The sequence below is a fragment of the Loxodonta africana genome, chromosome 1 (assembly GCF_030014295.1).
Source record: "Loxodonta africana isolate mLoxAfr1 chromosome 1, mLoxAfr1.hap2, whole genome shotgun sequence".
Lineage (NCBI taxonomy): Eukaryota > Metazoa > Chordata > Mammalia > Proboscidea > Elephantidae > Loxodonta > Loxodonta africana.
The window spans coordinates 98,846,624-98,988,255 of NC_087342.1; the positions used below are offsets into that span (position 1 = coordinate 98,846,624).

General features: G+C 47.2%; 4 protein-coding genes across 12 annotated transcripts; 3 read left to right on the plus strand and 1 right to left on the minus strand.

Annotated features, from left to right (window-relative positions):
• The first annotated feature begins 1,492 nt into the window (after positions 1-1,492).
• On the plus strand, positions 1,493-33,699 carry C1H6orf89 (chromosome 1 C6orf89 homolog). 4 transcript variants are annotated; one of them, XM_023546208.2, is made up of 10 exons: positions 1,493-1,612; positions 2,516-2,609; positions 9,108-9,315; positions 9,784-9,997; positions 14,951-15,105; positions 15,231-15,370; positions 21,218-21,347; positions 24,240-24,363; positions 25,136-25,195; positions 28,052-33,699. In XM_023546208.2, the coding sequence occupies exons 3-10, from the start codon at positions 9,127-9,129 to the stop codon at positions 28,144-28,146; spliced, it is 1,107 nt and encodes a 368-aa protein (XP_023401976.2). In that variant the 5' UTR covers positions 1,493-1,612; positions 2,516-2,609; positions 9,108-9,126; the 3' UTR covers positions 28,147-33,699. The 4 variants fall into 4 exon arrangements, 3 of the variants coding, with proteins under 3 accessions (XP_023401976.2, XP_023401972.2, XP_064141398.1); XM_023546204.2 differs by having other exon boundaries at positions 1,495-1,612; positions 2,397-2,609; XR_010322009.1 differs by lacking the exons at positions 1,493-1,612; positions 25,136-25,195; positions 28,052-33,699 and adding an exon at positions 23,444-23,538 and having other exon boundaries at positions 1,626-2,609; positions 24,240-24,352.
• Positions 33,700-50,114: 16,415 nt separating this feature from the next.
• Positions 50,115-66,825, plus strand: PI16 (peptidase inhibitor 16). The gene is made up of 6 exons (XM_064294479.1): positions 50,115-51,088; positions 55,853-56,074; positions 63,472-63,581; positions 63,910-63,998; positions 64,595-65,410; positions 65,543-66,825. Exons 1-6 carry the CDS (start codon positions 50,732-50,734, stop codon positions 66,316-66,318), a joined length of 2,370 nt encoding a protein of 789 aa, XP_064150549.1. The 5' UTR covers positions 50,115-50,731; the 3' UTR covers positions 66,319-66,825.
• A 3,126-nt stretch (positions 66,826-69,951) lies between these two features.
• Positions 69,952-89,920, minus strand: MTCH1 (mitochondrial carrier 1). 2 transcript variants are annotated; one of them, XM_064285358.1, is made up of 12 exons: positions 89,600-89,920; positions 84,263-84,347; positions 80,721-80,827; positions 80,242-80,319; positions 79,896-79,953; positions 79,473-79,524; positions 77,881-77,940; positions 75,186-75,279; positions 72,976-73,023; positions 72,722-72,789; positions 72,399-72,474; positions 69,952-71,367 (listed from the first exon to the last, which is right to left on the minus strand). In XM_064285358.1, the coding sequence occupies exons 1-12, from the start codon at positions 89,918-89,920 to the stop codon at positions 71,296-71,298; spliced, it is 1,119 nt and encodes a 372-aa protein (XP_064141428.1). In that variant the 3' UTR covers positions 69,952-71,295. The 2 variants fall into 2 exon arrangements, with proteins under 2 accessions (XP_064141428.1, XP_064141424.1); XM_064285354.1 differs by having other exon boundaries at positions 75,135-75,279.
• A 15,761-nt stretch (positions 89,921-105,681) lies between these two features.
• On the plus strand, positions 105,682-136,295 carry FGD2 (FYVE, RhoGEF and PH domain containing 2). 5 transcript variants are annotated; one of them, XM_023546161.2, is made up of 17 exons: positions 105,682-105,812; positions 106,022-106,240; positions 108,782-109,016; positions 110,319-110,399; positions 111,096-111,244; positions 112,432-112,588; positions 112,811-112,949; positions 113,483-113,541; positions 113,797-113,943; positions 114,663-114,755; positions 123,037-123,116; positions 123,203-123,233; positions 123,675-123,767; positions 124,427-124,558; positions 128,128-128,274; positions 129,460-129,606; positions 130,192-136,295. In XM_023546161.2, the coding sequence occupies exons 2-17, from the start codon at positions 106,173-106,175 to the stop codon at positions 130,360-130,362; spliced, it is 1,929 nt and encodes a 642-aa protein (XP_023401929.2). In that variant the 5' UTR covers positions 105,682-105,812; positions 106,022-106,172; the 3' UTR covers positions 130,363-136,295. The 5 variants fall into 5 exon arrangements, with proteins under 5 accessions (XP_023401929.2, XP_003403984.2, XP_023401942.1 ...); XM_003403936.4 differs by having other exon boundaries at positions 130,150-136,294; XM_023546174.2 differs by lacking the exon at positions 130,192-136,295 and adding an exon at positions 128,865-129,003 and having other exon boundaries at positions 129,460-129,593.
• Positions 136,296-141,632: the final 5,337 nt, after the last annotated feature.

Here is a 141,632-nt window from a genome sequence, read left to right on the forward strand (position 1 = left end):
GGAGGAGAAGCAAAGTGAGAGGTAGTGTGAGGAGATTTGGAGGGAGAACAAGAAAGAAATGGAGTAAATAAACTTCTGTAGTAAATACTTTGCACACCATTTACTACCAGTGGCTGTGGAGTCCACGCCTACTCATGGAGGCGCCACATGTGTCAGAGTAGAGCTCTGCTCCATAGCGTTTTCAATGGCTGATTTTTTAGAAGTAAATCGCCAGGCCTTTCTTTTAAGGCACCTCTGGGTGGACTCGAACCTCTAACTTTTCAGTTAGCAGCTGAGCACGTTAACCATTAGCACCACTCGAGGTCTACCACATTACCTAATAATGGCTGGATGAATGCTTGGTATATGCCAGACATTGTGCTAAGCATTTTATTGTATATTTTCACACTTAATCTTCACGACCCCACAAGGTAGATATTACCTTTTTACTTTGCGGAAACAGTCTTGTTGAGATTAAATAACTTTCCCAGAGTTAAGAGCACAGCTAGTGATCCTGTGCTCTTAACCGTAGCTCAACCCTAATTTCCTTAATTGTAAAGATCAAACTAGTCAGTGAGGTCCTCGAAAGAGGCACTGGACCTCCCACAGTACCAAGCACAGGGTGCTCAGGTTTCCTGAATGAGTAATGGACGGGAAAGTACATTTTAAACTGATGAGTGCTATGCTAATGTAAGGTGTAATTAATTTTGCACCCGCTGCAGTCTGGTGTTACGCCCTTTTCGTGACCCTTGAGCTAGATGGAAGTCTTAATCACTGGTCCATTTTGTCTGTTGAGTTGCCTGTGTCCGGTCTCATGCAATTCTTTCCTGTATCTCTTAGGGCACAGTGAGTGTGTATCGGGTTTTCCACAAGAATAAGACAGTGTTTTGGTGTCTCATTCCAAAATCCATCCCGAGAGGCTTATTATTTGTTGGCCTTTTCGTCAACAAGAGCACATTGGGAGTCGGAGTCTTTAGGAAGGAGTTGGTTGACAGAGACCTGGATTCCTTTTGCGTTATAACAGATAGTTCACATTAACTTTAAGAGTAACGTATTTACTTTATTTACTTATTCTTCATCTAAGCTTAACGTGTCTTCTGAATGTTGTTAGGTGCCATCGAGTCGATTTTCAACTCATAGCTATCTGACAGAGCAAGTTCTCAACAAATATTAAAAAATTTGAGTTATTTGTCTTTTATACTAGCTACTCTCCATTTGCGTATCCCTCCCACTTCACCCTCTAATGCATCACACGCTGCCTGGCACGGAGTAGGGAACTCAAAAAATGCTGGTTGAAGGAAGCAGTTCAGCCAGGAAACCTATACCTGCCCCAGGAGAGGAAAGGACTGACGAGGACTAGCAAGAGCACGAGAGGAACGCCAGGGGGAGCAAGAGTCTGTGCTCACCAGATCTCGCGAGGGTTCCCGCACGCGCTGCGGTGTCGCGCGCTCTGATTTGGCGGAAACTCGGGACGGGAAAGCAGAGCTTCCGTAGGTCTCGCGGCCTGTCCTGTGACCCGGCTATTGCTTCCGGGTTGTGTTCCCGGAAGCAGGAAGTTGTCGGCCCGGCCTCCTCGCTAGGCGGCTGCCGTCCCGGTGGCGGGAGGAGCCCGAGGGGGCGCGGGCCCCCGCACGTGAGTGTTTGGGGCCCGAGGCTGGGGTGGGTGGGGAGGCCGCCCCGTGACAGCCTCGCCGTCGCGCCCTTCTGTGACATCTCGCAGCCGCTACCTCGCCGCTACTGTCATCCCTTGCTCCCGCGCTGACACCTTTTCTGAGTCTCGCGTTTTGCAGGCTGACAGCATACCCCGGCAGCTCCCCTGGGGTCGGCACCCTTTAGACACCCCCTTTCATTCCTTGCCTTCTCAGGGGAGGGCAAAGCGTGGTCGACGCTGCTTTGAACTTGTTTGGGAGGCGTCACAGCAGCAACCCGAACATGAGCGGTGCTAGCGAAGTCCGAATTTCACTGCTCTTTTGACAGATTTTATTTTTATTATCCTGAAACATCTTTCTAAAATAATTGTTAAGAGGGGGATATGTTTTTTAACTATAGACTTGGTACGTGATAAATGTGACATCTTGCATTTCAGAAAGGAATATGACTCGGTTGATTGATACGAGTAAACGAGCTGTTTCTAATTGCCTTCTAGTACATGGCAATGTCTGTCTAGTGTTCTGTAATATTTTTAAGACCATTAACCGTGCAGACCGCACTCTTTCTGGTCATAGAGTCCTTATAGCCCTCGTATTTGTTAATGTATTTCTTTTGAAGCATGAGTCTTCAGACACATTTTAATAAAGACTACTCCCAGATACTAAGTATTCTGACTTTTTCTGATTGCACATTTGGTAGTTCCCATGGTGGAGGTTTCCTATGACCATCTCTCCCTTAAATTCTTTTGTTTGAATTTGTTATCACAGTTTTTTTCCAAGGAAAGACATGCCTTAAACTAACTAAATTCGACTTTGCTACATTGAAGTTTTGGCTGAAGGTTCACCTAAGCAAACTTGCATGTCAGAGGCCCTATCTGCCCTGTCAGGTCCTGACTGCCTTGGACTGAAACAGTTTCAAGATCTGCTTTGAATCCCTGGTCCTTCGCTGCTGCCCTAGGATACTTCAGAGAATGCCCAAGTGTAAGTTCCTAACCTGCCCACCTAACCCCTCATCAGACCAATGCATTTTAAAAAAGCATATAAACCAGTAACCAAAACACCCAGTGCCGTCGAGTCGAGATGGATTTAAAAAAAATAATAATAAACAAGTAGGTACATTAAATTAGCCTGCGATCAGAATGATCAGGGTAGGTCCTTTTTATAAATTTGTTCAACAGACATTAGTCAGGTTCTATGTCTCTGAGGTCAATTTCCATGTCTAAGCAAGATTTTAAATTTTCTGTCCTTAATTTTTTGTGTTGCTATTTTCTCAATTTATCTCTGCTTTCAAGGAACTCACAGTTTAGTGTGAGAGATAGACAGGAAACGAGTTGTAATAATGTAATAGTTATGCTTCCGGTTCAAAGGGGACAGAAATTGAGGTCAAAGTCTTAAGAGTTTAATTATTGCACAAGACACTGGCAGGTAGGCTTTCTAGGCAGAGGAAATCAAGTATACAAAAGCAAAAAGATGAGGCACAGTATCACGGTGTAGAATGAGAGGAGGGATTGATGGGCTGTGAGGCTGGACAGGTTGGCAGTGACCAGATAATAAAGGGCCATACTAAGGAATTTGGACTTGATCTTATAAAAACAGTTATCATTATTATTATTTACTTTTTCTGGATATTGGAACAAATGTTTTATATACTTCATGTTGTAATTCCCTCAACAACATTTTGGGGTAGGCATAGTTATCCCCATTTTATAAATTATAAATTGAGGCTTAGTGAGGTTAAGTAGTGTCCCCTGACCATTTTTAAAAAACAAAAATGACCAGTTGCCATCAAGCTGATTCTGACTCATTGTGGCCCCATGTATGTCGGAGTAAAACTGCTCTGTAGGGTTATCAATGGCTGAATTTTTGGAAGTGGATTGCCAGGCCTTTGTTCAGTGGCACCTCTGAGTGGACTTTAACCTCTAACCTTTCAATTAGCCACATGCACCACCTGTGGTGGTTTGCACCACCCATGGCCACATCCAAAAACCAAACCAGACCCAGTGCCGTCAAGTCGATTCCAACTCATAGCGACCCTATAGGACAGAGTAAAACTGCCCCATAGAGTTTCCAAGGAGCGTCTGGTGGATTTGAACTGCCGACCCTTGGGTTAACGGCCGTAGCACTTAACCACTATGCCACCAGCGTCTCCCATGGCCACATAGTAGGCGGAAAATCTAGAATTTGCATCCAGCTCTTTCCCACCCCAGTGCCTGGTCTTTTAACCACCATGCTAAACGGTGCCCCAGCAGGAGATGGAAATTATGGAAAACCAAAAAAAAAAAAAAAAAAAACCCATTGCCGTTGTGTCGATTCCGACTCATAGCAACTGTATAGAACAGAGTAGAACTGCCCCATAGAGCCTCCAAGGAGTGACTCGTAGATTCAAACTGTCAGCCTTTTGGTTAGCTGCCTTAGCACTTAACTACAATGCCACCAGGATTTCTGGAAATTAAATTTAAGTATTTAAGTAACATAACCAATTTGTGTTTCAGAAAAGTAACTTGTTGACAGTGTAAAGGATGAACCAGAGAGAAGGAGGACTGGACATACACAGATTAACTGTATCTTTGTGAATGCTCCATAGGAGAGTTGTTGAGGGCCTTGACTATGCCGTTAATTTAGCACTAGAGAGAAGGTGATGAATTTGAGAACCATGTAGGAGGTAGACTCCAGAGGATTTAATGATTGGTTCATTGGTGGGGATGAGGAAGGAGGAGGAAAGGTTTTAAATTTGGAGGACTAGTGTTCCCATTTATCAGGAGGAGGAATGTGTTGTAGGAGGAAATAATAAGTTCAGTTATGCACTATGCACATAGGGGACTACGGGAACTTTGGGCCAGGGTGTCTGGTAGGTGGGTAGAGCTCTGAGGAGAGTTCTAGACTAGAGATAAAGATTGGGAAATCAGGAGTTAACTGGTGGTTAAAACCCTAGAGGGAATGAGAAAAGGGCCAAGGACAGCTGTGGGGAATTCAAGGGCACAGACTCTGGGGAGAGAACAAGAGAATTATGCCAAGGTTTGAGAGCACTTGAGGGAGATCACGGACAGCAGTGTCAGCTGCTGCAGAGAGATAGATAAGGGGTAGCTGGAAAATAGCCTTTGGACTTGGCATTTAGAAAGCCTTTGGTGACCTCGACGGCACTGGGTTGGGTTGGTAACCTTAGTGAGAGCAGTGTCAGTGGGGTGAGGGGGGCAGAAGCAGGATTCCAGCAAGTTAGTAAAGGAAAGGAGTCCTGAGAAGAAAGTGAAGTGATGGCTTTTTTGTTTCAAGAAACTTGGCTCTGAAAAGACAGAGAGAGTCCTGGAAATCCAGAGGGGATTTTTTTTTCTTAACAGTAGTACCTGGAAAAGGTGAGAATGGGAGCAGAGAGAGGTAAGTTTAAAAATCTGGCTGCTTCTACTTCAAATATGTCTATGTCATGAAAGACACACACACACGTATACACACAGACAGAAGGCCTATCCTAGACTTAAGTAGACCAAGGAGACGTGATATTCAGCTCTAATGTGTGAGCATTGGTTGGATCCTGGATTTTAAAAAAGCTATGTGGCAACCTTTTTGGGAGTTAGGGACATTTGAATATGGACTAGATACTAGATAATATTAGGAAATTATTAATGTTTGTAGATATAACAGTGTTGCTTGTGGTTATATAGAATAATATCCCTATTAGGGGATGCATGCTGAAATATTTAGAAGTAATGTCATGATGTATTGCAACTAACTTTCAAATGGTTCAGGTAAGACGTTTATACACATACATATACATAGAGAAAGCAAATATGGCTAATTGTTAACAATTTGTGAATCTAGGTAAAGGGTATCCAGATGTTCACTCTACTGTTTTGATTTCTCGGGAGGTTTGAAAATTTTCAGAGGGAAAAGTTGAGAGAAAAGTGTAGAATCTAGGATGTGTCTATGTGATGTCTGTTATTTTCTTACTGAACTAGGAGGTGAGACATTTGCAGAGAGTAGGAAAAGTACTAACCTCTCCAAGTCTTGCTGGGCAGAGAGGTCCAGAAAGAGGTCCCTTAGGCTCAGGTGATGATAAAAGTGCAAAAAAGCAGAATTTTCTTGATTGCATTTTTTAAGCCCTTATTATGATTTTAAGTCACTATTCTTTTAAATCATATTGATTCTTCTAATACTTTATCAATTATTTTTTTCTTAAGTATGATGTTTGTATTAGTAGTTTTTGTTACAATCCAAGGACCACATTGTTTTTTTCCTTTAGTAGAACGTATCTTTAATTAATGGGAATCACTGAGTAAAATAGAAAGGAATGTATCTATAACACTAAAGAATGGATACTATATTACATATTAGCTAGCATAATACTGAAGAACTAAGCAAGGGAAAAAATTTAATATTACTCTGGATATTGCTCTCACTGTTGAAGATTGGAAAATAATTACATGGGCCTTTGAAACTTCCTTTCTGAACTAGAGTGTTTCCTCTTTTGTGTTTTAACTAGAATCATTATTGCATCTTAGAGTTGCCTAGCTGGCATAGCTGTTCAGGTTTGGGACTGGGAGCCTCTAAGGAAATGTCACATTGGAGTTTAGGATATATTTATATCAATCAAACCCAAACCAAACTATTCCTGTCCAGTGGATTCTGACTCAGAGAGACCCCACAGGGTTGCCAATGCAGTAATCTTTACAAAAGCAGACTGCTACATCTTTCTCCTGGGGAGCAGCTGTTGGGTTTGAACCCCTGACCTTTTGGTTAGGAGCCAAGCGCTTTAACCACTGTGCCACCAGGTGTCCTTTACGTCAACAGAGGAATTACTTTGTTATCAAGCAGGGCAAAGGAGAAGTTTACATATAGCCTGACCTTTTAACCTCTTTTCTGCTTTCAGCATTTTTTTTTTCGTTGTGATTTAGGTGACAGTTTACAGAGCAAATTAGTTTCTCATTAAACAGTTAATACACCAATTGTTTTGTGATGTTGGTTGCCAGTCCCACGATGTGTTACCACTCCGCCCTTCTCCACCCCAGTTTCCATGTGTCCAGTTTTCCTGTCCCTTCCTGCCTTCTGGCCTTTACTTTTGGACCAGTGTGCCCATTAGCCTTGTATACATGATTGAACTAGGGAGCATGTCCCTCATGTGTTATTGTTGGCCCAATAGACCTGTCTAATTTTTGGCTAAAAGGTCAATCCCAGGAGTGACTTCAGTACTGAATTAAAAGGGTGTCTGGGGGCCATACTCTTGGGGTTTCTGCTTTAAACATTTTTATTCATAAATTCTATCAGATATACCCCTGTCCTGTTTCTTCTTAGACTGTGGAACATGAGGCCCATAAGGGATTGTGGAAAACATTTCTTCAGGGCTGTCAGTTGCTTCCTCCTACTTCTAAAGTACTGCTTCAGAAACGAAACAGTCCCCATGTTTACCTCTCCCAGGCCTCCCTGGAGAGTAAGGTTTCTCAGCCTCGGCACTGTTAACATCTTGGGCAGGATAATTCTTTGTTGTGGGGGACTGTCCTTGCATTGTAGGGTATTTAGGCGCATCCCCAGCCTCTGCCTCCTAGTTGCCAGTGGTACTTCTCCAGATGTGACAATCTAAAATGTCTCCACACATCACCGAACGTCACCTGGGGGGCAGAATCGGCCCCAGTTGAGAACCACTGATCTAACCAAAGCCAAAAGGAGGGCTTATTATTGAGATTCCAGGCGCTCTTAGAAACTTCGTTAAGTTTCTGCTAACTACCCTTCTGATAACTTGGGAAGTATGTCAGAATCTCTGAGAATAAGATATGTACAGCTTGGAAAAATATATTTAGCACTATAATATTATATACTTGAATTACCAAAAAAAAAAAAACTTTTTTTTTTTTTTGAATGAGATTAAAAGTCTTTCTGATTTAATTTGTCTCTTTGGGGCCTCGGTATGAACGCTTATTACAAGTTGTCTGGGTGATTGGGAGGTGCAGGCAGGGTTATGAACTAGCGAACTTAAGGTTAATAGTCATAAAGAGGGCCAGACAGGAGTCATACTGCTGGAAAAGGAGATATGCTCGTGGGTGTGCTGGCTTGTGACATTGGCAAGCCATCTTCTCTCTGCTGGAGCTACACGCCTGCTGTCCTTGCCCCTGCAGGTGGCAGCATCTCCCTGAAAGAATACATGTGTCGTTGCTTTTTGAGATTAGAAGCACTTCGGGGGTGAAATAATGCAAAATAAGAAGACCTTCTGCATTAAAAAAAAAAAAAAAAAAGTCCAGTAGGAGAGGTGATAAATAAACTCCGTGCACTGCCCGTTCTCCTGCCAGGACGAAAAATATTATGAAACCCAAGTACTTTGTCAAAATAACTATCTAATTTCATTTTATAAATGTTACCAGAGCATTGTACTTTGCCACTTTGGTGTTTATTTTTTATTCCATGGTCGATACGAAACAATCAGGCTTTAAAATAGCAATGGGAACATAACCTGAATTCATTTGAAATTATTTAGAAATCTTCGGTCTTTTAAATATATAAAATACAAAAAAGTGCTGTTAATTGTCTAAAATTGTATTTGAGAAGCATGACTGCAACCCAGAAGGTCAGAAGAGCCCCTTGTCATGGTTTTTGTGTGGACTAAAATCCTTGCTCAGCCAGGAACAAAGCTTGTGAGCAAGTGCCTCAGAGTAAAACTTGCCTTCGGTGATCATTTCCTTCTGTGTTGCTAAAAGGTCTGTCTGATGCAATTGGAGAGAAATAATTTATCAACAACACTATCCATATTCCAGTCCTCAAAATGTGTTTGGGGACAAGTGTTGGTCCGTAAATCATTTGTTGTTGTTGTGTGCCCCAAGTCAATTCTGACTCATATCGACTCTAGAACAGAGTGGAGCTGCCCCGTAGGGTTTCCTAGGCTATAATCTTTACGGGAGCAGATCACCAGGTCTTTTCTTCTGTGGAACTGTTGGTGGATTTGAACCATTGACCTTTGGGTTAGCAGCTGAGTGCTTAACCATTGAGCCACTAGGGCTCCTTAAACCAGTTGTTGTTGGTAGGCACCGTTGAGTCATTTCAGACTCATAGCGAAGCTGTGTACAACAGAATGAAACTGCCCAGTCATGCATCCTCCTCACAATCGTTGCTATGTTTGCACCTATTGTTGCAACCACTGTGTCAATCCATCTTGTTGAGGGACTTCCTCTTTTTTGCTGACCTTCTACTAAGCACGATGCCCTTCTCCAGGGACCGGACCCTTCTGATAACATGTCCAAAGTATGTGAGACAAAGCCTTGCCATCCTTGCCTTGTTACCAGCCCACAGTTAAGTAGCACTTAAAAACTTATATAGAAAATTGACATTGTCTTGACATACGTATTGCCTTTTACAAAAGTATTGGCCTACGGATTGACAAAAAAAAAAAAAAAAACAGAAATGGTCTTTCCCCACAGATAGGTCAAGAGGTGCTATTCCACTTGAGGAGGAAGCAATTTAAAGAAACCACCTTTCTTTTTACATTTATTTTCTCTCTCTCAGGGATTTTGTATTGGAAGACATGGATCTTGCTGCCAACGAGCTCAGCATTTATGACAAACTTTCAGAGACTGTTGATTTGGTGAGGCAGACAGGCCATCAGTGTGGCATGTCAGAGAAGGCAATTGAAAAATTTATCAGACAGCTGCTGGAAAAGAATGAACCTCAGAGGAGAGCACCCCAGTATCCTCTCCTTATAGCTCTGTATAAGGTAAAAATGTGTTCTGACTTGGAAATAGCTTCGACAGAGCACACACTCTTCAACATTCTGCCCAAATATTATCACGGACTGATTCCACCGTTGAACTTTGGTTTTTTTTTTTTTTTTTAATGAATAAATTGTCCTTTACTCTTGTTATCATGCATTACTAGGAAATTTGATTATTTGGTTAAACATTGTAGACGAAAGCTGTGTATTTATAATTGAAATATATTTGTGTGTATTTTTTAATGGGGGACATATCTCCTGGTTGTATGATAGAAGGTTTGTGAGCCTTGCAGTCCTCATCGTTCTCAAACATTAGATGCTTTGAGACATGAATGTGAATGGCTTGTTTATGAAAATGGGTTAGTTCTGCAGGCCCACTGGGAATAGCAGAAGAGGCCTCTACCCCTTTTGGCATTACGGTGTGTGGTTTGCTGGGACAGTTATTAATCTTTTTTTTATCTTTCCTTATAGGTCCTTGTGACCCTGGGATTAATCTTGCTCACTGCCTACTTTGTGATTCAACCTTTCAGCCCATTACCACCTGAACCAGTGCTTTCAGGAGCTCACAGCTGGCGCTCGCTCATCCATCACATCCGGCTGATGTCCTTGCCCATCACCAAGAAGTATATGCCAGAAAATAAGGGAGTTCCTCCACGTAGGGATGACGGAGACAGGCCCTTTCCAGGTAGAATGCTGCAGTTACTACTTACAAGATACAAATTCCTCCACAGTATGCAGAGGGAAAGGAAATAACATTTATTGACATCTAATGGAAGGCATTTTCCTGGGATTGTCTCATTGAATTCAGTCTTCACCCAAACCCTGTCGGGTAGGTTTTATTATCCCCATTTTGCATATTGAGAAGCTGAGCCCAGAGAGATTAAGAGAGAGGCCAGAGATGCACATCTCATGGAGCCAAAACTCAAACTTCCTGATTCTAAAACATATATGGTGGGGATGAGAATGTTTGCTTCTAGGAAAGATTCGACTCTATCTTATTCTACCTTTTTTCTGTCCTGTAATTCCTATCCATACTAGATATTTTATAAATCACCGTTGATTTTCTGAAAACATCTGAGTCCAGCTTGCTTTTAACCAGATCTTCTAACAGTCCTTATCCTATTGGGCTAAGTTTGTGTGTAGCTATATATCCCACTTGTCTGATTTAGTCTTCTCTCTACATATCGTAGTTCACTTAGTGTAGTGCTCCTAAGTGTGTTAATTTTGCCAATAAGTTGAACTTAAGAAACAGATTTATAGTAACAGTGCATCAGTGCCATCGTAGGAATTCCTGGTCTGACAGACCATTTGAGGAGTTTGTTTTTGAGACTAGTGTAATATGTGATAAGATGAGTCAAGCCTTGACTCACGGCAGCCCCGTAGACAACAGAAGGAAATGCTGTTCAGTCCTGTGCCATCCCTAAGATCAGTCGCAGATCTGACCATTGTGATCTGTAGGATTATCACTGGCTGATTTTTAGAAATAGATTGCCATGTCTTTCTTGCTAAGAGAAAGAATAAACCAAACCAGACTCACTGCCATCAAGTCGATTCCAGCTCATAGCCACCCTGTAGGACAGAGTAGAACTCACCCATAGGGTTTTCAAGGCTGGAAATCTTTACGGAGGCAGACTGCCACGTGTTTGTCCCATGGAGCAGCTGGTGGGTTGGAACTACTGATCTTTTGGTTAGCAGCCAAGTGCATAACCACTGTGCTGCCAGGGCTCCTTGAAAGAAATAATAAAGGGATATTATTCTGAGATTTTTTTTTTTTTTGGTGGTAGTGTTTATCTTCTTTATCTGTATGAAAGCGTATGTAAATTAATATCACAAATGGATTGTAGAACTTTTTGTGTAGCTGTGTTCTAAACCTTTAGGATCCAGCCTAACTGTTAGGAAATATGTTTTCTCTTCATTGTTGTTTCCAAAAAAATCTGCTAGTCGGAGCTAAGCTTTGTAATCATAATGCCACTTTTTAAGCCAAGACCTAATCAATCATAAAAAATTATCTTATTTTGTATACTTGAGGAAGTCATAGAAGGTTTTCCAAAATTATATCAAAATCAGAGGAAGGTAACGTTCTGAAGCAAAACTTGTAAGTTTTTTTTTTTTTAAATCAAACAGTTCATATATTTAGAGTCCCCCCCCCGCCCCGCCCCCCCCGCCCCCCCAGCCAGATAAAACTTTCTTGTATTTGTTGGGAAGGTCGTTTTTGAAATGTCACCAGCAGACTCAAAAAATGAACTTTCCAACTCCATCAGGAAGGTCCAGAGCATCTGGGGGCAGGCGCCAGAGAAACTTGTGTCCTCTCCTGCCTGTCTTCTCCTGCTTGCACATGGAAGGAATTAAAACATTTCTAGGACCTGAATGATGCTGTTTTTTTTTCCTTCCTCCCATCCTACAAAGTACATCTCCACAGACTATTGAGTTAAGAAATAAAAGACAACCAATATACAATGCTTTCTCCTTCTCTAAATCAGAGTTTAAAATTCAAGAAGCACTAGCGTCTTGTCTGCAGGCCAGGTTTGCTTTAAGTCAGAATCAACTTGCTGGCACACAACAACAACTACAATGCCTTTAAAGTAAATTTGGGGGGAGATAGTGCTGCAGATTCAGCTCCCCAAAGGAAACCCCATGAGCATATTGTTTTCTTATGCACTGGCCTGTCCAAAGCTCCCCAGGGTCACCTGACCCCTCCTTGCAGTGGAGCTTTGGCAGTGATGGAGGGGACTGGAGCTGTGATGCTATGCCAGAGGTCCCACCACCAATGATGGTGTTTCCTCTTGACCCCACCTCACCTCTTTTTCTAGGTTCCAGCCCTGGGTAGTGTCTTAGTTATCTAACACCTCTATAATGGAGCTCAGCCACTAACCAAAAGATTGGCAGTTCAAATCCACCAGCCGTTCCTTGGAAACCCTATGGGCAGTTTTACTCTGTCCTATACGGTCACCGTGAGTCGGAATCAACTTAATAGCAATGGGATTTGTTTTTTTTTTTTGATTATGTCAGGCACCGTTCTCAACAGAGCAGTGAACAAAACAGACCAAACCCTCTGTCCTTGTGGAGCTAGTGTTGGCTTTGTTTCTTTCTTTCCTGTCCTTTTTACCCAAAAAGGTTTTTTTGTTCTGGAAAGATTTTTTTTTTTGCTTTGCTTTTTGCTAGGTTAATAATCTACATAAAAGGACTTTACTCACTTAAAATTCCAGAATGTGTTACAGTTAGTTGTCCACAATGAGCCAGCCTAAGTGAGTTTCTTTGTAAACAACCCTCGGGCCCCAGGAAGCCTCCTGCCTGTCGGCCTTGGCCGAGTCTGGCTGTTCTGCTGAGTGCCCAATATGCTGAGAAGGGTGGGCAGTTGCAGTTTCTTGACTTCAGGCCATGTTGTGTCTGAGAGATTGTTTTTGACATTTCAAACAGTGAAATGAATTCCAAACCATGATGGAAATTTGGAATACAGATCATGGGCTTTATTTAACTCATATATGGAGTTTCTCATTTCTGTCACAGCCTTTCTTATATTAAGTAGCTGGTATAGAAGTCAAGAGCCAAGAAGCCTTGCTGGTACAGTGGTTAAAGAGCTCAGCTGCTAACCAAAAGGTCGGTGGTTCAAACCCACCAGCAGTTCTGTAGGAGAAAGATGTGGCACTATGTTTCCATAAAGATTTACAGCCTTGGAAACACTATGGGCAGTTCTACTGTGTCCTACAGAGTTGCCATGAGTTGGAATCGACTCTGCAGCAATGGGTCTGGTCATAGGAATCAAGAAGCCTTGATAATTAAAAGAAAGATAGAAGGTCGATACCCAAGTTGCGCCATCCTTTCTGCCTGGTGCTGCAGGAGGAGTGGATGGCTCTTCTGTGAGGAGCTGCAGCATCCTTTATGGAGTTGAAGAAAAGTTGTGAACTAGTGATGGCATAGGAAAGTCTGGCAGCATGCTCTTGGCTGTTTCCAGGGTGGGATTTTATTCACTCTGTGGCATTATGATTCCAAGGCCATTATATAGAGAACATATCATATATAACCTTTTCAGATAGGCAGAGGCCACACTGGAGTCTGGCCATACCTTCCCCCTGGAGGCTGTTGGTGAGCCTTGTGGGAGAAGCCCCTGCCCAGGAGAGAGTTGTAGCAGTAGGCCCCTGGCTGATGATCCGCCTGCAGGCCAAGACAGGCTGAGAAGGGAACGAGGCAGCTGGCTCAAGGGGACGCAGGTACCGTCTACAAGAGATGGAGGATGCTTGGAGGGTATTCAGGAGACTGTTTGCCAAGAACAATCATAGTCCTTCCCTAGTGAGGATTTTCTTAAGCTCCACTAAAGAACCAAAAAAACCAAACCCATTGCCGCTGCGTTGATTCGGACTCATAGCAACCCTATAGGACGGAGTAGAACCTCCCCATAAAGTTTCCAAGGAGAGCCTGGTGGATTTGAACTGCTGACCTTTTCACCACTACGCCACCAGGGTTCCCAAGCTCCACTAGTACTGCCTTAAAGAAAACAAGAATGAAGTGGTTGCTGCTTGTCTTTGTTGCTGCCAACAACTGCAGAAAGTGGTTTGTAGTTCAGAGTCAGCTTCCAACTGTGTTTATTGGTTTAAAGAATTGACTTTAATTCAGCCACATTTGGTCGTCTGTTATCTTTTGTTGTAGGCTCTCTCCTTATTTAGTTTCCGTTGAGTTTTAATCAGAGACCATCTTGTGAAACATTTTGGATTCAAATTCTAGGTTAACACAAATACATCTCTTTGAGAACACAGATGAAACCCAGAACAGAACAGAAAGTAAACAAGAAATAATGCAATAACAGTATAAGCAGGATAGCATCAAAGGGAAGGAACAGAGGGAAGCTGGGAAGGGCTGTGTAGAAGTAGAGGAACCTCTTAGACAGGGAACTAACCCAAGGGAAGGTGTCAGGAGATGGCTGGCACTTGCACCAGGCTTTAGGCGGGATGTTCTTCCATTTCTGATCAACCCGTGGTCCGTGGTGATCGAAACATTGATTAGCGGCCCCCACCTGTTTCATAGCTAGGGCAGATGCAATTCACTTTACCCCAAAAACGGGTCCCAGAAAAACCCGATCTTTCTTTTTCATCTCCTCTCTCTCTGTACTCTCTTCTCACTTTTCCTCCCCAGAACTATCCCGGCCTCCGTCAGTATACTTGTGAGCCAGGGGTCTAGGCACACACACAGAGTGTGTGAGAAGACACACCGTGAGATTCGCAGTGATTGTGGGACCACCCTTTCTAGCTGCCCCACCCCTGTGTGCTGTAGGCATTTCAGACGTGTGGGTCACAGGTTAGGAAAGAGAGAGAGCTGCATCTCCAGCCCCACGTCGTGGCATGCTTTTTCCAACTGTTATAATTTGTTTATTTGATTTAGGAACTACACGCACATGTTAAGTATTTTCCATAAAGTATAAAAGAGTACACAGAAAAAAGCACCGCTTGTCCCCTAGGCCCCCTGCTTTCCTCTTCAAAGGCCACTTATTTCATATGTACCTTTTCCAAGGTTGTCAGTGTGTATCTTTGTTAGCTCTAAAAAATTACAATAATATCTTTCTTTTCTACTTTCATTGTTGGAGCTACTGGGTTTATAAGCTGTGTTCTTCCTATATCTGCTTTATCCATGTCTCTTCCTTTCCCAGACTTTGATCCCTGGTCGACAAACAACTGTGAGCAAAATGAGTCAGACCCCATCCCTGCCAACTGCACGGGCTGCACCCAGAATTTACCCCTCAAGGTAATGCTCCTGGAAGATACTCCTGAGAAATTTGAGCTACTCCATCCTCTGGTGATCAAGGTAAGCATGCCTGAGTCTCCCACTGTATGATTACCTGTTAAAGGCTAGGAAACTTCCAGCTCTGTGAAATTTCTGATAAATAACTCAGTGTTGTTTTGTTTTGCTTTGTTTTATGCCTTGCCAAGACGGAAAAGCCCCTGTTATCTGAGGAGCTTCAGCATTTTTTGTGTCAATACCCTGAGGCGGCTGAAGGCTTCACCGAAGGGTTTTTCACCAAGTGGTGGCGCTGCTTTCCTGACCGGTGGTTCCCGTTTCCTTATCCATGGTGAGCGTAGAAAGGGGCTTTTGTCCAGAGTGTAGGAAGAAGGCAGATCAGATGTTAACACAGTGATAGCTACCGCTGAGACCCTAATGTGCTGGACACTATGTAAGCACTTCACCATGCACACTTGAAGTCAGATGACCCTCCAGAGCTCACTGTTGAGAACACATGATGCACACAAAGGAGATGAATGGAAAAGGTGTGTCAAGAGGAGGGGTGGGCTAGGTCTCCATGGCAGACACCAGAATTGCTTAATAGAACTGTAATATATTTCTAAGTATGTGTTCAGCACTTACGTTTGTGCACAACTGGTCCTGAGCGTTGAGGAGTAAAGAGAGAACGAGACAAATAGAAGGGGAACTACAGTTGTGGCACTTGTTTGCACCAGGCACTGTACCTTGGTGCTTAATGTCTCTTGTCCATAGGTGATACTCATAATAGCTCTGGGAAGTAGGAGTTATCGTTGCATTTTTTCAGATCAGAAAAGTGGATATCAGAGAGGTTAAGTAACTTGCCCAAGGTTACCCAGCCAGGATTGAAACCTAGATCTGTCTCCCTGTTCCTTCTTGTGTCCTGTACAAGGCACAGTCTATTCCTTGGGGTCCAGGTTGCTCTCTAGAAAGAAAAGGAAAGCTGTTTTCCATCCTCAACCTTTCTAGAGAGTTAAAATTGCTTTTTTAGGCTTTTGTTGGAACTTACTGATAATTTCTTGATGCTTACATCTGTTTTTAAATTTGTCATTTTATTTACATGAATGACCATCCAGTTGAACAAGCTAATCAGGTCCTCCATTAACTGCATTCCGCTTTGCCTTAGAAGGTTTAAATTTTTTATCCCCTCTTTCTTTTTCCTTTTCCCTTCTTGGTCTGCTGTTACTTCATCCTGTTTTTCAAGATGGAATGAATAGATTCTTTTCTTCCTATACATGTTGTTTTAGCTGGGCTTTATAGGCATCCCAACCACATGTACACCACCACACATCTGTCAGTTTTTCATACTGTGGTAGCTTGTGTGTTGCTGTGATGGTGGAAGCTATGCCACCAGTATTCAAATACCAGCACGGTCACCCATGGTGGACAGGTTTCAGTGGAGCTTCCAGACTAAGATAGACTATGAAGAAGGACCTGGTGGTCTCCTTCTGAAAAAATTTGCCAGTGAAAACCTTATGAATGCAGTAGAACATCGTCTGATATAGTGCCGGAAGATGAGCCCCTCGGGTTGGAAGGCACTCAGGATACGACTGCGGAAGAGCTGCTTCCTCAAAGTAGAGTCGAATTTAACGACATGGATGGAGTAAAGCTCTCAGGATCTTCATTTGCTGGTGCGGCATGACTCAAAATGAGAAGAAACAGCTGTAAACATCCATTAACAATCAGAACGTGGAATGTACGAAGTATGAATCTAGGAAAATCGGACGTCAGAAATGAAATGGAGTGCATAAAGATCGATATCCTAGGCATTAGTGAGCTGAAATGGGCAGGTATTGGCCGGAAATAGCAAATTGAAGAGGAATGATGTTGCATTCATCGTCAAAAAGAACATTCCAGCATCTATCCTGAAGTACAACGCAGTCAGTGATAGGGTGATATCCATATGCCTCCGAGCAAGACCAGTTAACAGGGCTATTCTTCAAATAATGCCAAACCACTAATGCCAAAGATGAGGAAATGGAAGATTTTTACCAACTTCTGCAGGCTGAAATTGATCAAACATGCAATCAAGATGCATTGATAATTACTGGTGATTGGAATGCAAAAGTTGGAAACAAAGAGGATCAGTAGCCTTGGTGATAGAAATAACACTAAACTACTGGGCTGAGGGCTGGGGAGCATGGTCTTGGGGGACATCTAGCTCAATAGGCGTAACATAGTCTATAAGGAAAATGTTCTATATCTGACTGTGGTGAGTGGCGACTGGGGTCTTAGAAGCCTGTGAGCAGCTATCTGGGGTAATTCTACTGATCCCATCCCAGCTGGAGCAGAGGAGAATGAAGAAGACCAAAGACACAAGTAAAAGATTAGTCCAAAGGACTAATGGACCACAAATACCACAGCCTTCACCAGACTATGCTCAGAACAACCAGATGGTACCTGATCACCGCCACCAACTGCTCTGGCAGGGATCACAGTAAAGGGTCCCACAGAGGATCACAAAGAGCTGGAGAAAAATGTAGAACAAAATTCAAATTCACATACACACAAAGACTAGGCCTACTGGTCTGACAGAGACTGGAGAAACCCCAAGAGTATGGCACCCTTTTAACTCAGTACTGAAGTTACTCCTGAGGCTCACCCTTCAACCAAAGATTAGACTGGTCTGTAGTGCCAACAGTAACACACGTGAGGAATGTGCTTTGTAGTTCAGTTCATGTATACAACACTAATGGGCACACTAGCCTGAAAGCAAAGACGAGAAGGCAAGAAGGGACAGGAAAACTGGAAGAGTGGAAACAGGGAACTGGGGTGAAGAAGGAGAGAGTGTTGACACATCGTGGGGTTGGCAGTGTCACAAAGCAATTTGTGTATTAACTGTTCAGTGAGGAACTAACTTGCTCTGTAAATTTTCACCTAAATCACACACACAAAAAAAGAACACCGGAGATCGCAACTTATTCATTGCAGATACCTTTTTTTAACAACACACACAGCAACCATACACGTCGACCTCACTGGATGGAAAACACAGGAGTCAAATCGAGTACATCTGCAGAAAGATACGACGGAGAATCTCAATATTATGTCAGAACAAGGCCAGGGGCAGACTGTGGAAACAGACCATCAATTGCTCATAAGCAAGTTCAAGTTGAAGCTGAAGAAAATTAGAACAAGTCTGGAAGAGCCAAAATACGACCTTGAGTATATCCTACCTGAATTTGGAGACCCTGTCAAGAACAGATTTGAGGCATTGAGCACTAATAACTGAAGACCAGATGACTTGTGGGATGACATCAAGGACATCATACGGGAAGAAAGCAAAAGGTTATTAAAAAGACAGGAAAGAAGGAAAAGACGAAAATGTATGTCAGAAGGAGACTCTGAAAGTTGCTCTTGAATGTAGAGTAGCTAAAGTGAAAGGAAGAATTGATGAAATAAAAGAGCTGAACAGATTTCGAAGGGTGGTTTGAGAAGACAAAGTAAAGTATTACAATGGCATATGCAAAGACCTGGAGTTAGAAAACCAAAAGGGAAGAACATGCTCGGCATTTCTCAGGCTGAAAGAACTGAAGAAAACATTCAAGCCTCAAGTTGCAATATTGAAGGATTCTGTGGGCAAAATATTGAACAACATAGGGAGCATCAAAAGAAGATGGAAGGAACACACAGTCACTGGACCAAAAAGATTTGGCTGATGTTCATCCATATAAGGAGGTAGCATATGATAAAGAACCAGTGATACAGAAGGAAAAAGTCCAAGCTACACTGAAGGCATTGATGAAAAACAAGCCTCCAGAAACTGACACTACCAACTGAGATATTTCAACAAATGGATGCAGTGCTGGAAGTGCTCACTTGTCTGTGCCAAGAAATTTGGAAGATAGCTACCTGGCCATCCGACTGAAAGAGATCCAAATACGTGTCCATTCCAAAGAAAGGTGATCCAATCAAATGTGGGAATTATCGAACAATATAATTAATATCTCATGCAAGTAAAATTTTGCTGAAGATCATCCAGAATTGGTTGCAGCAGTACATTGACAGGGAACTGCCAGAAATTCAAGCCGGATTCAGAAGAGGATGTGGAATGAGGGATGTCATTGCTGATGTCGGATGGATCTTGGCTGAAAGCAGAGAATACCAGAAAGATATTTACCTGTGTTTTACTGACTATGCAAAAGCATTCGACTGTGTGGATCATAACAAATTATGGATAACATTTCGAAGAATGGGAATTCCAGAACACTTAATTGTGCTTGTGCAGAACCTGTACATAGACAAAGAGGCAGTTGTTCGAACAGAACAAGGGGATACTGCATGGTTTAAAGTCAGGAAAGGTGTGCATCAGGGATGTATCCTTTCACCATACTTATTTAATCTGTATGCTGTGCAAATAATCTGAGAAGCTGGACTAGATAAAAAAGAATACAGCATCAGGATTGGTGGAAGACTCATTAACAACCTGCGTTATGCAGATGACACAACCTTGCTTGCTGAAAGTGAAGAGGACTTGAAGCACTTACTGATGGAGATCAAAGACTACAGCCTTCAGTACAGATTACACCTCATCATAAAGAAAACAGAAACCCTTACACCTCGATCAATAGGCAACGTAATGGTAAATGGAGGAACTATTGAAGTTGTTAAGGATTTCACTTTACCTGAATCCACAATCAATGCCCATGGAGCAGCAGTCAAGAAATCAAATGATGTGTTGCATTAGGCAAATCTGTTGTAAAAGACTTCTTTAAGGTGTTAAAAAGCAAAAATGTCACTTTGAGGACTAAGGTGTGCCTGACCCAAGCCATGGTAATTTCAATTGCCTCATATGTATGAGAAAACTAGACCATATATAAAGAGGACAGAAGAATTGATACCTTTGAATTATGGTGTTAGCAAAGAATAATGAATATACCACAGACTGCCAAAAGAACAAACAAATCTGTCTTGGAAGCAGTACAGCCAGAATACTCCTTAGAAGCAAGGATGTTGAGACTTCGTCTCACATATTTTGTACATGCTATCAGGAGGGACCAGTCCCTGGAGAAGGACATCATGCTCGGTAAAGTAGAGGGTCAGTGAAAGAGGAAGACATTCAGCGAGACAGACTGACACAGTGGCTGCAACAGCGAGCTCAAACATAGCAACAATTGTGAGGATGGTGCAGGATGGGGCAGTGTTTAGCTCTGTCGTACACAAGGTCACTATGAGTTGGAACTGACTCAATGGCACCTAACAACAACGTTACTTTGGAAGAAAGTCTTGGCAGTCTACTGCCAAAAAATCAGCTGTTGAAGACCCCATGGAGCACAGTTCTCCTCTGATACACATGGGCTCACAACTGGCCAGTAAGCATCATCATCATAAACAAAGGAAAGATTGAAGTTGTCAAGTATTTCATTTTGCTTGGATTCACCATCAGTGCCCATGGAAGCAGCAGTAAGGAAATCAAATGACATATTACATTGGGCAGATCTGCTGCAAAAGACCTCTTTGAAGTGTTGAAAACAAAGATGTCACTGTGAGGATTAAGTAAGCTGCACCTGGCCCAAAAGCCATGGTATTTTCAGTCGTCTCATATGCATACAAAAGCTGGACAATGAATAAGGATGACCAAAGAAGAATTAATGCCTTTGAATTATGGTGTTGGCGAAGAATAATTGAATATACCATGGACTGCCAGAAGAATGAACAGGTCTGTCTTGGAAGAAGTACAACCAAGAGTGGTCCTTAGAAGCAAGCATGGTAAGACTTTGTCTCATGTACTTTGGACATATTATCAGGAGTGACCAGTCACTGGAGAAGGACATCATGCTTGGTAGACTAGTTGGTCTTCGAAGAAGAGGAAGACCCTTGATGAGATGGATTGACACAGTGACTTCAACAATGGGCACAAACATAACAATGCTTGTGAGGATAGTACTGGACTGGGCAGTGTTTCATTCTGTTGTACATAGGGTCACTGTGAGTCAGAATCAAATCAACAACACAGCCAGGTGTACAGGTCGTGGCTGTAGAGCTTACGTGTGTGCATGTACTATTCTTCACGGACCTAGTACTTAAGAAACTGTACTTATGTTTTGCCCTCTTTACCTGCCACCCACCATTTTTCTGACCTTGTTTAGCTCTCTGTAAATCATGGAACAGACTTGGCTTGCCCAGCTTAATTACTTTTTTCTGTTTCAAACTTTTATAGGAGAAGACCTCTGAATAGGTCACAAATTTTACATGAGCTTTTTCCTGTTTTCACCTACCTACCATTTCCAAAAGATGCCTCCTTGAAAAAATGCTTCCTTCTTCACCCGGAACCTGTTGTGGGGAGTAAGGTAGGAAATTTTAAGAGAACTTGGGTCTAGAATTTTCCTCATTTGGAACCTGGGCTGATGCTATAACCAAGGCCTCCCCTGCATATCTACTTAGAGGGTGAATTGAGGGGACACCCAGATAAAGGTCTCCCCGACTGCTGCTAGCCAGGAGACCTGCAGTGGACCACCTTTTTATGAAGGTATACAGAAGATCTGATGACCTTGCAAATCTGTTTCCTGCCCTTAATACCTGTGGGCAAGCTACTTTTCTACATTAGAGGAAGTGGAATGCTAAAATTTGGAAGGACTTAAGAGTTGTTAGTCTGCCCTGCCTACCTCAAAATTATTTTAGGATGTAGGCAAGCTATAAATGAATAGTATATAAGTGAATACTCCACCTTCTTCATTTTGTAGATAAGGAAACAGCCCAACCATAAGTTAATTAGAGGGTTCCGCTTTGCTTCTCACTTACGGGTTGCCTTTCCCTGGAACAAACAAATGATACTTCTGGTAGAGAACTGAAAAAGCAAAAAGCTTGGGAGCATGGGGAGGATTTGGGACAAAAGGGTTAGTAGGCACATGCCTGAGGCAGGTAGCACAGTCTGGTGGAAAGGCCTACTCAGCCCCCAACACTTCCCACCTCGGGTACTTGGCCACGTGTGTACAGAGAGGAGGGACCACGGAGCCTAGAGCCTGCAGGTACTTCTCTGGGGACCAGCAGACTGGGTGACTCTCTTCTGTGTCTGTTTACTTTTCTCTGAAATGCTCCTTTGTTGAATCTAATTCCTGAGGGAGATGTTTGAGCCTGGATTTTTTTGGACGAATTAGAAGGGTGAATTTTCCTTTGTTAAAAATGTGTATTTCCTGAACTGTTACCTCTACCAACTCCGGGTTGTGGCTTCAGCCTCCTAATACTATTGTCTGGCTCCAAATTTGCTGAATTATGTTAAAGGAATTTAAAAGTCTTCAAAAGAAAACATTTTGTCTAGAAGTAAGAACTTCTGTCTGCCAGCAGTGGGGTGGAGGTACTGGGCTCTTGCCTCAGATTGTAAAGGAGTTTATCCTCCTGTCCCGGCTAGAACTCAGGGCGCTAACATGATTTCATCGTCGTAATTATGATATAATTCTGGGCGAGGGCCTTTATCTTTGTCTCGATGCTCCCACTTGAATACTGGAGTTAATCTCACCAGCCTGCTTAACAGGAACACCAAGGAGCCTGGCCAAAGGGGTAAATACAAAGTTAATCAAATGCCTATCAAAGTTATCTCAAGGATGTTTTGGGAAGGGGAGTGGCCCAAAAAAGCTAAACTCCTGAGAGTCTACTTTCCTGAAGCATCTCTTCCCCCACCCTGGCCCAAGCTCTCCTTTCTCCTAGCCTTGTTACCCGACCCTGCTGTCCACATCTCTGGCTTGGGTTCCTGGGAAGTCACGTGTTTGTGGGCCCCATATCCAAGAGGCAGCCTTGGTATAGAAGATAGGAAGTGGATCAGGTTGTTCTGAGGTCCTAGGGGAGGAGGTGAGGGGCTGCAAGGCCCACTTCACCCACTCCGTAGTGTTGCCTAGGGCCAGCCTGCTCCATCCTATTATCTGTTTTTTTTTCATCCTGGGTGCGAAGGAACATGTGCCCCTCTCCAGCCCATATGAAAGAGAGGTACATCTACGTGTTTTCTGTTTTCTGGGATTTTTTTCAAGACTGCAGATGTCAGGGCTTCTACCAGTGTTACTACCAGTCAGCCAGCCGCAGGCCAGCTCAAGACACCCAGTCCTGCTTCTTCTACAGCAGCAGTTGAAATGGCTGTAGTGTTGCCATGGAAGCAGCATCGGGGCCTGGACCTGTGGGAGCAGCAGAGAGATGGGGTTGGGGACAGAGGAAGAAGAGGCCAAAACCCAAGGCTCTGGAGCCCCTTAGTGGTGAGGAGGAAACCAGGGGTCCAGGAAGCCAGGTTTCTGACCCCTGTTGCAGTTGATCCAGCTGCCCTAAAGGGCAGGAGCAGGTAGGAGAGGGGAGAGGAGGGAGGGAAGGCTCTAGGGTTTTTCTCTGACCATCTAGATAGGGAGAGAAGCCCACGTAAGACCCATCTCTTTTATCCCTACTGCCTGCCCCGTTCCCTCCCCAGGATTCATCACTTCTTGCTTGGCACACTGGAAGTTGCACTTAAAGCCTGTTGGTGGCAGTAGTACATCTTCAGAAGTGCAGTAATTACCTGTCAAGGTACATATCTTGGTTGTCTTAGTTTTCAAAATCAGAAGGCAACATTACTGTCCTTAGGCTTTAATCAGTTAAAAAAAAAAAAAATCAGTAGCATGGCATATATGTTCACCCGGCTCTTGCCAGAAAGTGTAAACTTGAACTTGCTGCTGTTCAATTCTTATCAAAACCCTGGTAGCAAATGATGTCCATAGAAGATTGCCCAAAGGATATGAAGGCCTTCAGTTTCTCTAAAAAGTCTCCATCAAACCAAGCCCTCAGAGATTGCATGCCTAGACCATCACGTGTTGGCCTCTCCTGGAACCTCTTTTGCTGAATTGCAAAATTAGGTGTTTTTGCCTTTGGCTTACTTTGAAGCTGTGGCTAGAAATAGTTGCAAATTGTGAAGCTCACTATCTGTTATAGGGCTGTTGTTGAGGGTGTCGCCTACTCAATCACATAGTGTGTCTTTAGGAGAACCCATAGAAAAGATCTTACCCTGATCTCAGTACCAGAAGATGCCATGCTTAGGAGAAACTAGTTTGTTTTTATCTTTTGGACATAACCGAATTGTGCTGTTAGTTCTGTCTTCCCGTTTGCTTAGGCTGCTAGGAAACTCAGCCATATGTGTAAGGTTTCTTTGTGTACTAATCCCTGCCCCCAAATTCCTGGATTCTATTTGGCTTTCTTTCTTTACCTTTTCCTCCCTCTGTTCTTTCCTACAGATGCACAGAATGCATGACCTATTTACCGTTGTCAGTGGTGAGGCCATGTTGCAGCTCATCCCTCCCTTCCAGTGCCGGAGACACTGCCAGTCCGTGGCGATGCAGCTAGAGCCAGGGGATATCGGTATGTAGGACCCCAGGAGGGCAGTGTCCGACACAGGCTTTTTTTGGTTTTTAACTCAGAAAATATTCTGAGCATCAAATATTGCCTTCCCAAAGATTCAATGAAGTAGTGTCAAAAACGGCTTTTATTAACAGGATCTATATTTACTCTTAAAAATGGAGCAACTAGTGAGAAAGTGTAACAGAGAGAAATTTCTCATTCATACTTTTTTTTAAAATAATTTTTATTGTGCTTTAAGTGAAAGTTTACAAATCAAGTCAGTCTGTCACACAAAAGCCCATACACAACTCGCTACATACTCCCAATTACTTCCCCCCCTCCCCGTGAGACAGCGCGCTCCCTCCCTCCACTCTCTCTTCGTAACCATTTTGCCAGCTTCTATGCCCCCTACCCTCGCATCTCCCCTCCAGGCAGGAGATGCCAACATTGTCTCAAGTGTCCACCCGAACCAAGTAGCTCACACCTCAGTAGCATCCCTTTCCAACCCGTTGTCCAGTCCAATCCATGTCTGACGAGCTGGCTTCGGGGATGGTTCCTGTAGTGGGCCAACAGAAGGTCTGGGGGCCATGATCACCGGGGTCCTTCCAGTCTCAGTCAGACCATTAAGTCTGGTCTTTTTAGGAGAATTTGGGGTCTGCATCCCACTGCTCTCCTCCTCCCTCAGGGGTTCTCTGCATATACAACATTTTTGAATGCACATGTCCATTGGTCATAGAAACTTTAGGTTAGACAGGATTCTGGCAGATATCTAGACCAATCCATTTTTTTACAGATGAGGAAATTGAGATCCAGAGAGGAGAGGTGACCATGCCGAGGCCCCACTGTCAATCAGGCAAGACAGCAAGTCTTAATTGTCTACTTTCACAGAATCAAGCCAAGGAAAGGACAGTTGAAGATTAGAGCAAACCCTTTATATGCCCATTTGCTAATAAAACAAGACTAGAAGTATATAGGGGCAACAGCACCCAAGGAAATGCTGCCTTCGACGTGGATCCCACAGCCAAGTCGCAGCTTCATGTTGATGACTCACCCTTGAGTCTGGCTCCATGTTTACCCAGCAGTGACTTGTTCTGTGCCTAATCTAAAAATTTGTTCCAAAGAAACAGGTTCGAATCAGCTGCTATCAGTAGCAGCCAGTTCGTCAGCAGAGTTTTGTTGGCTGAAACAAATAAATCAGCAAACGTCACCGCTGACCTGATTGTTTTTCCTGCCTCACAGAACCTTAGGGCAGCCTCCAATCCCTGGCAGAGCCCAGACTGGTTTTCCAATTGATTTCTTTTAATATTAACCACTCAGATGACCCTCTGAATCCCTAGAAACCTCTCACCTCATTTGGGGATAGGGGGTGGACTGCAAACTATGCCAAGCTTTAAATCCAAGTTACATAAACTTTATTTCAATTTAGAAATGGAAAAATAAAAATGTGCAAATTAAGCATTAACTGATAAATACAGGAAGTCCCTGTGTTACAAATGACATCCTTGCCGAAGTGTGGCTTTAAGAATTTGTAGGTCATTGGGAACAGGTGTATACAGTTCTTACTTAGCCTTACTTTAAAACCCCAACCGAGTGCCATCGAGTCAATTCCGACTCATAGCGGCCCTATAGGACAGAGTAGAACTGCCCTGTAGAGTTTCCAAGGAGCGCCTGATGGATGTGAACTGCTGACCTTTTGGTTAGTAGCTGTAGCACTTAACCACTATGCCACCAGGGTTTCCAGCCTTACCTTAGTGCAAGAAAAGGCTTGAAGCCTTTCTAATGATTCAAAAGCTGCTCATGTGGCAAGTGAAGGTGCTTGTGATGAAGAATTTGTTGTGAGTAGGGGTTGGTTCACATAACATTAAAGGGCAAGTACGAATTGTCGTAAGTCTGACTTTAACCCGGGGACTTACTGAAAGCACAAATTAAGCAATACCAGCTGGCCTGGCACTTGGGGAAAAAAGAATCTTGTACAGGAATTCTTGTGAACTGTTTTCCTGTAGTAGAATGGCCCTCACACGAGGCATGACTATTGCGAAACTCTGCATGCCATGTTTAGGTTTGCAGTGTGTGGTTGCACTGGAAAAAAGTTTCTGTCTTATGTTCTACAAATGCCTAACCGTTTCAGAAACTATAGAAACACATCAGTTATCCAAATGCCAGGTTTCCAGCTCCCACAAGCATCCAGAATGCCAATTCTAAAATTAGAGAGGAAAAGGGAAGAAGGAGTCTTTGGCGGTGATCAAAGAAGCTTGGAGCGGCCGACACTGGTGCGGATCATCCAGGAGAGTCTAAAAACCAGAGAATGATTCCCCCCTGTGCTTTGTCGGGCTGGTTCGCTGGTGGAAGGAAAGGAGTCCAGGATTGGCAATGTCTGTAAAAGGCCAGCCACATGACATGAGTGCTGAGAAGGGATGGGAGCCTGAATCAAAGAAGAGGAGGACAGGGAGCCTGGGAGCATAACGAGTGGGCACCTGGAGCAGGGGCAGAAGGAGAAGCAGGGGCCACAGTGACTACAGTTAAAAGTGAGGATAGGGACTCAGACCCTGACCGTGGGAGGGTCCTGGAATTATTCAATGCTTGTTCAACAGATGACAGCTGCGTTGCCTCAGGGACCCTCATGAATGGCACTTGACGAGCAAGTCCCATGCTTTCTGGCAAAATAGGCGTCGTCCCCGTGGGGGTTGAGGGGAGAGGGGACGGGTTACAGATCATCAGAAAACCTTTGTTGGGGGCTTTCTCAAGAATGACATAGGGGTCAGGCATCAGAGACCGATGGCTGTTGGGCCTACACCACCAGGATGTCTCACTGACTGTTTGCAGGTGCTCCTGAGGGCGGGCCTGCCTTGTTCTAGTGACTGTACAGCACACTTGCTGTTCATAGTGGCCTTCCTTGAATCACCTATAAAGGCTAAATTACATTCAGTACTGTCAGTTTAAAGATGGCTAGGGAAGTATGATGTACTCTAGGGAAATTTCTATCAGGAGATTATTGAAATGCTAAAGTTTTTAAAGTTTTCAAGTTTGCCTCTCTAGCGCGCTGAAGTGATTTAGGTCAGTGTTCCCTCATTGGTTCTTCAGATCACTCGTGACCCCAGGGATGGGAACAGAAGCCCCTTGGAAAAACCCTTGGTGAATAGGGCTCTGGAGCCAGTTGACTTTGGGAAGTGCCTGCCTTGTAGGTGCGTCGTGCGCATCAGTGTACCTAAGGCTCCAAAAAGCCTCAAGGAACCTGGCATCTCTCAGATTTACTTGGCCGTGGAACTCCTTTTCCTTGAAATGTCTTATGAGACACCGTTGTAGGCAGAACAGAACTTGGGAAACCCTGGTTTGGGTTAATCTGGATCTTCTGTAGAGCAGCTGTGTTATAGATAACCTCAGGAGAAATAGAAAGTGGGGTCCTGCTCCCCCTCAGAACCCATCCTGTCTTCTTGCTGAAAAAGGTGAGGTCGTTCTGAGAACGGATGCCCAGGCGAGGATTGGAGATGAAGCGCCTTTGTTCTGAGTGGCTCCTGTTGGGTGTTAGGTTCCAGAGAGGACAGGTACAAACTAGGAATATCGATGCCAGGAAAAGCTGGAAGGCCCACAAAGCAGGATGTCTCTCTGACTGTTTACAGGTGCTCCTGAGGGCAGACCTGCGTTGTTCTTGCCCACAGGTGTTCCCCGTCTCAGACTTTCATGTGCTTTCCTGTTGTTGTTTCCCTTCAAGGCTATGCCGGTGCGGCCCACTGGAAGGTCTACATTATAGCCAGAGGGGACCAGCCATTGGTCGTCTGCGATGGAACCACCCTCTCAGAACCGTAGGAAACAGAACACTACACAAGAACAGCTTTGAGAGCTGAAGACCAGGCCAAAAGGGGGAAAATAAAAACAATGACGCTGCTCTCTGGGGGTTGGTTACTTCTAGTTACCGGCTCTTTGCATGTGTGTGAGCCAGCCATGTGCTGGAGGCAGTGGCCAGCGCCCACCCTCCTGAATCTTCATGCACATGGCCTGGAAGGTTTCCAACCCCTGCTACTTGGCCAGGACTCTGCCAGCACCTGCCTGTGAGAGACTGGGCTCTTCAGGCCTTTTGGCCTCCAGGCTGCCCCCCAGGCAAGGAATAGGTTCGATGCCCTCTGTCACCTGCATGGGCATAATCTCCTCTGCTGGCTCCCTGGCCACAGAGAGGCAGCCAGCAGATCCCAACTTCAGAGAGATTCTTTACCAGGTGGTCCTGCTTATCCCCTGTCTTCCTGGCCACGTCATCCTGTACTTTCTGGAAAGCCATGGCTGAGTAAATAAACCATTGCAATTTCCCACGCAGAACGGAATCTAGAACCAGTGGAAGAGATGAAATAACTGTGCATTTCACTCAGAAGGGCACTTCTTTGCCAGTGTCCAGACACTTGGAGACTCGGTGACGCCAGGCTGGAGTCTGACTTTAATTTGTAATGGTAGTTCCTAAGGTACTGCTTTTCCCCCGTTTTGTCAGGTTCTCATACCCCGCCCCACTAGCTCGCCTTCTCCCTTGCCTGTCTGGTTGCTTTCTCAGTTTGGCTCCCGACCTTCCCTCCCTCGGCCAGGCGGAGCCCTGACTGCCAAGGCAGCACCACTCCTGCCCATTGTGCTGCCTTCACGGGTCCTCAGAGGGGACAAGTTAGCTGGCCTGGGAGAGGGTGCCTCACTGGGTTTGATCTACTGGCTACAGTTCTGCAGGGCAAGATGTTTTACAGATGTGTCAAGCCGATGTTGTAATGTGGCTGGGGAGGAACGCCAGACACAGAGTGTTTGCCAGCTGGGTGTGTAACTGTGTGATCCTCTATTTTAAAACGATTTCTCTTGTGCTGGGAAACAAGGTGAAGTGTTTTATTTTCTGTAATATAAAGCTGTGTCCTTTCATTTCAATGATTCACTATGCACGTTGTTTTTCCCAAGTGTTTTCCGTATGTATTAATCAAATGGTGTAAATAAGGACACTCTTGCTCCATTTTCCTTTCTTGATACTGCTAGATACCTGGCCACTGGTCACGCTTTTGCCAAGATGAAGAAAAAACAAACCACACTGCAGTCTCTGATTCTGAATCACAGAAATCAAGTGGCTATAGTAGGTGTCTGTATCATAGTTACAGGCCAGAGCAGACAGTGGTGAGGGAAGGTGGTGGGGACCCCTGTGGGCTCCTCTTATCCTTGGAGGAGTCCCTGCGCCTTGTCTCCCAAGCCCTCTCTCTCTGTGCACACTTTCTGAGCAGCCGTGGGGATCGCCAAGCACTCAAGTGGCCTGTCTGTCTGTGGGGTTATAAAGGACAAGCCGTGTTCACAGGGCTGAGGGCTGGAAACACTCAGCCTCCTCCATGGGTCTGAGTGAAACCAGAGTAGATGGTACCTGAGGGAATTCTTCGCTAAAAGAAATCAGCCTCTTGTGTGGATTAGAACAGGAAAAACAAATCTCTTTGTACATATAAAAGTCACAGTGCTAAACAATTATGATTTGAGAGCTTTTAAATCAGAAGGATCATTTAGAGGTCAGCTTTGTGCAAGCTTTTTGAGCCTTCCACAGTGTCTTAACCCGGGGAAGGAGTAGATGTAAACAAGTTCTTTAGAGTCCTCTCAAAGTTTTATAAATTAGGCCCTTTGAGTTAATAAAAGACAGGTTTCCTTAGGAGCAAAGCAACTATTTTGATTATTGACGTTTCTGTTTTGCTTTTATGAATTACCATGTGTTCTTTCCCCATTTCGCTCCTGCCTTTCACACCTTCAATGTCCATAAAATACCCACCCACTTTGCTTCAAAACTTTGCAAACTAAGACACCTTTTCACATGTTGGGTTCTAAGGTATCCCCTGGAAAGTTCCCTAAGCTGTGAGCAGTAGTTCCAAAAAAAAAAAAAAAAACCCACTGCTGTCAGCAGTAGTTTAGCAATTCAATAAAGGATGATTGGGTTGTTGGGTGCCGTTGCATCAATTCTGACTCACAGGGACTGTATAGGACAGCGTAGAACTGCCCCATAGGGTTTCCTAGGTTTTTAGTCTTTACAGGAGCAGATGGCCAGATCTTTTCTTCCATGGAGCCGCTGGTAGGTTCAAGCAGCCAATGTTTTGGTTGGTAGCCAAGTGTTTAATCAGTGTGCCACCAGGGCTCCTTTAGTTGTAGTTCAGCAATCCAGCAAAGAATGGTTATAGCAGCAGATGAGTAGAGACTTTTGTGCGTGTACTACTCATTTTCACTTAAAATGTGTTTAGTCAGATAGACTGGATATAGGTTTATTTTAAAGAGGAATTTGCCAAAGACAGTTTCCTTGCTCTTATTTAGAGGATAAGTAGAAGTAAATCACCTTCTTAAGGTAATTCTGATCAGCCTTTGACCTGTTCTATAGGAATGACTTGGGGTTACCAGCCAGTCCTTTCCAGTGATCCGGGGACTTGTGTGTGTGTTGGGGAGGATAGGTGGTAGCGCAGGTGCTCTCTGCCCTAGATGGAAGCAGGGTCAGGGAGGCGATGGTGGGACCATCTAACCAACAATCTCCATTGCTGCCGTAAGAACAAAACCACGGGGCTCTAATAGAGGGACTGGCCCAGGAGTGTGTTGAATGCTGACTAAGAGGTGACACGACAGGGACCTCCACACATGGTTTAGGTCGACTTTGCTCATAGCTTCCTGGGAGCAAAGACTTGTATCCCCAGAAATCAGCTCTATGGAGAGAGAGGCTGCTTTGGCACCAGTTTGAAGCATTTATGCCCAAATGTCCTGTGCTCTCCAGTAATTGAGCATTGAATGGATACTACACCTGTTCTGGTTTATGAAAAGAGGCAGGGCTTACACTCACCCCTCCCTCAATTTATTTAGAGAAACCAAAGTCAAAACTTGCCATCAAGTCGATTCTGATTCATAGCAACCTTATAGGACAGAGTAGAACTGCCCTGTGGGGTTCCCAGGGAGTGGCTGGTGGTTTCAAACTGCTGACCCTTTGGTTAGCAGCCAGGCTCTTACCCAATGTGCCACTAGGACTCCTATTTAGGGAAAGAAGGGAGTAAGATATTAATGGTTTATGAAAACTATCTGGCAAAATACAAAGTCTATGAAATGGGCAGATTTGGGTTCATTTTCTCAGAAAAAGAAATAGTGACATTTGTCTAGTCCTTTCCAACTTACAAAGTACCTGAATATACATTATCTCCTTTAATCTTCACTGCTGTAAAGCAAGTATTATTAAATCCTCATTTACCAGTAAAGAAACAGAACAGTTAGCTGTTGGTAGGCAGGAGGTTGGAGCTCAAACCCAGGTCCTCTGGTTCCATCGCACATTATTTTCTTGCTAGGTTACAACGTGGAACCAGAGAACAAAGCTGTGGCTTTAGTTGACTGGGGTGTGCCCCGATTTGGGTAGGAGAACTGAGGGATAAGGGTCAGCAAGCCAGGAACTCTCCGGGATTTGTTGTCAAAACTGTTTTAGACAGAAATGGAGGAGGAAAGAATCTAACCCTAAGACTTTTATAAAAACCCTTTCCCTTTCCCCCCGCATTTGAAAACTTTTTAAGAGTGAGTGTAGCTGGAACACAACTGGGTCCAGCCATTCTCCCACCACCACATGTTTCCAGATGTTTGACCAGAGGAGGGACTGCTCAATTCTAGCTGTGAGTCCCTTGGCATTTACATCACTTGTTTTTCAGCTCTCAGTTTTCTCTTTCTTCCTTCCAAGATCCAGCGTAGGCCTCGGTGTAGAACCAATCATTTTAAAACAAAGTCTCGAGTTACTTAGCTGCAGGTGATGGCCTCAGTCACTCTGGAATGAGAGTTTGCTCCTTAACCAGTAATTTCCATAATGAACATTCACGGGCCCCAAAGCGAATGCCTATTTCTCACCCACTTGCCCAGGAGGAGAAGGCCAAGTTGTAAGGGAGGGACGGAAAGCTAGCTCCATGTCTGGGGGCAGGGAGGTGGCGATTTTGTTCACCTTTGGAGAATCGCTTATTAAATAGAGGGGTCTCTTAGACTTTTGACCTCTCCTAGCGATGGCGGGGAAGCGGAGGTCTCCTGAGCTCACAAGTTCCACACTCATTAACTTTCAGGAGTGGCACATCACCCACTAAAATTTGTTGATGGAAGGGAGTCCCAGAGATGGGCTTTAAACTAGTATTTTAGGTTGAGATTCTCTCCGTGTTTGGACTTGCAGATGTGTACAGGGCCACCAGGCTAGGAGGGGGAAGGTACTTGTTGAGGGGCAAATAAGTGGGAGGCTGGGGTGTGCCCCATCCCTATTCTCCTCACCTCCAGCCTCTTCCACAAAAGCCTGCCAGGGAAGATTGACAGGGCTCTCTCGGGCTCACCTCCATGTCCACCCACAGGGGCGCGGTGTGGCTTTAAGCGCTGGCCTCGTCAAACCCTCCAGCCAGCTTGTCTGTTGTCCAGTTCCCTCAATGTGTGGCATCCCTGCCCTGCATAATTTAGGGATTAGAGCTAAATGCATCTGTCACTTTCCTCTGTCTGGAGGCTGTGAAATGTCCAGACTTTTTCAGAATAGTGGAGAGAAGAAATGTTGCATAACTGAGCGGAGGCTTGGAGCTGCCGAGATGTGGTGGGGCTGGGACCAGCCACTCCCTCTGAGCAGTCAGTCGGGCAGCTGTCAGGCAGTCGAAGAATGAGTCTCAGATGCAGTATCAGTTTAGTTTTGAGTTTCAAACAAAATTGGAGAGTTGGGACAACAGCATTGTGCCAGGCTTGCTTTACCTCCTTAATCCTTCCAACAGTTTTGTGGGGCAGGTGGTGTCATCCTGGGCAGCCACCTTTATCAGAGCATAGCAGTGTCCCACCCCTCACACCTGAGCCCTCAGAGCGCTTCACACCCGTTCAGAACAAGCTCTCACTGGTGCCTGGGTATTGGCGGCAGAAAGAAGCAGACATGGGCATTCCCAGAGAGCCCCAGCCTCATTAGAGGCAACTTTCCCTCCAGACTTCTTTCCATAGATTTACACCCAGAAAAATGATGACCTTGGTCTTTTCTTCTCCCTCCCTTCTATGGAAGGGTCAGTAACAGAACCCCAGTAACACTAGGGGTCAGGCAGAACACTGGAAAGGCGGAGGTAAGCCAGGGACTCCTGCCATCATTGGGGCAGGAGCCTGGGGCAGCTGTAGTTCGTCTTTAGGCAACCAGGTTGTGGTGACTCTGGACAGTCCCCACGAGCAGAGGAGACAGACAGCCGGTCGGACAGTGCTCTGAACGGTCTAAGCCGGGAGCATATGTTCAGTGCAGAAGGTTGACTAATGGATAAACTGCAAACTTGTAAAGACTTCCACCATGTAAAGAATGTATGCAAATTAAAGTTTTGTAAAGAAAGTTTTTACATTTTGCAATTAAAAGTGTGTGTGTTGGTTGATTAAGAGCTCTCCTGTACTTGTCATTCTTTGACATTCCAGTTTTCTCTCCACCGGTAACCTGGGAGATGTCTAGCCACATCCTACTAGCCAAGCAGGCCTACAGGCTCTCTTTGGGCCTGACTGTCACTGGTCCCCACCTGGCCCGTTGTGCTAACTTGCATTCAAACCTCTTCTTTTATCCCCATCCCTGCCCTCTGCCCACATGGCTTCTGGTCAGCTGTTCCTGTGAATTCTCTCTGTTAATACTCTTTCCCGTGCCTGTACTTTGCCCAGAATTCAAATGAGACCCTGGGGACCATTTTCCCTCTCACCAGCCAACTGCACACACACAACCCGGACACCCTTGTGGTGTGGCCTCACCTGTGGGTTTCTCACTTCTCTCAGGTGGGTGGCCAGGCACCTGGGGAGGACTCCAGTCTTCCTTGCTGGCTCCCCCTGGGTGCAGCAGATACCAGGCCACACACAGTCGTCTTGCATAGTCCAAGATAGTCTCATGCAGATTGGATTTGTGTGTTCATGGTTTTTTGTATTTGCTTTTTTGTATATACACATAGCTTTATATATAAGTGCATAAATGTAGCCATTTCATATACACTGTCTAGGGTTCTGTTTTATTTTTCTTTATCACTTGCTGTGCCCTTCTCCCTCACCCCACCCCTGCCTCTCCCCACCCTGCCCTCTTCCTTCCCCGTCAGGGAAATGCTGTACCCTGTTGTATATCTTTTCATAACTTTCTCCCTGCTTTTTAATCATGATCGTAAATAAGATTTTTGTCATTGTTTTACCAAAAATGGGATCATATTTATAGGCAGTTTATGCATCTTGCTTATGCAGCTATCACCATTATCTCTTTCCAGATTTTTCTATCACTCTTCACAAGCTTGGTGCCCCCCAAGCAATGATTCCCCTTTCCCCTCTCCCTCCCACTCATATAAGTGGGCTTGTAAAACACTTGTCCTTTTGCGACTGACTGATTTCGCTCAGTGTAATGTTTTCAAGGTTCATCCATGTTGTTGCGTGTATCAGGACTTCATTTCTCTTTATGGCTAAGTAATATTCCTCTGTGTATGGACCACATCCTGCTTATCCATTCATCTTTAGATAGACATTTAGGCTCTTTGCACCTTTTGGCTCTTGTGAAAAGTGCTGCAGTGAACGTTGGGTGTCCAAGTATCTCTTTGCATTCCTGCTTTCAATTCTTGTGGGTATCTATCCAGGCTGTTTTTGATTAAAAGTTATAATTCCTAACCCATGATAATGTTTTAGAGCATCAATATGTCATGTTTTGCTTAGTTTGAATTCCAGCTCATTACTCCACATTCCTCCAGCGTGACGTATGTGTGCTGGACGCTTTTAATAAGTCAAACTGACAAGCCTCTAGACGCCATGTTGAAGACAGATATTTCACCAACATTATTGCTTTAGAATAATGACTTTTTTTTTTTTTTTGTAAAAATGCTACATTCTCACTATAAAGAATTGAAGACAGTTTGGGGGCTCTTATTAAACCTGCCACACACCCAGAGAGAGAACTACAAACATTAGGTGAATGGCATTCCAGATGTCTCTAGGATATTTCTAGCTAGAAGGCTAGGTAGAAATACGTTTATTAAAATGGGATCATATATCCATGCTATTTTAAAAATAAAGTACTAGAAGTACTAGATCTAATTGTATATGAATCTAACAGAAGAAAAAGAAACTGAAGTAGATGTTTCTTCCCCACCCAAAAAAAATCTTCGTTCCTAAAAGATCTCTGTGAAGTTAGGATTAAAAGAAATGTTAAGAATCTAGAATTTGTTTTTAATAGGTTTCCTTTTTAGATGGCAGGATTCAAGGCTCTGAAGATGAGGAAGGAGCTATAGGTTGCTTGGAGAAGGAAAGACAGATGTGTTTCGTATTATGCAACCCATTTCATACTTGCCACAAACCCCCATCTTTGCTCTTTTATAACTCCTGTGTCTCTTCACTGGGTAAACAACTGAGACCTTCTCTCCCTTCCTAACCTTAAGTCAGCTTTCTCTTTCAGTTTGTCCTAATCAGGAACTAATGTTTTCTTGACTGCCTACATTTTCCATCTTCTTAAAAAAAAAAAAAAATTCTACCTTCACCAAGAAAAAAAATACTGAAAACTAAGTTCACAAAAACCTAGTAAATGTAAGAAATACAGCATTAATCTAAAAACCAACTCAGGAACCCCTTCCTAGCTGTCAAGCATATATCCATGGCATGGGGCACCCTTCCAAAATGCAAGGGCTGGAGACCTCCATGCAAATCTCAGTTCTGGTCTGCTAAGCGAATGTGTTTAGGGAGTTCTTTTGACATCTCTGGTCCTTGGTTTCCTCATCTCTAAGTCAGTGAGACTAATGCCGTCTTCAGAGGAATAGCACAAAGATACCTGAGATGAGCTGTGTGAAGTCCCAGCACAGAGCAGGTGCTCTATGCGTGAGTGTTCTCCATCCTTCCCTTCATCAGGCTCTTTCCCCTCTAAGAGTTCACTTCTGCTCTCAACTGTGGACTGGTTTCCTCCAGCCTCGAGAACCATCCTCAAAATCACCCAATGGCAGAGCTGGACCAGATCCAAAAGATTCTCTGACCATTCCCTTCCTTTTCTATGAATAGGTGAAGAAGGTGAGGAGGCGGAGGCCTGCAGTTGGTGACCAAACCAGGAGTAGAGGGACCCACCCAGTGCTATTGACCACGCAGTCCTCTTACGTGTAAAGAAATACCATCTATTTCTGCTACTTGACTCCACTTATCCCATTCCCATCCTGAACCCTCAATAAAAATCACTTAGAGTATATCAAGTTTCATTGCAGCCTCACACCAAGCTCAACCATCATCCTCCTTGCTGACTGCCAGCATTTAAGGCGTTCCTTCTCTCTCTGACTGGCATGGGTCTCAGGACAAACACAAAACTCATTCTTTTCAGCTGAACCCATCACCAGCTCCTTCTGGGGGGCAGGCCCTTCCGTATTCTGTTGGAAGACTTCTCCCCTGCCCTCTGGTTCCCTGAGGCTGCTTACATGGATGGAGGCAGCCATATTCTCCCTCCACTCAACACAGTTCTCTTCCTGGCTGAGGACAAAACTACGAGGATGTGCAGCCTGGACTGTATACTCCAGAGGCCTTGGAGGGAACGTGCCTTGGCCCAGAGATACCTCTTGGTCCACAACCACCCCCAGCCCTGCCTACCGCTCAGTGCCTGGCAGTTCTTTCCCTGCCAGTCTCCAGTCCTCTAAAGTCTGGAGCTGGTTAAGGCACCAACATTGTGTATTTTTGCAGATGTCTAGCTTTGGACCTTGGTGGGTAACAGAAAGAAAATATGATCCCTGTCCCCTGAGGTTTTATAATCTTATACAATGCAAGTGTAAAGTGCATTCTAAGAACTAGGCATTTGGAAATAAGTTGCTCTCTGAGAATTAAACCATAAATCAGTGCAAAATAGATCAGAACAGAGATATGCAAAAAAAAAAAAAGTCACCTTAAATGATTCCCAGACTCAACTGTAATCAAAATGAAGATATAACAGAAACATTAAAGTCAAACTGTAATCAAAATGGAGACATGACACAGAGAAACATTAACGTCAAGACTGTGCCCTAAGAACGGGGAAGGCGGGGGTGGGTGGCCACCAATGGAAGCCTGGAAAAGAGAGCTTTGGAGATGAGGCTGGCTGTGCCCATCTGATGGGGAGATGGTGCCCCCCAGGAGGTTGGCATAGTGTCCAATCTACCTGCCAGGCCTCCTGCTGTTGCAGCAACAGTGCTGCTGGCGGGCAATGCCTGATTCAAGTCAACAAGCCTTTAGGACCTCCTGCTCTGCTTCCTGCTCACTAAGCCACCTTCTCATAAGCTGGCTGCCCACGCAGTGCACCTCCAGGAGAGAACTGTGTATCTGTTAACTGGCATTCCTGTTGAAGTGCATCAGTCTCTTGGGACATGTGAGGAGCAGGCATTTCTGGGTCTCTGGGGTGGCGATCCTCTGGGTCTCTGGGGTGGTGATCCAGCCTCCTCTGGGCTGATCCTCCTTCTTCCAGCCCCCCTGCCCAGGCCTTCTGTCTCCTCCCTCCAGGTGAACCCCAAACTTACCACACACCTCTTTGAATTCCAAATCTTCCTCCATGCTAAACTGCAAGGGAATGCAGAGAGCTGGGAACTGGGCAGATTGGAGTCTCTGGTGAAGGCCAGGCTGCCAGCTCTGTGAGGGCAGACACCAAGGCAGACCTGCTCCTGCTGTATGCCCAGCTCCTTGCCCCAGGGCACTGAGTAGGCTCTTCATGAGTCCTTCCTGAGTGAATACTGTGGGGTAAAAAAACTACCCCAGAGGAGGTGAGGCCTGAACTGGGCCCTGACAGACATTAACAGTTTAGGTATGTGAAGGAGGGGCAGTGTTGTGGATTGAATCGTGTCCCCACAAAAGATACGTTGAAGTCCTAACCCCTGGGGTAGGACCTTGTTTGGAAATAGAGTCTTCGAAGATGTTATCAGTTAACATCAAGTCTGTTATGGGTTGAACTGTGTTCCCCAAAAATAGATATTGTAAATCCTAACCTGTGCTGACAGAGACTGGAGGAACCCCAAGAGTATGGCCCCCAGGCACTCTTTTAACTCAGTACTGAAGTCACTCCTGAGGTTCACCCTTTAGCCATAGATTAGATAGGATTAGACAGGCCCATAAAACAAAACCAGACTAAATGGGCACACCAGCCCAGCAGCATGGATGAGAAGGCAGGAGGGGACAGAAAAGCTGGTAACAGGGAACCCAAGGTCAAGAAGCGGAGAGTGTTAACAAGTTGTGGGGTTGACAACCAATGTCACAATACAGTGTGTGTATTAATTGTTCAATGAGAAACTAATTTGCTGTGTAAACCTTCATCTAAAGTACAATCAAAAGAAACTCCTAACCTGTTGTTATAATCCCATTTGTGAATAGTGTTTTCTTTATATGAGGCAGGATTAGTGTAGGCTGTGTTTTAAGTCAATCTCCTTTGAGATATAAAAAGAGCAGGTTAAAGCAAGGAAACCAGCAAGCAGAGATGGGGAAGATAGATGCTAAGCCATAGGGAGACCACCAAGGAACAGAAGATGAAAAGAGAGGGGGATCTTCCCCCAGAGGTGACAGGGAGAAAGCCTTCCCCTAGAGCCAGCGGCCTGAATTCGGGGTTCTAGCCTTGTAAACTGTGAGAAAAGAAATTTCTGTTCGTTAAAGCCACCCACTTGTGGTACTTTTATAGCGGCACTAGATCACTAAGACAAAGTCATACTGGAGTAGGTAGGTCCTAATCCTGTATGAGGGGTGTCCTCACAAAAGAGGAGAGACACAGACACACACACAGAGGGAAGGTGGCCGTGTGAAGACTGAGGCAGAGGTGGAGCTAGGCTGCCACAAACCAAGGTACACCTGGGGCTACCAGAAGTTAGGAGAAATAAACAATCACACCCGAGAGGAACATACTCTTTATAACAATTAATTATATGATATCAAAATGGCATTATCTGCCCAAAAGCAAAGACAAGAAGGCAGGATGAAAGAAAATGGGGAACCCAGGGCAGAAATGAAGAGTGCCGACACATTGTGGGGAATGAAATCAAGGTTGTGAAACACTGTGTTCAAACTATCGAATGGGAAAGTAATTTGCTCTGTAAACTTTCACTGAACGCACAATAAAAACAAACAAATCAGAAGCTAGAAGAAACAAGAAAGGCTCTCCCCCAGGGCCTTTGGAGGGAACATGGCCTTCCTGACACCCTGAATTCTGCCTTTAACTTCCAGATTTGTGAGACAATAAATATTTATCATTTCAAGGCACCTACTTTATGGTACTTTGACTTTGACACAGCACTCCTAGGCAACTAATACAGGCAGGAAGATAGAAATTCCAAGGTGAGGGATAGTGGTTTACATAAAAAGTAAAGGCACAATAGGAATGTAAGATGCTAACAGGAGAGAGAATGTGTAGGGGGTACATGGAAACTCTGTACTTTCTGCACAACTTTTCTGTAAACCTATAACTCTAAAAAAAATGAACTACTAAATAAAGGCATAAAGGTTAAAATAGAATTATGTGTGCAGAGGGCAAGAGAGCAGTTGGCCTAATGTAGGCAGAGGATGTTGGGGAACATAGTGAATCAGAGGGTAGGGCCAGGTTGTGGGAGTACAGGGTCCTTGGGTGGTACAAGGAGTTAATGTACTTGGCTGCTAACCAAAAGGTTGGAGGCTCAATCCACCCAGAGGTGCCTCGGAAGACAGCCCTGGTGATCCACTTAACATTTTGATTAAAGAGTCTATAGAAGAATCCTGATCAAAAGGGGGAAAATGTAGAACAGAATTTCAAATTCTCATGGACTCTAGACTTCCTGGAGCCATGAAGGTTGGACGAACCCCTGAAACTATTGCCCTGAGATAATCTTTAAACCTTAAACAAAAATATTCCCTGAAGTCTTCTTAAAACCAAACAATAGCTTAACTAATAAAAAATGTTTGCCTTGAGCATTATTTAAGAGCTATCTATATGGGATCAAATTGACAATAGCAACTTGAAAGTTTGGATAGGAACTTTAGGGGGCAGTGAATTTATGTTAACGGGGGAGGAACAACTCAGAAAAGGAGGGTGAGAATGGATGTACAACTTGAAGAATGTAATCAATGTCATGAAATAGTACATGTAGAAACTGTTGAATTGGTGTATGTTTTGCTGTGTGTATTCTCAACATCAACAAAATAAAATTTTAAAAATCAGCCATGGAGCACAAACCCTATGGAGCACGGTTCTACTCTGATGCACGGGCTCTCCATGAGTCAGAACTGAATCGACTGCAACTGGTTTTCTTGGTTGGAGTCTAAGCAGAGGGGTTATGATCAGATGCAAATGTCAACAGGGCCATCCTGAGTTTCTGAGCAGGAAACAAACAGGATAAAAGTGGTGTTTGAAATTATCACTGGGTGGGCTGATAGATGCCTGGTGTCTTGGTCATCTAGTGCTGTTACAACAGAAATACCACGAGTGGATGCCTTCAGCAAAGAGAAGTTTATTCTCGCATAGTCCAGTAGTCTAGAAGTCCGAATTCAGGGCACCTGCTCCAGAGGAAGACTTTCTCTCTCTATCGGCTCTAAAGGAAGGTCACTGTGATGCATCTGTCTTCCCTTGGTCTGGGAGCATCTCAGAGCATGGACCTTAGGTCCAAAGGATGGCACTCTGCTCCCGGCGCTGCTTTCCTGGTAGTATGAGGTCCCCGTGTCTCTCTGTTTGCTTCTCTCTTTTATATCTCAAAAGAGTTTGATTGGCTTAAGACACTACCCAATCTTGTAGACCTCATCAATATAACTGCCACTAATCCACTGGTTTTTTTTTTTTTTAATCCATTTTATTACATCATGGTGATGGGATTTACAACACATAGGGATATCACATCAGACGATAAAATGGTAAACAATTATACAATCATACAAGGGAATCATGACCTAGCCAAGTTGACAGATCTTTTGGGGGGACACAATTCAATCCATGATACCTGGAGAGGACTGGGTGTGTAGAGGGGAAGACACTGGGGTCAGGAAGGCAGCCAGGATGCTACCAAATAACCTGGGCTTTGGGTCAGGGGATTGTCCACTACACGGGGCACTGAAAATGAAGTTGGGAAGATATGTGGAGATGTACAAGAAGGATAGCTGCAGTGTCAACTCTGTTAGCAAAAATGGAAACAGCCTGAATGCCCATTGTTAGGAAAACAGCTGTATATCCAGACAATGGAACGTTGTACAGTATAGAAAATGAATGGTGTCTAGGTCAACATCAACAAATCTCTAAAAAAAAAAAAAAAAAAAAAGAATTCAATAAAAAAAAAAAAAAACAAGTTGCAGAGGAACTATCCTGTGTTGCCCAGTGCACTAACCACTAGCCAAATGTGGCCCTTTAAATTTAAATGAATTAAAAATTCAGTTCCTCGGTCACACTAGCCACTTTTCAATCGCCACATTCCATTGTGGCTACGACACTGGGCAGCACAGGAAGAGAACAGAACATCTTCATCATCACTGAGTGTTCTCTTGGACAGCACTAAGGTTTAAAACCTGCAAAACAATATTAAATATTTACAGATACACAGTGTGTCATAAGGAGTCCCCAGGTGGTGCAAGGAGTGAAGCGCTCAGTTTGAACTCACCCAGAGGTGCCTTGGAAGAAAGGTCTGGCAATCTGCTTCTGAACGGTCGCAGCCATTGAAACCCCTATGGAACACAGTCCTGCTCTGACACATGGGGGGGTCATCATGAGTCAGAATTGACTTGATGGCAAACTGGTTTGGTTTTTTTATTTTTTAATGTGGAGTAAAAAGGACAGTGAAAATCATGCAAATGTCAACCAACAAACCCAGATGTGATTTTGGGAAGGGTGAGAATGTTTAGGATCAAAGAGCTCCTAGATGCTTTGATTGTATCTGTAGTGTTTTATCTCCGAAGCTGGATGGTGGATCCATGGGTGCTTGTTATATTATTATCTATGCTTTTACAGGCCTGGAGTATTTCATTATAAAAATGTTTTTAAAGAAGATGGGCTGGGACGAGGGATACTGATGGAGACTGACTGCGGGGCAGGCAGTAGACCAGATGGCTTGAGTTTCTCGCCTGGGAGACTGGTGGGAGGGAGCTGGCTGTGGGGACGTTTGTTCCTTCCCTATCCTGGTATCTGCCCCTGCCCAGAGGTACAGTCCAGCCCCTCCCTTGTCACCATCCCCATCCTGCACCCTCACAGACACTCTTCTCTGGGCCCCAGTGCCATGGTTACCTGGCCTCTAGACAGCTAGGATGGAGGATCAGGCATGAGCACTGCACACACCTCTTAGGTGCCTCTTCCTCTTACCAGCTACAGCCCCCACCATCCTGACCAGGTACCCCAACCTCAGCTCCAGAACTGAGCCCAGGCTGGGACTCCTTGGAAGAGGGCTGCTGATCACTTTGCCCCATCACCATTCCAGGGAGGCCTGGGACAGCTATGCACGGTCAGGAAGTTGCATCAGGTAGGAGGCCAGTGGCTCAGGGGCCCATGGGTCCCTGGAGTCTGGGCCAGGCACCAGCTTTGCTGGGGCTGTGTGGGTCCTGGCTGAAGGCTTTGGGCATTGGTCGAACTTGGCATTTTAGAGGGGAAAGGAGCCTCCGCCCCTCTGGGCTGTGAAGAGCTGGAGCTGTGTGAGCAGCAAGGCCTTCCTCTTTGGCAAATACCTTATGGCCCTGGCCTTGGAGGTGAAGTCCTCTCCTTAGAGCCCAAGATATCTATTCCAGGAGCCATGAAACCCCAGACTAGGGGAAGAGGGATCCCATCCTGCCCCATGGAGTACCTCACAGACTCTTGTTTCTTCCATGTAATAAAAACAGCCACCATTTACCAAGTGCTGTTTGACATTCAAGAATTCCTGGGTGGCACAAATAGTTATGTGCTGGACTATTAACTGAAAGGCTGGTGGTTCAAACCCACCCAGAGGCACCTTAAAAGTAAGTCCTGGTGATCTGCTTCCAAAAGGTCACAGCCTCAAAAAGCAGTTCTACTCTATACACATGGGGTCACCATGAGTCAAAATCAACTTGATGGCAACTAACAACGACAGTTCGACATTCATTTTGTCGACTTGCCCCAGCAACTCTCTGAAGTAGGTGTTGTTATCCCCGTTTTTTTCGTATGAACAAACTGAGGCTGTAGGGGTTAAATAATCAGTGAGTGACAGTCAGGATTCGAGTCTGTGTGGGGCTGATTGAGTCCTCCCCACCCCTGTACTCCTTGACCTGATTTTTCTTCCTCTGGCCGCCATCTTGCCTCCCTGTCCCTCTGTCTTTTCCTTCTCAGCCTCACTCAGTCCATACCTCTACTTCCTCTTCTCTACTTCCTCTTCTACTTCTCTCCTTGCCCCAGTCTCCTGTTTTCTCTACCTTCTTTCTTTCCCTGACCACAGGGGGAAAGAGAAGCATTTGTGTGTCTGTGTGTCTGTGTGTGTGTGTGTGCATAAAAATATATATAACATTTTCCAATTCAGCAATGTTTACATGTATTATTTAGCAACATTGATTCCACTCTTCATTTTGTGTAAGCATGACTGCTGTCCTTTTCTGAATTATTCCGCCACCATTAACAGAAACTCAGTGCCCCCATGCAATATCTCTTCCCTTTCCCCCTGCCTCTGCCCCTGGTAACCACTAGTAAGCTTTGGCCTTGATACATTTGCCTGGGAAACATATTTCTAAAGTACTGTTCTTATCTATTGAGTCAAGCCTTGAATCCACCCTTCTTATTTTAGAAGGAGTTGGATCATTCAAATTTCTTTTTTTCATTAAGAAATACCCAAACCACTACAACTATTGGTCTCTGCTTCTCTGGAGCAAAAAAGGAAAAAGGAAGTCAAAGACTCAAAGAAGAAGTTAGTCTACAGGACAAATAGTCTACATGGACCACAGCCTCATCTACCCTGAAACCAGAAGAACTAGATGGTGCCCAGCTACCACTTCTGACCATTCTAATCGGGACCACAATAGATGGACTCTGATAGAATGGGAGAAAAATGTGGAACAGAACCTCAAATTCCTAAAAAACAAAAACAGGCCTACTGGACTGGTTGAAACTAGAGGACTCCACGAGACTATTGCCCTCAGATACTCTTCAAACCTTGAACCAAAACTAATCCCTGAGGCCACCTCGTAGCTAAATAACAAATCGGGTTAAAAATAGTATCACCTGTAAGCCCTGTGCTTCTTTAAAAAATCACCTATATGAAACCAAATGGTGAACTATTACTCCAAAAGATAAGAATGTGAGGTGGTAGGGGAACTAGATTAATGGAAACAGGACAACCAGAAAGGAAATAATGAGAATGTTCACACGTTGTGAAGAATGTAACAACTTGTATACAAATTGGTGAATGGGAACCTAAACTGCTGTGTAAACCTTCACCAAAAACAGAATAAAACATTATTAAAAAATACATCTCAACCAAATTAAATTGCTTCTGTTTGTTAGGAGAAGGCTCCTCACTCCAGATTTACATGCCCCCCATCTTATGTGGGCTGTGAGAATCCCAAGAGGAAAAAGACTTGGGCCCTGTCACTAGGGGGCCAGGACCCAGGAACACAAAGTTACTTCACTAAATAGAGAAGATGGGCTTCCCAGAGTGTCCTTGAGGTGCAGATACTGTGGGTTCTGGTGAGTGAGGTACGCTTCCTCAGGAACTCAGGCCTGCCTGGCTCACAGAAGCCAGGTACCCCCCAATCCTCAATGGCTCCCTTCCCTGGGACACACCATTCCCCAGCACCCATCACCACCTTCCAAGGAAGGCTGTGTGGAGAGAGATCTTTGAAACTGCTTCAAGGAGAAAGATCTGGAAAGGATTTATGTTAGCAGGTTTTACTGTTTGAGGCAGGGCTCATAGGAAGGGGTTAGTGGGGTGCCCAGGGTTATGGGGTAAGAGGAAGCAAGATTGTAGCTAAGAATACAGAAGGGCAAAGGCAGGGATGACTCCACAAATTGGAAAAGTGCAGGGCACGGGGGTAAAGGGTGAGGAAGAGTGAGAGATGTTTCTAGTCTCCTTGAGGCCCTAGTCACACGCCCCGTAATGACAGCAATGACTAGCTCAAATTGTTTTCCACGTTATTACTTCCCACCAGGTATGTCAGAAGGAGTCTGGGAGAGCTTAAGGCCTGCCCAGGTGGTCAGCGACAACCTGCAGACCTCGCTTCTAGAACTTGCTCCAAACAAAGCAAGGGCTGAGTGGAAGAAAGTGAGACACAAGATCAGAGAAACCAGATAACCAGATGAGGGATGATACTTTGATTCAAGAGGAGAGAGGGGAAACAAAGGAGACAGGATGGTCACAGCTGCCTGAAAAAGACCTGAACAGACCAGGAGGGGTGGTGTTCAGGTGAGGGGCAGCCTAGGTGAAGGGCAAGAGGTATACAGGGAGCAGGTGTGAGGAACGCAGGACTGGCGCTTTCTAGTCTATGACCTCCTGATTCGGAACTGTGTATACAGACACGCTTCCATCTCTATGCCTTGGGCATTGTTCTCTAATGCTCTCAGAGACACTTTAAAACATTAAATTTAAAATCATCTGCTCCTGCCCCTGCCATGGTGTTCCCTGTGACTGAACTTCAGGCACATTCCTCAGTGACTCCAGGATTGTTACACCATCAAGCTGCTCTGTGGTGACCTTTTGTTTCCATGAGAACATAGAATGTGGCCAAGCAGCAATCTGGCCTGACCCTGACCTTGAATTCTAACAAAGAACAAGCTGGGCTAAACTGGTGAGAATCAGAACTAAAGAAAATCATATCTAAAATATAAGAAAAAAAGCCTTGTGCCAGAAGGTAAGTGATTCAGAGTTGTCTGTAAGACCTCAGAGTGATTAGTAACCGAATGTCCAGCCCTGGAAATTAACTGAGTGAATGACAGCACAGCTCTGGGTCCCTGTTGCCCATATCATGACTCCAGACCCCTCCCTCACTCCCAACCCCCAAGTTATAGACTGTTTCCCCTGTCTAGATTTCATAGGCTGGGACAAGGAGGGGGTGTTGCTTGGGTCAGTGAACTTGGAGGTGGGTGCGGTGGAGCTGGAAAAAGGAAGTTTGAGTGGGAGGAGATGGTGAGATTAGAGAAGGCTGGGGGTTTGGAGCCTGGTAGCACAGTGGTTAGGAACTCGGCTGACTGAGACCAGAAAAACTAGATGGGGTCTGGCTATAACCAATGACTGCCCTGACAGGGAACACAACAGAGAACCCCTGAGGGAGCAGGACAGCAGTGGGATGCAGACCCTAAATTCTTGTAAAAAGACCAGACTTAATGGTCTGGCTGAGACTAGAAGGACCCCAGTGGTCATGGCCCCCAGACCTTCTGTTGGCCCAGGACCGGAACCATTCCCAAAGCCAACTCTGCAGACAGGGATTAGACTGGACAATGGGATAGAAAGGGATGCTGGTGAGGAGTGAGCTTCTTGTATCAGGTGGACACTTGAGACTATGTTGGCATCTCCTGTCTGGAGGGGAGATGAGCGGGTAGAGGGGGTTAGAACCTGCCTTTGCCCTGTCTGGAGGGGAGATGAGAGGGTAGAGGGGGTTAGATGAGTGGAGGGAGGGAGTGGGCTGTCTCATTAGGGGGAGAACAATTAGGAGTATGTAGCAAGGTGTATGTAAGCTTTTGTGTGATAGACTGACTTGATTTGTAAACTTTCACTTGAAGCACAATAAGAATTAAAAAAGAAAAACAACTCTGCTGATAACCAAAAGGTTGGCAGTTCGAATACACTAGCTGCTCCTTGGAAACCCTATGGGGCAGTTCTACTCTGTTCCGTAGGGTCACTATGAGTCAGAATCAACTCAATGGCAATGAATTTGGGGGAGGGGTAGGGGGTTGGCCCAGGGCACAGACCTGAAGGTCCATATCTGCCTTGGCCTTGTCCCCGGGATCCATCTCACCAACCTAACTGCCCTGCCCAGGAACACAAATCTGTCCCTCCCTGAGTCTCAGTAAGTCCACACGTGGTTTCTGCAACCAGATCCCCAGGTATGGGCACCAAGTTCATCCCCTATCCATGTAGCTGACTTCTCCCAGCAAGCCCCTGGGTGAGGGAGGCGGGTTAGCAGGGTTTTTCTCTGGAGCAAGGCTGCCTGGAGTCGAATCTGGCTCTTCTACTTACTAGCTGTGTGATCTTGGGCAAGTTTTTAATTTCTCTGGCCCTCAGCTCCTGAAAACAAAAAAAAAGGATCCCTGGGAGGCACAAATGATTTGCTTGCAGCACCGTATAATGAAGGCCTGGTCATCTGCTTCTATAAAGATTACAGCCAAGAAAACCCTATGGAGCACAGCTCTACCCTGTAATGCAGACAGTTGCCATGAGTGAGAATCAACTTGATGTTAACTTTTTTTGTTGTTGGAGGGGGGGGCCTCAGCTCCTTAAACTTTAAAAATAAGGATACAACTGTACCCATCTCATAAACCAAAACTAGTTGCCATGGAGTTGATTCTGATTCATGGCAACCTCATGTGTGTCAGAGTAGAACTTTGCTCCACAGCGTTTTCAATAGCTGATTTTTTTGGAAGGAGATTGCCAAGCCTTTCTTCCGAGATCCCTCTGGGTGGACTCAAATCTCCAACTTTCGGTCAGCAGCTGACGCATTAACTATTTGCACTACCCCGGGACTCCACCCATCTCATAGAGGTGTCCAATAAATTTATATAAGGAACATGCTTAGAAAATGCTACACGGTATGCACCCGATAAGTGCTTGTTAAATAAATGGGGTTTGCAGCAGGGCCAGCCGGGGTTGGAGTCAAAGCTATGCCACTTAGTTTCTGGGCAACATTGGGGAAATCGGCCTCCCTTTCTTCCTTCTCTTGGGAGCCCTGGTGGCACAGTTGTTAAGATCTCGGCTGCTAACCAAACAGCAGTTCAAATCTACCAGGTGCTCCTTGAAAACCCCATGGGGCAGTTCTACTCTGTCTTATAGGGTTGCTGTGATTCGGAATCCACTTGATGGCAATGGGTTTGATTTTTTATTGGTAGTACCGACAGGTACTATGCCAGGCCTAATTCACTTAGTACTCACAACCATTCTATGAGGTAGGTTCTAAGCCCTAATTTGCAGATGAGGAAACTGAGGCAGTGAGCAGGGTAATAACTTTCCCAAAGCCACCTGGCTGGTAATCCCTGCTCTCTGCTTCACAACGGCTCTACGTGTTTCCTGTGGGTCTCCTGCACTGAACCAGCTGCTCCGTGATGGGGCGGGGAGCTGGGGAGCGGGGTGGAGAGGCGGGGAAGGAGTCTGTCTTGTTCACTCAGGACAGAGCCTGGCACAGAGGAGGGAGGAGCTCTGTAAATCTTTATTGAATGAATGCTGCCCATTGCGCCAAGCCTACAAAATTATTTTTCCCTGCTGGACGGGGGCATGGTAGAATGTCACAGAGGTGACCACCCCAGGACCACTGCCTGGTCCCATCCAGGAGGTGTCTGAGAGCTGCATCCTTCTACTTGTTCCTAAGGCCAGCATCTCCCAGGCCAGGTCTTCAGCACTCTGATTCCCTGGGAAGTCTGTGTTTTCTTCTGAGTCTTCTTATTTCTCTCTTAAGCCTAGCTTGTCAGGCATTTCCTGAGTTCTCCTGTCCACAGAGGGAAAAAGCCCATCTCACAGCTTCACACGCTAAACACCGTAGGACAGCTGCCTAGTGGTCTGGGCTGTGAGTCTAATCTGATCTTTCTTTGTTTTCTCTCCTCCTCTAATTTTTCTGCAATAGCTTCTCCTCCTTCCCACAGATTGGCCCACTTCCCTGCACCCTTCTAGTCTCTTCCACACCCTGCTCTCTTCTATTCTCCAAGTCTTTCTTCTACCTTTTCAGATACCCATTTATTTCCTTAATCATTTTTCCAGCTTTTCCTTAACCATTTTAAAAACAGTTATTTGAAAGTCTTTTCCAGATCATTCTATTATCTCAAGTTTAGGGGATAGAAGTCCTCCTGTTTGTGGTGTATGCTGTCTCTTGATCGTGGTGGCTCAGTTTCTCAGTTTCTCAGGTGTTCTGATTGTAAGCTGAAGCCAGAGGTATTTTTCTCACAGGTAGTCTGGGTTATGAAAGCTCCCTCCAGACATGGTTTTGCCTTTGTCTCTGCTGAGACTCCCCAGTCTGGACTAATCTAAGAATTCCCAAGTTGTTTTGTTTTTGCTTTTGTTTTCACCTGGAAACTCAGGCAGGGACAGATTTTCTTGACATCTTCCATAGCTGGTGGGTGAACTTCTTCTACGTCCTGTTCTTTGAAGGTGCAGGCTTCAAGGATCTCAGCTGAACTTAAGAGTACTAGTTTCAGCTTCCTGCCTCTTGAAAGCCAATGCCTCGGTTGCTGCCCCTGCATGGTCATTACAGTGCCAGTGCTTGGCCCCTGCCTATTTCCTTTCTAATACCACCGCCCCCCACCCGCCGCCCCAGGGGCTCTGCTGCATCAGTGCACCCACTCCCTCTGCTTTTCTGCTCCCTCTTGACTTCAGAGAATAGACACATTATGTGATATTTATATTATATTTTCTACATATTCAGAGTGGGAGGGGCCACAGCATGCCATTTCCAAATGAGCACCTCAAGCACATGCATTCCTAGAGGGAACACGGAAGCTGAAATTTTAGTCCATAAGAAAAAACCCATTTCAGGATACAGCTAGAGTGGAAACACCTTGGCACCTCCTCCCATAAGCAGGAGCCCTACCTCCCCATCAGGCCAGGAGTCAGCCACAGAAATGCCACCTGGGTAGTTGGTATCTACCCTGTGCTGGATGCCATACTGCGTGCTTTACACGCATTGTTGTTGTGTCAAGTCGATTCCAACTCATGACGACCCCGTGTTACAAAGTAGAACTGCTTTGTATGGTTCCTTGGCCGTAATCATAACGAAAGCAGATTGCTAGGCCTTTTCTTCCACGGTACCACAAACAGCTAGCTGAAATATTGGCAGTTCGAACCCACCCAGAGGTGCCTTAGAAGACAGGCCTGGCAATCTGCTTCCAAAAGGTCACAGCCTTGAAATCCCTATGGAGTAGTTCTACTTGGTACACTTGGGGTCGCCATGAGTCAGAATGGACTTGATGGCAATTAACAACAACATAACCCTATGAAGTAAGTTCTAGTATTGTCACTGAGGCGCATTGGAGAAAACTGCCAGAATCACAGTTAGCAAGGGGCAGAACTGGGACTCAGGTTTAGATTGGGCCCAACCTTTTACCAAACACATCCTGTCTTCCTTCTTCCTTCCACGAGCCACCTAATAGCCCCCTCATTCTGCCCAGTCCTCTGGTAGCAGGGCCCACGTGGCTTCCTTCCTCTTCTCTGTCCTCAGCAGCCAGTGGGTGTGATCTGTGTGCAACCAGCCACCGTTCTGCAGAGGCTATGATCTGTGATTTTGTCCCTCGAAGACCACTCCGCAACTCGGAAGGGACTGTGGCACTCACACGACTCTTCGCCTGAGCCTTCATTACTGAGCAAAAGAAGGCCCGTGCCAAGGACTATCCAAAGGGAGATGCATGCTGGGAGTGGATTTGACTCTGGTCAGGACCCAAGGCACCCAGCCCTCCTCGAGACACTGTATGAGCCAGGCCGGGCTTCCAGACACAGCCCCTCCTGCCCCACCCCAGCCAGGGTGGTGCTTGTGCAGGAAGGACTCTAAATCCAGCTGCCAGACCCCTGGGCGGGAGAGGCAGGGAGGACTGGCCACCATGCACAGCTCCCACAGCCTCCTGCTGCTCCTGCTGCCGCTGCTGCTGCTGGCCACCACAGGTCCCGCTGGAGCCCTCACGGAAGAGGAGAAACGTTTGGTGGTGGAGGCGCACAACTTCTATCGTGCCCAGACCAACCCACCGGCCGCAAACATGTTGAAGATGGTGAGTGGAGCCTGTTGAAATTGGAGGGGCGCTGGGCAGGTCCTTCCCATTCCCCCCATCCCCCCTGCTGAAACTATGTCAGAGACCCTTACATTGTATAATTCACAGTTCCCCACAAGTAGCCCCATTATACAGATGAGAAAACTGAGGCTCAAAGGGACTTCCCCAGGGCCACACAGCTGTAAAGCCAGGCCTGCAAACCCCAGCGTCCCACTCTGATGACCCACCCCCTCCTTAGCACTTCCTAAAATGCATGTGCCCCTGGGAGGGGAAACAGGGGGTTCCTGAGGCATTGGTGGAGCTGGTCTTTCAGATGCCCTCCAAGGAGATGAGAAGTGGAGCAGCAGGACAGGTCTGAGCACCTGGGGTAGGAGGGAGGTCCTAAGGAGGCAGGTGAGAACAGGTGCCAGAAGCAGAGAGGGAGCTGGATCACACAGTTCAAATTCTCTGTCACCTACAAGACCTGTGATTTCAGGCGAGTCCCTTCACTTTGCTGATTCTCAGTTTCTCATCTGTAAAATGGCAATTGGAATTACAGCTGTATGTGTATCAACATGGAGCTCCCAATGGTCCAAATGGATAATATACTCAGCTGCTAACCAAAAGAATGGAAGTTCAAGTCCACCCAGAGGTGACTCGGAAGAAAGGCCTGGTGATCTATTTCCAAAACTCAGCCACTGAAAACCCCGTGGAGCACAGTTCCACTCTGAGGTACACGGGGTCGCCATGAGTTGGAATCCACTTAGGACAACTGTGAGTTTCTGGGTGTGTGCGTGTGTCAACATGGATTGGATGTCACACGTGTCATGTGGAACAGAGAAAAATACAGTCTGAAAAATACACACAGTAGGGTATATTCACATTAAGTTTTAAAACATGCAAAAAGGACTATTTATACGCTGGGGAGAAACACAAGCAGATGTAAACGTGCGTGGTAAAAGTACCGATGACTGGGCGGAGGGGACAGGTGGGCTTCGACTGCACTACAAACCAAGAACAACACCCATTGCCGTCAAGTCAATTCTGACTCACAGCGACCCTATAGGACAGAGCAGAACTGCCCCATTGGGTTCTCAAAGCTGTAAATCTTTACAGAAGCAGACCGCCACATCTTTCTCCTGTGGGACGGCTGATGGGTTTGAACCACTGACCTTTCAGTTAGCAGCTGAGTTCTTAACCACTGCAAGACCAGGGCTCCTCAACCGCACTAAACCTGTTGGAGCACCTGGTGGATTTGAACTGCTGACCTTTTGGTTCGCAGCCGAACTCTTAACCACTAAGCCAACAGGGCTCCCACTCAGTTGCACTAAACCGGCTGCTGTCGAGTGGATTCCGACTCATAGCGACCCTATAGGACAGAATAGAACCACCCCATAGAGTTTCCAAGGAGCACCTGGTAGATTCCAACTGCTGACCTTTTTGGTTAGCAGTCATAGCACTTAACCACTACGCCACCAGGGTTTCCTCAACTGCACTAGTGAGGTTTTATTTCTTAGTGTGGGTGGTAGGTCCACAGATGTTTGTGCTCAGGAATAAAGTTCGCCCCCTTCCTCCCTTCCTTGAGAGCTCACTAACCCATCCCCTCCAGCCATCTCAGGTGGCCTGGGAGATTGGGCAGCGTCCCAGAACCTGCAGCTGGTGCCGGAGGCCAAGGTTGCACCTGGAGAACTAGGCAGTAATCCTGGGGGTCTGAGATTTAAATGGCAACCTCAGCTCTACAGTCTAACTAAGTGACTCTAGATGAGCCCCCTACCTTCAGGGCCTCTGTTTCCTGATCCATAACATGGAGCTGGCAATCCCTGCCCTGAGGGTCAGGCAGGATAACATGTGAGAAAGATCTGGGAAGGGCTAAATGAATGCATCCAGCACTGCCATTCACAGCTCCCCGTTGCCCTTGGCAACCAGGAATTGCAGACAAAAAATCAGGAGCCCCCCCGCCTCCTGCCCCATGCTTGTACCAGCTCTATCAACAGTTTCCTGTGAGGCCTGGGACTCATTGCTGGACCTTAGTTTCTGCATTTGTATGATCCCTGATGCCCTTAAGTCTTGCTGGCTGAGGCTAGAGGCTACACAGGCTGGGTGCTGGGTTGAAGCCTGCCTCTGAGCAAGAGTGAACCTTGAGGTTGGGGCAAAGCTCTGGGAAGCAGATCAGACATTGAGGGGATCCCCCAGGCCAAGGCTGCTGTGTGGCTGGAAGTGATTGGAGGAGAGGGTGAAGGTAAAGCTAGGTTGGGACACCAGCATCAGAATCATTTAGGGGCAGGACTCAGAGGCGCAGGGACCCTGAGGCCAGATGGTCTAGGTTCAAATCTTGCCTTTGCTACTTTCCTGTATGACTTCAGCCAAGTTACTTCTCTGTGCCTCAGTTTCCTCATCTGTAAAATGAGGATGATAACGAGAACAACTTCCTCACAGCTTGTAAAAATGTAAATGATTGAGTATGTATGAAGGACTTAGAACAGTGCCTGGCACATAGTAAGTGCTCAATAGGTGTTGGATTAACCAAAGAGAGAATGGATCCAGAGTGAGGCAGGTGGAGGTTATCGTTGACTTCTCTCTCCCTCAGCCTCCACATCCAATCATCACCAGTTTTACCTCCAAGAAGGTTTAATTTTCCTTGAATCCTCCCTCTCCCACACCTATTTGGTCCAACCCTGGTTCAGTCCTTCAATTTTGCTCCCAAGGACTCCTATGACAGCCCCTACCTGCTCTCCAGCCTCTGGCCCCTGCTGCCAGAATGACTACTCTAACACATGGGCCTGACCCTGCTCAAAACCCTTCGATGGCTCCCCCTGGCTCCCACTGCCTCAGGATAAAGCTCCAGCTCCTGAGAAGGATCCTTGTGCTCTGGCCCCGGCCCCCTTCTCCAGCCTCCTCTCCTGCTCACCTTTTCCTTCAGTAATCTGGGTAGCTGTCTTTCCCCCAACCAAAACGTTGTTTCTCTCCTCCATGACTTTGCTTATATGGCGCTTTCTGTATTTTTCAACACCACCTGGATAACACCTCATCTTTTAAGATTTAGCTTAGTGTCTCCTTTCCCACACCCAAGTTGGGCTAAATGGCCCTCTTTGGTGCCCCAATAAAACTCATTGTATATTTATTGATACATTTTTCACATGGTAGCCCAATTACGTATGACAACGTAAACTTGGACTTCTTGGTTCTTGCTATCACAGTGCCTAGAACTGTTTAATAAATGAATAACTGGATGAATGAATGAACGGACTTGCTCCCAGATGGCGACCACGTAGCCAATGTGGGCAGGTGCAGTGACTATTGCAGCTCCACAGTTTGGGCTCTTGACAACCAAAAAGTCTTAAGACCCTGTGGAATGACTGTCTAATGGCAGGACTTCAGGCATCTAGTCAAAATGGAAATTACAGCTGCGCTCTGTAGGGGACACTGTTTTAGGTGTCTCAGTCAGCTATAGTTGACAAATATCTGTTGAGCAGCTACTATGTGCCACCATTGTGCCAGCCAGTGGGAATATGTCACTGCCCCTACCCTGAAGGAGCTTATGTCTAGCCTGGATCCTTGCAAGTCCTCCCAGACACCCTGATCCTGGTCCCCAGCACCTTGCTCCTTTACCATTCCAATCTCCCAGCGTTTGAGGGATTCTCAGGGGCCAGTGATTTGGGACAAAAATGCCCTGAGGGGGAAAGGCAGTCACTCGAGGTCACAGCAGTGGGGCTGATCCCAGTCAAGTGCTCCCATCCCTGCCCCAGGCAGCTGCTCCTGAGAGTCCTGAGTGGGTGGGGACTGGGTGTGGCTGCACAGCCCCCTTTCCTCGGGGTCACCCAAACTCTTGGCACTTTATGGGCCGTCTGGCTCTTGCAACTGGCTGGGCCCCCAGAGGGTGGAGGAACAGCTGCTGCCAGGCCATTCATTTCCAGGAGAGGCCAAGGACAAAGTTTAATAGGATCCAGGCCTCCCTCCTCAATCCTTTGGGTCAGATGATTTGTTAATAATCCCTGATTACCACCCACACTCCAGCCTGTTCTCCCAACTGGGGACACAGAACCTCAGAGGCCCTGTAACCTAAAATACATCCACTATCGTCTTATCTGGAAACCCAGGTGACGTAGTGGTTAAGAGCTACGGCAGCTAACCAAAAGGCTGGCAGTTTGAATCCACCAGGTGCTCCTTGGAATCCATATGGAGCAGTTCTACTCTGTCCTATAGGGTCGCTATGAGTCAGAATCGACTCGACAGCAACAGGTTTGATTTTTTGGTTTGGGTTCATCATCTTATCTGAGATCCCCACTATAGGACACTGTCTTTGGGATTTGACAGCTATTTGGGTTACCAAGCCTCCAAAAATATCTTGTGGTCTTCACAGCATGTTCAGGTAGCCCTAGGAGGCGTCCCTGAGAGGTAGGCAGGGGCATCGCTGCCCAATTTAAATGAAATTCTATTAATAATAATTTTGTCACAAACATCATCTCATTTAATTTTCCCATCCCACAAGAATTCAGAAAGGTTAAGCAATTTGTCCAAAACACATGGCCAATGAATGGTCCCAAGTTTGGTTAACTCCACCCCCAGGGTGGCACCTTCTCACCTCCCCACAGAAGCCCACCTGCTCCAAGTGATGACCAAGAGTCATCCAGCTGGGCGCGGGGGGGAAGTCTCCAGTTTCCAGAGGCACCAAGATACCCTTCAAACTTCTACTCTGATCCTCCTAGAATCTGTGGGCATCCTCACCTTCTCCCACCTCCCTCTCTCTCCTCCACTTCACTTTCCTCCTCAACCTGCACCCCATAGTTGTGGGACGAGGAACTGGCTGTCTTTGCCAAAGCCTACGCTGAGCATTGTGTGTGGGCCCACAACCCTCATCGCGGGCGGCGAGGTGAGAACCTATTTGCCATCATGGGTGACAGCATGGACGTGCAGATGGCTGTGGCAGAGTGGCACCGGGAGCGCGATTACTACAACTTCACCACAGGTGCCTGCCAACCTGGACAGATGTGCGGCCACTACACGCAGGTGCATAGCTGGCAGGGTGGGGCGTGGGTTGGGCCATGTGGGCATGGGTGGGGCCTGGGCCAGGGAGCCCAAAGGGAAGGTTTGTTGGGGCCTCCCAGTGTTGAGGTGGGGCCATAGAGGCGATGGTAAATATAAAACCCAATATTATTCTGCTTTTGGTTAGCTACCCCTCTTTTTACTACTACATGATTTAAAGAGTAAATTCATGAAACAGTGATTATCAATCTATGCTATATGCAGTATATAAAAATGTAATTTGAGACAATAATAATATAAAGGAGGAGGGACATAGAGATACAGGGTCAGTGTGTATGTATACCACTGTAACTAAGTTGGTATTATTCAAACTGGGATATTATAAGTTTAAAATGTTAACTGTAATCCAAAGGTAACCACTAAGAAAGTAACTAAAAATATATACAAAAAGGAAAGAAGAAGGTAATCAAAACAGTACACCACAGAAATTCAACTAAATAATTTTTAAAAAAGGACAGTAATGGAAGAATTAAGGAACAAAAACAACAAAAAAACACATAAGTCATACAGAAAACAATTAAATGGGAGAAGTAAACCCTTTCTTGTCAACAATTACTTTAAATGTAAATGGATTAAACTCTCCTATTAAAAGGCAAAGATGCTGCATTTTATATGCTGTCTACAAGAGACTCCCTTTAGATACAAGGCACAAAGAGGTTGAAAGTAAAAGGATGGAAAAAAGATATTCCATGCAAATAGTAACCAAAAGAGTGCTGGAATGGCTATATTATTACCAGACAAAATAGGTTTTAAATTTAAAAAGTTTAGGAGAGACAAAGAAGGACATTATATGTTAATTAAAGTTTCTATCCAGCATCCCTAGCAGTAGAGTCCCGAAATAAATGAAGCAAAAATTGACAGAATTGAGAAAAAAAACAGTTCCATGATGGTAACTGGAGACTTCAATATGCCCCTTTTAACAATGAATACCACAACCAGATAGAAGACCAGTGAGGAAATGGAGGACTTGGACAACACTATTAACCAATTAGATTTAACAGATATACAGAACACTTAGTTTATTCAGCAGAATACATATTCTTCTCTAGTGCACACAGAATATTCTCCAGGGTAGACCATATATTAGGCCACAAAACAAATCTTAGTAAATGTAAAATGATTGAAATCATACAAAGTATTTTTTCTCATCACAGTGGAATGAAACCAGAAATCAACACAGAAAGAAACTAGAAAATTCACAAATACGTGTAAATTAAATGACACACTCTTACGAATCAATGGGTCAAAGAACAAATCAAAAGGGAAACCAAAAAACCCCACCAGACTGAACCCAGAACAACTAGATGGTGCCTAGTTACCAACACCAGTGGCTTTGGCAGATCACAATAGAGGGTCCCACGCAGAGCAAGAGAAAAATATGGAACAAAATTCAAATTCACACACACACACACACACAAGACCAGGCTTGCTGGTCTGACAGAGACTAGAGAAACCCCAAGAGTATGGCCCCCAGACACCCTTTTAACTCAGTACTGAAGTCACTCCTAAGGTTCACCTATCAGCCAAAGATTAGACAGGTCTATAGGGCTAACAGTAACACACATGAGAAATGTGCTTTGTAGTTCAATTCATGTATGTAAGACCACTGGGCACATCAGCCCAAAAGCAAAGATAGGGAGGCAGGAAGGGACAGGAAAACTGGACGAATGGCAAGAGGGAACCCAGGATGGAGAAGAGGAGAGTACTGACACATCATGGAGTTGGCAACCAATGTCACAAAGCAATTTGCATATTAACTGTTTAAGGAGACACTAATTTGCTCTGTAAACTTTCACCTAAAGCACAATTAAAAAAAAGAAAAAAAAAATACCATGAGAAGAATGAAAATGAAAACACAACATACCAAAATTTATGGAATGCAGTGAAAGGCAGTACTAAAAGAGAAATTTATAACAGTAAATTCCTACATTAAAAATGTCTCCAATCAATAACCTAATGTTACAGCTTAAGGAACTAGAAAAAGAAGCACAAGTTAGACTGAAAAGTAAAAGAAGGAAGGAAATAATAAAGACCAGAGTGGAGGTAAGCAAAATAGAGAATAAGAAAACATCAGAGAAAATCGGCTATACCAAAAGTTAGTTCTTTGAAAAGATCAACAAAATTAACAAACCTTTACCTAGACTGACTAAAAAAAAAGAGAGAAATAAAAGTGGTAGCATTACTACCAGCTGTACAGAAATAAAAAGGATTATAAGAGAATGGTATGAACAACTGTATACCAACAAATTGGACCACCTAGATAAAATGGACAAATTTCTAGAAGCACACAAACTACCAAAACTAACTCTAAAAGAAATAGAAAATCTGAATAGGCCTGTAACAAATATGGAGATTGAATTAGTAGTCAAAAACTTCTCAACAAAGAAAAGCCCAGGACCAGATGGCTTCAATGTGAAATTCTACCAAACATTTAAAGAGGAATTAACACTAATCCTTCTCAAATTCTTCCAAAAAATAGAAAAGGAGGGAACACTTCTTAATTCATTCTATGAGGCCTTCATTGCCTTGACACCAAAGAAAACTACAGGCCAATATCCTCTATGAATAAAAAAAAAAAATATGATGCAAAAATCCTAGATAAAATACTAGCAACTCAAATTTAGCAATATATTAAAAGGATTATATACCATGACCAAGAGGAATTTATCACAGAAATAAAAGGGTGATTCAACACATGAAAATCAGTCAATGTGATATACCACACTAATAGAATGAAGAAAACAAAGCAAAACAAAACATGATCATCTCAAGTGATGCAGAAAAAGCATTTGACAAAATCCAACACCCCTTCATGATAAAAACACTCAACAAATTAGAAATGGAAGGAAATTTCTTCAACATGATAAAGACCATATATATATATATATAAACCATGACCAACATACTCAATGGTAAAACACTGAAATCTTTCCCTCTAAAATCAGGAACAAGACAAGGATGCCCACTTTCACCACTTCCATTCAACATAGTACTGGAAATTCTAGTGAAAGCAATTAGACAAGAAAAAGAAATAAAAGACATCCAAATTGAATAGGAAGACATAAAATTATCTGTTTGCAAATGACAATCTTATATGTAGAAAAATCTGAACAATCCACAAAAAAGCTGTTAGAGCTAAGAAATGAATTCATCAAAATTGTAGGATACAAAGTGTGATGGTTATGGCTGTGTGTCAACTTGGTTGGGCCATGATTCTCAGTGATTTGACAGTTACGTAATGTAGTTTGCCAGTTATGTAATGATGTAGTTTGACAGTTATGTGATGATGTAGTTTGCCAGTTATGTGATGATGTAGTTTGACAGTTACGTGATGATGTAATCTGGCAGTTACATGTAATGATGTAGTCATCCTCCATGATGTGATCTAATGCAGCCAATCAGGTGTAAAGGGAGTTTTCTCAATGGTGTGGCCTGTATCCAATATATATGGACATTCCGGCAAAGCTTTCTCGATCTGGATCCTGCATCCAGCTCATCATCATCTGACCTCTGGTTCTTGGGACTTGAGCCAGAGGCCTGCTATATTGCCTGCCAATCTTGGAATTTGTCATCCTCCACTGCCTGTGAGCCAGTGGCCTGCTGTCTTATCTGCTGATCTTGGGTTCATCAGCTCTTGCACCTACATGAGTCAGAAGAAGCCTCCAGATTGGCACCTGACCCACAGACTTGGGACTTGCCAGCCTCTGCAACCACGTGAGCCATTTCCTTGAGCTAACTCTGCATTAAAAACAAACAAACCCATTGCTGTCAAGTCAATTCCGACTCATAGTGACCTTATAGGACAGAGTAGAACTACCCCATATGGTTTCCTAGGAGTGCCTGGTGGATTTGAACTGCTGACCTTTTGGTTAGCAGCTGTAGCTCTTAACTACTATGCCACTAGGGTTTCCAACTGTACATATATATATATATATATATATATACATATGTATGTATGTATACACATACACATATATGCTTCACTGGTTTTGCTTCTTTGGAAAACCCAGCCTAAGACAGAAAGTCAGTACATAAAAATCAGTTGTAATTTCTATATACTAGCAATGAGCAAACCAAAAAGGAAATTAAGAAAACAATTCTGTTTACAATAGCATTAAAGATAAAATACTTATGAATAAATTAACCAAGGCAGTGAAAGACTTGTACACAGAAAACTACAAAACGTTGCCGAAAAAAGTTAAAGATAGCCTAAATAAATTGAAAGACATTCTGTGTTCATAGATTGGAAGACTTAATATTGTTATGATGACAATATTACCCAAAGTGATATACAGATTCAGTGCATTCCCTATTAAAATCCTAAAAGCATTTTTCACAGAAATGGAAAAACCTGTCCTAAAATTCATATGGAATTTAAAGAAACCCTGAATAGCCAAAACAATATTGAAAAAGAAGAACAAAGTTGGAGACACACACTTCCTGATTTCAAAGCTTAATACAAAGCTACAGTAATCAAAACAGTGTGGTACTGGCATAAGGATAGACATATAGACCAATGGAACAGAACAGAGAGCCCAGAAATAAACCTTTACATACGTGGTCAATTGATTTTCAACAAGAGTACCAAGGCTATTCAATGAGGAAAGGACAATCTTTTCAACAAATGATGCTGGGAAAACTGGATATCCACATGCAAATGAATTAAGTTGGACTCTTACCCTACACAATATAAAAAAATCAACTCAAATGGACCCAAGACATAAAACTATAAAACTCTTAAAGGAAAACATACAGGAAAAGCTTCATAACCTTGTATATGACAATGATTCTTAGATATGACACCCAAAGCACAGAAAATAATAGAAAAAAATAAATTAGAACTTTTGTGCATCAGAGGACACTATCAAGAGACCGAAAAGACAACCCACAGGCTGAGGGGAATATTTACAAATCATATGTCTAATAAAGGATTAACATCCAGAATATGAATTTTTAGAAAACTCTTACAACTCAACAACAACAAAAAACCAAAGAGTCCAATTTTAAAATGGGCAAAAGACTTGAATAGACATTTCTCCAAAGAAATACAAATGTCCGATAAGCACACGAAAAGAAGCTCAATATCATGAGTCATTAGGGAAAATGCAAATCAGAACCACAATGAGATATCACTTCCCGTTAGGATGGTTACTGTTATGGATTGAATTGTGTCACCCCAAAATGTGTATCAATGGGCTAGGTTATGATTCCCAGTATTGTGTGGTTGTCCACCATTTTGTGATCTGATGTGATTATCCTATGTGTTGTAACTCCTGCCTCTATGATGTTAATGAGGCGGGATCTGAGGCAGTTATGGTAATGAAGCAGGACTGAATCTACAGGATTAAGTTGTATTTTGAGTCAATCTCTTTTGAGATATGAAAGACAGAATCGAGCAGAGAGGAGAGGGACGTCATTACCGCCAAGAAAGAAGATCCAGGAAGTGGAGTGTGTCCTTTGGACCCAGGGTCCCTGTGCTGAGAAGCTCCTAGACCAGGGGAAGATTGATGACAAGGATTTTCCCTAGAGCCGACAGAGGAAGCCTTACCCTGGAGCTGGCACCCTGAATTTGGACTTCTAACCTCCTGGATTGTTAGAGAATAAATTTCTGTTTGTTGAAGCCATCCACTTGTGGTATTTCTGTTATAGCAGCACTAGATAACTAAGACAGCTATCATCATAAAAAATGGAAATTAACAAGTGTTGATGAGGATGTGGAGAAACTGGAATCCTTGTACATTGCTGGTGGGAGCGTAAAATGGCGCAGCTACTGTGGAAAACCGTTTGGTGGTGTCTTAGTTTGCGAGTACTGCTGTAACAAAAATACCACAAATGGGTGGCTTTACCAAACATTAATTTTTTCACAGTTTAGGAGGCTAGAAGTCTGAATTCAGGGCACTGGCTCTAGAGGAAGGATCTCTTTTTATCTGCTCTGGGGGAAAATTCTTGTTTTGGCTTCTCTAGTCAGCAATCCTTGGAGTTCCTGAGTGTGTAGCCTAGTCTGCCTCCATCTTCTGATGGTGTCTGAGGGCTTCCCCGTGTCTGCTTGCTTGCTCCTCTCTGCGTCTATGCTGCTTCTTACATCACTCAGGATGGACAGGTTTAGGACACATCCTATGACGGTATGGCCTCATTAACATAGCAAAGAAAACCCTATTCCCAAATGGAATTACATCCACAGGCATAAAGGGTTAAGATTCCAACACATATTTTGGGGAGAGACAATTCGGCCCATAACAAGTGGTTCCTCAAAATGTTAAACAAAATTAACCCTTATGATCCAAAAGGTGGAAACAACCCAAATGTCCATCAACAGATGAATAATAGGTAGATAAAATGTGGTATATGCATACAATGGAATATTATTCAGCCATAAAAAAGAACAAAGTATTTTTTTAAAAAAAAGAATGAAGTTCCAATACATGCTACATGGATGAACCTTGAAGACATTATCCTAACTGAAGTAAGCCAGACACAAATGAACAGATACTGTATGATTCCACTTACATGAAGAATTTAGAATAGGCAAATTCATAGAGACAGAAAGTAGACTAGAGGTTACCATTGGCTAGGGGAAGGGGTAATGGGAAGTTATTGTTTAATGAATACAGAGTTCCCGTTTGGGATAATAAAAAATCCAGAGATGGATAGTAGTGATGGTTACACAACACTGTGCATGCACCTAACACCACTGAATTGTAGATTCACAGAGTGGTTAAAACGGTAATTTTGTTATGTCTATTTTATCACACACACAAATATATATATAGTAAGTGGAGGCTGCCTGTCTCAGCCCATAGCAGTGTACAAAGATTGTTTTGACTTTTAAAATTTTATATTTAAGACAGAACTCCTTCTGGAAGTTAGGACACCACACCTGGAAACAAGCAGAGCACACTGCTGCTTATTCATGATTTGAAGGAGCTTTCACTTCCAAAATGGCATCTCTGTTCCCTTCCTTGGGTTTTTCTTGTCGCTGATTCTTACCATTTGGGGGTTGCAGGTTCCACCATTTGAGATTCATTCCTTTGGATATACTCCTTGTTTAAAATGCAAGGAAGAGCCTGCAGGAAGAATTTATGATGGTATAGCAGATCCATGGAGCTGAGGCAAAGTTCTAAGGGCCTGGTGAAATGGAATTTGTGGTTGGTGGGGGAAAATAGAATGCTCAGGACAAACCTCTCCCTGTTCAGAATTATTCCCTGAAGCTGTGTGTCCTCAGGGAATAGATAGATTTCCCTAGGCTATAGGGCGTCCCCTCTCCGCAAACATCTAAGGCTGGGGTGGGGAGACACCAGGTAGGAGCCGTCCTACAGTCCTACCCTGGCAGGAGCTAAACTGTTGGATTTGCCTTCCTTCAGGTGGTCTGGGCCAAGACAGAGAGAGTTGGCTGTGACTCCCACTTGTGTGCTAAGCTCCAGAACGTTGAAGATTCTAATGTCCACTTTCTGGTTTGCAACTATGTGCCCCCGTGAGTGCTATGCTGCGTTGTGCTGTGCGGGGAGCCCTGGGGATGGCGGTGGTGAGAGGCAGGGCAGATTCAAAGGAAAGGCTGAGGAACGCAGAGCCTAAGGAAGCGGGAAGCGGCCAACCTGGGGCTTACGCCGTTGGTGTTGGGGGTAGGTTTGCTCTCACTGGCCAAAGAGGACCATGAGGAGCCCAAGGTCGCCCACCGTGTTAGGGGCGGGGAAACAGCTGACCAGGGATCTCCCGGATGCCTCCCGGTCTAGGTGTGTGTATGGGGGCGGCGGGACGGGCAGACACCTTCCGCAAGCGCCCTCCCTGCTTGCCTCCTGCAGGGGGAACGTGATTGGGCAGAAGCTCTACGAGGTGGGGCCGCCATGCTCCGCGTGTCCCAGGGGCTACCACTGTGAGCAGTCCCTCTGTGGTGAGTCGTGGGGAGAGAGAGGGCAAGGATGCTGACCAGACAGCTGAGCCTCCCTGGGCTTCCTGGGGTCACGAGGACAGGGGAGGGGCCTGGCGGGACACGACTCCCCAGAACCCTCCGCCAACCCACCCATCTGAGCTCCCCCACTCCTTTTGCCCTCCTTTGAGCAGCTACTTTAGCACCGTTATTCAAATTGACTGCATCTCAGCGCTCAAGGGAAGCTTGCTGGGTGAGGTGGGCGTGGACCGATGGAAAGGCCGGTGGAGCCAGGTTGGTGGGCGTGGTCAGAAGGACAGGACCAGGACAAGGCCAGTGGTGGATGAGTTACAAACAGGAATCCAGCCGGAGAAGTCCCCTGAAAAGGTGGAATCGGGAGCGCAGAGAGAGGAAGACTTGGAAAGGATGGTGGATGGAGAAGCCCACTATGTCAGTAACATAGTTTTCTTATCAATGAGGGACACATTCACTAGAGAGGGTGTGTGCATGTGTGTGTATTTGTCCTGTTAGGGCATTTGGTTGCCTCACTGTGGTTGCAGTGGGTGACAGATGTGGGCCCCACTTCCAGCACTAATGCCAGGCCTTGTCTGTCTTATCAGAGCCCATCAGAGTTCCAGAAGAGCCTCAGGATTTGCCTTGCCTGATGACTGAGGCCCAGACCTCCCTGGCAACTGAAGCCTCAGGGTCTAGTAAAATGGGTGCCTCTTCTTCCCTAGCAACTGAGGCACCACCCTTCTTGGTAACAGAGGCCCCAGCTTCCCTGGCAACCAAGGCTTTGCCTACTGGACGAACAGAGGCCACATCTTCCTTAGCAATGAAAGATTTCCCCTCCATGGCAACAGAGGCCCTATCTGCCTCAGCAATGAAAGATCCCCCCTCTAAGACAACAGAGGCCCCACCTTCCTTAACAACTGAAGTCTCCTCCTTTTTGGCAACTCACAGCCTGCTCTCCTTGGAGGAAAAGCCAGTTAACTTCCCAAAATCCACCCATGCTCCCCTCCCCAAATCAGCAGACAAAGTGGCCATCAGGACAAGTGTTCCCTCCATGAGTTCAGAGGAATCTCTGTACCCCAAGGTGTCCCTGACAGGGAGACGACAGCCCCTACCCCATGCCCAGGAGAAGGCCGAGGCAGAGGGCCCCCATGAGTTGCGTCCTCTGGATGAGTTCCTGGCCTCAGTTTTCCCAGCCCAAGGTGATCCAGATGAGCTGCAGGCCACACCTGTCCACATGGGGCAAACCTCCTCCAGGTCCCTGCCCAACTCCCCCAATACCTTTGCCAATGCTAATGCTATAGATGGGCGCACCCTAGCCCTGCAGTCATCCTTGCCAGGTAAGGCCTGTGTTGTCTGCTCTCCCCATCCTCCTGGTTCCAGCATGTCCGCACTCTGTCCCCAGCATGGATGGTATGGGCTTGGTGGGAGCATGCATCCTCTGCTTAGGAGCCTCCTTCCTGGCTTCTAGGCCCCTTCCTTGCATGGCTGTGAGGTGGGTGAGAGATCAGGCGTAGAAGTCTCCAGGCTGAGGCAAAGCCTCTCCTTTGCCGCAGGTGCCGATCTCCCTGAAGGGGCTGTCACCGAGTCAGAGCTGAACCCGAACCCAGCGATGCCAAACCCTGCAGGACCCAGTCCTGCAGGGCCCAACCTGGAGAAGCCAAACCCATTGGGGCAGGACATTGAGGGCTCCAGCCCTGCCCAGCTGAACCCAGCAGGATCGAACCCGACAGGGCCAGGGCCGAGCCAGGCCGGGCCAAACCCAGTGGGACCAAACTGGGCAGAACCGAACCCAGCAGGGCCAAGCCCAGAAGGGCCAAATGCTGCAGAGCCGGGCTCAGAAGAGTTGAACCCGGCAGAGCCAGGAGAGCTGAACCCAGAAGAGGTAGAATCGCTGAACCCAGAAGAACTGGAGGAGCCGAATCTGGGAGAGCCGAACCTGGAAGAGCCAAACCTGGAAGAGCCGAACCTGGAAGGGCCAAATGCAGAAGAGCCGAACGCAGAAGAACCAAACCTGGAAGAGCCAGACGTGGGACACCCGACGGTGGAAGACCCGAATGCAGAAGAACCTCCAAATGAGGGACACCCGACCGTGGAAGACCCTAATGCAGAAGAGCCGCCGGACGCGGGACACACAACCGCGGAAGACCCGAATGCAGAAAAGCCACCAACCGCGGAAGAAGAGCCAAAACCCACAAGGCCAAAACCCAATAAGCCAATGATACACTTAAAGCCCAAACCCTCAACGTTTAACTCGGCCCCTGGTTGTGGATGGAGCCCCCTTCTGGGACCGCTGCTGCTGCTTCCGCTGGCATTGGCTGGAATCTTCTGAAGGGCTGGCTACTCGAAGGCAAGGCCTGGTGGGGGAACCCTGACCTCGTGCCCACTCTGGATTGTCGTTCTCAAAGTGAGAGGCCACAGCTCCCTGGGCAGGCCCTGTCTGTGGCCCGGCAGCCCTCTTTCACCCCAGCTTCTGCCTAGACCCCACAACTGCCCCTCATCTCCTCAGGAGGCCTTTGCAGAGCCAGTCTCTGGCACCACTATCCCGTAAGTGCCCTGCTCCGTCCTTCCACCTCTGGAGCGGCCCATCCCTCAGCTGGCCACAGAGTGTCCTGAGAGGTGTCCTGTGCACTTCCTCCAGTTGTCTCTGTGGCCATGGGCCTGCTCTCCCGGAGACAGAAGCTCTCGGGGCTTCCCAGGAGCCCCTTGTCTTTCCCAGTCCCCTGGCTGCTTCCTCCAGGGCTGCCCCCAGGAGTGCCTCCTGCTTTGCCATGGTGGAGAGGTCAGCTGTCCTCCTCTCATCTTTCCCACCTTCTCCTCAGTCTCCCAAACAAGATGCTTCTCAGCTGAAGGCTCTCTGGAAGGGGAAGGCTGTAGGGCATGTGCCTTATCCACAGACAGCCAGGGGGCATAAGGCCAGGCTGGCTGTGAGCTCTGGGGGCAGCTCAAGGACTGTGCACCAGGCCCGGACCTCTCCTGCCCCTCCCACCTCAGTCCTGGAGGTGAGTGGGCAGTCTGCCTGTCTGGACTGGGACTGTCTGCCTACACAGAGTAGGGGGCTCCGGTTCAGTGCCCCTTCCTCCTACTTGCCTGGGGAGCTGGGAAAGGGAACAGTGAGGGGCAGATGAAGGACAAGCCCCACCTGAGTGAAGTTCTCTGGGTGGGGAAGGTAGGCACCAGGAAAGGGAAGCAACCCCTGACTCCTGAATAAAAGCCTGTCTAAGGGTATCTAGAGTCTCAGTGCTTGTAAGGGCGTGGGAGGCAAAGGAGGGCCCTTTGGGAGGCTCTGAAGAGGCTCAACTCTTCCCTTATGGCTACTATTCCTTCTCCTTCACACCCCAACTCCCGAACACACCTCTTAAGGGCACCGTTCCTTTCCTTTCTATAAGCTGCCCCAACCCCCATATCTTCAGGGCTACTTCACTTTCCTTCTTATACTCAAGAGACAGGAGTGGAGGAAGGCCAAGGAGGGTGCAGGGCTGACTCTCCCAGCTTCAGGAGTCACCAGTGGGGCCGAGGCATGCTCAGGGCCCAGGATCAAGGTATGGCATACAACCTCCTCACAGAGGTGCCCCTGCCTAGGCCCACGTGGGAGACAAAGTCAGAAATGAATCTCAGGCGTGGCTTTGCCAAACTGGTGATTGAAGAGTTCAGACAAAGGGTTCTGGAGTCTCAGGCCTCCCCCAAGGCAGTACTGTGGGGCAGAAAAGCACAAATGGGGGCTAGAAGGAGCTATGACTGAGGGAGGCTTGGAACCAAGCTGGGGAAGGGCACAGCAACTGTCTCCAGGCCAAAGCAGGAGGGTGAGCAGTTAAACAGGAAACCATCCAATCCTGACCTGGTAACCTATATGGTCACTCCCCTCTCCCCATCCCAGATGGCTGTGGAATTTATTTGATTGATCAATAATGGTCCTGGCAAAAATCAGCTAATGGTGAGACATTTGTAATGAAATACTAATTTTAAAAATCCATGACATCTTGATAGAAATTAGAGTTTACACAAACAAAAGAACGTTCAATATTACCAACAAATATGAAATGCATGTCATGTGACAGGATAGCAGGAAGGTTTTTGTACATTTGACACCTGACCGTATTTTCAGTCACCATGCTATCTTCTCTCCAGATTTAAAAAAATAGCATGATTTCTATAAAAAAGCTTTTTTTCCCCTCTGTACAAAAATCAAATAAGGGCCAACAAGTCACAACAGTGCAATAAAACCAAACCAAACCTGTTGCCATTGGGTCAATTGCGACTCATAGCGACCCTACAGGGCAGAATAGAACTGCCCCATTGAGTTTCCAAGGAGCACCTGGTGGATTCGAACTGCCAACATTTTGATTAGCACCTGCAGCACTTAACCACTACGCCACCAGGGTTTCCAACAGTGCAATAGGTAGAGGATAAAAAACTACACCAGACAGGTCTTGAAAATAAATACTAACCAGGAGGAGGAGGAGCAGACAGAGCACTTTTTGGGGGGTTTGTTTTCCTCACCTTGAATGTGTGGGGTTTTCATAGCCAGGAGATCTTGACCTATCTCATGAGTGCCATTTATTTTGACTAAGATATCATTGCGTTATCCAAGGTCAGGAAAAGTTACCCTTACGTTTTCTTCTAAGAGTTTTATAGTTTTAACTCTTAAATCTAGGTCTTTGACTAGTGAATTTTTTTTTCTGTGTGGTGTGACGCAGAGGTCCAACTTCATTCTTTTGGATGTGAATATCCAGCTGCCCCAGCACCATTTGTTGAAAGAAGATTCTTTTCCCATTTAATTGACTGGATACCCTTGTCAAAAATCAATTGACCATAAAGGTGAACATTTGTTTTTGGACTCAGTTCTTTCCTAGATCTGTATGTCTATCCTATGCCAGTACCACACTGTCTTGATTACTGTAGCTTTGTGATGTTTTCAAATCAGATGTATGAGCGCTCCAACTTTAAGATTATTTTGGCTACTCTGGGTTCCTTGCATTTCCATATGAATTTTAGGACCAGTTTGTCAGTTTCTACAAAGCAGCCAAATGGCCTTTTGCTAGAGATTGCATTGTATCTGCCATCTTAACAATATTGTCTTCCAATCCATGAATATGGGCTGTCTTTCCATTTACTTAGGTCTTATTTAATTCTTCCAGCAATGTTTTATAGTTTTCAGAGTATAATTTTTGTAATTCTTTTGTTAAATTTATTCCTAAATATTTTTTGATGCTTTTGTAAACGCAAGTTTTAGTTTCATTTTTGTTCTTTGCTACTATATAGAAATACAATTAATTTTTTATATTGATCTTGTATCCTGCAACCTTATTGAACTCATTTGTTGTTATAATAGTTTTTTAGTGGATTCTTTAGGATTTTCTATGTACAAGATGTCATCTGCAAATAGTTTTACTTCTTCCGTTCTAGTCCAGGTATCTTTTCATCTTCTTGCCTGATTGCCCTGACTAGATCCTCTAGTACCATGTTGAACGTAAGCTGTGAGAGCAAACATTCTTGACTTGCTTCTTTCCGATCTTAGGGGAAGCATCGAGTCTTTCACCATTAAGTACAATGTTAGCTGTTTTTCGTAGATGCCTTTTATCAGGTTAAGGAGGTTCCTTTTATTCCTAGTTGAATGTTTTTTATCAAGGAGTGTTGAATTTTGTCAAGTGCTTCTTCTGTGTCTATTGAGATGATCATGTGAGTTTTGCCCTTTATTCTATTGATAGGGTGTATTAATCGATTTTTAGATGCAAAACCAATCTTGTGTTCTTGGGGGTCACGCCCCTCTTGGGCCTGTTTTTTCCAGCTGGCACTGGTGGTCAAGTGTGGTGGCCTTTGGGTAGAGTGGGACCTGTGGAAGCCAGGATCCATCTTTCCTGGTTTTAGGGTAGGCTCTGCCTGTTCCTTCAAAGCAGAAGCCCCTGTGGCCAGCCATCAGGAAACCTGCCACACGAGAGAGCCTATTCAAAGCCAAGAGCCAGAACCTTTTTGGAAATTTATTTTTGGGGAATAATAGGAGGGTGGGTCATGGTGTTCCACACCAGTCAGGCCAGGCTGTGACAAATGGGCAGGTGATGATAAGATTGGCAGGGAGGGGACATGTCAGTACAAGCCCAAGAGAGGATACGAGAACATGTTCAAATGGGGCAGGGGTGCTAGCACTCTCAGAGGCCTCAAGGGTCAGGGTAGGGAGGGGTCTCCTCCAGCAGTATGCCACAAGCTCCCAGACATCTGTGGGCTGGCACAGAGACAGAGCTTCTACAGGGACCCAGCACAGGCAACCACTGCCACCCTAGGCTTCACCTCAAGGGTGACCAAAAGGCTACTTCCATGGACTAACTGCTGCTGGCATCTCGACCTTTTCGAATTCAGGCAATCGACCAATGTGTGCCCCCAAGCCTGATCTATAGGAAGCCCCGGTGCTCATCCCCGGGCTACACTGCCCTGGCCCTGTTACTTTACAGCCCCTCTCACAGGGACATGATGGGGCAAGAAGGACTGCAGGTGGTTTTTTAAGCTCACAAAAAATAAGAACCTCCCCACAAAACTCCAAATCACCACAGTACATTTATTTGAGGGAAAAAAAGTAAAATCTTATCATGAATTTTTAAACTGGGTAAAACCAGAGACACTGATCGGCATGACTTCCAGGAATCCACGACCAGACAGGGATCTGGATCCTGCACGTGTAGGCGTCACCATTAAAAGACGAGCATTAGACAAGGGGACACGTGCTGTGCAGTTACATGATTTCCCATTCAAAGACGGTGCTGCCTTCCTATCAGAAAAGTAGTGTTGAGAAAAACGAAGGCATATCCTAGCAACAGCCTCCTAGCACAGGCCTAGACACGATGGAGGCCTTGTGAGAGGGGATCACGCCCTATTTACAAAGTGGGAGTGAGGCTCCCAAATGAGCTGAGGGATGAATGCTGGGGCTGACTCGGGTGTGAGTGGGGGTGGGAGCTGAACCTGTTCGCCTTTCCCCATCAAACCTGGGCCTCCACGAGCTGTTCTCTGGGCCTTTGGACCAGGCGGACTCGGCAAATCTGGGAAGTAAGGGGAGTTTGCCCCAATTCTCCAATGCTACCCCACCTTCTGCAGGTCTAAACAGGTGACTCAATCTACTGGGCGCAGCCCCACCCCCACCCTTGCACCCCACCTCTGGACAGACACACGGCAAATATGGAAACTGAAACCCAGCTGGGCTGGAGCATATCTCCATGTTGCTGGGTTGGAGTCATCTTGTCTTGCAGGTGCCCCGATATGAGCAGGTCTCACCTACGTGGCCAGGCTGAGACAGCATGTTTTTTGTTAATAGTGATTCAGGTTACTCGAGGGCAAAGCACGATCCTGATGACACTCGGCGGAAAAGCAGGCTGGAGCCACGGAAGAGCTGGCCCTGAAGTGGAAGGAACAGTGGGGTTGGTGAAAGGGGAGTCCGTGCTTCCTCGTTCCTCCCCAGAGGGTCCAGGAGCTCAAAGACCTTGGAGAGGGTGGGCTTGCATCCTAGAGGGCAAAGCTGGAATCTGCTTTGTGCCCCAGGGCTCCTCAGTGGCGAAATGCTAAGGGGAGACTCACTGCCCTTATGGCTTCGGAGCTTGAGTGGTCTGGGACTCCCCCAACCCCATGGGGGAGAATGTGATGTTATGGAGAACTAGCCTGAGTCACTGAGAGGAACTGTGACTGTCTCCTCCTTCCTTCCTGCCCTCCCATCCACCCTCTTAACCTTGAGGCCAGTCAGACTACTGGCTCCTTCCCAGGCCAATGCCCCATTAGACTACGAGGTGAACCAAAGCCAGGATAGGACAAGGATCTGTCCTTGGCCAGAAGCCTCAACCCCTGACCTCTGGGCCCAAGAGCTCCCACCAGCAGGAGGGTGCTTTGGCATAGAACCCAAGAGCCCCAGGACCAGCACCCTTGTTAGGCTCCCCATGTGCCCAGCTCAACCCCCAGGCTCTCCTGGCACCCAGGATGTCCCGTAGGAGGGTGGATCAGCTTCCAACACACCCACTGCCCTAACAACCCAGAGAATTCAGCTGACCTAGTCTCAGACTTTGCATTTTCAGCCTGTGTTAACTTTGGGGATAAGAAGTTCTTGGGCTTTTCCACCTACTACACGGGCCAAAGTCCCCTTCTGTTGTCCTAGAAGTCTTGAAGAATCAAACAATAAAAGGAGAGCCTATTTGATATATACACTGTTTAATTCAGTAAATCCAGATTTAAGCACCTCAAATCCTTTCTGAAATAAGGCAGGGTGGACATTTGATTGCCTTGAATCAAGAGTCCTCATTCTCTTTACCCGCCCTACTCACCCTATTACACATCCATGACAGCCCCTTATCTCTGTATGCACTGGAGCCCACAAACCATTTCATCTGATCCATGTGCTGGAAGAACAGGAAAAGCGTTCTCCCCTCAGCACTTGCTCACCTGCACGCTCAGGTACTTCCAGCAGTGGATCCAGGATTTGAACACTGGGGAGTACGGGGGGAGCCCAGCCTGCAGCCTGCCCAAAAATGAGAGCGATGGATCAGCCAAGGCAAAGGAGGCATCAAAAGCACTGACTTGGAGCTGCCACCCACCCAAACCAAAGATTCGTCCCTAAGGGACTCGGTGCATGCCAGAGGAAGCCAGGGTGCCTGGTGGGTGGAGCCCACACACAGACTGGGTTGGAGAGGGGCAGAGCCCTGGAAAGACTCAACTGGGTCCCCCCAGTGGCCTTGCAGGGTGCCAAGTGAGGGGGGCACACCTACCCACAGTTGTTCACAGCCATGAGATCACCGACCAGCAGGAAGGGGTAGGTCAGCATGCTTACTGCAATCTGAAACCAGAGACGCCTGAGTGCCACTGAGTCTCACCCACCACCAGCCACCCACCTGGGCCCAAGGGGCAGGGACACGTTGTGCCAGCACCCTATACCTAGGCTTGCCTCCACCCACCCTAAAGCTGGCTTCCTAAACCCCACCCAGGCCAACAGGCAGTGGGGTGGGCAGCTGGTTTGACTTACCCCCATCACAAACTTGGTATAGCTTCGGATGGCCAGGGCCTGGCTGAACTGAAGAGACAGAAAGGAAGGCTTGTTTGCTGCAGGCAGCTCAGAATGAAGACTGCAGACATGTGGGCCTAATCCGTCCCACCCAAACTAAGGCCCCCTTCACCTCCCCTCCAGACCGGCCTCATGCCCCCTCTGCACTCAGCACCACACACGCACGCCACACACGGTGCACTCTTCAAGGCCTGCCAGTGGCTTCCCAGACCTTGTTGTCAGAGCCACTAGAAGATGGGGGAGGCAGGAGTGGGATAAGGTGACTGATTGGGAGCTCTGGGATATAGCTGGGGATGGTCAGGAGACCAGGTAAGCAGGATCCCTGGCTGCTGGCCTACATGTAATCCCACTGGACTGGGGGCTCCAAGGGCTTGGTTGGTGTCTGCTGTGATCAACATCCAGTGCTTGCACACAGTGCCAAAAAGACAGACACATACTCTTAACTACCCAGAGGACAGAATCCTGCCTCTATGGCATAAGGTGAGGGGAAACTCAGGGCTTCCTGCACTCTGCCACCTCACCAAGCTCCCCTCCCTTCAGACACCAACTCCTGAAATTCTACTTTACCCAGGAAACAGCCCCTGACTAGGAAAGGTAACCACCCACCCCTCAACTTCCTGTGGAGTGGCCATCCCACCAGATGGACTTGCCCTGGACCCCTGGGTGGAGGTTTACTCAGCCCTCTGCCTGAGTGGCTTTGGCACTCCAGACAGCCTCATCTTCAGCTTTAAGCCACATACAGAAAAGCACTTGAAAAATGCTTTAAATGAAGCTGTTGACTGCTGCTAGTGCTGACGTCAGCATGGCAGCCCCTGGGCAAGCACCTGTCCACCCAGACCAGAGGAAACCAGTCAGCTGTGATCACTCCCCCACTCCCCAAGATTCTCCAGCTGTCCCAGCTTTGCTCTGAGTGTGACGGCAGCAACTCGCCATCCACAAGGCTCCTGAGAAAGGGCAGAGCAGAGGCCATGTGCTACCGTAAAGGCAGGTCGGGTAGGAGCTGCTTAAATTTGCTTACGCTGAAAGGCCAGTAAGTCACCTACCTAAGCAAACTGGCTGGTCGGTTTCTCTGGGAGTGAGGCTCTCAGCTGGTGTGGGACATTCCTCACCACACAGACACAGACACAGACCCAGGCACACCCTACCCCCAGACCTGCTGAATCAGAATTGTTACACCTGGAGCCGAGACACCGACACATGCAGACAATGAAAGCCCCCCCAGGTGATTCTGGCAGACAGGCCCCCAGATCCCTCACCTAGCCTCCTGGGGTTGGCAACCACTGCTATGAGCATGTCTGGCCACCAGGAATCCTCCAGCCCCCACTGCTCCCTAACCCTTATCTTAGCTCTGTCTGTCAGCCCATCAGGTCTCTGGATGCCTTTCTTTCAACAACTGCCTTTTAAAAAGACCAGGCCCTCCCTGTGCCTGACCCGACCTGCTGAATGGTCTGTGTATAACAGGCTGTGTAGACCTGTTAACAAAAAAGTGGGGTGAGCCTGGATTGTATACTTCCTAGACGACTTGAAAAAACTCAAGGGGTTGGGGCGGGGAGCACCCTTGGCCCAACACGGGAAAGACCCAGCTTCAGCCCTGCCGAGTTCCAGCTGACTGTGGATAACCCCTTTAATCACTGGCTCTCAGTTTCTGTATCTGTAAAACGGGGACATTAAACCTGCCCTATTCCCTTCACCACCAGGATGCTATGAGGATCAAATGCCATAATGTTCACAAAAGGGTTTTGAAAAGCATAAAACATTAAACAAAGGATGAAGTATTATTGTTATTAGCTGATCCATCTCCTGATCCCTAGCGCTGAGTCACTGTCTTAAACTAGTCTTGGATCAGCTGAGGTCTGTTTTAGTTCTAAAGCCGCCCAGAGACAGGCATTCTATAAACTCCTCTCAGGTCTGGTTACCAATCTGGCATCTCACTTCTCCTGTCCTTTCTCCTTGAGGCAAAGCTGACTGCTGGGATGACTTCTCAGACCACTCCCCACAGCCCTCTCTAGCCCTCTGGCCCTGCTGCTCAGAATCCCACAGTCCTCAAGAGTCTGCCTCTGCCCCAGACCCTGGGCGTCAGCAGAACATGGAAAGATGGACAAGTCCTTGTTCCAACCAACCTGGGAACCTGGATTCTGGTCGTTTCCCAGCCCCCCTGGGGTGTCACTCACGCTGTCATCCACCAGGTAGGCATTGATGAAATGGGCCAGCAGGTTACAGCCCCACAAGAAAACCACATCTCCCAGGAGGTGAGGGATTAAGCCACTAAAAAACAAGGTGAGCAAAGATGAGCAGGTGAGGGAGGGGAACACCTCTGGGGGGCTCCACACCCAGGCTGCAGGCAGGGCCGGTCCAAGCTCAACACTTCAGCAGAGCCAAGGACACAGCCTTGGGATGGAACCCTTCTGGTCACGTGGGTGGGCGGCTCAGCCCTCTCCACACTGGGAAGGTACAGGGTTCCTTCTCCCATGGGGAGGTGTTATTTGCCACTTCCGATGCCACAATTTAGTTTATGGTTTCGAACCCCAGAAGCCAAAGCCCAGTAGCCAAGCTTTAAGATATGGATATTGCCAAATCTGGGGTAGTGCAATGAAGATGTGAACAAATGCCTACATGCTGGCTGGTTTCTCCTGGCCTCTTTACCTAACCACTTCTCATGAAGCACTCTACTCAATGTATGTCTTCTCCTCACCCCTAGAAGGTTCCATCGAAGACGTCCCGTGCAAGCATTTGCAAGGAGGGCTGACCTTTAAAGGGACGGCCTTTAGGATGAATAGGTCAATGAACCAATATGGAAGGTTCCCCAGGATACAGTGCTGAGGGCAAAAAGCCAGTCTGGATCAGAAGGTACCATGTGCTACTTGTGTTTATTTGCTTGTTTAGGTATGAAGTGCCTTGGAAGGATCCCCAGGAGAAGACACTGGCTGTCTCCTGGGAGAGGAAGCAGAATTATTTTTGGATTATTAAAAATCTTTATATAAAAAATTTTTGAAAAGTTAAAAGAATATATTAACACATATACACTATGAGGGATGTTAACCTCCATGAGTGCATTCCCCATCCTGTTGTCTCCACCTGTGCTCAGGCTGGCTTCAGTGCTTTTAACATGCACATTTATCACCTTTCTCAAGACCTGCAGGAGGGTGGGGGGGAGGGGAGGGGGAACCCAATGGGTAAGCATCTGCTGTGTGGGACTCCTATTAACACACCAGAGCAGAACAGTATCATGTGAAAATGCCAGAGGTGGTGTCTTAAGGTCTGACATACCAACTACAGGCACGTGGGCAAATATTCCTATATATTTAAATATGTACAGAGCCCTGTTGACACATGGGTGAAGCGCTCAGTTGGTGTTTGAACCCATCCAGAAATTCTGTGGGGAAAAAAGATCTGGCCATCTGCTCCCATAAAAAGATTACAGCCCAGGAAACCCTATGGGGTAGTTCTACTCTGTCATATACAGTGGATTTGAGTTGGAACTGACTTGACGGCACACAACAACAACAACAACAACAACGTTGCGTTGTGGTAGGACCTTGGGTGGTGCAAACAGTTTGCACTTGACTACTAACCTATTGGTTGGTGGTTCAAAACCACCCAGTGACTCTGTGGAAGAAAAGAACTGGCAATCTAGAAATCTGCATGGGGCAGTTCTACTCTGTCCTTTCAGGTCACTATGAATCAAAACTTGACTCCGTGGTACCTAACAACAACATTTATATATGTACATAATATGTGTATGTCTATGTCCATGTATACAAATCAGGGTTTCCCAACCTTGGTATCATCGACATTTTGGGCTAGACAATTGTTGCGAGGGCTGTCCTAAGCATTGTTGGATGTTTAGTAGCAACCCTGGTTTTCACTCAACAGATGCCAGCAGCACCCTCCCACCCCGAGATGTTACAACCAAAATCATCTCCAGGCGTTACCATATGTCCCCAGGGGGGCAAAACCACCTCTCATTGAGAATTGCTACATGCACACACACACACACACACACACATAGTATTTCTTGGTTAAATGAGATATCATAAGTAAAAACATGTGGCAAAGTGTTAAGCCACAAAATAAATGTTAGCTAACATGGAGCCCAATGTCTAGTGTGCTACGCACATAATACCACGTATGCCGCTAACTAGACCTGAAAAAGACAAAACAAAAAACACACTTGTCAAGTCCAGCTTCTGGGTTCTGTCTAAACACAGGCATCTAAACACAGTCTTCTGAGAACGAGCTTCCTTTCCATGTGGAGTTAAATTGGACGAGAGACAACAAGGAAAGCAGGGCTCTGTGGCCACTGGGAGACTGTGTGCCCTATCCGTGGGCCAGACTTCCTGACTTTTTAGAAGCCAGAGTACGGATTTCTGTGTGAAATATCCAAAATTTTAAATGTTAACTAATTTGTCAGAAACACGACAAGAGCCAGAGTCTGTTGGCTGGAGGCAGCCTGTGAGCTGCCAGCCCTCAACTCTCAGTCCAGGCCACAGATTTCAGCCCTTGTTTAGCAGTAAAACCAAAGTTATGCAGTACCCCAGTTCATGAACACCAGCCCCATGGCCACCTCAGCTATGGGGTGGATGGACAGGGCCTGGCGAGGCTGTTTCCCCAGTGTGCTGGATGAAAAGTGTCATTTTTATGAGAGCCAGGACCTGAGGGGGGTTGGGTGGCTTTAGTCTCAATGATCCATAGCTGGGACATGCTATGCCGCTATGGACTGGATGGCAGGGCCTTGGCCCGGGACTGCCACCCTGCAGAGTGCTGTGGTAGCCTGAGGCCAGCAGCTGCGGCCTGAGAGGCTGAGAGTGCACCTTTTTAATAGAGCCATGCCCCATGGCCGGGTACAGGGGGTATAAACTCACGTACACAAAGAATCCCAGCAGCCCCTCCTCTTTGAAAATCTTCCCAATGGAACTCAGCACGCCACTGCGAAGAAGGCAAGACAGGAATACAAGGTCACCTGGAGCACAGCCCACCACCCCTGCTCAGAGTGCCCTCTCTGCCCCCTCCTTACCCTGTCCTGTGCAGGATAAGGGCAGGGGAGATTCTCTCTGACCAGGAAGAACCCATACGGAGAAGAACCCATACGGAGAAGAATAGCAAGCTCTTGTTTGGGGTGAGGGGGGTTTACACAGTTCACGGAGACTGGGGGAAACCCAAGAACCCATGGGGCAGAAGACCCAGCAGTTCTCTACCGTTGTCTTCTGTTGGATCTTAGGAAGGGGCCTCTCAGGTGGGGCTGCTGCAGCTAAACAACCTTCCAGCAGAGAAGCTTGCAAGCCAACAGCGAGACAGGAAGAGGTGGTGAGTGGTGACAACCACCTTCCCAGAGGGCAGAGAAGGAGCATAGCCCCTGCAGCGTAAGGCCCTGGAGTCAGGCCCCCCAGAAGCAGGCTGGGAAAAGGCATCTGGCCTCCCTAGCAGGGAGTTTGGGGCCTGGTGCCCTGGCCACTGCAGCCAGTTAGAGACCAGAGGAGAGGCTGTGGTGTCTTAGGTGTGAAATGCAAAGTAGGCTCAGTAGTAACCCGTGACCTGCGGCCAGAAATGTCAACTGGCCTGGCCTGAATGGAAGCTAGCCTAGGCAAAAGGAACAATCTAGAAGAGGGAGAGCGGGAGCCAAAGCCACTAGGTCCTGCGGTGCCCCAGCCCTGCCAGGCTCCATCAGCCGTCTTCCTAAAATGGTGACTCAGCCTGCTGGAGCTGTGAGCCAGCTTGCTGCCTCCTGGTCCCATCTATCAACATCGCATTTTAGTCTGGGGGAATGGGCCGATTTCTCATTAGTGAACTCGAAAAGAGGCACAGCAGGAGCAGAGCTTCCTTGATGGGGGGCCCACAGGACAGCTGAGAAAACAACTGAACCCAGGAAGATAGACCCTTAGAGAGGAAGATACCAGATGTGTGTCCTCCTGCCACATGCTCCAGGACCCACCTCCTGTCCTGCACAGAGCCTCAGACATGTATGTCCCCACAGCACCCAGCTCAGTGCTGGGCACAGCAGATGCTAGGGGAGTGTTTGCTAAACAGCTGAAGGCATGAACCCCAAAGCCATGGGGCCGACAGCCTCTTAGCAGAGGATGAAAGAGCTACAAGCAGGTTCCGTGACAGCCTGGAGAAATCATTAGGGCATAACCTAGGGGGATCCAGGAGGGTCCCTGCTCAGTCCCAGAACCACCCTGAGTTGCAGGATCAGCTCTGGTGCCAGGAATCCTAATCCAAGCAGACTCCAATCACCACTGAATTCCTCCACAGGGCAGCTAGGCTCACCCAGGGCAGCCCCTGACAAGAGACGGGGAAGCGAAAAGACCCCTGGGCTTCAGAGGCCACCACCTCATTCTTCTGCAGTGAGGCAGGCTGAGCTGTCACATTAGAGTGAGGCCAGGAAAAGTGCCATGACAGACCCTAGCACAGCCCACTGAAGGGGACCTGGGCCACTCCCACCAGCCCCGAGAATTACCCACCTGTACTTGGCCTCCCGTCCCACAAACTGGACCATGCAGCGCATTGAGATGACTAAGGGGAAAGAAAACACACAGAGGTGATGCGGTGGGCCAAAGCCCATGACACCCAGCCATGGGGTGCCTGGCCCGGAGTGGCCACTGCACAGGTGCGACATGTCCAGGCATGGGAGAGAAGGAGGGCCACTGGGATTCCCTGTCACATCCACAACCACAGTGTCTCTTTTCTTCTGATTGGAAAGAATCCAGGTTCCCTTCGGACAGGAGTCCTGGCCAATCTTTCCTCAGGTTGGTTCCAACGGACAAGCCTCCACCCCACTGTCACTTCCCAGTAACCCTACTGCTGCCCAATACAGTCCACAAGGGTCACCCCGCCCCACCCCATCACACTCATGCCTTAGACGCAGTCTCCCCCAGGGTGCTCACCATGCAGGGGGTGGGCCAACATGCGGGACACGCACTGCATCATCATCTCGTAGGAGGTCTGGAAGACAGCAGGGGTGGGGAGCTGCTCAGGCTGTTTCCACAAGTGGCACTCCACCTGGAGTGTTGCTGGGTCCTAGGCTAGGTCCCAGAGTGGCTAAGAAGGCATTCTGAGTCTCCTTGCAGTGTCCAAACTGGGCCTCCTTGTACCTACCACCCCACCCACCCATCCACACCCAAGGACCCAACTCTGCTTGTCACTCTGCAATGACCAACCTGACTCGCGGAGATTAGATAGTATCAGACTTCCCGCCAAAGGCCACCCCCTCGCCAATCCTAACATGCCCACCTCCTTCACTACTTTCTTCAGAGAAGTCTTCATGTCATCCTTGTTGGAAACCTGTTCGATCTCATCTGGAGGGAAAACCTGAGATACACAAACACAGGAGGCCAAAAACAGAGTCCAGCTAAGCTTTATCAGCTCTTGCTATTTTCTCTGCAGTGTCCATTTGCTGGGCTTCCCTCCAGTCACTCCCAGGCCTGGAGCTCAGGGCCTGGGGTTGGTGGTGGTGGTGGCGGTGGGCGGGGGGGGCAGCCACTGTCTGGTGTCACAACTGTGGGGAAAGGGAAGTACTGGGGGTCTTGCCCTCCCAAGTGAGGAGACTTGGGGTTTGGCCACAGGGTTTGGGAGTCTGGCTACGGTGCTGGGTGGTACCCTGACCAGTCTGAAATGGGAGAAACAGGACCAATGCTTATGTACTGTCTCCAGGGGGTAGCAAGGGGCTCAGAGGACTGTTGGCAACTGCTGTGGCTTCGCCCTTGGCTCACCTTCTTCATGCTGCCCCGGGTCACAGTAGACAGGGCATTGGACATCAGTCGGGGGCTCAAGCCTCGGAACAACCCTATCTTCCCATCCACTTGCACAATGTACTTGGCTAAAAGAAAGCAGAGGAGGCAGCATCACACCCAGCCCAGGTGCTCCCGCTCCTGGATCCCATACACACCCAACCAGACACAGCTTGTCCCTCAAGTAAATACTTCAGTCACGGATGGGAGCACTCATCCAAAGCCCCAACACTGATCAGGAACCAACCCCCAAATGTTCCTTTCTAGCCTCTCTTTCTTTTTATAAAACCTTCAAAACCTGTTTCTGACAATTTCATTTTTTTTTCTAGCTTTGAAAATTCCACTTGACAAACGTGGCTATGACTTTTCAATTCAGCAACTTCAGTGCTGCAACCCAGAAATGAATTCTGTTGCTTGCAGAAAACGTTCTTTTCAGGGAAAAGAAAAAACAAAAGGAGAGAGAAAGAGCGCCCCCAGACAACGATGACTTTTGCAGCCTAAGTGAGAAAAAAGGAAAAGAAAGGGCTTCCAGAAGAAAGACAAAAGGGTATCCCGGCACGGCACTCGTTTACAACTCTATGCCCGTGCCCGCAGGCCTGCAACACCTGAACACACCAGCAAGGACGGTCCCCATCCTGCTCCAGTGCTGTACCCAGGACACTAGCTGACACCTGTTGGCATTATGGATCAAGGCGGCGGGGGAGGCTGTGGAGAAGTAACTAAAACAGAAGCGCCAATGAACTACTCCATAGAAAAAACTTCAGCGGTCAGGGAGGTAGACGCCACCTGTGTGAGTCAGTGTCTTTTCATTAGGGTCTCTAAAAGGATGCCTTTTTAAATGTTTCATTGTTTATTATCACCTGTTTAATCACTTTCAACATGGATATGCATTTTTATACACCTGCATACCTGAAAGCTAGTTGAACATTCTCTCAATGTGCTCCCTTTGGAAACCTTGGGGGCGTAGTGGTTAAGTGCAAAGAGGATGGCAATTCGAATCCACCAGCACCTCCTTGGAAACCCTGTGGGGCAGAGTTCTACTCTGTCTTATAGGGTCACTGTGAGTCAGAGTGGACCTGTTTGGTTTGCAGACCCACAAATCTAGCTCTCTAGCACCGCCCAATGGCAGGAACCAGCAAATATGTCTTTTTCTCCTCAGCAACGTCTTTCAACCCAGCCACGTAATGTCACTGCTTCAACTGGGTTTTGAGAGCACAAATAGGAGGGGAGGGAGGGGACACTGGGCAACAGACACGGCAGTACGCCCTGCTTCAGAGTCAACAAGCAGAAGGAAGCTTTATTTTGGGGGAGGGGAGCCCTAGCCATCCAGAAGGTGCAGTAGCAGAAGAGAGAGCTCGTGGGGATAAAGCCTCACAGTGCCATCTTGATCAAAACAATTAACTTCCTTCTACTCTTGACAAGCCCATGGGTAAAAAAAAAAAAAAAAAGAGCAAATTAATTGCCGTGGAGTCAATTCTGACTCATAGTGACCCTATAGGACAGAGGAGAATTGCCCTGTAGGGTTTCCAAGTGGCTGGTGGATTTGAACTAATAACCTTTTGGTCAGCAGCCAAACCCTTAATCAGTGCACCACCGGGGCGATTTCTTCCCATTTCAAAGATGGATATGAATAAGTGAGAGCTGAAAAAGGTACTATAGATTCCTGCAGAGCTGGCCAGGGGCTCCTTCCCATCATTTCAGGAGTCCCTGGAAAACCCCGTCAAGGAAAGTGTGTGCCTTCCCACCCTGAGAAGGAGTTACTGCCCAGACAGCTCCGTACGCAGGCAGGCATGGTGTCCGAACTGCCCAACAGGCATCTGCTCACAACATCTAGACTGATCCAATGTTATATAAACAGGGGTCGGGAGTGGGGAAGCACCTCAGAATTCTGCTTATCTTTGCAAGAGGTAGAAAAATGTGTGTCAAGAGCCCTCCTCCAAGTCCTTTTGGAAACCGCTGGGTAGCATGAGGAGCCCTGGTGGCACAGTGGTTAAGAGCTCAGCTGCTAACCAAAAGGTCAGCAGTTCGAATCCACCAGTAGCTCCTTGGAAACCCCATGAGGCAGTTCTACTCTGTCCCATAGGGTCACTATGAGTCGGAATCAACTTGACAGCAATGGGTTTGTTTGTTTTGTTTGGTATAGCATGGGTAAGGATGACCTGAGTTGTAACTGCCCGTCTCCTGTAACATAGCACACGTGGCGACATACACAGATACCACAGTGATGGGGGCCGGCAGCCCTCCAGCCTGGCTTCCCACAAGTCCAGTGTTATCTCTGCATGCTTGCTTCATTGTACAGTGGGGAGTATTTTCTTAATTCTGTGACTTCCTCTCACCTATACTGAAAATTTAAAAATAAAAACCAAATACATTTGCCACAAAATAGCATGTTCTGTCTGGTTCCAGACTCTGGACTTAGTAACATGGGGACAAAACTGGAAAGAAATGGGGTGTGTGACTCTGCCAACGGTTAGTGTGTGACGGTAAAAAAAAAAAAAGGTGACATGCGGCATGGACAAAGGCCTCAAAGAAGGAGTTTCAGAGAACATTCTGAACTGACTAAGCAGGTAAGAGCAGAGGTGGGTAGCACAAGGCAACAGCCTGCAGCTGAACTCTGACCGTGACACGGAAAGAAAGGGTGCAGTTAAAGACCACCACGGTCATCCGGGGAGGGTGGGGCTGGAAGAGGGAAAGCGATGGTGGGTTTGAAAAGGACTGGATCATCTGGCGCCCAGGGACCAGGGACATGCAGCAGAGGCAGAAGGGTGGGTTTTGCTGGCATCAGGAAAGCATCACTGCAGTGGGCTTCTTGGTGGAGAGGTCTCCAGGCCAGCAGAGCTGCTAGAGCAGGGGGCTGTAAAAAGGACTCAGGTGTGAGAAGCCAACCTTCCTTTGCAGACAGGAAAAGTTCAACCAGGGAAGTCCAGTGGCCTGACCAAGCACCTGAGGCTCGCTGGGGGCAAACAAGTGGGGAGGTGCCTCAGCTTCTGGTGTGATGCCCTTTCTTTCACTACATGCTGTTCTAGAACCAGTGGATGAAGATGCCTGAGTGAGTAGGTGCCACTGCCTGGGGATACAGGGGAAACAGAACAACCTGGAAGACCCAAGAGAAGAGCCAGGAGAGCCCTACAGGCCTCCTGCTGGAGCAGCTGGAGGGCAGAAAAGCTGGGCACGGGGCCACACTGCTCAGAGGGCAAAAGGAAAACCACTCCCACCCTTGCTTCCAGGCACAACCTGGGGAGACATGGACCCATGTCCTGCACCTCCCATCTTTCAGGCACCTGTTTGTCCCCCCTGCTGCCTGGGCTGCCAGCTGTAGGCAGGGGAGCTGGACCAAAACTGCCTTGTTCACCTGCTCCTGCCCTGGCACCCTGCTGCCTCTGACCACTCTTAAATCCCCTTCTCTCCAGGTCTGAGGAAGAGCGCCATGCTGACCGCCATGTCCCCAGGGCCAGCTGCACCTGCTACCCATCTGACACTTTTTTACATCTGTGTGGGGTTTCCTGCCTCGGATGGGCACTCACCATAGGTAAAGAAGCTTGGCAGGTAGAGGACCTTTCTCCCCAGCACATTGGTCCCGATGGTGGGGGGCATCGGTTCATGACCCACCTTCAGAATAAACAAATACAAAAGGAAGGTCAGATTCCACTGCTGCTTCCGTCTCACTGCTTCCCATCTCTTCAGGCCTCTAGCTCTTCTCCCCAGTGCCGTCTCTGTGAGTGTGCTCCCCATCAAAACATACCGCAAGTTTCCTCAGGGTCTGTACCAACCAGCGCCACATCACCTCCGCACAGACAGAATGCCTAGTCACAGATACCACCCCTACCATGATCCAAGTCAACCCCATTCCCTACCACTCTTACCTGCAAACCCCAGATATTCCGAGTTTAGAGTCCCTCATTTCTATGTACTTCAAACCCTTCTCTGATCTCAAAATCAATCTCAGCTCAATTTCTCAGGTTATAAACTTCATTCCAACTGAATTCTCAAATGTGGCAACACAAAACACGTCACACCCAAATCTTAGTCCCAAAGGTGAGCCCCAGCTCTAAGTGACGCATTCCAAAGTCCATCCTGGACTCAAATTTCTTACTGAACCCACAGTAGACACCCCCAAGTCTGTCCAAGTTCCATTTGCAAGATTAACAAACCATCACCCCAAATCCCAGTTGCTCTTCAAATGTATCCGCAACTCTGTCCTGGTCTCAGTCATCACAAAGCTCTGTGACAGAAAGCCCCCTCCACCTTTCTGTGCAGGGCTATCAAACTTCTTGCTGTACAGATGCTGATTATAATTAAGGTATTTGTGAAAATCATGGACAGGTAAAGGACTGTACCATCCACAGTCCTATGAGGAGGGAGGTGGGGCTCTCCTGAGGTGTGAGCGTTTGTTATGCTGCCAATAATGGGGAGAGAGACACTCTCTGCTGCCACACAGGAGGCCAGGTGCCTAGGAAACCAGCGCAGAGGTGGGGAGTAAGAAGGCCCCTTCCTTGGCAGGGGGCCAGGACACCCCGACACTTTTAAAGCAGGCCAGCCAGGCCCTTCTAGGATGTGGAAGGGGATGAGGCCTGTCTATAAAATGGACTAAGTGTGTTTCTATTGTCTTCCTGGCTTAATTGCCTTTCTTTTCCTCCTTAGTCAAGTGTTTTTGAAAGTTCAGGCTGTCCTCGTGTGGGCGTGATTCTGAACAACTTGACAGATTAAAAAACCAAACCAAACTAGTTGGCATGAAGTCGATTCTGACTCATGGCGACCCCACATGTTTCAGAGTAGAACTGTGCTCCATTGGGTGTTCAATAGCTGTGATTTTTCGGAAGTAGATCTCCACAGCCTTTCTTTCCAGCACCTATGGGTGGATTTGAACTGTCAACCTTCTTTTTTTTTTTTTAATTGTGTTTTAGGTGAAGGTTTACAGAGCATATTGGTCTCCCATTCAATAGTTTATATGCAAATTGTTCCATGATGTTGGCTGTAATCCCTGCAAGGTGTCAGCATTCTCCCATTACCACTCTAAGTTCCCCGTTTCCTTTTGTCTGGTTTTCCTGCCCCTTCCTGCCTTTTCATCTCTGCTTTGGGGCTTATGTTGCCCTTTTGGTCTCACACAGATGATTGTTCTAAGCAGTACTTTCCTCACGTTTGTTATTGTTTATTTATAGGCCAGTCTATTATTTGGCTGCAAAGGGGTCTCTGGGAACAGCTTCAGTTCCAAGTTAGAAGGGTATCTAAGGGCTATAGTCTCAGGGGGTCCTGTAGTCTCTCTAAGACCAGTAAATCTGATCCTTTTTATGAATTTCAATTTTGTTCTACATTTTCCCCCCACCCTAACCAGGACCTTCTATTGTGATCCTGGTCAGAGCCGTTGGTAGTGTAGCCAGCACCATCTACATCTTCTGGTCTCAGGCTTGCGGAGGCTGTAGTTCCTGAGATCCATTAGTCCTTGAGTCTTTGGTTTCCTTTACTCTCCTTTGCTCCAGATGGTAAGAAACCAATAGCTGTATCTTTAGATGGCTGCTTGCAAGCTTTTAAGACCCCAGACACTACTCACCAAAGTAGGAGATAGAATGTTTTCTTTATGAACTATTTATGCCAATTGACCTAGATGTCCCCCAAGACTGTCAACCTTTTGGTTAGTAGCCAAGTACTTAACTGTCTGCAGCAACCCGGGGACTCCCACATGACAGATTACTGATTATAAATTAAGAAACCTCCTTTGTAAAGGGGATCGCCTTTTTAAAGAAAAAAAATTCTAGCCCAGGGTTGTTGAGGGAGAAAGGGTTGTTAAGCCAGGCTGACCCAGGCAGTTAGCACTCCCCTTCTAGACCTTTTTCCTTTTGAGCTAAGAGCATGAAGGTTCTGAGTTTAAGTTTTATTTTGATTTCTTAAATACAGGCAGTATTCTCCAAGTTGGCTTGTTTGCTGTTTTACCCAGTCTAGTCATTACAATTTGGGAGCTCACAGATGTCACTCACCCTTAAATCTGCCGTGTCCCTTCTCCCCATATCCCCGTGGCTCTCAAATCTGTCAAGTCTATTTTCTGAACCTCCAGTCTGGGTTATCCAAAGGCACACTGGCCATACATCACTCCCACTCTTTTCACCTCCAGGTTTTAAGGATTTTTCCCCAAACCATGTTCATTCACTTTCACCCCCAAATCTGTTAGCCCAGCCCTAACCACAGCCGAGGAGTCCTGGGAGTGCAAATAGTTAATACACTCAGGTGCTAATTGAAAGGCTGGTGGTTCAAGTCCACCCCTAAAGGCGCCTTGAAAGAAAGACCTGGAGATCTACTTCCAAAAAATCAGCCAAAAATTTGGAATGAATCATGGGCAACTAGTTTAACCATGGTGAAACCTGAAGCTCTATTCGGATACTCCTAGGCCCAGCCCATTACCTTCAAATCTCCAACTCCCCAAACCTAACACCCACTGGCCTCGATCTGAGGCACTCCCTTATTCACTTAATCTAGACAGCCCCCAAATCTGTCACTCCACTCCTGCCACCCACAAACTGCGATCTATCTTTCTGCAAAATGTCACTCTGATTCCCAAGCTATTCCCATTAAGATTTCACCATAAAATCTGTTATACTCAGCCCGGTTCATATCAGATAGACCATCTCTGTCACCCCAACTGGGCTCACCCATCCTTACCTACCCACCATCCTATTCTCCTCACCCTTCAGTCTCCTTCATTTCCCAATTCTCATTTCCAAACCACCCTTACTTCAAGTTTCTTCTCAAACCTATAAACCAAATAAATCCAGCATGGTCCAAACAAAGCCACTTGCCAGTTCCCCTCCTATCAAGCCCACCCATTCCTTGTACTTCAGCCTTCTTCACTCCACAGACCCTCCACCCATCTGCCGCCCTAAAACCCCAACTTTCACTGAATCTCACTTCTTCGGTCAAAAAAATTCAGCTCCCAATGCCCCTAACTTCTCATCAGGTACCTCTGGTTCCAAACTTCACTCTTTACAATTTCTCTCCCAAACCTGTAATCTCTATTGCTGTAAGTAAAATCTTAATCCTGGAAGTAGCCAGCTCTCACCCTCAAATCACAGCCAAATGCTAGTCTTGGTCTCATCCTTCCCCCTGCGGCCATTTTCAAATCCCAGTCACAATTAGATTCTAGTCGGGTACCCTGATTCTTCCCCTGCCTGGATCTCTCCATTCCTTGCCATACTCCTGGTCACACCCAAAATTCTATTTAAAAAAAAAAAAACAAAAACCCATTGCCATTGAGTCGATTCCAACTCATAGTGACCCTATAGGATAGAAGAGAACTGCCCCATAGGGTTTCCAACTGAATTCGAACTGACAACCTTTTGGTTAGCAGCCGAGCTCTTAACCACTGTGCCACCAGGGCTCGCAAAAATCTACTATCGCCTCCCCAATTCATTAGACCCCAGATTTCAGTTACCCCCATTCTCAAGGCTCTCCATTCCAATCACCTCCAAGTGTCTCAGTTCAGGTCTAAGGAGAGTAAAATTTGGCCTAAATTCAAATCTCAAACTTCAATTTTTGTTTGCATCTTCCTCCATTTCAATTTTCACCTCCTACCCCCTACTCTTCTTAACTGGCAAATTCGTGGCTACACCTTCAGATACCAGTCCCGGCCCTAACCAGCCCACCACTTTCATCTCAACTGTGCTCATCTCAGTCATGCCCACCTAATTCTACCAAATGCACTCCCTTCACCCCATCCCACTCCCGCTTTCAGGTCAATCTCACCTTTTCTCAAGTAGCCTACTTCATCTGTAACTCACTGCTGGCCACCACCAAATATCGCCAAGCGCCCCACTCATCCCTTCATTTCGGAGACATCCCTACCTCCATCTGTTTCTGCCAACCCCTACCTACCCTGCCACCTATGTCCATGCCAGCCCCTTCCTCTGCCCAATTCCAATTTTTTCACACCCCTTCAGCCCAATCCCCCCCATTCCAACAATGATTTCCATTTTCTCTTCCAAATATGTCATCCCCTTCCCCCTAAAATTTTCCTCCACCTTCCCCTCTTCAGACACATCGCCACCACTCCCCTCCCCCAATGCGTCTCTTTATCCGCTCCCCTCCCCCCAAACGCGTCACCCCGTCTCCTCCTTCCACCAAATCTGTCGTCGCCATCAAATCCAGAGACCCTGCCCCTGGTAAATCGATAGATCTCCCCTTCTAAATTTTTTGCCTTCGCCCCCTAGCAACAAATCCCATCACCACTCAACTCAATACCCCGTCCGCCTCCCCCAAGTCTAATATCCCATCTATCCCTCCTAAATTTCTAAACCTCTCTCCTACTCCTTTGTCCCCCCCAAACCGCTTTATATCCATCTATATACAATCCAGAGTACTCGCTCTCCTCTACCCCGGATCTGACCTCCTCACTCCCTGAATCTTTTCCTTAGCCCCCAACCCCTCTCCTTACCCCATTTGCCAAACTTCTCGCCCCTCCCCCAATGCTATTGCTCCCTTATCCCAAATCTGCTGACCTTTCCCTCTAATCCTAAATTCTACGTCTTCATTCCTTCATTCCCATAACCGATCTTCCCTATCCGATTACCCTCCCCCGCCCCAGCGGGGCCTCCAAAGCCCTCCTCTGCTCCTTTCACTCTCTCCCAAATCTTTCGTTCTGACCCCTTCTCTCCGCCTGCACTCCCAAACCCGTCACCCTTGCACCCCCAAAACCCTTCGCCTGTTTCCTCTTCTCCCAAATCCACTGCTCCCACCCTGTCGCCCCCCTAAACCCGCCGTGCCCGCCCCCTCCCCATATCCGCCGCCATCGACTCTCCCGCCCCAATCCTCCTCTAGATCCCAGCCTGTCACCTTCACAGCAGCCTCCACCTCCCCACGGAGTCCGGGGCTCCCACCTGGATGAGGAGCTTCACGTAGAGCAGCGGGTGGCTGAGCGCCGTCACGCCCGCGCCCAGCGCCACGAAAAGCGCCTCGGTGGTCGGGGTGTTGTCCCCGGAGCCCAGGCCCCCGGACCCGCCGTCCATCCTGCGGGCCGAGGGCTGAGCCGCGGGCCGAGGGTGGCGCGGATGTGCGCGGTGCGCGGGGGGCGGATCGCGAGCCCGGGCCTCGACCCCCGCCGCCGCTCCGCCGCGAGCTCCAGCTCCCGCCCCAGCGCCGGCCATCCCCGCGGCACCGCCGCGAGCCCAGGACGCCACTTCCGGGTCCGAAGCCCCCATGGCTCGGGGCCGCGAGGTCACTCCCCGTCACGTGAGGGGCGAAGCCCCGCCCCGCAGGAGCGTTAGGGGGCGGGGCCGGAGCGCACCATTCGAGGGCTCGGGGGAGCGCGGGGGCGTGGCGCTGCAGGCGGCACACGCGGGACGTGCTTCTCGGACCTGGCTGGGGCCCGGCCGCACGCTGGTGTGTGGGTGGCGGGTGAACGGTCGCAGACTGGCCCAGGCCTCGGGTTCCGAGGCTGCCGAGGTCGCCTCAGGCCTGGAGCTTCCCCCGGGATCCCCAGAGAGTCCCGGGGGCGGGGCTCGGCGGCTCTGGGGCGGCTCTGGCAGCCAAACGCCCCCAATATGGTCAGAGGCTCTTTCGAACCCCCTTCGGGAGCTTTCGTCGCAGTTCTGGGCCCGCCCTTTTGCGGCCCAGATCCCAGTGGCCGCGGCGTGTGAGGGACTCTGCGCAAGCCAGGCCTTCTGCTGCAGGCCGAGCTCCTGCGGTTTCCAGCCTCCTAGTCTTACTCCTTTACAGCAGCTGCCAGGAATGTCTGCCCCACCAGACCAAATCCAGTCGCCCCTCAGAGTCTGTGGTCTTTTCCTGCTGTTTAGTCTTCCAGAAAATCCTTTAGAGACCATGGTTATAAAGTTTGTCTTGCCCTTAAAGTACTTGACCGTTTTAATCCCTCCCCCTAGACCATTTTAAATCAGTCCTTGAATGTGAGCACACTCAGGCACTGTGCTAGGCGCAGTCTAATCCTTAAATTAATAAAAATGAATAATAATTGATCATGGATGACCTTAAACGGCACTTACTATGTGCCAAGCACGTTTCTAAGTGCTTAACTCAGGTATAATCCTCACAATAACCCCATGAGGAGTACTTATTACAGCAAGTGCCTGTTGCCATTTGTCCTGTTCCTATCTGTAAACGTGCTCCACTCCCTGCAAAACACGCAGATTTGTGCCTTGCCAGTTGTGGGCGGGCTCAGTAAAAGTTTCTGTTTAAAGGGAAAAGAACCCAATATTCTGGAGTCTGCAGGGACACAGCAATGGAGACCGGGTCCCTCTGCCTGTGGTTATTATCCTGTTGCCAGTTCATTGTGAGAAATGTCTTTACCAGAATAGATATCTGCCTTCTGACCAGTTTTACTGTTAGACTAGGTTTCTCACTGTCCACGTTTTCCCGCCTTGCCCCTAAAAAGCCAGTCTCCTTGCTGCCCCTGACAACAAATACCCTACACTTTCCACATGCTCCTCCTTCCATTCTTCCTCCAGGGCTCTACTCTACCTCCCTCACATTGGCCTCCCTAATTTAGGCTCCTCCAGGTCTGAATCACTGCAAAGTCTCCTAGCCTATTCAAGTCCCTGCATTTTCTCCTTCAAATACAACTTTTACCAAACAGAACCCCCTCTCCCAGGTGTGCTTTTTGATTCTGGCTTAGCTTTGTCACCAGCAGCCTTAAAGCCAAGTGCATCCACAGCCTTAGCTAACCGTACAACATCACACTAACTCTCCATCCAGGAGAGGTGATTGTTCCCAGGTTCCAGCTAGGGGTTTACCTCACTTCTGAAACTTCTTCACATGAACCTTTTCATTCTCTGGGCTTGGCCTCCCTGGTTTTCTCCAACTGTCTGTTTTTCCTTCTAAACTTGGCTGCATGTCCACCATTTGGCCTTTTACCCTGCCTCGCATGGTCACCTAACTTTTTGCTTATATTTTGACCTTTCAGACTATGGTTCCATGTAAGGCAGCCATTTTGTATTGTCTCATATTATTTGGCATCTCCCATGGCACCGAATGTAGGGATACACCAAAAAAAAACAAACCAAACCTGTTGCCATCGAGCTGATTCCGACTCATAGCGACCGTATAAGACAGAGTAGAACTCCCCCATAGTGTTTCCAAGGCCCGCCTGGTGGATTTGAACTGCTGACCTTTTGGTTCACAGCTGTAGCTCTTAACCCCTAGGCCACCAGGGTTTCCTAGGGATACACATAATGAATATTCAGTAAATTGTTTTTAAATGATTAGAGAGTTTCCCCAAGCAGAGAAATTAAAGTAAAAATAGGCTATAGATCAGTTAAACCTCTAGGGTGCCCAGCAGAAGCAAATGTAAAAATGTACTCTAACTATATTTCCACAAGTCAGGGCTCACAGGGACACCAAGAAGAAGGAGGAAAACACACACACAGCCAAAATTCCAAACCACTCAAGGAAACATTCCATCGTGAGAGTAAACCAACAAAGTAAGCATCAATACTCCCCAAAACATGACCTAGTAGAGCATTTTGAAAGAAACTGTAAGGGGAAAAAAGCAGGCTTCAAATGAAGGCAAAGATAAAGAATAGAAAGTGCACGAAAAAAGAATACCCCCCCGCAAAAAAGGTATATTTGAAAAAGAACAAAACATCTAGAAGTGGAAAATAAACCCGCTGAAATGATTGAATGAAAGACAGTTGTGCTCAGCATTCATTCCATTGAGCATCCTGAAAATACGTACTTAGAGCTCTAAAGCAGTTAGATCTACATCCACCACCACCCCAGGGTGGGGTAGTATCCCCCACTGAGGTCCCATTGCCCTCTGTGGTTGCCCCATCACAGCATTTGCCACTCTGTACTGTGGTTGCCTGTTTTCTTGTCAGTCTCGTCTGTTAGATTACAAGTTCCTTGAGAGCCAGGGCTATTCTGTTCATGGTTGAATTCCTAGTCTGGCACCATGCCTATCACCTGGTTACTAGTTGTTGTCTAGTCGATTTAACTGATGGCAATCCCATGTGTGTCAGAGTGGAACTGTGCTCCACAGGATTTTCAGTGGCTGAGTTTTGGGAAGTAGATCACCAGGCCTGTCTTCCAAGGTGCCTCTGGGCGGACTCAAACCATCAATCTTTCAGCTTAGTGGCCATGCACAGTAACTGTTTGCACTACCCAGGGTAGGAACCCAACAGATATTTACAATAATAACAATAATGAATAAGCAAAAACAGTTTTAAAAATATACAAAGTTATTGAGAGTAGCACTGCTTACAGTATTAAACCTTTAGGAAGAGCAACATTCCCGACAGGAGGCGCAAGTAAACAGCAGAAAATAAATAAGAAATAAAACTTCTGTAGACCTTGAGAGTTACAAGTGTATAGATCTTCAGTCCCAGGAATCCTGTGGGGGAACTAATGTGATAATGAAAAGAGATTACAAAATAGGAAGAACCTGCTGTTGCAGCTAAGTTGATACCACATTAACCAAGGTCAGAAGGGCGAAGTCAAGGTCAGCATGAGACCTCAGGCCTCAGCAGGGGAGGGGAGAGGCACACCAGGTGTGAGGAATGTTTACTCTGGTGTCCAGAAGATGGCCTTGTCCAGATGTCAGCTCCCCATTTAGTATGTTTGGGTGAGAACTCTCTGGCTGCTGCCTCTCCTCACCTGCTTGGTGGGGGTGGGGGTGGGGTGGGGAGAACTGATCTTCCTTCTGTCCTGGATCCCTGGGGTCCGGTGGCAGGACATCAACTCCACCCAGAAGCCAAGCTATAAAAGAGATCAACTCTAGGTCCACTTATCCACACCTTCTTCCATTCAACACCGCACACACACACACACAAAAAAAAAAAACACATAGGAGTCTATTGAGTAGTTAATCATAACTAAATTCAACCAGCTATCCTGTATTCAGAGTCCGTAGGTGGCACAAATAGTTAAGCACTTGACCACTAGCTGAAAGGTTGGTATTTCAAGGCCACCCAGAGGCACCTCAGAAGATAGGTCTGGCAATCTGCTTCCAAAAAGTCACTAGCCTCAAAAACCCTATGGAGCAGTTCTACTCTGCACACACGGGGTCACCATGAGTTGGAATCAACTTGATGGCAACAAACACCAACAACGTCCTGTGTTCAGAGACACCTCTGCTATGTAAAGTGAAGCATACCTGCTTTGTTGCTTCTGGCTTTGCAAGTGTTATCCTTTAATTATTACAGCATGAGGCCTGGGCTATGGTGGTTACCCTCATTCCACAGATCAGGAAACTGGAGACCCAACAGGTTTAGTAACTTCCCCAAGGGCACACAGCTAACAAGATGGCAGAACCAGGATTCAGATCAAGATCTGATGAGTTTGAGACAGGAAATGGACAGAGGTGTGCACAGCGGTGATCCTGGGCCTCCAGGCCCGGCTGCTGTCAAAGCCAGTCATTTCGAGGGTCTTGCTGGTACAAAGGCCTTCTGAATACACGGTCTGTGATAAGGGCAAGATTTCAGCAGCCACAACACACACCTGGCAGCCCACATGACACCCAACACAGGTGCCATGCACATATAAGCCACAGTGACAGCCTGATGCCAGCCTCAGCCCAGTCCTCCTGGTCCATTTCTTCATACCTCAGTTATCACTCTCCCTCTGAGATTACTCCCTCTGAACCCATGTCCTACCTCAGGAGCTCAGCAGTTGCTTACCTCTCAACGAACAGCCTACCTAGGGAAAGAAACGTGGGTTTTGGTGTCAAAGATATCTGAGAAAATCCTGGCTTTGCTACCTGTGGCTGTGTGGCCCAGAAAAGCTCTCTCAGCCTTTGTTTCCTTGTATGCACAATAAGAACTAGAGATAAGTAATCTGACAGAGCGGCAGAGCCACCACTCAATAAATTCTGGCCATTGTTAGCGACTGCCAAAGCATTCAGGGGGTAAGCTTCATCTTTGGATTTAGAAATTTCTGCCACAGATTGCTTCGGATATTTTCTCAGCCTTCCATCACTTCCTGTCCTGTCCATCAGTATGTTATACTGTGATGGCTTACGTGTTGCTATGGTGCTGGAAGCTATGCCACCAATATTTCAAATACCAACAGGGTCACCCATGGTGGACAGGTTTCAGAAGAGCTTCCAGACGAGCTTCCAGACTAAGATAGACTAGGAAGAAAGGCCCAGTGATGTACCTCTGAAGAAAATTAGCCAGTAAAGACCCTAAGAATCACAGGAGAATATTGGCTGGTATAGTGCTGGGAGATGAGCAATATGAGCGCCCTAGGTTGGAAAGGGAAACCCTGGTGGTGTAGTGGTTAAGTGCTAAGGCCGCTAACCAAAAGGTCGGCAGTTTGAATCTACCAGGCGCTCCTTGGAAACTCTATGAGGCAGTTCTACTTTGTCCTTTAGGGTCGCTATGAGTCAGAATTGACTCGATGGCAACGGCACCTAGGTTGGAAAGCACTGAAAATTCATGGTTGCTGCAACAATGGACTCAAACATACCAACGATGGTGAAGATGGTGCAGGATCAGGCAATGTTTGGTGCTTTTGTCTATGAGGTCACCATGAGTCCCGGGCATTGTTTCGTTCTGTGGCACATGGCTTTTACTATGTGGCAAGCACTGTGCCAAGGTCCTGCCTTCTCAGGGTCTTGTAAGAAAGAAGGCCTCAGGCAAGAGTTAAAAGTGTCAATTGTCATGAGTTTCTAAGTTTCTAGTGCAAGCAGGTACTATTTGTTGAAAGGAAAGAAGAAACCGGATGGGGAGAAAGGAAGGGATGGTGCAGCCCTTTGATGCGAGGAATGGGCTGTAAGTGGGCTTAGGTGTGGATGGTCACATGACAGCTCTCCCCAGGAAATATATAAAAGAGGAGCTTAGTAACAAAGAAGGTATATTAGTGGTGAAATCCCAGGCAGTGGGAGAGGGTAGTGGGGTAACGCATGCTGTGGTGTGGGAAGTCAGCAAAGAGGTAGCTCAGGACAGGGAGTAGATTGTGGGAGAAAGGCCACCAGTGGGCAGGGCAAACGGCTCTGGGGGAATGGCTTGTTGTCTTTCATAACAGCTCTTTGGAAACTTGTCTATTCTCTCCAAGCCGTTTGTGTTGCCCCATGAGCTGCTGTGGAGGACCTCGCCCGTCCTTATCTTGATGCCCACAGCTGTTTGGAGATAAAAGGAGCCTGGCTTGTGTGAGGGCCCCACTTTGCTGGCTGTGTGCTCACACTCTAGATGCCTCCTATTAAGGTCTGGCCCCAATCCTGGGCTCTGGCCTTGCCTTGCTGGCCCCCTTCCAGCACCTCCCTACCCAGACCCCTGCTCTGGCTCTCCGGAGTCCCTTCTCCTCCACCAGAAACCCAATCCTTCACTCTGTCCCTCTCCCAGCCTCCCGGGGGCATTATCTCTTGCCTGCCTGCACATTCGAGGTTATTTCAGCCCTACTGATACTTCGCAGACACCATCCTTCATTCTTCCCCAGCTCCCAGGATACCTCTCAAGGCCCCCATCTGATATCTGCCTCTGGTGACCTTGAGTCATTCCTGAATAGTAGAGTGAGTGCCAGGGCCTGTCATAAGCCTCGCCCAACCCCTGAAAAGACCAGCTTTGAAACTAGATAGCCCACACGCTGAAGAAGAAAGAGCTGTTTATGTTCTTCACTGAAGTCCTCCCTGCCACCCACGTCACAACTGACACACATTTTCTCTCTTGTCTTTCAGCCATCTTTGTGGCACCCCAGCGCCCATCTCCACCTGGGCAGGCAGTCAGCCCTTGGCTTGCAGGTGGTGAGGAAGCTTGATTTTGTTTTCCGTCTTCCTCACAGAGCTAAACCAGCTCTTAATAATCACATTAGGAGCATCCAGACCACAAAGGGTCAGGGCGTATAGCAAAATATGGAAAGCTTCCTGGAACAGGTAAAAATGTGTCTGAGAAAGAGAGAACGCTCCCCTGAGGCATGGCACCCATGCCGGCTGAAGTGGGGCAGGCCAGCACCTCGAAGCCCTCCCAGAAGAAAGCCTCATCAAATGGTGGAACTTCCAGTAGAGGGACAGCAGGAAAAATTCTGGCTGCTTGGGGGAGAGGACAGGTGAGACTAGTTTCTAGGGAGGCTAGTCTTTTTCAGCTTCCTCCCTCCAAGTCAGAGGCTGGTAGCTTTGCACCCACCCCTCCTACTGTTGTGGCCACTGCCTACCGTGTGACCAGTCAGACAGTGCCCCCACTCCCCATCAGAGCTCCTGAAGGTGAGGGAGGGCTGGGCAGATGGGGGAAGGAGAATGAGGGGGTAGCAAGGGCTGCACCAGCCACAGAAACAGGTTTCAGCCAGCTGCCCAAATCTTCCCTGGAGCTGTTTGTTCACAGGCCTCTTTGCCCTAGGCCATTAGACTCTCCTCAGGGACTATGCATGGCTGAGGCTGGGGGAGGGATGGGGAAGAGGGAAGGGAGGGAACACTTTAAGTCCTTACGCATATTATTATCCCATTTAAGCTCACAGCCACCATAGGAGGTTGGCACTATAATTAAGTCCATTTCACAGATGAGGAAAGTGAAGTTCATTTACTGGCCCAAGACATATAGGTCAGATTTGATCAGAGAAGCAGAACAGTCAATAGCGATATGGAATAGGGGATTTGACCTTATACATTTGGGGGAACTGCTTAAATTGTTACGGCGCCTAGGTGTGGGGCAGCTGGGAAGGAAGGATGGATGTGATGTTGGGGGAGCAAGACTGAGCTGAACCAGTGAGGATGAGCTGGGACCCTCAAGGATGAATGGGAAGCTGCCTTCAAAAGCCCCTGACTTGGATGAGGCTGGTGACCTTCGGGAGAAGCTGGCGCCTTTCATCATGGAGCTGAACACGCACCTGCCCCAGGGGTGGGGCAAGCTGGAGAAGGAGAGCCTCTGGGATCCTGCAGACCTGCCTCAACAGGAATGAACTGCAACAGCACTGGTGTGAAACACCAGCCACCATGGCCAATTGTAGCCCAGATCATTCAGGGAGAGGAACTCTGGGACCTGTGGGTCAGCTTAGCTCAGCTGACACAGCACAGAGCCACCACTCATGGCCACACAGCCAATACATGGCAGGGCCTGGATGTGAACCCAGATCTGGGTTTGTGTAGAGAAGCAATGACTAAGAAAGTTGGTCAGGGCCAGACCATGAGGGTATTGGTGGCCACACTCAGGAGTCTGGGATTCCTTCTGTTGGGTAATGGTGCACGTTTTAAAGACTGTGTTGAGTTGGAAGTGAAGGTGAGACATCCATCTGGTGGTGTCTTGAAGGCATTGGACGTACTCTGGCTGGGTTGGGGGCAGAAAAGAGTTGTCAGTGGGACCTCTGGGATAAATTCTGAACTGGAGGGAGGGGCATGTAAATGAGGAGATGGAAAGGCGTGGAGAGAAGCCAATCAGGCAGAAAGGCTGATAGGACTGGTGAGGGGCTGCGATCAGGGAGGCAGGACCCTAGAAGGCAAGAGATGATTGTTCCAGGGTGTGGGCATTGTGATCCCTTCTTCCTGGGCAGCTGCAGCTCGAAGGGCACCTGTGCTGTGTTCAGGTTGGAGCATTGGATGGCTTCTTGAGGGTCCTACTACCCCATGTGAGGGACAGGTCCTGCTGTTCAGGCTTAGACCCTCCCCCAGGCACTGGCAGCTGTGGGGTCAGATAATCATCTGAGGCTCAGGGTATGACATGTCCTCATTCCACATGCCTCTGACGTCCCTTCGTGTGCCCCACCTGAGACCTGCCAGGAAGCACCTGTGCCGAGTGCCTGCCCTCACGAGAGGGTGTACGTCTGGGGGAGGCAGAGGAGGAAGCTGGCAATGCAGTGGAAGGGAGGAAGGGAAGGGGAATGCCACGGGAGCACCCAGGAGGGAGCATCCAGACCTGGAGGGACATCCAGCAAGAAGAGGCATTTAAGGATGAATTTGATCAAGCCTCTAGATCTAACCCCAACTGACAGGAAATGCAGGTGACAGTGCTGCAATTGAGAAACTCCAACCACAGGACCTACAGGGCCAGCAACCCCGTGTCCTCAGCAAATGTATTTTATGGGAAAAGAAACTGAAGGAGGGAACCTAGGGATGAAAAACATTTCAAAGACAGCCATTGTAATGCGTGGGCCTTATCTGGATCCTGGTCTTTTAAAAATGTTGAGATTTATAAGGAATTGGCACTTTGAACGCTGACTGGATATTTAATCATATTGAGGAATTATTGTTAAATATCTTTTTGGGTATGATAATGGTAATACTTTTTACACATACACATATACATTTATATATATATATATATATATATATATATATATATATATATATATATACGTTGTTGTTAGTTACCATCACATTGATTCCGACTCAGGCAACCTCGATGTTACAGAGTAGAACTGCCCCATAGGGTTTCGAAGGAGCAGTTGTTGGGTTCAAACTGTTGACCTTTTGGTTAGCAGCTGAGCTCTTAACCACTGTGCCACCAGGGCCTCATATATACATATAAAACCTTACCTAGTGCCTTCAAGTCGATTCCATATAGATGTATGTATATACACATCTGCTAACCTAAAGGTTGGTGGTTCTAATCCAACCAGTGTTACGGTGAAAGAAAAGTTCTGGGGATCTGCTCTGTTCAGATTACAGCCAAGAAAACCTATGGCTGTAATGGGGCAGTTCTACTCTGTCCTATAGGGTCGCTATGAGTTGAAATTGACTGAATAGCAATGTTTTTTCAAAATATATTTATAAGGAGCCCTGGTGGTGTGGTGGTTAAGTGCTCAGCTGCTGTCATGGATTGAATTATGTCCCCCCAAAAATGTGTATTTCAATTCGGCTGGGCCATGATTCCCAGTATTGCATGGTTGTCCTCCATTTTGTGATTGTAATTTTATGTTAAAGAGGATCGGGATGGGATTGTAACACCCTTACTAAGGTCACATTCCTGATCTAGTGTAAAGGGAGTTTCCCTGGGGTGTGGCCTATACCACCTTTTATCTTATAAGAGATAAAAGGAAAAGGAAGCAAGCAGAGAGTGGGGGACCTCATACCACCAAGAAAGCAGTGCCAGAAGCAGAGTGTGTCATTTGGACCTGGGGTCCCTGCATGGAGAAGCTCCTAGTCCAGACGAAGATTGATGACCAGGACCTCCCTTCAGAACCGACAGAGAGAGCCTTCCCCTGGAGCTAATGCCCTGAATTTGGGCTTCTAGCCTACTAGGCTGTGAGCAAATAAATTTCTCTTTGATAAAGCCATCCACTTGTGGTATTTCTGTTATAGCAGCACTAGATAACTGAGGCAGCTGCTAACTGAAGGGTCGGCAGTTTGAGCCCACCTGCCACTCCACGGGAGAAAGATGTGGCAGTCTGCTTCCGTAAAGATTCCAGCCTTGGAAACCCTATAGGGTAGTTCTACTTTGTCTTATAGGGTTTCAGTGAGCCAGAATTTACTTGACACAGTAGGTTTCGGTGTATATACATGTATTTTAGAGAGTTCTTATCTTTTAGATATGCACCAAAATACTATGGGGGAAAGCGTATGATGTCCAGGATTGCTTCAAAGCAATATAGGAAGGAGGATTGGATATGGCTATGGATGGAGCAGAACTGGCCATAAGTTGATGGTTGTTGGGGCTGGGTTATGGATTCATAGGGCTTCATTGTACTGTTCTGTCTACTTTTTCATATGTTCTAAATTCTCCATAATAAAAAGCAAATGTTAGGGCATTTATGAAAAACTGTCATCATACTCGGTGGTGAAAGACTGAAAGCTTTTCATTTGAGATCAGGAACAAGACAAGGATGCCTGCTCTGACCACTGCTATTCAACATTGTATGGTGTCTTAGTCATCTAGCGCTGCTAAAACAGAAATACCACAAGTGGATGGCTTTAACAAAGAGAAGTTTATTCTCTCACAGTCTAGTAGGCTAGAAGTCTGAGTTCAGGGTGCCAGCTCCAGGGGAAGGCTTTCTCTCATTGTTGGCTCCGGAGTAAGGTCCTTGTCATCAGTCTTCCCTTGGTCTGGGAGCATCTCAGCACAGGAACCTCAGGTCCAAAGGACACACTCTACTTCTGGCACTGCTTTCTTGGTGGTATGAGGTCTCCATGTCTCTCTGTTTGCTTCTGTCTTTTATATCTCAAAAAGATTTGTTTAAGACACTATTTAACCTCGTAGATCTCATCAATATAACTGCTGCTAATCCATCTTATTACATCATAGTGATAGGATTTACAACACATGGGGAAATCACATCAGATGATAAAATGGTAGACAATCATACAATTCTGGGAATCACGACCTAGCCAAGTTTACAGATATTTTGGGGGGACACAATTCAATCCATGACATATGGGAAGTCCTAGCCAGAGCAATTAGGCAAAAGAAAAAAAAAAAAGAAGTAAAACTATCTCTGTTTGCAAATAATATGATCCTAACTGTCTTAGTTATCTAGTGCTGCTGCAAAGAAATCACCACAAGCGAATGGCTCCAACAAAGAGAAATCCATTGCCTCACAGTCTGGGAGGCTAGAAGCCCGAATCCAGGGTGCCAGCTACAGGGGAAGACCCTCTCTCTCTGTCAGCTCTGGAGGAAGGTCCTTGTCATCAATCTTTCCCTGGTTGAAGAAGTTCTCAGCTCAGGGACCCCAGGTCCAAAGGATGCACTATGCTCCTGGCTCTTGCTTCTTGGTGGTATGAGGTTCCCCTGTCTCTCTGCTCAACTCTGTCCCTTGTATCTCACAAGAGATTGGTTTAAGACGCATTCCAATCTTGTAGATTGAGTCCTGCCTCATTAACATAACTTCCAAGAATCCCGTCTTATCAACATCATAGAGATAGGATTTACAACATGTAGGAAAATCATATCAGATGACAAAATGGTAGATGTCACACAATACTGGGAATCGACAGATATTTTGGGGGGACACGATTCAATCCATGACACTATCTACAGAAAATTCCAAAGATTCCACAAGAAAGCTATTACAGGTAATAAACGAATTCAGCAAAGTTGCAGCATACAAGATCTACACACTGAAATCGGTTGTGTTTCTATACATCGACAATGAATAATCTAAAAAAGAAATTTAAAAACCATTTCTTTTACAATAGCATCTAAAAGAACAACTACCTAAGAATAAATTTAACCAAGGAGATGAAAAACCTTCACATTGAGAACTATAAAACGCTGCTAAACGAAATTAAAGGAGATCTAATTTTTTTTTAAATAAATGGAAAGACATCCTGTGTTCATGGATTGTAAGACTTAATATTTTGTTAAGATGTCAGTTCTACTCAAAGTGATTTATAGATACATTGCAATTCCTATTACAATTCCAACAGCGTTTTTTGCAGAAATGGAAATGTCAATCCTCAAATTTATATGGAATTGCAAGCGGCCCCGAGTAGCCAAATACAATCTTGAAAAAGAACAAAGTTGGAGGACTTACACATACTGATTTCAAAGCATATTGCAAAGCAACAGTAACAAAGCAGTGTGGCACTGGTATAAAGGCTGACATATAGATCAATGAAATAGAATTGAGAATCCAGAAATAAACCATGTATCTGTTGCCAATTGAGTTTTGATCAGGGTGCCAAATACATTTAGTGGGGAAAGAACAGTCTCTTCAATAAATGGTGCTGGGACAACTGGATTTCCACATATGAAAGAATGAAGTTTGACCCACACCTCATGCCATATACAAAAATTAATTCAAAATGGATCAATGACTTAATTCTAGAAGGTAAAACCATAAAACTCTTAGAAAAAAACATAGGGATAAATCTTCAGAACCTTCTTTTAGGTGATAGATTCTTAGATATGACACCAAAAGCATGAGCAACAAGAGAAAAAAAATAAACTGGACTTCATCAAAATTAAAAACTTTTGAGCATTAAAGAATATTATCCAGAAAGTAAAAAAGACAATCTATTTTCTGTTAAGGGTGTTGGAAAAATTTGGGAATGGTTAATGGCCATGGTTGAATAAAATGATGAACACATTTAATGTACTGAACTATACGTGTGAGGATTGTTGGAATGGCAAATGTTTAGTTACTTATATATTTACCACAATAAAAAAATGGTTAGCAAAATAGACAATCTACGGAAGGGGAGAAAATATTTGGGAATCATATATCAGATAAGGGTTTAATATCCAGAGTGTATAAAGAACTCTTACAACTCAACAACAAGACTAACAACCCAATTAAAAAATGTGCAAAGGCAAATCAAAAAAACAGGAAATAACAAATGTTTGAGAGACTGTAGGGAGATCAAAACTCTTATTCACTGTTTCTGGTGGGAATGCAAAATGACACAACCATTTTGGAAAATGATATGGTGCTCCCTTAGAAAGCTAGAAATAGAAATATCACATGATCCAGCAATCCACTCCTAGGAATATATCCTAGAGAAATAAGAGTCGTCACAGGAGTAGACACCCATGTTCACTGCAGCATTGTTCACAATAGCAAAAAGATGGAAACAAGCTAGATGCCCATCAACAGATGAACGGATAAACAAACCATGGTACATACACACAACGGAGTACTACACAATGGTAAAGAACATGATGAATCTGCGAAGGATCTCATAACATGGATGAATCTGGAGGACATTATGCTGAGTGAAATAAACCATCACAAAAGGAGAAATATTGTACGAGACGCTACTGTAAAAACTCCTGAAAAGGTTTGCACACAAAAGGAAACAATCTTTGATGATTATGAGGGAGGGAGAAGTGGAGATGGTAAAACACTAAATAGACAATAGACAAGTGGTAACTTTGCTGAAGAGTAAGACAGTACATACTACTGGGGAAACCAGCACAACTTGTATAAGGCAAAGTTTTGGAAACTCACTAGACACATCTAAACTCCCTGAGGGGCTGAATTGCTGAGGGCTGTGGGGATCATGGTCTCAGATTACATCTAGCTCAATTGGCGTAACATAGTTTATAAAGAAAATGTTCTACATTCTACTTTGGTGAGTAGGGCTTGGAGTCTTAAAAGCCTGTGAGTGGCCATCTAAGATATTCCACCGGTCTCATCCCATTGGGAGCAATAGGAGAATGAAGAAAACTAAAGATACAAGGGAAAGATTAGTCCAAAGGACTAATGGACCACATCTACCATGGCCTCCACCAGACTGAGTCCAGTACAACTAGATGGTGCCTGGCTACCACCACTGACTGCTCTGACAGGGATCACAATAGAGGGTCCCAGACAGAGCTGGGGAAAAATGTACAATAAATTCGAACTCACAAAAAAAGACCAGATTTGCTGGCCTGACAAAGACTGGAGAAACCCAAGAATATGGCTGTCGAACACCCTTTCAGCTCAATAACGAAGTCACTCCTGAGGTTCGCCCTTTAGCCGAAGATTGGACAAGCCCATAAAACAAAACAAGACTAAAGGGGCACAATAGCCCAAGGACAAGGACTAGAGGGCAGGAGGGGACAGGAAAGCTGGTAATAGGGAACCTAAGGTCGAGAAGGGAGAGAGTTGACATGTCGTGGAGTTGTTAACCAACGTCATAAAACAACGCGTATACTAACTGTTGAATGAGAAACTAGTTTGTTCTGTAAACCTTCATCTAAAGTACAATTTAAAAAAATGTGCAAAAGACTTGATTCGACGTTTCTCCAAAGTGGATACACAAATGGCCATTAAGCACATGAAAAGATGCTCAGCATCATGAGTCATCAGGGAAAATGCAAAACAAAACTAAAATGAGATACCACTTCATGCCCACTAGGATGGCTATTACCATAAAAAATAGAAAATAACAAGTGTTGGTGAGGATACGGAGAAACTGGAACCCTCGTGTATTGCTGGTGGGAATGTAAAATGGTACAACAGCTGGGGAAAAGTGTGCCAGTTCCTCAAAAAGTGAAATGTAGGATTATCATATGACCCAGCATTTCCGCTCTTAGCTATACATCCAAAAAAATTGAAAGCAGAAATGCAAACTGAAACGTGTACACCAATGTTCATTGTAGTATTATTCACAATAGTCAAAAGGTGGACACAAGCCAAGCGCCCATCAACAGATGAATGAAGAAACAAAATGTGATATATGCGTATGCTGGAGTATCACTCTGCTATAAAGAGAAATACCATTCTGATACCTGTTATTACGTGGATGCACCTTGACGACATCATGCTGAGTGAAATAAGCCAGGCCAAAAGGACAAATGCTGTATGACCTTATTTATACGAAATACCTCGAACAGGCAAACACATTGAGACAAGAGATTAGTGGTTACCAGGGGCTGGCAGGAGGGAGGAATGGAGATTCCCCCCCAAAAAAAAGAAAAGAAAGTAAACACAAAAACAACAAAGTGAGGAAAATGAAGTAAGATTTGGGTTGAGGGGAGAGGAGTCAGATGTCCCGTGGAAGAAACAGCACAGGCAAAACGCTGAGAGAGCCAGGCTGTTGGGTGTGTGAAGCCGAAGGTGTTCACAATTGCTGGTGTGAAGCTGTGCCGGGCACTTCGAAGTACCAAGATGACTAAGGCTCCGTCCCTACCCTCCAGGACAAAGACCAATCACAATGGAGGACTCTGTCTCAGAATGAGGCCAGAACCCAGTGGGAAAGACCTGCCTGCATGGCCAAGGTGTACTCCAGGGATGGGGGGCCAGGTGGTACAGAAGACATCAGGGGGAGACAACCCGGTGTGCTAAGAGCAGCAAGAATGTGGTAATCCAGGCTTCCAGCCAAGTCTTTGCTGGAATTGCAAGACACCCATCCTTGCTTTGGAAATCTGACTTCTCTTGTGTTCTTCCTGTGTGATCTTGGGCAAGTTACTTAACCTTGCTGATCCTCAGTTTCCTCTTCTGTAAAATGAGAATAGTAATAGGATCCACCTCAAAAGGCTGTTATAGGATTAAATAAGTTAATACTTGTAAAAGAGTGTGTTAGCTATTATTATCATCAGAGCTTCAGAAAGGAAGCTGCCCTCCCCTGGGACAATTAGGTGGAGGGAAGTGGAAACACCCACAGTACTCCTCCCTGGGCTTCTCTCAGGCCAGCCCTTAACAGGTTTGTGATTTATTTTTAGTTTAAAAAAGCTGTTTCCTTAAAGCAGTGAGCAGGCTCAGAAGCAGAAAAGAAGTTGCTGAGAAAGGGAAGGAGTAAAAGCCACTGGACCTTGTGAGGGAGCAAGTGTGGTTGGCTAGAGACGCTCAGGCCAAGAGGTCAGTCAGGGACCTGGCTCCAGAAACTATCTCTGAGTCCTGTTGCCCTCTCAGGGCTGGATTCAGGAACTGGGGGTCCGCAGGGTTAAATATTAACCCTTGGGAGAGTGGGACTGGGGCCGGAGTAGGCTCCTCCCACTGTGAGGAGCACTGGGCTTTCCCCTTTTGGGCGGTGGTCTGGGACCACTTCCTGTTTCCTCACTGTGAAGGCAGGAGCAGGACTGCAGAGTCTTCAGGAAAGATGGGAGAAGATTCTGGGACTTCTTAGCCACTCTATGTCCCCAGACTGGGGTGGCTGAGTGTGCTGGCTGCTCCTCCCTGCTTTGAGGGTGACTAAGGACCAGCCTGGAGGCCTGCAAGATGGAGGGGGCCGACGAGAAGAAGCTGGCATCTGTGTCCAACCTAGTGACTGTGTTTGAGAACAGCAGGTAAGGGGCAGCTGGGGTTGGAAGGGTCACTGTGGGGACTGGTGGCCTCGCTTCAGCCCCTCTGCCCAACCCCGGGTCCTCAGGCAACATACACCCTCCCAGTCTCCATGCTGGGGAACAGGGCCTGTGCCACCTTTGGCCCTCCCTGTGAGCAGCCCTCCCTCTGGGCCCTACCTCCCAGTGTCTGGGCCACACCAAGGTTCCTGGTTATGGTTCTTGGGAGCACAGGAGAGTGTCTTTGGGTACCAGGAGCTGGGCAGGGATGAGAGTGCCTTGCATGCATTGGGGAGAGTCCAGACATGCGGGTGTGTCATTACAAGTCAGTGTGGGAGGATCTAAGGCAGTGTTTGGGCTGCCCAACTCCACCCACTGCCCTCCAGCACCTCAAAGAAATAACAGCTAATGTTTATCCAGCATTTAGTCCCATGAGTAGGATAACCATATAATTTGCCATTCAAACCAGGGCACATTTGAAACTGAAAGTGAATGCTATTATTATTATTATTTTCTGGAAAAAAATACAGCAGGTGAAGCTGGGACTGTATTGGGAAAACCTGGATGCATGGTTATCCTATTTTTAGGCACTGACCTAAGTGCACTTCATCACTCATTTCATCTAATCAGCCTGACAACTTAACTGGGGGTGGGTTCTCTTACTACTTATATTTTATAGATGAGGAAAGAAGCACAGAGAGGTGAGGTTGCCAGTTCACATGCTGTTGGGCACTACTGGGGCCTCTGTCTGAAGGGAAAGGGCTGGGCTTGATTATGGAGGTCATTGGTAGCCCTGTGTGTGTGTGTGTGTGTGTGTGTGACATTAATCCACTCAGCAGGCATGTGATAAGCCTAGGACTGTGTTTGGGACTCTCTTAGGTAATATCTATGATGCAAGGTCATGTACAATACATGTCCTAGGAGGGGCCTGGATGCTGTGTTGAGGGCACTCAGAGCAGCCTTCAAGGTGGAAGTAGCATAGAGATGGACCTAGAAGGGCATTCAACTTCCTGAGTTGGGTTATCTTACCTAGCCTCTCCCACAGTCCTTTGCCAAGCACATTCTGTTCAGCACCAAGGACAGCTCTCATGGTGCCACCTTCCTAGCCCATCACCCCCTTGTGAGTGGGGAGCTGGCCCCACTTCACCCAGCATGCCAGGCATGGAATAGGCATGCTTGGATGGGGATCCTTTGCATACTGTGCTCTGCCCAGGAAGCACCCAGGCGTGGAGGAGGGAGCCCCAGGCCAGAGGGGGGTCCGAGCAGCCTCATTTGGAAGAGTCACCCCTTATTTAGTGAGAGGCTCCATGCCAACTGCCCTGGTCTGGGCTTTCTTGTGAGGTCCCCAGAGCCCTAGCTGATCTGAAACTGAGGGGTGAAGTGGAAACAGAAGGCACTTGGGGAGAAATGCAGAAGCTGAAACCAAATGTAGAACAGAAAGCCCAAGGCCCAGACACAGGAGCTGCAGACTGGTAGGCTGGGACGCCAAGGAGGGTGGGAGAGCCCAGGAGTAGCAGTCAGAGACTGGGTCTGATCCTCTCTCTGCCACCAACTGACTCTGTGACTTGGGGCAAGTCATGTTGACTCTCTGGGCCTGTTTCTGCTTTACTCAAATGAGGAGAAGCAATTTAGGGGGAAGGTTCAGGAGCCAGCCTGCCTGGTTCGAATCCCACCTCTGGTACCTCTAGCTGTGTGGTCGAAGGCATGTAACTTATCCTCTCCTATTTTAGTCTCCTTAGCTGCAAAACGGGGGTAATGAAAACTTTCTTCATAGAGTTTTGGAGATTTTTGTGCCTTTGTAGTCTTCCATTTTTCAACCTATCTTACTCACAAGAATGCCTAGCCTGTGCTGTCATCCCAGGCTTTTCCACACCAAGGAGAGACGGGGGCACAGCTCAAGGCCTTGGCTATAGTCAGGGAGGGTGGCCTCTGTTGTCTAAGGAATTTAACTGATCTACAGACCCGGGGTCAAAGCTGCCTTGTGAAGACCCACCCCTGGGAAACAAGGAAACTCTTCCCAGGCTGCCTTCCTCCACTGCTGGAGGTGTGGAAGGCACGACTCTCACCACAGCCCTTGAAAAGACCCAGCTTAGCAGCTGTGCCCTCACTTTAGATTGTTCCGTGGCTCCCACCTTCCCTCGCTATACCAGTTTTTAAGGCTTCTAGGGTCTTTCCTCTGCAAAAACTGATAATAGAAGTAAGGCCTCTCCTGTTAATAAGTCCAAAGGTGACGGTGAGCCTCTGTGTGCAGAGTGCGGATTCCTGTACACAGCTGCGTTTTAAACAGGGAAGTATGTAGTTCCCCAGAGAATAAAACACAGTACAGGCTGACTCATTTTAAAGGCTGGAGTTCCCGCCAAGAAAGGTGTCAGGGGAAGTGAAAGTCCTACTTAGTAAGCTGCTATGAGTGCGGGCACTCGGGGGCCATGACACATGGTGGTTTGCAGTCATTGACCTGCCATCCCTCCCTGCCCCCAGGAGGTGTTATTCTTCTCTCTCCCTATTCTGCAGACAAGGGAACCCTCAGGTTTGCTCTGTTCTCCTCAGGAACCCAGGAGCAGCACCCAGAGCTCACATGCTAGAGGAAGACGAGTGCTACCACTCTGGGTGCAGACCTCCCCAGCCCCCAGAGCCATGGGAAAAGCCTAGCCTGGGGGAATCCCTGGAGTCCAGGCCCAGGACGGTCAGCAGGAGGTACCTGAGCTCCCTGAAGAACAAGCTGTCCAGCGGGACCTGGAGGAAGTCCTACCAGCCCGGGACTGGCCCTGGGTCAGGGACGCAGGTACCTGAGGGCTGGGGCTGAGGTGGGGGAAGGTGGTCTGTCCACTGACCTCCTCCTCACATTCTCCCAAACCCCTAATCAGAGCTAGCAGTTCCCCAGATGGCGGTCTTATGAAATCAGAAATCAGCTGGAAGCTAGAACATTCCATTCTCTTAACAGCCTTTGATCAACTGTCTATTATGCACCCCACTGCTGGCATTATTTCATATCGTCCTCACTCTAGAATTTTCCAGCAAGGAAATTGAAACTCAGACAGCTTAAGGAACTTGCCCAAGGCTAAACAGCTTGGACTAGTTGGACAGTTTCCACCTAGTGAACCTGGTACCCTTCCCAGGTGGAGCCTCAGTTTACCCACTGAAGGGGGCAAGAATCCTAAATTAGAAATAGAGACCTGAGTGCTAATTCCTGCCCGTTAAAGACTGGGCAGGTCACCTCCTTTCTGTGAGTTTCAGTTTGCTCATCAGAAAAGCACGGGAGTTAAAAACCAAAACCAAACCAGTTGCCGTCGAGTCAATTCGAACTCATGGCAATCCCATGTGCACAAAGCAGAACTGTGTTCCATAGGGTTTTCAAGGCCATGCACCCTGGAACCAGTTTGCTTGGGTTCCCATCCCAGCTTGACTGCTTGCTAACTATATGATCTTGGGCAAATCCCTTTAACCTCTGACCTTCAGTTTCCCCATTTGTAAAATGGAGGGGATGAACATGGTAGGGTGTTCTGGTTATCAGTTGCTGCAAACAAACTACCCCAAAATGCAGCGGCCTGATACAACAATTTATTATTTCTCACAGTTTTGTGGGTTGACCAGGATGCAACTGGATGGTTTTTCTGTTCGTCTCACTTGGGATCTCTCAGGTGGCTGCAGTCAGCCAGGGCTGAAATGCCCAAGATAGCTCCACTCACAGCCTGGTGCCTCAGCAGGGATGCAGGGTCGCCTTTTGAGATCTCTCTCTCTGATGTCTCAGGCCTCTCCTCTCTGTTGTCTCTCCATGAGATCTCTGCATCAGGGTAGCCAGACCTCTTGACATGATGGTTCACAGCTCCCACAGGTGCACAAATGGAAGCTGCTAGGCCTTTTAAGGCTTAGACCCAGTACTTGCACAGCCTTACTTTTGCCACATTCTGTCAGTTAAAGTGACCCCAGGCACAGGCCAGATGCACTGGTGGGGCGGGGGGAGATCATGAATACCAGGAGGTATGCTTCACTGGGTCATCTTTGGAGACTGGTGCTCACGGTCCCCATCAGAGGAGACCAAAGCTCTCCTTCTTCTTCTCCTTCTTGCCCTCCAATCCCCATATAGGAGCCTGAGGAGAAGAGGATTGTCCAGGAGTTGCTGGAGACGGAGCAGGCCTATGTAGCGCGCCTCTACCTGCTGGACCAGGCCAGTGGCTAGGACACCCCCCCATACACCAGGGCCCCAGGGCCCTGGTCTCCTCACCCCACCCTTACTCCGCCTTATGACCCAGCTCACCAGAACTGAGAGGATCCCTGGGTTTAACTCCAGCAAGTCCTTAGCCCTTTAACCCCATTGGCTGAAGCTGACGTAGAAATTAGGATTTAGCCAATTAACACCAGTCCCCTTTCCACCCTTGGTGCCTGGGCCAGCCCCGCATAGAGTAGAAGACACACCAGCCAGTCCCTCCAGGCTCACTGGTCATTGCAATGCCTGTATCCTCACCATTGGCATCTCTTCACACTTTCTTAAGAAGCCCCAAGGCTCAAGAGTTGAATCACTGACACATTAGCCATCAGAATGAGGATCCCTAGCCTGGTGGAGTCCAAGGGTTTGGCAGACCCAGGGCCAGCCCATTTCTGACCTTCCTCAACTGCTGGCCCTTGGCCAAGTCCCTTCATCTCTAGGCCTTGGTTTGCCTATCTGTAAAGCTGCCAGAATACAATCCTCCCTGCCTATCTCTTCCCAAGGTTGTCGTGGGAGGGCATTGGGCGATTCGGGAGGTGAAGCATTTAGTAAGCTGGAGAGGGCCACAGAATCCCCCTGGTCTGTAAGCGTCTCCTCCTAGGCTGGTGGGTGGGCCCCCCTCTCCTGGCAGGCTGAGTGATCTGGAGCCGGCTGCAGGTGTTCTTCCAGGAGCTGCTGAAGGAGGCCCGCAGCAGCAAGGCCTTCTCTGAGGATGTGGTCAAGCTCATCTTCTCCAACATCTCTTCCATCTACCAGTTCCATTCGCAGTTCTTCCTCCCTGAGCTGCAGCGGCGGCTGGACGACTGGTGAGATCCGCCAGCAGCCCTGAGGCCCCCTGACTGCTGCCTGGCCAGGTCAGGAATATAGCCCACAGGACACTGGGCCTGTCCTGTAAGGCCCCTGGCCTTGCGGTGTGGCCACAGCAGCCTCTTCCTTGTGCCCAGGCCTGGCTGACAGCAAGGCGCTTGGATGGATGAGTTCTGGAAGCCAGGGCTGTGTCTTGGGGAAGGGGATGAGTCAGGTCCTCCCTAGGCCTAGTGACCTAGGAGGCAGGCTTCCTACAAGCGTAGCCCTGTGCTGTCCACGCATTAACACACCTGATCTTCCTAAGAGCCTGCTGCGTGATGATTGTGGTTCGAAAGAAGCCTCCTTTGTTTTCAGAAACGACCACGAAAGTATGTAGAATTGAAATTACTTGCTTTATATATTTTGCCCAAGATACGTCATGATGCCTGAGATGTTCTTTAAAACTCTCTGGCAAAGGTGAAGAAATATGACAAAATGTTAGTAATTGTTAAATCTGGGTGATGCTATTTGGGGGTTCATTATTACATCCTCTTTATGATTGCTTAAACATTTTCATAATAAAAAATTTTTTTTTTAAAAAAGGAACAACTCTTTGAGGGCATCTATCATTATCCCATTTTTCAGATGGGAAAACTGAGGCCCAGAGAGGGTAACTGACTTGCCCAAGAACACACAGCTAGAGTAAGAGACGCAGCTGGGAATCAAACTCAGGCCAGCTCCTTATTGCTCTGCTGGAACAGCCCCTGGGTTGGGTGACCTTCAAGCCCTACCACAGAATGATACTAGATAAATTTTTACCCCTGCAGCCTCAGTTTCCTCATGTCTAAGAAGGGCTAAGGACTGTCTCCACCTTCAGGGCTGTTGTGAGAATTAAATGAGATATGCAGTGCGTCTCGGTCAGTGCTTAGCATGTGGCCATTATTGTTATCATGCAGTCAGACATCAGGTAGTTATTGAACATTTATTGTGGGCTGGGCCTTGTGGGGGAGACCCTTCACTGGAAGAGAATGGCATGAGCTCTCAGGGAGCTCTAAGTGGCAGGGTAGGGTGCCGATGGGGCTCAACCAGGCACATATGTGTGAGGACAACATGGCCCTCCCCCTGTGCCTGCACCTGGAAGTGCAGGGTCAGGAGTCAGGAGAGGAGGTCCCCAGGCTGATGGCAATGCCTGGTGCCCTTCCTGCAGGACAGCCACCCCCCGCATTGGGGACGTGATCCAGAAGCTGGCCCCCTTCCTGAAGATGTACAGTGAGTATGTCAAGAACTTTGAGCGAGCCGCTGATCTGCTGGCCACCTGGACCGACAAGTCCCCACCATTCCAGGAGGTTATCACACGCATCCAGGTGAGATTGGGGGGGGGGGGCGCAGAGTGCTGCCACCTGCAGTGTGCAGTGGCTCAGTTTCCCTGACTTTTACCACGGCCTGGCAGTCCTCTCCTGAGCTCAGCTGCTTTGTCAGGCCCCAGCACCCAGACCACCTTGCCCAATCCCCTGATGCTGAAGAGCAGTCTGACTCTCCCTTCTCCATTCTTACCCTCTCCCTTCCTCTCCCTGTTCATCCCCAAGAGCAGCGAGGCCTCGAGCAGTCTGACGCTGCAGCACCACATGCTGGAGCCTGTGCAGAGAATTCCACGCTACGAGCTGCTGCTCAAGGAATATGTCCAGAAGCTGCCTGCCCAGGCCCCAGACCGGGACGACGCCCAGAGTGAGAACACCTTTGGGGGTTCAGGGGGCTGAGGAGCCCCAAGCTCCTCTGATAGATTTATTAACATCTGCTAAAATAGTTATTATGATCACCAGTTATTAACATCGATCATAGGCACTTCTTAGACACTATCTGTACCCTTACCTGGCTGCTAAGGCCCAGAAAGGTTAAGTGACTTGCCCAAGGTCACACAGCCAGAAAGGCGCAGAGTGGGACTTGAACCTTGGCCTGTTTGGTGCCACAGTCCATGCTCTCTCCACTACGTGCTCTGGGTCCCACTTAGTAGGGGAAGCAGCGAGAGTCACAGAAGCTGGTGCCTACTCCCTGTCCTTTGGTGGCTTCCAGTCTCTCCACCCTGGGTGGGAAATGACCCCCATGGTACAGACACCCCATGTGCTGGTCTGCACAGGCAGGGCTGCTCCTGGGAGTGGATGTAGCAGATCCTGAGGCCACTGTGTGAAGCCTCAAGGACCTCCTGCTCCTGCCATCAGCCCCAGAGTTTCGGGAAATAACTCTGGTCCTGCTCCCTTCAGAAGCCCTCGATATGATCTTCTCAGCCGCTCAGCACTCCAATGCAGCCATCACAGAGATGGTGAGCAGCCCAGCCCAGGGACGGGAACAGAGGATATCTCTGGGGCCCTGCCACCTCCTCCCTGCAAGTCTCAGCCTCCTCTCAACATACCCTGGTCACTGTATCCACTCATCCCTGGCCCCACCCTGTGACACTTTTTCCTTCTGCTGCCCTCCCCCTCATACCCTCTGCCCCCATCCCTACAAGGCAAACCTTCTGGAAGCAGGTGGGCCCTGCCTGCCCTTGGCTAAGTGTGCTCCACCACCCCATCCCCAGGAGCGGCTGCAGGATCTGTGGGAGGTGTACCAGCGTCTGGGCCTCGAGGACGACATAGTAGACCCCTCCAATACCCTGCTCCGCGAGGGCCCTGTCCTCAAGATCTCCTTCCGTCGCAATGACCCCATGGAACGCTACCTGTTCTTGGTAGGGATGCTGGGGGTCCCTATCGCACACTGGTGAGAGAAGCCCATGGGCACTCTGTCCTGGGTCCTGGCCTTAACCTGGCACTGCAGGAAAAGCAAGGGAAGGGCAGTCTTCTCTGTCCTTCTCTGCCTTTGGTACCCGAGTCTTTGGACAAGTCATGTGCTGCCTCTAGGCCTCAGGGATTTCCAAGCCACAAGTTTCCCAGACACGCCCTAGGAGGCAGTAGAGATGGTGTTGAACCCATTCGGTTTGGCTCCAAAACCTGTGGTATTCAATGGTGCTATAAAGCATCAAGGAAGAACTGCCCTGGCTGGCACTGAAGAAGCCAGGGGATGTCCTGGAGATTTGGACACATGGGCCTGCCTGGAGGTCTGGGAGACAGGCCACATCTTCTCATAAGCCCCTGCTGCCCTGAGCTCCTGTGAGAAAGACCTCATGGGTTTCCAAGGTCTGTTGTGGTCCCCGAGGCTCACAGGTAGAGTGATAATTCAATGACCTCTGTAATTGGGTTGGAGGCTGAACAACCCCTTCCTTGCAATGCCTGTGACATCTTATGAGCTGGCCCAGAGTGTGGGGTGCAGGGAGGGAGATGCCGCTTGCTCAGCACACCTTGGGGAGCCCCATCTGACCGTCCTCCTGCCCATCCCCCCTCCTGCCACTGCCCACGCATGCACACACTCATGCATTCACACACACGCTCACGCCTGTGTCTCCTGCAGTTCAACAACATGTTGCTGTACTGTGTGCCCAGGGTCATCCAGGTGGGTGCCCACTTCCACGTAAGGACCCGTATCGACGTGGCTGGGATGAAGGTGAGAGGTCCCCTGTCTTAATCTGGGTTTTCTAGAGGTGCCCCCTACCAAGAAGCCCCGGTAGTAAAGTGGTTAAGCATTTGGCTCCTAACTGAAAGGTCGACAATTCGAACCCACCAGCTGCTCCGTGGGGTAAAGATTATAATAGCCTTGGAAACCCTGCTCCTTCCTATAGGGTTACTATGAGTCAGAATTAACTCAACAGCAAAAGGTTTTTTCTTTTTAGAGGAACAAAACTAGTAAGACGTGTTTATCTATCAACTATCTATCTATCTGTACATACATGTACATATCTATCTATCTATATATATACACACACACATATATGCTGTTGTTGTTAGGTGCCGTCGAGTCGCTTCTGACTCAGAGCAACCCTATGTACTACAGAACAAAACACTGCATCACCCTCACAATTGTTGTTATGTTTAAGCCCTTTGTTGCAGCCACTGTGTCAATCCATCTCGTTGAGGGTCTTCCTCTTTTTTGCTGACCCTGTACTCTACCAAGCGTGATGTCCTTCTCCAGGGACTGATCCCTTCTGTTAACATACACATATAGAGAGAGAGAGAGATTTACTTCGAGGAGATGGATCACACAATTGTGGGCCTGGCAAGTCCCAAATCCATAGGCCAGATGGCAGGCCAGAGACTTCTGTAGGCGAGACTTCTTGCATCCCAAGATCTGTAGGTCAGGTGATGAGAAGAGTGCAGGGCTGAGAGAGAGCAAGCACTGCCAGAACATCCATTTATATTCTGCAGGCAGGCCACACCCACAAAGAAACTCTCCTTTCAACTGATTGGCTGATCACATCAAATCACATCATGGGAGGTAATTACACTACATTATATTACATTGTGGAACAGTAAACCAGTCTAGTGTCTGCCAAACCACTGAGGATCATGAGCCTAGCCAAGTTGACGCATAAAATTAACCATCACACCCCCCAACCTCCATCAGGCTTCATCCAAATGGCAGGAACCAGTGTGGGGAATAGCAGGAGGGACCCAATCGATTTTCAGTCCAGGTACTGAAGCCTGGCAGGTCCTGAGCAAACTTGGAGATGCAACAGTTTGGGGCTAGAACACTCCCACCCAGCCTCCCAGCCCTCCTGCCCAGGGTCCCTCTCAGGTTTCCACTGACCTGGCCCATTGTTTGGGACAGTGCACACTCTGGCTTAGCTCGCTCCAGCGCTTCTCGAATTCCTTGGGGATCTTGTTAAAATGCAGGCCCTGATTCGGTGGGGACTAAGATTCTGCATTTCAAACCAGCTCCCCGGTGGTGCTGTTTGTGGTCCCCAGGGGACATGTTGAGCAGGCAGGGTCTACTCTGTCCGCTCAGCTGCTGGCTCCTGTCTGTCCCCACCCAAAGATGGCTGCAAATGAACAAAAGCTGTCATTTAGAATAGCACCCATTGCAGGGTGCCCCCATGGACTGGGCCAGACCTCATCCCTTCGGGTCTCAGAAGAGCCCCACGAGGTAGGGCCTGTTAGAATTCCCTGTCATTTTTGTTTTTACCTTTTAAAAATAATTTTAATTTTATCACTTAAAAATATAGATAATTCACAGGCCAAGATTACATTCCAAAATCAAATGTTATAAACATATTTACAATGAAAGGTCTCCTCCCAAATTTGTCCCCTCGTTTCCTTTCCTGAAGACTGCCTTTTCTTCCTGTGACGTCTTCCAGGGCGGTTTTTGCGTACACAAGCAATCTATTTGCCATCGTTTCCTCATTTTTGTTTCACACAAACAGTGGCATGCTCCATACACTATTCTACACTTTGCTTTTTTTTAACTACTAACTTTGGGGATTGTTTCATATCAGGATGTGAAGATCCGCCGCGTCCTTTTGCACAGCTGCGTAGTATTCTGCTGTCTAGATAAACTGTAATTTACACAAGAAGTCCCTCATGGATGGGCATTTAAATTAAAAAAAAAAGAAAGAAACCCATTGCCATTGAGTTGATTCTGACTCAGCGACCCTATAGGACAGGGCAGATCTGCCCTAGAGGGTTTCCATGAGCAGACTGCCACATCTTTCTCCCACCGGGCTGCTAGTGGGTTCAAACTGCTGACCTTTGAGTTAGCAGCTGAGTTTTACCACTGTGTCACCAGGGCTCCTTTGGACCTTTAAAACTAGTTTAAAAAAAACCCACAAAAACAGTCGATTCTGACTCATGGCGACCCCATCTATGCCAGAGTAGAACTCTGCTCCATAGAGTTTTCAACAGCTGAGTTTTTGGAAGTAGATCGTCAGGCCTTTCCTCCAAGGCACTCCTGGGTGGCCTCGAGCCTCCAGCCTTTCAGTTAGCAGCCAAGTGTGTATTAACTGTTTGCATCACCCGGGTACTCAGTCCCCTAGTGATGGATGTTTAGGTTGTTTTTAGTCATCAACCACTGCAAACGAGACTGCAATGAGTAACCTTGGACAGCTTGCCCATGTGTCAATGTATCTATAGTGAATCCCATTTTTTTAAAAAATGAGGAAACCAAGGCCCAGAAAGTTCAAGTAACTTGCTTAGGGTCACACAGTGAATCCTGGTTTGAGCGGCCAAACTGGGATTAAAAACCAAGATGTTACAGAGTCCAATGCCCCTGAACCTAATCACTATGCTATTGTACTGTCTCCTACTAAGCCTCCTATCCAGAGGGGTAAAGTTTGGATGGAATTGCAGGCATAGTGGAGGAAATGGTGGGAAAACCTTACTGGCCACCCTTCTCTCTCCTCTCTAATAACTCCTGAAACCTAGTGTGCGCCGAAGGCGGGAGAGCTGGTCCGGAAGAAGCAGAGGTCTGGTCGGACCTATCTCGGTACCCATCCATCTCCCCATTCCCATCCTCAAACCCCCCTCATCCCCAGCCACGCCCCAGGGATCAGCTCCTGGAGGGAGCTGCAGGTAGTGGCCTCTGAGAATTCTCTGCCTGAGGGCCTGGCCCTTGCTTCTGACTGGGGTTGCCTGGCACCTGGGGCCGAGTCAAGGGCCTGGGGGTGAGGCACAGTATGAGGACAAGGGGGGCTGATGAGGGGACATGGGTAACTTCTGGAGAGCCACAGCTCATATCCCATGTCTGAGCTGACTGAGGCTTTCTAGGAGTGTAGTAACGGCCCGGAAGGCATCCAGCTTTCCATTTTCTGAGGAAGCCAGAATGTTCCAGAGGCCAGGACATGCAGGTTTGGGATCCTTGGGGAGTGAGATCAAGAAAGGCAGGTTTATAGAGAGCTACAGACAGACAAATGAGACAGGCAGCCCTGTAGGAAGAGACCTAGTCATAGAAAAAGAGAGGCAGAGATTTAGACAGAAAGGCCAAGAAATAGAGACCAAAGTTGACTCATAAACAGACAGAGAAGGGGAAAGTATGTCAGATGCATAGTGTGTGTCCAGGGCTCATAGGCCCCGTGTGCCATTGCCTGGCGCCTGCCAGCCTGCCAGTCCCAACGAGCACCCACGGTGTGTCCTGCGCTCTACCGGCGCATAGCACCCTCTCCTGGATGGCCCGGGCATGGCAGCGCAGAGCTGGGAAACATTTCCCGAGACTGAGGTTTGGAGGCAGGTCTGACTTTCAACCTACCATTACGGTTGTCACTGGCCTCTGACACCCTGGGTGTCAGGAAGGCCTAGTTCTCAGCAGCTGATTCTCCCCAAGTGTTATGCCATCCTATGTAGAGCCAACCAGAGAGGAAGGAAAGGGTGCAGGTGCACATACCTCGGGTTTCCTCATACAGCTGTGCAGGTTGTGCACGGCACAAAGACATTCCATCTACAACCAAAAACCAAACCCAGTGCCATCTAGTCGATTCCGACTCATAGTGACCCTGTAGGACAGAGTAGAACTGCCCCATAGAGTTTCCAAGGAGCGCCTGGCAGATTCGAACTGCTGACCCTTTGGTTAGCAGCCGCAGCACTTAACCACTACGCCACAGGGTTTCCATTCCATCTAACCCCAGTACATTCCATCTAAAAAAAAAAGAACCTAAAGTACTAAATACAGCAGGCGTCATAGATTGTATAATGATAATTGTCCGGCAGATGGCAGTCAAGTGTCTTGTTCCAACAAAACCTGGTTATTTTGCCAGTTTGCCGACAGGTGTCAGTAAAGTGTTTTCAGGAAGAGGGTGTCCTTTTCTAATTAGCACAAAGGCACTGTATGGGCTAGCAGGAGGCTGAACCAGCCCAGACCTAGGGAGAGTAGTTGAGACTGGGCATGGCAGAGCTCAGGGAACTAACCTCGAGAAACCTCATTCTGTCCCTCTGCAGAGATGATAATGGGAGCTGACCTGGGCATCCTGGGCCCTCAGGTCAGGAGCTCCCCCTAGTCCTCTTTTCTTGTAAAAAATCATCATATTTCTTCTCACTTCTGGTCTCCAAGGATCCCTGGTGGCACAGTGGTTAAGCACTTGGCTGCTAACCAAAAGGCTGGTGGTTTGAACCCACTAGCTGCACCACAGAAGAAAGATGTGGCAATCTGTTTCCGTAAAGATTTACAGCCTTGGAAACCCTGTGGGGAAGTTCTACTCTGTCCTATAGTGTCACTATGAGTCAGAATCGACTTCACGGCAATGTGTTCTGGTCTCCAAACCTTGGATTTCCCCTTCTGTTCCCTCTTCCTTCTTCCTCACCCAGTTAGGCACACAGTCTTGCCAGATTGCCTGACATTGTTTCCCAATTAGGAGCCGCTTCTCTCTCTCCAAGTGCAGTCGCTTGAGTCAGGCTCCAGATAAGTCTGCACCATTTATTGTGTCACTTCTTGACTGGACTTTGGGATACAGACTGGTTCCAGTTTGTTTAGATCTAGCCTTTCACCCCCAACAGGTGCACACACTGAGGTTCTCCTTGTATGGGTATGCAAGTTGTGCACTGCACAAAGATATTCCATCTGAGAGAGTGCCAAACACAGCAGACATCATAGATTGAGTGACTTTCCCCAAACCCCTCTCTTCACATGACCTCCTCTGTTAATAAACCTGCAGGACCTCCTCATGATCAAGGGTATTGAGTCCAAACCACGTCAGACCTGACTTTCCTGTCTTGCTTTTTTTTTTTTTTTGCCATTTATTAATTGAAGAGGGGGTCATGGTGGTTTAGTGGTAAAATTCTTGCCTTCCATGTAGAAGACTTCAGGTTCAATTCCAGGCCAATGCACTTCATGCATGCACAGCTACCACCTGCCTGTCAATGGAGGCTTGCGTGTTGCTAGGATGTTCAATAGGTTTTGGCAGAGCGTTCAGACTAAGACTAGGAAGAAAGGCCTGGCAATCTCCCAAAAATCAGCCAGTAGAAACCCTATGGCTCACAATTGTCCATTCCTGTTGTACATGGTATCCATGAGCTGGGGGCAAACATGATGGCAGCTAAAAATAACATTAGTTGAAGAAATCAGGTCATTTGCCTTTTAGAGTCTCCCACAATCTGGATTTTGCAGACTGCATCCCCCGGTGTCATTTAACATGTCCCTCTGTCTCCCATATTTCTTGAAAACTGGTAAAGAATCTAGAGACTTGAGCAGATCTGGTGGCGCAAGAAGACTGAATAGCTACTGATAGTTCTTGCCTCAGGGGTCATATAATGTCTGGCTGTCTCTTTCAAAGAATGTTAAGTTTGGTCAGTGGGTTTAGGAGTTGTGCCGATTGAATGAGAACATGTATGGAGATCCCTGCACTTAATACCCATCACATAGTAAATGGTCCATGATTGGGAGCTTCAGGACCCTTGGAGCTGGGGCAAGAGGACTGGGGAAGATGAGATATGGGGGATCTGTTTAATCTATGAATTGGACACTTAATTCCTTCATTCGCTGTGTGGAATAGGGGTCTTGTTCTAGGCCCTGGGCTTCTCTTGAAAAGCTACATGTCCCCAAATCTGGTTTTGAGACCCAATTTCCATTTTTGGTAAATCCTTTGTCTTTTTTTTTTTTTTGTCAGGAGCTGTCACTCCTAGTGTTATGGATTGAATTATGTCCCCCCAAAATATGTGTTGTAAATCCTAACCTCTATGCCTGTGGTTATAATCCCATTTGGGAATGGGACGTCTTTGTTATGTTAATGAGGCAGGATTATTATAGGGTGTCTCTTGAGCCAATCTCTTTTGAGATATAAAAGAGATTAAACAAGCCAGCAGAGCAGAGACAGGGGAAGACACATGCCAAGCCACGTGAAGATCACACAGGAGGAGAAAGAGACAAAGACTTTCCTCCAGAGCCAACAGAGAGAAAAAGCCTTCCCCTAGAGCCAGCATCCTGAATTTGGGCTTCTAGCCTCCTAAAGGTCAAGAGAATAAATTTCTGTTTGTTAAAGCCATACAATTTTGGTACTTCCGTTATAGCAGCGCTAGATAACTAAGACAGAATTTGGTACCAAGAGTGTGGTGCTGCTCTAACAGATACCTAAAATGTGGTAGTGGTTTTGGAATTGGGTTATGGGTAGAGGCTAGAAAAGTTTTAAGGTGCCTCATAGTAAAAGCCTAGATTCCCTCGAAGAGACTATTGGTAGAATTATGGACATCAAAGACAATTCTGGTGAGGTCTCAGAAGGAAGTGAGGAGACCTATAGAGAAAATCTCTATCATCTTAGAGAATACATATGGCACCAGCAACAGAATGTTGCTAGAAATGTCATCACTAAATGTGTTTCTGGTGAGGCTTTAGAAGAAAATGATGAACATATGATTAGGCAGTGGAGGAAGGGTGATGCTTTTTTGCAGTAGCAAAGAACTTGTCTGAATTATGTTCAAAGTTTGGTGGAAGGGTGAATTTGTAAGTGATGAATTTGGATATTTGGCTGACGAGATATCTAAGCAAGATCTTAAAGGCGCTGTGTAGTTTCTCCTTGCTGCTTACAGTAAAATACAAGAGGAAAAAGATGGACTTCAAAATGAACTGTGCGAAATGGAAACAGAACTTAAAGATTTGGAAAATTCTGTTGTACAAACTGAGGACCCATGTCCTAGAATGTTCACCAAGGACGTGACTACACATCTTTTGTTAAAGGAATTAAGCCTGTGACTATGGGCCTAACAAACCTCCACAGCAGAAAACCCATCAGCTTAGAATGAAGGGGACAGAGAAAGAACAAAAGGAAAGAATGCTGCCTGCCTCTTGGAATTCTACAGGCAGGAAACAGGCCAAAGAAGCTGTATCTGTTGTCCTCTAAGAAATGAAAAGGCCCATTCCTGGAGCAGCTCAGAGATCAGCAGAACTGTCGGAAGGAGCACAGGAAGCAGGGACTTCTCAGTTTCAAAGGATGGGGCCACAGTATCCTGGATCTCAAGGGGTGGGGCCACAGCCTCCTAGGTTTCAAAGAGTTGGATCTTCACCAACTTGGTTCCAGAGTGTGGGGCTGCCGTTAAGGTGTGCCAGGCGGATGGGGGTGCCACCCAAAGCTGAGGGGGTGAGGCTGCTATGCCCAAGGGGCAGAAGAAGGGGGCCTGCCGGGGCTGAAGGAGTGGAGTCACCACTCAGATGGACTGGAAGAATGGGGCCATCTAAAATGGATAGAACAGAGTTGCCTTCTCAGTGGGCCTGGAAAATGAAGCTGAAGCCCAGAGCTGAGGGGCCTCCACCCAATATCTAGAGGGTGTGGCCAATACCCAGAATATGGAGGTCAGGGCCATTGCCCAGATGGTCTGAGAGAACAGGATTATTTTCAAGCCTAAAAAGCTAATGTAATTTGTTCTGCTGGGTTTTGGACTTGCTTGGTACCTGTTATCCTTTCTTTCCCTCCAATTTCTCCCATTTGTAATGGAAATGTCTACCTTGTGCCTATTCTACCGCTGTATTTTGGAAGCAGATAACTTGTATTCTAGATTTCATAGGTTCACAGATGAAGAGGAATTTAGCCCCAGGATGGAATATGCCTAAAGTCTCACCTATATTTGATTTAGATGCTTCAGAAAATGAGATTTTGGACTTGGAGTTGATTTTGACAATGTGATGGGATGAATGTGCTTTGCATGTGGCAATGATATGAATTTAGGGGGGCCAAAGGGTGGAACGTGGTATTTCTGTTATAGCAGCATTAAATAACTTAGACACCCAGCTTGCTCTGGCCCCACTTATCTGCTCCTAAAATTCCAGAGGCCATAAGCCCTGTTTGCTCAGAGCAAAGCCCAGTTGCAGACATGTTTGCTTGACTCAGGGAGATGACGGAGGCAGGGAACAGGTTTCTGTCCTTGTTCCCCATCCCTCAACTCCTTTCTGCAACTGGCAAGTCTTCCCTCTTTCCAGTCCACAGTGCCTGGAGGGGTGACAAGCCTGACCTGGTCTCCTCCCTCCTGTTCCCATGCAGGTGCGGGAGCTGAGTGATGTGGAGTTCCCTCATGCCTTCCTGGTGTCTGGGAAGCAGCGCACTCTGGAGCTGCAAGCCCGGTAGGCCAGCTGGGGGCCGGGCGAGCGGCGGGGGAAAATGGGGAGGCAGCTGCTCCACTCAACACCTATGTTCGCTTTCCGAGCAGGTCCCAGGAGGAAATGATTTCCTGGTTACAGGTATCAGAATGCTCCAGGACCCCTTTTGGCTGTGGCAGTCTAAGATTCTGGCTTAGCCCACCCAGGCTGAGGGAGAGGGGTGCATGTGTGTGTATTTGTGAGTGTGTGTGTGTGTGTGTGAGAGAGATAAAAAGAGAGAGGACCTGGGTGTACCCAGCTGTTCCCCTATCTTTGTGGTAGTTATACTACCTTTGATGTCAGACCTGGGTTCAAATCTTGCTGCCCCCTCACTGCCTAGCTGGGTGGCCTGGGATAAGTCACTTAACCTTTCTAAGCCTCAATTTTCACATTTGTAATCTGGAGCTAATAGTTTATCTCCCCTTACGTCAGCTAGCATGTGCTTGGGATCCAGCGTCTGGCACCCAGTAGGCTCTCAGCAATGTTTGTAGAATATGTGGATGGAGGGACAGGTGAGCAATCTCTTCCTCCCTTTGTCCCCAGGCCTGCCAAGCAGCCATTGACCAAATCGAGAAGCGGAATGAAACCTTTAAGGCTGCAATCCAGGGGCCTGAGGGAGATACTCAGGAGCAAGAGGTAAATGGAGACTTTTGCATCCCTCGCTGGAGCTGCCAGCTGCAAACAGGGCCTGTTCCTTCTGCTCTGCCCAGGCCAGCTAGGAGGGAGGGGACTGTCACCTACCAGGTGTGATTAAAGGGACCAGGGGAGGCCCTCCCACCCCAACATCACCCTACTTAGTGACTACAGTGCTGAAGGTTCCCCATTAGCAAAAAATTCCTCTGGGAGCCTTTGTATGAAACTCTCCCTGGGAAGTTTCCATGTTTGTATCTCTCGCCATGGGAGGCAGTGCACGCTGGGGTTTGAAAGTGTCTGAGAAATGGGAAGCCAAGGGAAGGTGGAAGGACCAGTGGAGTAGGGGTTATGGTGAGTGTCTGTGACTTGACTTTAAGTTTCAGCTCTGAACTCTGGCTTGCTGGGTGACCTTCTGAGCCACTTGACCTCTAGGCCTCAGTTTCCCCATCTATAAAACAGGGATCATAGTAACTGTGCTCCCACATGGTCTTTATCAGTTTAGTCTGCTCCATGTGGAAGCCATTGGGAAGCACCACACAAATGATCTCTGTCATGAGCGGGTGGGTGGGTGGGTTGGCAGAGGACCCCAGGGCCTTGGGGAGTAGACAGAAGGGGAGTCATTTAGTGCCCACCCTGATGCCCAGCTCCGCCTCCTCCCATAGCTGCAGTCAGAGGAGCTGGGCCTCCGGGCACCACAGTGGGTCCGGGACAAGATGGTGACCATGTGCATGCGCTGCCAGGAGCCCTTCAACGCCCTGACGCGCCGTCGCCACCACTGCCGGGCCTGCGGCTACGTGAGTGTTCCTACCCACGCCCCTGTCGTCCCCTGTCCAACCTTAGCCCCCCACTTCCAGCTCAGGTCCTGCTCCCCGCTCCCTGCCAGCTCTGCCAGCTTCACTCAACACAACCCAGGAACGTCAGCACTGAGTCTGTGCCAGGTGTGGGTATACTACCTTCTCTGGACCTCTGAAGCAGGGGCTACTATTATCCCCACTGCACACATAGGGAATGAGGCTCAGGGAGGTTAAGCGGTCTGCTTGAGGCACCCCAAAGCTAACCCTGTTAATTCACCTGCTTCCTTACCGTCATTCACCAAAGGCCCCAGACCCAGAGCGGGAAATGGCCTGCAGTTCTGGGATGGGGGCTTCTAAACCCCTCAGTCCCCTCTGGCTCTGCACCCACAACCTCACCAGCCCAATGTCTTCTATGCACCCACCCTTACCCCCCAAACCTCACTTCTTGACTGGCCTTGCCTAACTGTCCCCTCCCTTCTTGACATATCCTCAGCACTGGGGTACCTGGTTGGTTCAGGCCTCGGTTTCTTCATGTATGAAATGGGAATTATAATACTTACCTTCAGGGTTGAAGTGAGGCGTCAACGGAACAAAGTCCATTCCCTTCCCTCTCCTCCTTTTTTTCTCTTTCTCAATAGCTTGGCAGGGCGCACTCAACTCCCCACTTGTTGAAGACGGAACCGTGTCCACTCCTCCCTCTCCACAGCTCAGGTCCGGCCGTTGCAGGCAGATCTTGCTTTGCTTTTTAAGAGCCTCTTGTATTTGAGGCTGTTCTGTGTTGACATTACAACCCCCTCGGTTTATTCTGCAAACAGGCCGTTTGCAACCTCAGTCTGTAATGATCCCCAGGGGACAGGATGGGGCCTATTGGGGTAGGTTAGGGCCTGTCAGGGAGGTATCCCCAAAATGTGTTGAATCAGGACACAAAGTCAGCTTCTAGGACTGAGGATACACTATGTTCAGATGTAAGCAATGGGCTACATTCCAAAGCCAAATAGAAAGGACCCGGGGATTAGCCACCGCTCTTGGTGATTCATACCTGTAAATAAGGGTTGAATCCATTCACCCTGGCAACTTTGTGATTAACTCCTAAAAAAATTATTATATATTGTTAAGAAATATAAAGAATAGTACAGTAATACCCATGTACCTATCTTCCAGCTTAATAAAATATTCTGGCAGCTAGATGAGATCTTGCCAGAGCCCTGGCGGCACAATGGTTAAGTGCTCAGCTGTTAACCGAAAGGTTGGTGGTTCGAATCTGTCGTCAAGTTGATTCCAGCTCATATTGACCCTATGGGGCAGAGTAGAACTGCCCCATAGTATTTTCAAGGAGTGGCTGGTGGATTTGAGCTGTTGACCTTTTAGTTAGCAGACTGAGCTCTTAACCACTGTACCACCAGGGCTCCAAGAAAACCCTATAGGGTAGCTCTACTTCATCACATAGTGTTCCTATCAGTCAAAATTGACTCCATGGCACTTAACAACAATGGAATATATGATCCTTAATGGGATCTGGGATAGGGGAAAAGAGACAGCTACAAAAGTTGTTACTGGGACCAAAGTTGTTATTGGGACCACTGGGAAGATTTGATTATGAGCCATGTATAGATGACACTATTGTATCAATGGTACATTTCCCCATGTGATAATGACGTTGTAGGTAGGTAGAAGAATGGCCTTGTTCTTAAGAGATGCCAGCTGCATATTTAAGGTTGACGATCATGATTTTTTTTTTTTATCATGATAACAGGGAGCCCTCATGGTGCAGTAGTTAAAATGCTTGGCTACTAACTGAAAGATTGGCCGTTCGAACCCACCAGCCGCTCCATAGGAGAAAGATTTGGCAGTCTACTTCCGTAAAGATATACAGCCTAGGAAACCCTGTGAGACAGTTCTACTCTGTCATACAGTGTCGCTGTGAATCCAAAACCACTTGAGGGCAATGCGTTTTTTTTTTTTTTTCTTGGTAGGTTGGGCATTTTTTCAAAATAAGTACTTGATGGGAGAGGAAATAAATCTAACATATTTATGTAAAGTAACATAACTATATAAATATATGTATTTATTTATAATAATATAAAAAATGTAAATCCCTCAATAAAAAAAGAATCCAAGATTCCCAAGGTAGTTGAAGCCCCCTGTGTGGCGCTGTCTGAGCTAACCTTGTCCTGATCTGGGATTTCTCATGCACATACATGGCTTTGTAATTTGTGAGTCATTCTTTCGGTGGTTTAGGTGCCCAGTTTTTGTCTCTCCTGCCAGACCGGTATCCTTGCGAGGGTGGGGCAGGGGCCAGGCCTTCTCCTGCAGGTCCCTCCCAGGCCACATGGGGGACACAACATGAGCTTCCTCAATGCTGGTTCTGGCTGAGGAATAACCCTCTGCCCTCCACCTCCCTCCCTGTCCAAGACCACGTCCTGAACTCACTGTGACACCCCAGTCTCCCTCTAAGTCACACCTCGTGTTTCTTTCCAGGTCTTCTCATGCCTTGTTCACCTGGTTTCCCCAGCATGATTCATACTGACTTTCCCACGGGCTTTTCCAGGGCAGGGTGGGGGTGGACCCTAACCCACAGTAGACATGGCATGTCTTCCTGCCCCAAACCACCAACCCATCATTTAAAAAATATATATATATTTTTTGTTGTTGTTTTGTTCTTGAGGATATACATAGCAGAACATACACCCATTCAACAGTTTCTACGTGTACAATTCAGTGACACAGATTACATTCTTCAAGTTGTACAACCATTCTCACCCTCCTTTTCCAAATTGCTCCTCCCCCATTAAAATAAACTCACTGCCCCCTAAGGTTCTTGTCTAATCTTTGGAATTGATGTTGTTCACTTAGATCCCCTACAGATAATTCTTAAAAGAGCACAACACTGAAGGCAGACATTCTTTACTAGTTCAGCTAAACTATTGTTTGTATTAGAACATGCCTGACTATGTGATTGAGTGGGATGCAAAATTTGCATGAATCTTAGAGCTAAACCATGGAGCTCTGAAGAACTGTGCTCTTCCTGGAAGACCAGCTGCTTTCGATTAGCCTCATGGCTCTCTGCAAGGCGCTGTCCCCTCCTCCATGTCAGGTGAGGACAGATGCCCCGGCCAGAGTTGTTGGGAGCCAGGTGTGAGAGCAGAGAGACGAGCTCTCCGAGAAGTGAATCAGATGTGAGCGGAGCCTCCAGGGCAAGTGCCTCCTCCAATCTTCCAGCCCCTAGGATTAGTGGCCTTATATGGGGCTTGGTTTCTTACCTTGAAACATCCTACAAAGCAGAGTTATGATCTCACCCCTGTTTCACAGAAGAAGAATCTGAAGGGGGAGAAGCTAGGGCACTTGTAGGGGGGCTGGGTCACAAAGTCTGGGCTGGGGGAGCCCAGAGCCTGAGCTGTCTCCCCGCACCACCACCAGGCACCCCCTCTCTGCTTCCACATCTCTCCCGCAACTTTCTTTTTCTTCTTCCTGGCCCTGGTTGTTCTTACCCCTGCCCCCGGCCAGCTACAAGCTCAGCCCTCCCAGGCCTCACTCAGGCCCCATGCCCCCCTCCCGGCTGTCCTTGGCAGGTGGTGTGTGCCAAGTGCTCTGACTACCGGGCCAAGCTGAAGTATGACGACAACAGGCCCAACCGCGTCTGCTGCAACTGCTACACGTTCCTCACAGGAAACCTGCTCCCTGACGACAAGGAGGACAAGAGGCGGGGCATCTTGGAGGTGAGGGCGGCCATCCTCCCCCTATCACTCATGCAGCAACAGTGTGCTGAGTGCCCACCACACGCTGGTATTATCCCGGGTGCTGAGAAACAAGCCAGATGTGGTCACGCTGTCCCCCCTGCTCCCTCCTCTCTTCTGCCCATAGAACCACCCCCAGATGCCTCCTCAGCCCAAACAGCACTAGGCCTATCAACAAATGGATGCAACGTTTGGCTCCAGTCCTGTTATCCAGGCTCTTCTGCTCTTCCTCTGGGTCCCCATCCAATAATAGCATGGCCCCCTGGACAGTTCCTGCCCAAGTCCCCATGCCTGCCCTGACAGTCCCGGGAAGCAGAGGGACTGGTATCACTGATTCCATTTTACAGAGGGGGAAACTGAGGCTCCAGAGCAGGGTCCCACTGTCAGAGAGAGGGGGACTAGAGGCTCCATTCTAACTGGAAGGAACTTCACGGACCAGTTGGTCCTACCCTTCCTCTATCCAGGAGTTGGACCAAGGACCAGAGAAGTGACTTGGCCGAGGTCAGCCAGCGAGTCAGGAGCCAGGCTTTCTGCTGCCCAGGGGGCCTCTCTAAGCCACCCTACCTCCGCAGGCACTCCCCAGGCTGCTCCCTTGCTGCTGCCGGGGCGTCGGCTGTGCTCAGCTTTGCTCTGCAAATACAATGCCAACCAGCCCAGACATCGGTCACCACCACCCCACAGGCCGGGTCAACATCCCCCTGTCCCTGGGAGGTGAGAGAAGCACACAGCCTATGCCAGCTGAGCTCAGCTCCCAGGTTCAAGTTGGCCCCTTTGCATGGGCATCCACCCCCTTCTAATCCTCCAGCCCCTGCCTAGCGTTTCCCTGACTGCTGAGCCACACAGCCTGCTCCTGCAGAGGGGGCGTGGTCAGCCTCTTCTCCAGCCCCAGTCTGTCCCCTGGGCAGCTCACAGGTGATAAGCCCTTGCAGTACCTGCCCCCCAGACGCACGCATGATGGGTCAGTCTGTCTGGGGTGCAGTTGCCGCTCTGCCAATTGCCAGCTGTGACCACAGGCACATGATGGGACCTCTTGGAGACACAGGGGCAAATAACCCTTCCTTGCAGGGTTGCTGCAAAGATGAGAAGTAGTGGTCGTCAAGCCCCCAGACCAAGGTCCGACACACAGTGGATGCTCTGGTCCCTGACAGTCACTCTCTCTGGTTTCAGAAAGGGTCTGCAGCAGGGTATGAGCAGAACTTGATGTGCAGCTTCCTGCAGCTCCTCGGGGACAGGTGGGGCAGGAACGGCCCCCGGGGCTGGTGTGTCATCCCCTGGGATGACCCCTTTGTTCTCTACATCTACGCTGCCCCTCAGGTAATGCTGCCACCGCTTGCCCAGGCCTTGCCTCCCCACAGTGTATGTGCGCATGGGGTGGTGGTGTTGAGCATTATTGGTCCCTTATGTAAGATGGAGTCCTGATGGCTCAGTGGTTAACAGCTCAGGCTGCTAACCAGAAGGTTGGCAGTTTGAATCCACCAGGCACTCCTTGGAAACCCTATTGGGCAGTTCTACTCTGTCCTATAGGGTTGCCATGAGTTGATACTGACTCGATGGCAATGAGTTTGGTTTTTTATATGTAAGATGAGGAAACTGAGGCACAGTGAGGATGTGGCACCCTCGAGTCACAGGGTTGGTGGGTTTCAGAGCTGGGCCCAGACTCCAGGTCTTGGCGGGTGGTCTGTTCTCTCCTCTTCCTCGCTGTCCTCCCACTAGCCCACTCCCCTTCATGGGCGTATGGAGTGTGAGAAGCAGGTGTGTGGCTGTTACCTTCAAAAATGACTCCCTGAGGTGGTGGGGCTGAAGCGGGGGTGGGGTGGGGGTGGGGGACAGTGACCCACTGCTCTCCCCCTCCCCCAGGACATGCGGGCTCATACTTCCATCCCCCTGCTGGGCTACCAGGTCACTGCCGGGTCCCAGGCGGACCCCCGGGTCTTCCAGCTGCAGCAGTCAGGTCAGCTGTACACGTTCAAGGCCGAGACCAAGGAGCTGAGGGGTCGCTGGGTGAAGGCTGTGGAGAGGGCTGCCAGTGGCCAGAGCCCCGGGGAGCCTGACGGCGACTTGTCTGACTGAGCCACAGCCAACCCCACCCCTGCCCACCTCTCCGTATGTGTCCCCCACTCCAAGCCCAGCTCCTAACACAGCTGTCCCTGTAGCCTCCGCAACCCACCACCCCAACCTTGTGCTCAGACTACGTGCTCTGATTTGGGATTCAGAAGACAGGGACCTGTTCTCTGTGGGGAGGGGGCTGAACAAATGTCCTGGCTTGCCTGGGGCTGAGGGTGTTGCTGGGACTTGAGGCTTTCAGCAATAAAACTGGGAAAGTCCAAGGTAACCCAGGACGGTTGGTCACCCAATGCGGTCTCAACCTGGGTTGCCTATTAGAATCACCTTGGGATGCCTGTACCCCACTGAAGATTTCTGATTTAATTGGTTGATAATCTGGTATGGGAAGGGGGCTTGGGTATTTTTAGGAGTCCCCATGTGAGTCTAATGTGCAGGCTGGGTTACCTGGGATGAAGAAGGAAGAGAGTAAACTAACAATGGCTGAGCACCCGTCGAGTGCCAGGCATGAGAGTACTAATAATAATTAATAAAAAATTAATAAACATCTATCGGGCCAGGCACTGTGCTGGGTGTTCTACGTGGATTATCTCATTTCACCCTCAGGAGTCACAATCCTTATTTTCCAGATAAGGAAACCTAGGCTCAGAGAGGTTTAGTAGTTGGCTCAAGGTCACACAGCTAGTAGGTACCAGAGCTAGGTTTTAACTCAGTGGACTAAGGTCAAAGCTCTTGCCTTTAGGTAGCAGTGTAATAGGGCAAGCAGAGAGGAGAGGCGTGGGAGAGGAGTGGGTGGAAGAAAGAGTGAAGGGGAGAGAAGTGGAGTCAGGACCAAAAAGATGAGAGGAACAGGAGGGGAGGAGCACGCTTGTTTGGCCCTGTGGCTGGTGAGTGAGGCTGCTTTTTCATGAGGGACCGCCAGGGGGTGGCAGTGGGCAACAGATCACATACAGTGGCCCCAGCCAGGGCCCCAATACCCTCGGTCATTCCCAGCAGGCCGGCACACTGCCGGGCTTGGCCCTTGAAGAGGGAAAAATTAGGCAAGTCAAGTGTTTGCGTCATTCCAGGCCCAGCAGTTTGCCTGCCCCCACCTGAGGCCACCTCCTTACAGTATCTTAAAATACTTCTTAAAAAGCCCAAAGAAACCTCATTGGCACAATCCCTCTGGTGAATAGGCTGGCCATGAGTTCATTCTTTCATTCAATAAATATTTATTGAGCACCTACTATGAGCCAAAAAATACTTCCCGTACCTGGGATATTGCAGTGAATAAGACAGACCAAAACTTCTACCCTTGTGAAGCTTACATTCTAGTGGGGGAGATGATTAACAAAATAAATGAATAAAATATCTAGCATTTGGATATAAGTGCTTAAATAGGTGACCAACATCCCAAACTTGCTAGTTTTAAAACTGAGACTCTGGTGTCCCAGAAAATCTCTCAGTTCCAAGTGAATGGGGATAGTTGATCACTCTACCAGAAGGAAAAAACCAAGAAAGAAAGTAAAGGAAGAGTGGCGGTGGGCGGGGGCAAGGTAGGTTTTAAAGGGAAAATCAAGGAAGGCCTCACGGAGAAGTCAATGTTTGAAACAACAACCTCAAAGAAGTAAGGGAGGCTCTAAATCATAGATGAGAAGTTTGGGGTGGTGGGGGGCAGAGAGGCTAAACCAACAGGAATGGAATGACTAGAATGGAAATGAGAATGCTGCCACAAACTAAAAAATGTTACCAATGTCACTGAACACTGTGTGTAGGAATTGTTGAATGGGAACCTGTTATGCCGGGTATACTTTCATCAGATATATAAGCGCCCGGCTTCTAATCAAAAGATTGGCGGTTTGAGTCTACTCAGAGGTGCTTTGGAAGAAAGGCCTGGCAATTTGCTCCCCAAAAAATCAGCCCTTGAAAATCCCATGAAGCGCAGTTCCACTCTGACACCCATGGGGTTACCACAAGTCGAAATCAACTTGAAGGTAACTGATTTCCTCCTGTAGATGGATTTGTAGCCCTGGGCAGGACGAGATTCCTGAGGGCATGAATGACACAGGAGAAGAAAGAGGTCCAAGGACTGAACCCGGCACACCCGTTGACCTGCAGTTACAAGTCTGAGAATTTACCCCAAGGAGATAGCCAGGCCAGTAAGACAGGTTGTTCACCACACTTCGTTTCAAAACCAAACCAAACCCAGTGCCGTCGAGTCGATTCCGACTCAGAGAGAGTAGAGTAGAACTGAGTACTGAGTAGAGTACACAGAGTAGAAGTGCCCCATAGAGTTTCCAAGGAGCACCTGGCAAATTGGAACTTGGTGAGCAGCCGTAGTAGCACTTAACCACTACGGCACCAGGGATTCCGTACTTTGTTTACAACACCCAAATTAAAAACTCCATAAATATCCAGCAAAAGAAACCCGAAACAAACCCATTGCCGTTGAATCCATTCCGACTCATAGAGAGCCTACAGGAGAGAGTAGAGCTGCCCCATAGTGTTTCCAAGGAGCAGCTGGTAGATTCGAACTGCCAACCTTTTTGGTTAGCAGCCAAGCTCTTAACCAAGAAGACTCGTTAAATAAACGTAACCCATCAAGAGGGAGGTTTTTAGATAAACTCTGATGCCTCTGTGCGGTGGAAAACTATGCACTTTTCCACGGGAAGACTTATCAAACCACCACCCCCCCCCAAAAAATCAAACCAAACTCATTGCCGTCCAGTCGATTCCGACTCACAGCGACCCTATAGGATGGAGTAGAACTGCCCCATAGGGTTTCCAAGGCTGCAGTCTTCACGGAAGTAACTGCCACATCTTTCTCCACAGAGTGGCTGGTGGATTCGAACCACCGACCTCTCAGTTAGCAGCTGAGCACTTCACCCCTGCTCCACCAGGGCTCCTCGAGAAGGCTTAGATGATAATATATGGACACTGACAGATGTCAATTAAATAAATAGGTATCGAGTGAATAATAACTACAGAAGGAGCTGATATTTTTTAATCACTCACTGTCAAAACAAAACCAAACCAGTTGCTACAGAGTCGGCTCCAACTCATGGCGACCCCATGTGTGTCCCACTAGAACTGTGCTCCACACGGTTTTCAGGGGCTGATTTTGGGGAAGCAGATTGCCAGGCCTTTCTGCTGAGGTGCCTCTGAGTGGGCTCAAACCACCACCCTTTAAGTCAGCAACTGAAAGCATTCTGTTTGCACCACCTAGGTCTTCTTTATAAAGATTATTTCATTTCATCTTTAATAGTGTTAGAAATAGATACTACGTTATGATCCTCATTTTATGGATAAAGAAACACACACGAAAGTTGAGTAACTTGCTTGTGGTCACATAACTTGGGGCAGAAGAGACAGCATTCCTAACCACTGTGCTGTGGAAGGGTCCAGTCCTGCTTGTATAAAAAATTTTTATACAAGATACACAACAAACTTTAGGAGTAGTTGTTTTACTTCTTTAGATGCTTCTATAATGTTTGAATTTTTTTCAGTATCATGTATTACCTCTAAAATCACAAGAACGAGAGTGTTTTTCTCACATTAAGGGGAAAATACAAGATTGAGAAGAATTCCAAGAGAGAACAGAGTGAGAGGAGGAGTAGAGTAGGAAAAACATGGATATGAATGGGGGCAGAAATGAGAGCAATGAAACACAGAGACTGGATATTGTATGCCTTTCAAAGTATAACTTGGTAATTGGACAATGTCAAGAATCTATTTTTTGTTTTAGGTGAAGAGTTTGCAGGTGTGCCCATTACATCACATTATTAAGAAAAAAATAGTGAGAGAAGGAGAGGGAGAGAATGAGAACATGATGGAAGTGTCAGGAAGTAAAGATTATGGTTAATCTATAATAGTTGTATAGATTAATGTTGTACCCTTGAAATCCAATTAAAAAAGAAGAAAATCAGAACTCACAGGACTAAAAAAACAGTCCCTATTAATTTTTATAATCTTTTTTTCACTAAAAACATATATGGATCAGTAGATAATAAGGGGATGGAGGGTATTTGGAAATGGAGAATTTAGCAGAAGGTACTGTAGTGAATCGGAGTGAGGATATTAAACCCAGACAAAACTTAGTGGCACAGTTTGTGCTTAACTACCAACCTGGGAGTTGGTGGTTCAAACCCACCTAGTGGTGCTGCATGGAAGACAAGACTGGCAATCTACTTTTTTTTTGGCAATAAAAAAAATTGCAGGCAAGAGAACCCCATGGAGCAGTTCTACTCTGTTACACATAGGTTATCTTAGTCACCTAGTGCTGCTATAACAGAAATACCACAAGTGGATGGCTTTAACAAAGAGCAATTTATTCTCTCACAGTCTAGTAGGCTACAAGTCCAAATTCAGGGCATCAGCTCCAGGGAAAGGTTTTCTCTCTGTGCTGGCTCTGGAGGAAGGTCCTTGTGATGCATCAGCCTTCCCTTGGTCTGGGAGCATCTCAGCGCAGGAACCTTGGGTCTAAAGGACACGCTCTGCTCCCTGCACTGCTTTCTTGGTGGTACGAGGTCCCCTTGTCTCTCTGTTCACTTCTCTTTTTTATATCTCAAAAGAGATTAGCTTAAGATACTAACTAATCTTGTAGACCTCATCGACATAACTGCTGCTAATCCATCTTATTACATCATAGTGATAGGATTTACAACACATGGGGAAATCACATAAAATGGTAGACAATCACATAAAGTGGTGGACAATCACACAACACTGAGAATCATGGCCCACATCACATCAGACGACAAAATGGTAGACAATGATACAATACTGAGAATCATGACCTAGCCAAACTGACAAATATTTTGGGGGACAGCATTCAATCCATAACATAGGTTCACATGAGTCTGAATGGACTCGATGGCAATGGGTTTGGTTTTGTTTTTTGATTCCCCTTACTTCACACTTCATGCATAGTTTCTCTATAATAGTTTCCAGCTGAGAAATAAAGTATTAAAAAAAAAAAAAAGAAAGAAGAAACAAAGGAAGACTCACCTCCCTGTCTCCTTCCTTGGGGGCCTGACCCCCTATATTCACATGTGGGGTCACTAAGACATTAGCACCCAGTAGCCAGAGGCAGTGCACCCCAGAGGCTGCAGGGAAATACTACCTGGGAGCACCTGGTGGGAATGGGGTGACTTACTATTCCACAAACAAGCATAGAGATGAGGATACGTGTAGTAACAAGGGGGCAGAGCAGAGTCTGAACCCTGAAAGAACTCAGGGCCTGGACAGAGGCCATGGACACAGAGAGGCTGCTGTCCTCAGGCTCTTCTCCTGGGAGTTGTGGGGTTCAGGGCCCAGAGGAACTGCCAGGCCCCCCTGGGTATGTTTACCCAATGACATTATAGGTCTCAGACTTGGGCCTCCATCAGGCAGTGAAGACTCTCAGAACCTCTGATTTTTTCTTCTAAAGGTCCTGCCTTCTAAAAAACTGGAGGCCTTGCTTTGCCATGAGATCAGAAGAACTGCATGGTGCCCAGCTACTATTATTGAATGCTTTGATCAAAGATTCTCTGGAAGAATCCTGATCAAAAAGGAGAAAATGCAGAACAGAATTTCAAATTCTCATAGACTCTAGACTTTCTGGAACAATGGAGGCTGGATGAACCCCTGAAACTATTGCCCTGAGATAATCTTTAAATCTTAAACCAAAAATATCCCCCGAAATCTTCTTAAAACCATAGTTTAGCTTAGCTAGTAAAGAATGTCTGCCTCCAGCATTATGTTCTGCTAAGGTCTATCTATGTGGGATCAAACTCACAACAGCAACTCAAAAGGTTAGATAAGAACCTTAGGGGGCAGTGAGTTTATGTTAATGAGGGAGGAACAACTCAGAAAAGGAGGGTGAGAATGGTTGCACGACTTGAAGAATGTAATCAATGTCACTGAATTGTACGTGTGGAAATTGTCGAACTGGTGTATGTTCTGCTGTTTATATCCTGAACAACAATAAAAATTAAAAAAAAAAAAAAAAAAAGCTGGAGGCTTCACCAGCAGTCTGTGCCTACCTGCGCCATTCTGGAGGAGGAGATTGGGGCCTATCTGAAAGAGGGGGGCTGGTACATGGGGGCCTAATGGATGGGTCAGCTGGAACCAGGGCCTCACCTCTCCTTGCACAACTGTCTTCCTTCCTGGGAAATCACGGGGGAGTGGTTTCACTGATTCATTCATTTGTTTCTTCCTGTGTTCATCACTGTGACCATGTGCTGAGTGTTTACAATGTGGTGATCCTCATTTCATTCTGCAAGTGCCCACATCTTACAGATGAGGAACTTAAGGACTTTCCCAACCCATTGCCGATTCTGACTTATAGCGACCCTATAAGGTTTCCAAGGCTGGAAATCTTGCCTGAAGCAGATTGCCACAGCATTTCTCCCAAGGAGCAGCTGGTGGGTTAGAACTGCTGACCTTTTGGTTAGTAGCTGACTGCTTTAATCACTACGCCACCAGGACTCCTTTACCAAACCTAAACCCGTTCCTGTCAAGTTGATTCCGACTCAGCAACCCTGTAGGACAGAGTAGAACTGTCTAATAGAGTTTCCAAGGAGCGCCTGGTAGGTTCGAACCACCAACCCTTTGGTTAGCAGCTATAGCACTTAACCACTACACCACCAGGTTTTCCTTAAGGACTTTAAAAAAAAAAACACTTTAGTAAGGTTAAATAACGTGTCCACAGTCACACGACCTATTAAGTAATTAAGCACAGTTGCAAACCCCAGCCATCTGACCCCAAAGTCAGGCCTCCACTGCCGGCACGAACCCACTGCCGTCGAGTCGATTCTGACTCATAGCGAGTCTATGGGACAGGTAGAACTGCCCCATAGAGTTTCCAAGGAGCAGTTTCCAAGGAGCGCCTGGAGGATTCGAACTGCCGAGCTCTTGGTTAGCAGACACAGCACTTAACCACTACACCACCAGGGTTTCATAGTGCCCGGCCGACACTCCAGTACCCAGTGCCCTCGAGTCGATTCCGGCACTCACAGCCGGCACTAGGGGGCAGTATTTCCCAGTGATTAGTGGGTCCAGGCCACCGCACAGCCTGGGCTCAGACCCTACCCATCTTTGCCATTTACTGGCATGTTGTCTTGGGCAAGATTCTTCATCACCCTGTGTGGTGGTTTTCTCACGTGCCAAAAGGAGAAAACCATAGTACTACCTCTCCCTGGAAGGAACCCTGGTGGAGCACTGGTGGTGGAGTGGGGCAGCTCGGCAGTTCGAACCCACCCACTACTCCTTGGGAGAAAAATGTGGCAGTCAGCTCCTATAAAGATTATAGCCTAGGAAACCCTATGGAGCAGTTCTACTCTGTCCTATAAGGTCACTATGATTCAGAATGGACTCGACGGCAACAGGTACCTCCCAGTGGGCTGGGGAGTCAACTGAATGAGTACATAGGTGTCCAGCAATCAGAGCAGAGGTGGCCACACGACGAGTGCCGGGTAAGCATTCACAGTTACTCTCAACTTTTTCTCCCTGTACCATCTGCTTCTGTTCCCTGCAATGCAAACATTTATTGAGTGTCTGTGCATACAAAGTTGAATAAATCATACAGTTCTTGGGGACCTCAGAGCCTCGGCCATCAGACTCACCTGGGAAGCCTTAAAAAAAAAAAAAAAAAAAAATTCCAATGCCTAAGCCTTACCTCAGACCAATTAAATCAGAACTCCCAGGCTTGGGGCAGAACATTAGCGTTTTTAAAGTTTTTCAGTCATTCTGATGGGTAGGTAGTCAGCCAGGGCAGGATCAGCTCTTGATCCCAGACCCCTGACTCTGGTCTCTAAGGTTTCCCAGGGGGACTTACCCTGAGTGGAGGCCTGGGAAGTGGCCTCACTTTGGAGCTAAACGAGGTGGAGGGAGAATCAGGAAAGGGAAATTGAGGTGTACAACCGTTTTTATTTAATTTATTTTATTTTTTGTTGTTGTTGTGAATATACACAGCAGAACATACACCAATCCAACACAGTTTCTACATGTACAATTCAGTGACATTGATCACATTCAAGTTGTGTAGCCATTCTCACCCTCCTTTTCTGAATTGTTCCTCCCCTACTAATGTAAACTCACTGCCCCCTAAGTTTCCTATCTAATCTTTCAAGTTGCCCTTGTCAATACGATCCCATATAGATAGATCTTAAAAGAGCATAATGCTCAAGGCAGACATTCTTTGTAAAAAAGCTAACTCATTGTTTGGTTTAAAGAAGATGTCAGGGCATATTTTTGGCTTAAGGCTTAAAGATTATCTCAGAGCAACTGTTTTGGGGGTTCATCCAGCCTCAATGGCTCCAGAAAGTCTGGATTCCATGAGAATTTGGAATTTGCATACAACCGTACTTAGATTTAGGTTTATTGAGGTATAATTTACGTGTAGTAAAATCCACCCCTTTTTAATATAGCTCAATGAGTTTTGACAAACACGTACATTCATGTAACCATCACCACGATCAAGATATAGAACACCTTCTTCCCCGCAGTAAGTTCTCCCATGCTGCCCCTTTGTAGTCAACCCCTCCTCTCACCATCCACCCCCCACCTGATCCCTACACTTTTGTCTTTTCCAGAATGTCCTATATAAGGAATACAGCCTTTTGAGTCTGGCTTCTTTTACTCAGCATCATGGGTTTGAGATTTGTCAGTTTTGTTGCATGTAACAGTAGCTTGTTCCTTTTAGTTGCTAGATAGTATTCCACTCTATGGATGTGCCACAGTTTTTTGTCCATTTACTGGTTGAAGGACATGTGGATTATTTCCAGTTTGGGGCAGTGATGAATACAGCCACTATAAACATTCATGTTCAGGTTTTCGTGTGAGCATAAATTTTCATATCTCGAGGATAAACACCAACAACTGCATTGCTGGGTCATATGGGAAATGTGTGACTAATTTTATAAGAGACTGTCAGACTGTTTTCCAGTGGGCTCTATTACTTTTCATTCCCACCCACTGTGTATGAGAGTTTCAGTTTCTCTGTATCCTTGTCTGTATTTGGTATGGTCAGGTTGTTTTTGTTGTTTTAATATTAGCCATTCTGGTGGCTGCATAGGGTACCTCTCCCCCGCCCAGAAAAACCAAGCCCATTGTCGTCTTGTGGATTCCAACTCATAGTGACCCTATAGGACAGAGTAGAACTGTCCCATATAGTTTCCAAGGAGCAGCTGGTGAATTCGAACTTCCGACCATTTGATTAGTAACCATCGTAGCTCTTAACTACTGTACCACCAAGGCACTTTTTAAAAGCTTATGTATGCATCATAGTAGCCAAAAAGTGGAAACAACCCAAATGTCCATCAACCAATAAATGATTAAACAAAAGTGGTATAACCATATAATGGAATATTATTTAGCCATAAAGAGGAATGAAGTACTGACTCAAGCTACTACATAGACGAAGATTATGCTAAGTGAAAGAGCCAGACACAAAAGACCACATATTGTATGATTCCGTTTACATGAAATGCCTAGAACAGGTAAATCCATGGAGACAAAAAGTAGATTAGTGGTTGCCAGGGGCTGGGGGCAAAAGGGAATAGAAAGCGGCTGCAAGTGTGTGCAGGGTTCCTTTTGGAAGCGATGAAAATGTTCTGGAATTAGATAATGGTGATGGTTGTACAGCCTTGTGAGTGTACTAAAAACCACTGAATTATATACTTTAAAATGGTGAATTTTTCCTAAAAAAGGCCAGACCTACTGGACCAATGGAGATTAAAGGAAGCCCCAAACTATTGCCCAAAGATACCCTTTGAACTTGGAACTGAAGCTATTTCTGGAGGTCACCTTTCAGCCGAATAATCAATTGGCTTATAATACCCATGAGTAATGTGCTCCCTTAAACAATCAACTATATGAGACCAAACAGTCCACATTTTCCCAAAAGCAAAAATGAGAAGGCAAGGAGGGGCAGGGAAGCTAGACCAATGGAAACAGAGCAAGCAGAATGGAAATAATGAGAATGCTGACACATTGTGAAAATCATAATCAATGTCACAGAACAATTTATATAAAAATTATTAAATGAGAACCGATTTTACTATGTAAACTTTCATCTGATGCACAATAAAATATTAAAAAAACAAAATGGTGAATTTTATGATATTTGAATAATATCTCAATAAAAAAATTGTTTATGAATATAAAGAAAGAGAGGCCTTTTGAAATCTTCCATAATGAGTTTTCTAATTGGCGATCATTTAAGCACCTACTATGTACAGTGTATCAGAGCCCTGGTGGTGCAGTGGTTAAGAACCGCTAACCAGAAGATTGGCAGTTCGAATCCACCAGCCGCTACTTGGAAGTCCTACGGGGTAGTTCTACTCTGTCCTATAGGGGTGCTATGGGTCAGCATTGACTGGACAGCAATGGGTTTGGTTTTTTTATATACACTATGCAGTGTGTTGGAAACCCTGGTGGTGTAGTGGTTAAGAGCTACAGCTGCCAACCAAAAGGGTGGCAGTTTGAATCCACCAGGCACTCCTTGGAAACCCTATGGGGCAATTCTGCTCTGTCCTATAGGGTCGCTATAAGTCGAAATCAACTTGACGGCAAAGTTGTTTTTTTGGTTTTATGTAGTGTGCTAACACCTTCAACGTGTTAGATGGTGTCATGGGAAGGGTACCCCCTTGGCAGTCTGAAAGACCTGTGTTAGAAGCCCAGCTCTGTTGTGGCCTTGCTGTGGGGCCTTGGGCACACGGCCCCACCTCTCTGAGCCTCCATTTATTCGGTGAATTGGTGGAGGAATGCCTGTGCAGGACTAGGTGTGAAAACCCGATGAAATAAGCAGGGAAAGCCCCAAGCCCACAGCAGGAGGTCAACAGCGGGGAGCTGTTACCAACTATGTTCTTCAAGCAGCTACATTCCTGCGGTAATTTGCTTCAGCAGCAAGTCTGGGTGCTTCCACCCTCACCCCGAGTCCCTTCTCACACCTCTCACATGCCACCACCCTGGTGTGAGCCAAGATCATCTCTCTCCTGGTGATTCCAAGAGCCTCCAGCTATTCTCCCAGCTCCCATGCTTGCCCCACAGTGATTACTCTCCAAACAGCAGCAAGAGGGATCCTTAAATCTGAAACCCTGATCCTGAATCCCCCTTCTCTCAGCCCTCCGGTGGCATCATGATTAGAGGTCCACCTGATTCCGTCCTCCCCGTGGTCCACCAGGACCTTCATAATCTGGCCCCCGGCTGCCCCTCAGAGCTCACCCTCCCCTTCCCTATCTCTCCTTTCTCTCCCTCAGCACACTCCCACCTCAGGACCTTTACACCTGCCCTTCCTTCAGCCTGAAACACTCTGCCAC

What these genes read in the sequence shown, in the direction of transcription:
- C1H6orf89 (XM_023546208.2), top strand. Translation starts at nt 9,127, where the DNA reads ATGGATCTTGCTGCCAACGAGCTCAGCATTTATGACAAACTTTCAGAG. An exon ending in TCCTTATAGCTCTGTATAAG is followed by an intron (nt 9,316 to 9,783) that starts GTAAAAATGTGT and finishes CTTTCCTTATAG; the next exon opens with GTCCTTGTGACCCTGGGATT. An exon ending in GAGGCCCCACTGTCAATCAG is followed by an intron (nt 25,196 to 28,051) that starts GCAAGACAGCAA and finishes TTTCCCTTCAAG; the next exon opens with GCTATGCCGGTGCGGCCCAC.
- MTCH1 (XM_064285354.1), bottom strand. Translation starts at nt 89,920, where the DNA reads ATGGGGGCTTCGGACCCGGAAGTGGCGTCCTGGGCTCGCGGCGGTGCC. An exon ending in CCCGGGGCAGCATGAAGAAG is followed by an intron (nt 80,320 to 80,720) that starts GTGAGCCAAGGG and finishes TGTGTATCTCAG; the next exon opens with GTTTTCCCTCCAGATGAGAT. An exon ending in GGGCTGCTGGGATTCTTTGT is followed by an intron (nt 75,280 to 77,880) that starts GTACGTGAGTTT and finishes CTTGTTTTTTAG; the next exon opens with TGGCTTAATCCCTCACCTCC.
- PI16 (XM_064294479.1), top strand. Translation starts at nt 50,732, where the DNA reads ATGCTGGGAGTGGATTTGACTCTGGTCAGGACCCAAGGCACCCAGCCC. An exon ending in TGTGCGGCCACTACACGCAG is followed by an intron (nt 56,075 to 63,471) that starts GTGCATAGCTGG and finishes GCCTTCCTTCAG; the next exon opens with GTGGTCTGGGCCAAGACAGA. An exon ending in GTTTGCAACTATGTGCCCCC is followed by an intron (nt 63,582 to 63,909) that starts GTGAGTGCTATG and finishes TGCCTCCTGCAG; the next exon opens with GGGGAACGTGATTGGGCAGA.
- FGD2 (XM_003403936.4), top strand. Translation starts at nt 106,173, where the DNA reads ATGGAGGGGGCCGACGAGAAGAAGCTGGCATCTGTGTCCAACCTAGTG. An exon ending in CAGCGGCGGCTGGACGACTG is followed by an intron (nt 111,245 to 112,431) that starts GTGAGATCCGCC and finishes CCCTTCCTGCAG; the next exon opens with GACAGCCACCCCCCGCATTG. An exon ending in ACATCTACGCTGCCCCTCAG is followed by an intron (nt 129,607 to 130,149) that starts GTAATGCTGCCA and finishes CCCCTCCCCCAG; the next exon opens with GACATGCGGGCTCATACTTC.